The sequence below is a fragment of the Mauremys mutica genome, chromosome 2 (genome assembly GCF_020497125.1).
Source record: "Mauremys mutica isolate MM-2020 ecotype Southern chromosome 2, ASM2049712v1, whole genome shotgun sequence".
NCBI lineage: Eukaryota > Metazoa > Chordata > Testudines > Geoemydidae > Mauremys > Mauremys mutica.
The window spans coordinates 285,732,331-285,876,509 of record NC_059073.1 but is presented as its reverse complement, the minus strand read 5'-3'; the positions used below and the strand labels follow the sequence as shown (position 1 = coordinate 285,876,509).

Genomic DNA, 144,179 nt, shown 5'->3' with positions numbered 1-144,179 from the left:
TTTGCTGCATGGTTGTTAGTGAAATACGCTGTAAGCTTGCTGGTGACATACAAAGGACCCACACCCAGGATAGTGATCAACGACCATTAATCAGCAAGGGAGTTGTAATTGAGAGATTTAAAATTCAGTGACAGCTGCCCAAGCACCACACAATGGGGACTACTCAGCTCTATGACTCAGTTGCACAAGACAACACACAAGACCAGGGGATTGCTCAACACAGTGGCTCAGCAAAGCCCACCAGGACATGTCTGGGCAAGTGTCTTCTGGGCACATAGACTAAGGATATAAAATAGGAAACAGAGGCAGACGGCTTTTGCATTTCTCCTCCCCAACCTACTCTGGAAGCTGCCAGAACGCTGAGAAGATGATAAATTCACCTGAGGACTGGTCCAGGCTTAAGGGGAAGTTTGTGTATTAAGAACTGTAACATCCAGTGGGGTGAGAAAATTGCTGCTCTAAATACTGCTTAATGTAATAAGCAATAAGAACGAGGAGTACTTATGGCACCTTAGAGACACCTTAAGTGCCACAAGTACTCCTCCTTCTTTTTGCTGATACAGACTAACACGGCTACCACTCTGAAACCTTTCATAATGTAATAAGGTTTAAGATTTAGATTGTGCATTTTTCTTTTATTTTCTCTGGTAACTTTCTCTGATCTTTTATGCCTACTACTTATAATCACTTAAAAGCTATCTTTCTGTAGTTAATACATCTGTTTTATACTTTAACTAAAGTAGTGTATTTTGGTTTAAGTGCTTGGGAAATCTAAGCTCAGTTACACAGACTTGTGCATGACCTCTCCACATAGAGGGTGCGGGCTGACTGGTTAATAAACTTATACTGGTCAGGCTTCTGACAAGAATAAGACAGCACAAAATCAGGCAAGTATCAGAGGGGTAGCCATGTTAGTCTGGATCTGTAAAAAGTGACAAAGAGTCCTGTGGCACCTTAGATTAACAGACATATTGGAGCATAATCTTTCGTGGGTGAATACCCACTTCATCAGACGCGACTATGTCTATGCACTACACTCTCCCCTGAGCTTCACAAGATCAACCCTTTAATGTTTCTCACCTGCAATGCAATGTTCCCATTGTTGGTTTCAATTTTAAATATACTAGCTTGACTGCATCTTTAAATATTGCATGCCAATAGTCATGTAGCAATACGTAAGGATTTCAGATATGACAGACGTTTCCTGATACTTAAATTCCTCACAAATTTATCTCCAAAAGAAAAGTCTACTGCTGACTTTTTCTATATATGGCACGTTAATTACATCTTCAGGATTCAGCAGTTTCTGGGTCACCTCTGCAGATTTTGCCAGAGCTTCACCGAGATTCCAATTGGTTTCAATCTGCTGACAACTTGCAATTGCTGTTCTATTTAAGAAATCAAAGCATGAGTTTTAGTGATTTAACATTGGTGTCTTCCATTGAGATCAAGCAGTGAAACGCAGGGCCACACAGATGAGAAAACAAAACAGAATCCCCTAAGAAAGAAAATTTAGGATGAATTATCAAAATCTTCCCAACAGTGAGATCCATTAGACTAGGAAATGCTGTCCCAAGGGAAGTGATGAAGGCACCCTTGGTTGGGTCACTTAACACTAGATTGGTCAAGACACTAGCAAATGTACCAATAGAGAACAATCTTCCATTGGTAGGGAGTTGAACTGGATGATCTAATAGATCTGTTCCATCTCTAGAGCATGTGATTCTATGAAAATCTCCACGCACCAAAGTTTCCCCAGGTTCCTATGGTCCTGGATATTGGTCAGAGTTGTGAGAACAAATGCTGAGCTCTTCCAGTAGTTCAAGCAATAGCTGGAGTGTCCCTGATCAGGTTAGAATGGGAGATGAAGTCAGATTAAATGAAACCAGCCCCCTTCTCAAATCACAGTTCTGACAACCTTATTCATGTCTCCTCTTTGATTTAGTGGTGGGGGATCCCCAGCAACTTTAGCCTAGTAAGTAACCTTTTGTGGATGCTAAGTGAAAAACTGTCCTTGGTTTAACAAAATACGGTGTTCACAGCATCAGCCCCATCCCACAGCATGAAGGAGAAACCCAGGAGCAAAAAACACAGTGGTGAGAAATAAAAACATTGTTTCTTATTTTGTCTAGACTCTCTCTGTCATATGGATCCAACACACCTTATAGCAAACAACTGACCTGTGGCATGTTCCACAGCTGTCCAAGGAGCAGCAGCAGCACTGCTGTTCACACAGGGGCGTGTGCGCAGCTGGCACCATGTTCGGTTTTCCTTGTGAATCATCTTCTGATGTTTCCATTCATTTCAGTACATGCATTAAAAAGAAACATTCCGAGACTGGAACAAATGTCAGAAGGGAGATGCCCTGGTATGAGAAGCTGTAATTTCATATTGAACTGCTTCTGGATTCATCACTCTGTGGAAACTGCACAGATGGTATATTTTTAAGCATTAACATACCATAAAAATAGCAGTAATTTCCACAGAACGTGTGTTTCAAACCTGGAAATCCTGCGGGAAAGCTCAGACCAACCTCTCCAAAATTTGTTCTAGCTGTTCTACCTGTGAGACATAAAGATTTGGGGTACTGACATCAGTGCCTATTTTTTGTGACATAAATGCCGTCCCCGTGCTTAGCTCCAAGCTGCTAATGGGGAAGGGCCTAGTTTTCATTCAGCATTGCCACTTGCCTCTGGAGGCCAGTCCAGCTCCTGTAAACGCCAATGAAAAGACTTCTGTTGGGTTCAATAAGGGCTGGATGGGGCTCCAGGCCAGCAGGGATTGGGATTGTCATTGAAGGAGCAGATATGGAGAGGGCTGGACCTCTGAGGTAGAAACATCTGATGGCCCATTAAAGAGAGAGAAGTTATTTTGCTCAGGTACAGGGTCTATGTGCAGGATTGCAAATAGGGCAAGACAATGGGGACCCCAGAAACCCATCACGATAGCACCAGCTGCACTGGACATCGAGGTTTTTCCCTTCTCTAATTCTTCCTCTTCCTCTGTACAACAGCCAAAGACCCTGCTTCATGGTTGAGACCATGTCAGCCCCAGCTCCTTCCATAGCCTGTACAGCCTGGCCCCATACATTTACCAGAAGGAGTTAATTACTCCAGGCAGACAGAGGCATGATGTGCCCTTACCCTGCCCCTGTTGGTGATGATAAAGTGCTTAATTTAGGGATGAGGAAATCTCACTTAAAGTTGTGCTAAATGACTTTGACTGAAGTGTGGGTTCGTACAGCAGTGGAAGATGGTTTGTGGGGGTTTTTTACAGCATTTCAGAGTTAGAAATCTTTGAACAGTCTCAAGCAGCGTAGATCCAAATTCAGCTCTGGCGCAAACTGGTGAACTGACTTCAATGGGAGTCACACCCACTTCTGCCAACGCTAGGTTTGGTCCATAAAGCCGAATTGTGCTGACGTACGCCACAGTCTCATGTGTGTCTCCACTGTAGCCCGGACACACGTGGACCTGGGAAATTCTAGGTAAGGAACCCAAATGGTGCTGATGCTACAAGGCTGGGCGGTGTCGACCCAGGTGCTATGTTCATGAAGCCTTTCTGGAACGTTTGCACCAAGTTCCAAGTAATGTAAGAAATTAAAAATCAATAAGCCAGAGTTAAAGGAAGACAGATGATCTTTTGCTGCACTGTCGTGTGTGTGTGTGTGTGTGTGTGTGTGTGTGTGTGTGTGTGTGTGTGTGTGTGTGTGTGTGTGTGTGTGTGTGTGTGTGTGTGTGTGTGTGTGTGTGTGTGTGTTCAGCTCACACAGATGCAGCCACAAGATCAAACCACACCCAGAGCCTCTCAGATACACAGACCCAAAATGCTAAAAAAACCAAATCCCTTTTCATGCCACATCATTTTTGCAATCTCCTTTTAGCCAACTTACCCTGACCCAGTCTTTCTGAATGATCCAAAACAAGAGACACAAGGAAAAAAAGCAGTGCTTGAAACACACAAAAAAAGTGGGGATTCATTGCTCTAATGTGAATAATATTTGCTCTAAGCTCACTTTCCATATTCATCATTTCTCATTCTATTTCCTTTTCATTGCATTTTTCATGCAAAACAAACTGGCAGACGACAAAAGAGCCGAACTATTAAAGATATTCTAGACACCGGGGTAGGCCATCATTAAGATTCTTCCATAACGGCGCCACAACCACAGAAGGAGAGTTTACAAAGACCATTTAAGGCACCAAAGATTGAGTCCCGGTGCTTAGGACTGCACTTTCCGAGTCAGGGAATTCTCATGGTGGTTAGAATAGTAATAGCTGGCAACAGCTACCACAGCTAGTAATGGATACCATCTAGTCCATTCGTTCCTCTTAATCTACTCGGACAGTTCTCAACATTTGCCCAATCTCCCTAAAGGCTTGATGCTACACCACTGAAATCAATAATATTTTGCCATTCACTTCCAGCTGCTACCACCATTTTTAGGCATTTAACTAACAGTACTTGGATTTTCAGAGGAGCCAAGAACCAGCAGCTCCCACTGACAGCACTTCTGGTACTCTGGCTGTTGGATGTGTATTTAGGAGTGTATTTCAGGTTAGTAATTGTTAGATGCAATCTAATTTCTAGAGGAGAATGATCCTTAAACATAGATTTTTTTTTTCAGAAAAGGAATGTGGCTTATGCTCAGGAATTGGAGTCAAGGGTTATCATTATTATTCACAGTAAGCCTACAACCCCCGTTAAGGATCAGGGATGCATTGTGCCAGGGGCTGTACACATAGGTCCCAAAGGACATTACAGTGTCAGAGAGGATGCAAGCAGAAGACAAAACAGACAAATGAGGTGGGGAAGGGAAGATATAAATAACAAAATGAAGTTATGCAGAGATATGGAGATTCATACATTAATAGATCACAAGGCCAGAAAGGATGACAGGGAGGGGTAGCTCAGTGGTTTGAGCATTGGTCTGCTAAACCCAGGGTTATAAATTCAATCCTTGAGGGTCCATGTAGGGATCTATGGCCAAAAATCTGTCTGGGGGTTGGTCCTGCTTTGAGCAGGGGGTTGGACTAGATGACCTCCTGCAGTCCCTTCCAACCCTGGCATACTATGATCTTCTAGTTTGAACTTTTTTCTGCAAAATAATTACTAGAGCAGACCTGCTAGAAAAACATCCATCCTGATTTTAAAAATTGTCAGTGATGGAGAATCCACCACAGCCCTGGGTAAATTGTTCCAATGGTCTATTACTCTCATTATTAAAACTGTGTGCCTTATTTCCAGTCTGAATTTGGCTAGCTTCAGCTTCAAGTCATTGGATCATGTTATATCTTTCTCTGCTAGTTTGAAGACCCCAGTATTAAATATTATGTCCTTATGTAGGTGTGATGAAGTGGGGATTTTCTCTTCGTATGTTGTATGTGAGCCTATGTGAATCTTACTGTTTTGCATGAATGCGATGTGTGTCTCAGTTTCCCTGTGTATTGTCTAGGTGGTGGGGATAAGGGGGTGTGACTTTTGCGGATGCTGCTGCAGCTGCCTGCACTGATGCTATAGCCACCTCTTTGTAACCTGAGACCCAGGAGGGGGATGCGACCAGGTGGCTCTTGGCCCCTGAAGGGAGACAAAGGCCAGAGGAGGAGCAATGGGCAGGGGCCAGGCAGCTGGAAATGCATCAGTCTTGGGGCTGACGGGGAGGACCCTGCTTTTCGATTTCTTTGCTCTAAACGTTTTATGGGTAGCATGTTGTAAACACTGTAGCAAGGACTGCGGTTAAAGCATTTTTAAACAATAAGGGATGTTCCTGAGATGTCTTGCTATCCATGAGTCTCCCCAGCTGCTTGGAAACTCTTTACTTTGCGACATAATGAATACCTGTCATATATGCCTTTCATATCCCTCCTCCCCTTGAAGGCTTGCATAAAAACGATTAGTTCCAAGCTTGCTGAAATCAAAGCCACTGTACTGATGACACAAAGCATAGATACAGAATAGTATTATACAGCATGCTGGCTGGGAACAAAGTGTTCCCCTTTCTCAGGCCAGGTTGACATTTTTACCATGATTTAGGATCTCAGGGTGTAGTTAGAAGGATGGGAGATGACTGTCCAGGACAGGGTCAAACAGCTGAAGGGGAGATGTCCAGTCCAGGGGTCCCTCAGCCTGGATTCTCACTGCAAACAACTCTCATGCGCATCCCAATAAGGTCAACAGCCAGTGCTTGATTTACAATGTGCTTTTATCGATGTTTGTTCCCATAAGGCTTTTCCGTAAGTCTTTGCCTACTATCAAGACTCTGGGCAGATGGGAGAGAGATCTCTGAGCTCTTGGGCTTCTCTAGCCCTTCCTGTCAGCTTTTCCCCTCCCAATTGGGTCTATCTTCCTGCCTCTCCTTTAACTGTTTCCAGGTGATGAACTGAGTTACCCCACCAAGTAATCACTTGGGGTATGTCTACACTACCCGCCGGATAGCAGGGATCGATTTATTGTGTCTAGTCTAGACACAATAAATCGACCTCCGAGCTCTCTCCCATCGACTCCTGTACTTCACCGCCGTGAAAGGCGCAGGCAGAGGCGATGGGGGAGCAGCAGCAGTCGACTCACCGCAGTCAAGACACAACGGTAAGTAGATCTAAGTATGTCGAGTTCAGCTACATTATTCACGTAGCTCAAGTTGCGTAACTTAGATTGATCCCCCCCCCACACAGTGTAGACCAGGGCTCAGTACTTAAACTATTACCTCATCAACTTACCACAGGTGGGGATGCTTCCCGGGTGCACAGAGTGGTAAATCAGCCTTAGGTCACTCACCCTCTGCCACAGGAGGTCGCCCTCCTCATCTGTTAGGTTGGGGGAAAACCCCAGGCATTTGTTTTCCATACATTCTTCATGCTTCTGAGCCTCTTGAACTGATTTCTACTTCTAGGCCCTAGTTCAGCGGCTTTCAACCTTTTCCATAATGGGACCAACCTAGGACCTCCCTTCCATCTAATTAGGACTCTCCTCCCATTTAGTAATATGTGAAGGGCAGGGTGACCGACCCCTAACAGCTGTTTGCGACCACGCCAGGGGTCACAATGCCTGACTGAGAATCCAGTGTGTTAGCTCAGTCCCAGGTTCTTGTACTTGATGCAGGAATTACTGGATGAGGTTCTATGTTCTGAGTTATGCAGGTGGTCAGACTAGCTGATCAAAATGGTCCTTTTGGGCTTTAAACTGTATATATCTGTTGGTCTATCTATCTAATTTAACTACCTACCCAGTTTTGCCATGTCTCACCATCTCTTGTGTTTTTCTTAAAGCTCCAGCTCCTGGAGTCATGTGATTATTTGACAATCTCAGCTTCCCTTTTTAAACAAGGTAAGCTTCTAGCCCTTGTGTTTACAGAGCAAAGCTTGAAAACCTAAAGGTTAAAAAATGAAAGGCAAATTAAAAAAACCTCAACTTTATTATATTTAATATAATGTTTGTAAGCCAATCTTATGATTTTCTGGGTCCTGACTCATGATTAATGAATACTTGGGGTTAACACTCCTGTTTACCTCACTTTCTTTTAGGATTTTGCACCCTGCTCATCATTGTAGTTTCTGGACATGTACAGCTGGATCTGGGGGAAACTTACTTAACAGGGAGGTGAACAAATTTAAGCCCCTAAAAATGCTTTTTGTAACTCAAAAAGCAGATGTATCAAACATCTTTCACTGATGAAGTAAGTGATTTTGTTTCATTATTTTTTTTATATTTGAGAATACAGTGAATTGTTGTAGTAACACTGCAAAAAGACAGCAATAAATATTGCCTGTAATTTCAGGGTTGGTTTGTGCAGCTCTCTTAAAGGAAGAAGAAATTGGCTTACTCTAAAAGCATTGTCCATGATCCCCCTCCTTATCAATTAGACATTTGTTTTACACAGTGTGGTCCAAGTAACTAAAGAGTTAATCGTTTTACAGTGTGAGCCGACTTTTCTAATGTGCTCGTGCACCTTTTGTTCTTGCCTGACCTGTGCCAGTAGGGTGACCAGATGTCCTGATTTTATAGGGACATTCCTGATTTTTGGGTCTTTTTCTTATATAGGCTCCTATTTCCCCCCACACTTGCTGTCTGGTCACCCTATGTGCCAGCAAAATGCCCAAGGCAAGTATGTAAAATGAGGAATAGGGTGCAGTTATCGATGCGCATTGACAAATTCTGCTTGCCCGTGTGCATTGGGTATTGTGCATGGAAAATACAGGGCTGAATGCACATGGTATAAACTGCAATCCATGTAAAATGCTCTATTCTTATTGACTAAAAGTATCCGAGAGAACAAGAGGGTACATTCAGGGCCGGTGCTACCATTAAGGTGAACTAGGCGGTTGCCTAGGGCGCCAAGATTTGGGGACGCCAAAAAGCAGTGCCCCCTATTTTTTTTTTACAGCGTTCCTCCCCTAGCGCGCGGTCGCTGCTCCACTTCTCCCGCCTCCCAGGCTTGCAGCGCCAATCAGCTGTTTGGCGCCGCAAGCCTGGGAGGAGAATTAGAGCGGGGGCGGCGTGCTCGGGGAGGAGGCGGAGCAGAGGTGAGCTGGGGTGGGGAGGTGCCGCATGGCTCCCCGGGGAGGGGAGCTGCCACGGGGGGAGCGCCTCAGGGCAGGGGGGGAGCTGCCACGGGGAGGGGCGTCTCAGGGCGGGGGGGGCGGGGAGCTGCCACAGAGCTGGCGGGGGGAGGGGTGCAAGGTGGAAGTTTCGCCTAGGGCGCGAAACTTCCTTGCACCGGCCCTGAGTACATTGTTACAATTAATGATCTACTCTGCACCTGCATTCACTTAATTAGCCTGCAAAGTCCATACTGGAAGCTGCTGGAAAAGTATGATGGTTTCTGAAAGCTGGTTAGACTTCTCTTTTGATTTATAGCACTCCTTGGAAAAATATTTTGTTGAATAAAATTTCACAACTTTGTTAAGGGAATCCAGATGGGTGTATTGTGATTCTTCAATCTACCCTAGCCTCCTAGCCCTGTGGCAGGAAAAACACAAAGAGCAGTACGTTTTCAGACTTCACAGATTCTGCCTTTGTTGCTGCTCTCCCACACAAATTCATAGATTCCAAGGTCAGAAGTGACCCTTGTGTTCATCTAGTCTGATCGCCTGTACAACACAGGCCATAGAATGTCCCCAGAATAATTCCTCTTTCAACCACAGCAGATCTTTTTTTTTTTTTTTTTAAATAATCCAGTCATGGTTTTAAAATTGCCAGTGATGGAGAATTCACCACAACCTTTGGGAAATTGTTCTGATGGCACAGTGTGAAAAATGTGCACCTTATTTCCAGTCTCGATTTGTCTAGGCTCAGCTTGCAGCCAAATTGCCAAGGATCACGTTGTTTACCAGTGTAAATACATTGCACTTGCCCTGAACCTAGAAAATGATTTAATCACAAAGTAAAGCTTTAATCACAGCCTTTAAATACACCTCCCCCACCCCCCCCCCCACACACATGCGCGCGCGCACACACACACGCTCTTGCCAGTGCTTAAAGTGGTCTGAAAAAGTGGGGCGGGGGAGGAGAGGTCAAGCATCATGTAGGAGCAGCAGATTTGGTAAAGCAGTGCTTAAAGAGTGCCCCTCAGTGACTGGCTTGATTATTTTTTGTCAGGTATGTGACCTGTTGTGACTCCCACCCCACCCGACTTTAAGCACCGACTGTTGGTCTTACAGCAAGTCAGACTGGTGCTGCCCTGTAACAACGAAAACTAGGCCTGTAAGGACAAGGGGCTGCTAAAGGCCAGAGACTCCAGCGGTTGTGGTCCTCAGGAGGACTGGTTGCTCTGTTCCCTTATACTGAGCCGTACACTCTGGACCTGGGTCATAAAAGGTAACAACAGCACGAGGATTCAATGCTCAGGAAACTTGCTCTCTGAGGAGTTGAGAAAATATCCCTTAAAAATCCCTGAACAGCCTTAACATTTGCCATGTAGAACATCAAAGTCATCAAGCTAATGACTGCAAACTGGCTCTGTTATGTGAATCTTTCTGAGAGAAAGCAAGTGCTAAGGTATTACTGGCTCACTTTCCATCAGTTGTGCGACGGACAAGGTAGAGTGGTTTTAAGGTTCAATTAACATTTTTTCGAGGGGGTAAATACACCTCTACCTCAATATAACGCTGTCCTTAGGAGCCAAAAAGTCTTACCGCTTTATAGGTGAAACCACGTTATATCGAACTTGCTTTGATCCACAGGAGTGCGCAGCCCCGCTCCCTGGAGCACTGCTTTACCACGTTATATCCAAATTTGTGTTATATCGGGTGGCATTATATTGAGGTAGGTGTATAGATCAAAGTTTTGTTCTTATTTCTTTTCTTTATCCTCCCATGCTATCAGCTGCATAAATCATCTACCACTTCTGTTCTTATTTACCCCACTGTAAACCCAGAGTAACTCCACTGTAGTCAATGGAGTTATAGATTTACACAACTGGGTCTGAGATCTCAATCTGACTCATTGATCATATTAGTAAATATAGAAGTGGTCACTCACAACACAACCACAACGGATTATTAGATTGTCCTCACTGCAGTAATGTCTCAGCGAATGTGCTACAAAACAATCTCATTCATCATGATAGGGCCACTTGATTATTTCATTCATCATTCTGGTTTCTCTTTAGTCACAATCTACTCCTCCTAACCTCTTCATTGTTGCTTCATTTCAGTGAAGATGTTATTAAATTAAATTTCCTCATTTTTCAGCCAACTGTGGAGTGGCATGTAAATTTTCAAATTTGGATTTTACAAAATTTGAAATTTCATTTTTCCCATTTAAAATATTGGGGGGAAATAGGAAAAACATTCCAAAAAAACCCAGGAGATTTTCATCCCCTTTTTATTTATTTGCAGAGCTCTGATCCTGTTTCCTTCTGGTGACTGTGCAAGCGATGCAGCCCTAGAATTATTACTGTTTGGGTCTGATCTTTGAATTTGAACCACTGGAGATCTGAGAAGCTCCAAGGGGAGGTTTGCCTGATAAAAAGTCATGAAATCTATGGCTAGGGTGTATGTTCCATTTCCCTCTTCCAGATGAAATGTCAAACCTATGCTTGTGTGTTTATGTACATATGTGTGTGTATCATGACATCCATAATCCTGCCTCAGTGTGGGGGATGCACTGATGACCCATTGAGGTCTCTTCCAGCCCTATGTTTCTATGACACAAAATATAGGTTATAATATGTCTGCAGGTAAAGGGAATTCTCCTTTAGCTTAAGTAAAAGGGCTCTGCATTTTTGGAGCAGAAGGTTGTTTCCATTAAGATCCATAAAGTTCCCACAGCCCTGTAGTGTAACTGATGCTGGCTGAAGAAGTCATGCATTTGCAACAAACTCTAGAAGCAAGCACCCATTCCCATTCAGTGCTTAGCCTCACTATTGAACCTTCCAGTGCGGTGCTGATGGCACGCTAAGTGAGTGATAGTCACATTGTACAGCCAGCATAAGACCTACATACCACTTAATGCCTCCTAAAATCCTATACTCAGACATTAAAATTTGATTTAACACAAGCGACTGTTACAAATATCCTGAGCCATTGGTCACCATTGAAATAAAATACCTAAGCCTAAACCTTTCCATGTATACATTCGACATATGTTTCTATAAAATATAAAGAGGCACATTCTCATTCCTGCCAATTTATTTTTCTTCCATAAACTTTTAAAAAAGGAATAGACAGTGGTTCAAATAAATTGCTGTATTCTCTTCCAAACATGAAGACCAATACTCAGTTGCTTTTCTGCTGCATTTCACTGCAACTTCTTTGGTAGCGCAGGCTGAGAAGGCAGCGCTCTTTCAAGTATCAGCATTCCATCCGAACACTGCCATTCTATCAGGTATGTCCCATGCTGTGTATATGGTATACTGAGCAATAATGAAGCCCTCAAAGTAGCAACTCAGTATATTCTAGTAAAGCAGAGCTACCACCAACCAAATCATATGCTGGAGAGCATTGTGAAGTCAAGTCACAGCTCTGCCTTTGCCAGTGGGTGTTGCTAAATAGCAACCCTGAGCAAATTAAAAAAAAAGGCTGAAGAGCCTGACTATTAAAAACAACTATGTAGAACATTTTTTTGTTTTGGCCCTGAGCCTTGGTTTGAATCCTGCCTTTGGTCAAACAATGGCAGTGAGATCAGAGTCAAATCTAAGATACTCATGAATTACTGCCTGGCCTGACACTTGCAGTCTACAGCTAGTTGTAGGCCCGGATGGGATGGGAAACAATTCTCTCTGAAACGTCCAGCACAGAGTCCCTGGTGGTGGTGGCATTTTTCTTTAGAAGCTTCCTACGCCATTCGCCCTCACGCAGTAGGAGAACACCAGCCAGGAGACTCCCTCAACTCAGCATTGTGTTTATAGAAACAACCCGCTCCCCTGTGACTGTTTCGTCGTGTGGAGTGTAACTTTCCCAAGAACACCTCACAGGGCTAATTTTAAATACACAAAAGCTTTAGAAAGCTCGGGTGGGGGAAATGTGTTGCACAAGGAAAGAGATGGCAGAAATAGACTCCTTCCTTTTTCCTTTCTCTTGTTTGAGATAAGGAAACATCTCATGCTAAAAGCAATTTAAAAACAACATGAAAAGTGGATAAATATAGTCATGAGCGTTCCATTGGGTGCAGAGTGCTACAGCGGTGCTAGGGCGATAGAGAGTGAGGGTGACTGTTTGGCCATGGCGGTTTTTAAGAAAAGCCACAAAGTGGTCATGGTGGAAAGAGTAAAAGCCAAGGCAATGCAGTAAATAAGCAACACTTATATAGGAGCAGGTTGTGAAGCCCCTACTTGGTGGAGGAAGGATTGCCCAATGGTTAGGGTATTAGACTAGGACTTAGAATCATAGAAGATTAGGGTTGGAAGAGACCTCAGGAGGTCATCTAGTCCAATCTCCTGCTCAAAGCAGGACCAACACTTGAACTTAGAGAACTTGGGTTCGTGTTTCTGCTCCACTGCAGACTTCCTGTGGGACCTTGAGCGAGTGACTTACCCCCTCTGTGCCTAAGCTTCCCATCTGTAAAATGGGGATAACTGCACTGCCCCAACCCACAGGGGTGCGTTAAGGATTGTGAGGTGCCCAGGTAATGGGGGGCAGATAAGTACCTACGAGAGAGAGAGAGAGAATCCGCTGAGCAGGTCAATAGTCCCATTGGTGTCAATAGGTTAGTCATGTGAATGTGGTCTGTAGTCCCTTTTACTTTCAAAACTCTTGATAGTCATTGGCTGTCTTATCCTCACAGCACCCCTAAGAAATCAGTCAGTGGGATCAGAGGGAAGGTTCTCTCATGGATCAGTAACTGGTTAAAGATAGGAAACTAGGGATAGGAATAAATGGTCAGTTCTCAGAATGGAGAGCAGTAAATAGTGGTGTCCCCTAGGGGTCTACTGGGAACAACATATTCATATTCTGTACTGTTCAACATATTCATAAATGATCTGGGAAAAGGGGTAAACAGTGAGGTGGCAACATTTTCAGATGATAAAAAATTACTCAAGATAGTTAAGTCCAAAGCAGACTGTGAAGAGTTACAAAGGAATCTCACAAAACCGGGAGACTGGGTAACAAAATGGCAGAGTAAATTCAATGTTGATAAATGCGAAGTAATGAACATTGGAAAACATAATCCCAGCTATACATATAAAATGATAAGTACTTATCTGGCCCGCATTACCTGAGCACCTAAGATAAAATTAGCTGTTACCACTCAAGAAAGAGATCTTGGAATCATTGTGGATAGTTCTCTGAAAACATCCACTCAATGTGCAGTGGCAGTCAAAAAGCTAACAGTAAGTTGGGAATCATTAAGAAAGGGATAGATATTAAGACACAAAATATCATATTGCCTTCATATAAATCCATGGTATACCTACATCTCGAATACTGCATGCAGATCTGGTCTCCCCCATCTCAAAAGAGATTGGAATTGGAAAAGGTACAGAAAAGAGCAACAAAAATTATTAGGGGTATGGGACAGCTTCCATATGATGAGAGATTTATAAAACTGGGACTCTTCAGCCTGGAAAAGAGCTGACTAAGGGGGGATATAATAGAGGTCTATAAAATCATGACTGGTGTGGAGAAACTAAATAAGGAAGTGTTATTTACTCCTTCTCATAACACAAGAGTTAGGGGTCACCAAATGAAATTAATAGGCAGCAGGTTTAAAACCAACAAAAGGAAGTCTTCACACAACACAGTCAACCTGTGGAACTCTTTGCCAGAGGATGTTCTAAAGGCAAAGACTAACAGGGTTCAAAAAAGAACTAGATACATTCATGGAGGATAGGTCCATCAATGGCAGAGCTGGGAATGGGCAACAGGAGATGGATCACTTGATGATGACCTGTTCTGTTCATTGCCTCTGAAGCACCTGGCATCGGCCATTGTCAGAAGGCAGGATACTGGGCTAGATGGACCTTTGGTCTGACCCAGTGTGGTCGTTCTTACGTTAATGTTATTATCCCCTTTTTACAGAGGGGGAAACTGTGACACAGAAAGGTTAAAGTGTGGGGTTCTGTTATGAAGAACTAATGCATATAAATGGCATTGGAGAGTCCCTCATTGTTTCCCTCTTAATGACTCCCAGGTCAAATGGGTTCTGTTTTCATCTCACTGCCAGCCCTTTAAATGTGATGGCCACCCTCTTGGCCAACACACTGAGAATTCAACCAGGGACCCCGTGAGCTATGAACATGAGCTGTTACAGCTTGAGCAAAAAAACAAGTGTCCTTAGCTAGGACTCTAATAGACATATACCCTCTATAGACTGGGCCCGTCAGTAGACCTGTAACACACACTGTCCAGTGGGTTACACAAAATCAGCCTGGACCTGGACAGTCAAGTGGAGGTCTTCTCATCCATCTTGAGTATCATCACTAGTATTACAGGTTACACAAGCCAAGTTAGACCATCACTACATGTGTGCAACACCATTGTTTTCCAGTTAGGTCCTCTCTGCAACCGTGTAGTCGTCTGTGAGTTCACACAGGTGACATTGAATGCAACTTAGTAAATAGTTGTGTTGATGGTGCACCAGAAGGAATAGAATCCAGTTCGCCATTCCATAGCAGTTTTGGTTCCTGCAGAGCTAAGAGCAGTGCGAAGCAGCGCACACACATTGTATCACTAAAGTCAGGAGATACAACTTTGAAACAACAAAAATAACAACTTTGTTGAATAAAAAGTTCTCATTTTTTTACATCTTTCTTCTTCTTTCATCTTGGAGCATCTTTGCAGACATGGTCAACAATATAGTGTTGCCATTTGTTCCTGTCCATGCCTTGTTCCTCCATTAAGCCCAGCCCAGTCATGTCCCTATGGATAATGTCCCGCCATCCAGTCAGTGGTTGGCCTCTAGGTTGGACTGACCGTGGTTGTGTTTGCATTATTTTCTTTGGCAGTCTATCATCCATTTGTCTTCTGCAGTGTCCCCACCTTTGCAATCTCTTCAACTGCAGCCAATCCCCCAGCTCGCTCTCACATCCTGCTCCTTCTACCCTCTTTATTTGTCTTAAAAATCATTCCACTTTGCACCTGCTGTCCTTCAAAGAACATTCACCTCTACTGGCTCCAACCTTCTGATTACTTTGGAAGAGAGGAGATTAAGGGGGAGACATGATAACAGTCTTCAAATATTTTAAAGGCTGTCATTAAAAAGGATGGAGAAAAAATGTCCTCTCTTGCCACAGAGGGCAGGACAAGAGGCAATGGGTTCAAACTACAGCATAGCTGATTTAGATTAAATTTCAGGAAAAAAATTCCTAACTGTAAGAACAGTAGGACAATGGAACAGACTGCTTAGGGAAGTCATGGAATCTCCTTCACTGGAGGGTTTCAAAAAGAGGCTTGATAGCTATCTGTCTTGGATGGTGTAGACCAGGGGTCGGCAACCTTTGGCATGTGGCCTTGGCGGGCTGGGCCAGTTTGTTTACCTGCAGATTCGGCTGATCATGGCTCCCACTGGCCACGGTTCGCCGTTCCAGGCCAATGGGGGCTGCGAGAAGTGGCACGGGCCGAGGGATGTGCTGGCTGTGGCTTCCCGCAGCCCCCATCAGCCTGGAGCGGCGAACCACAACCAGTGGGAGCCACGATCAACCGAGCCTGCAGATGCAGCAAGTAAACAAACCAGCCTGGCCCACCAGGGTGCTTACCCTGGCGAGATGCATGCCAAAGGTTGCTGACCCCTGGTGTAGACACAACAAATGCTGCATCTTGGCGGGGGATTAGACTAGATGACCCTTTGTGCCCCTTCTCATCCTATGATCTTGTGTCTGTTTTGTTGAGTGCAGCTGCTTCCAGACCACAGAGTAATACTGTTAGTACATTGGTTTTACAAATCTTAACTTTGGTACCAAACGTCATGTTTTTCTCAGTCCATAATTTCAACAACTTCAGTGCAGCACTTGAGGCTAAGGCATTTTAACATCATCACTACTCAAAGATGAACTTTCAGACCAAAATCCTCACCCATGGTTGAATAAATGTATGCACTTTGACACCTATTCAAATGGTCTGATTGTCAGAGAGCAAGCTGGGGTGGTCATTCCCAATTGTTAGAGCAGGAGTCAGCACCCAGGGTCAGAGCTGGTGTCAGAGGCTGGACACCAAAGCCAGAAATCAGAGCTGAGGGTCACAGACAATTTACATGGAGTGAGGCAAGGCAGCCATGAAGGAATGTTTTGTGCAGCTGCCGCACTGTTGCTGCCACTGGGTTTAAGAGCCAGTCTGCTGACTCTGACGACTAATCAGAGGCCATAGCCAATCAGGCAGCCTACTACAGGCGTTCCTTAGGTTGCCTGGAGACTGGTTCTGCTGCTGATCCTGCCTCCTGACATTGATCTTCCTAGGTGCTCAGTGCCTACATCTGCCATTGAGAGAACACTTATGGGGGCAGAGCTCCTCACCCAGAGACACAGGACTGGGCTGAACCCCAGGATGAAGGAAGGTAGTCCTTGGCTTTAGGCTCAGACTCTGGTGATCTGGATTCAGTCCTTGTCTTTGCCACAGACTCCCCGTGTGACCTTGGTTAATCACTTAATCGCTCTGTTCCCTCTGTAAAGTCATGTTCCCTTTCTCCCCCCTTTTGTCCATCTTTTCTATTTAGATTGTAAGTTCTTCAAGGCAGGGACTATCTGTTGTAATATGTTTGCACAGCTCCTAGCACAATGGAGCCCTGATCTTGGCTGGGGCCAGGTATTCCCATAATGATAAGGTTGGGGAACTTTTCTGATGCTTTTTTTTTTTTTTGGCTTTGTTTCGTTTTCTAAGTATGAACATTATCCCTTGAGGAAAAACCCTTCCTTACTGCCTTTATGTTTTGTCCCTACAGAATCATTTCAGCGGCATACACTCCCATAGTGGTCAGGGTAATAGCTCAGTTATTTTCCTCCAGCAGAGAAAATGAATATAATACATTAGTCCAATGCTTGAAAAGGAAAATGCCGTTAGTGGCCCTGACTCTCCTGGTGCCATATTAGAAGTGAAATTATATGCAGTGGTTTGACTGGCTGCAGTGCATTGCATGAGCGTGTGTGAAACATACAATTGTGACAGCAGCATCAGTCAAGCCCTGCTGGCTCACAGCTCAGGGAAAGAAATGTTGGTGCCTCATGGACAAAGGAGAGATTTTCATAATTGAATTCCTATTTCCTGATTTAAAAAAAAATGTAACTGCTCATCGGAGTTAATCATGTCTGCGCCACACACAATCTCCAGGCATAATAATTGTGTAGGTATTCTGAATGGGATGAGATGTGTCTTCGGGGTACAAGAAGGACAAACAGGTGGTCACAGAAAGTTATTTTGTTTGACATGAGTTCGCGAGGTCTTGGTATACACTTTACTGAGAAGAACCTAAAAGCCTCTATCCTGCTGCCATTGAAGTTAAAGGGACTTTTGCTCCCAACATAATTGGAAACAGGATGCAGCCCAGAATATATTGATTAAAATACACTTTTATTCAAAAAAGGGCCATTAACAACCCTCTGACATGTGTAGTACGATGAGTGGAACTGGAAAAGGAGGTTCAAGTTTCAGGAGGGGCCTAGTTGGGTATGACACAAGGGGGCTCAGGAATGCAAGCAGAGGCCAATGTGTTTTTTCCTCAAACTGTAGAGTTCATTGTAACACTGACCACTAAGCATCCTTAATAAAGATCCCTTTCCTACACCTCTGCGAGGCTCCTGCCACATCAGTGAGTATTAATGAAACAACTTGAACCCCTTTAACTTAAAGTGCGTTTTACAGACAAACCCACTTATCTGCAGGACAAACCCAGATACCCGAATCCCCAAATGTGATCTGGTTTTGACTGGCACCTGAGTCAGCTGGCTAAGAGTTGTGATCTTAAGTGACAGACTCTGGCATTTGTTCATAACAAAATATTTAAGGTGCCTTGGCATGAGTTAAAACGCACTTAGTTACAGAGCACTTGGGAGAGTCTTTTGTCATAGAAACAGTCGGTCTGAATGCTTGAATAGAGAACTGTGTGCAAGAGTTCTGGTGTGTGACATCTATATCTGAGTCTTATAAACTGCCTTTTACCTTTTCCACCTATTTTTTCCCCTAATGGTTACTATACTACATAAAGGAGTGGCCATCATAAACTCCTAGCATCTTGAAAACCTCTTAATAATACATTTATACATAAACAAATTCCAGCAATTATCCACAGATAATACCACCACCACCACAGTATGAATATAGTGAAAATTTAATAAACCCCACTGAGGGTATGTCTTCACTACCCGCCGTATCGGCGGGTAGCAATCGATTTCTCGTGGATCGATATATCGCGTCTCATCTAGACGCGATATATCGATCCCCGAACGCACTCCTGTCGACTCCGTAACTCCACCAACCCGAACGGCGGTAGCGGAGTCGACATGGGGAGCCGCGGACATCGATCCCGCGCCGTGAGGATGGTAGGTAAATCGATATAAGATACTTCGACTTCAGCTACGTTATTCACGTAGCTGAAGTTGCGTATCTTATATCGATTTTCCCCCGTAGTGTAGACCTGCCCTGAGAAAACCATCACTGGAGTCCCTCTCCAGCCCATTCAAGAGTCTATATAAATAATATATTTATAAGCAGTATCATAAATTATACTGTTTGTGTGTCGACTGATTTCTCTCTAAAGAAGGAACATAACCTATTTCTGGAGTCCAGACATTCCCGGTCTTTATTAGACTGGGACACAACATTTGATTCTATTTTAAATCAAGGAACTTTATATTCACAAGGCATGTGTTCAGATTGGGAGTGCGGGAGGAGCATATCTGCAAATATAGCAAGCAGAGGTGAACAGGCTACTTTTGCTAAAACAAACATCACCTTTAACTTTTTTGAGGGTCATAAAAAAATAGTTAACTTTTTTTTGTGTTCTTTTTCATATTTACTGCCTTGGTACATCCTAGATTTGGCTAGGAGTGGAAGTGAATCTGCCAGAATTTAGTCAAAAGTGTTTTCCTCATGATATTTCCGATTCAGCCAGCACCATGAATATGACCCTTTTCTCTTTTGGTTTCACATAATATGCCCATCCCTCTGGTGAATATGGACCAGAAAGCTCAAGCTAGAATTTCTTCTCATGAGTGTTCCAGCCTGGTTTCCAGGTGAAGGAGTTCAGATAAGTACATGGATTTTTGCATAATTATCTGGACTGAACCTCTGAGAATGTGAGACTCACCTATCAAGACATTTCTTCCGGAAGAGATTAGTTACCAGAAGTTACCAGAGACTTTACAAGCCAGCAATCTGTTACATCATTGCTACAAACTTGATCCAAGAACTTTGCAATGATTGTATGTACATGACTTCCATATCCATTTTAACTCGCTCCTCTTCTCTTCTCTTATCAATAAATCTTTAGATATTAGATACTAAAGGATTGGCAACAGCGTGATGGGTAAGATCTGAGTTATAGACCTGACTATGTGGCTTGTCTCTTGGGATTAGAAGGACTCTTTGTTTGATGAAATTGGTTTTAAATAACCGCTCATCATAAAGTCCAGTGTCTGGGCGGTGAAATGAGTTCTGGAATGCCTAAGGAGACTGCAGTTTGGACTTCTTGTTAACCAGTATGGTGAAATGGAAGTTTACTTTTGTTTCTGACTTGGTGTATCTGATGATAGAATATCCACCAGTTCTGGGGTGATTCTGCCTTATTTTTCAGCAGTTTGTCCTGAATCTGGTATTCTCAGCTGTGACCCATTGAGGCTGGGTGACACAGGGTCAGGATACCAGGAGGTCAGAGTCCAAAACAGGCCAAAGGGCAAACCAAGAGTGAGATTACCAGGAGATCAGGAACAGGTACTGCAAGGGAAGCAGTCCTAAGCAGTGGGAATCTAGTTGCATGGATAACTTCCTGTTCCCGTGCTTGGTTTAAATAAGAGCTGGGAATCAGTCCGGACCCCCAGTGCTCCACCAATGGGACCCCAGGATTTGAGTCCTCTGTCAGAGGTCAGTTTCTACACTGGCAGCTTAGGAGGTTAATGGGTGGCAGATTAGAAGTGTCTAGCCCCTATATGTTTTCTAGATCAGGGGTTCTCAACCTTTTTCTGCCTATAAAAGCCAGGGCCAGGGTGAGGGGGGTAGCAAGCAGGGCAATTGCCCAGGGCCCTTGCAACAGGGGGCCCCGTGAAGCTAAGTTGCTCAGGCTTTGGCTTCAGCCCCAGGTGGCAGGGCTTGGAGCCCTGGGTTTCTGCCCCAGGTGGTGGGGCTTTGGCTTTCTGCCCTGGGCCCCAGCAAGTCTAACGCCAGCCGTGCTTGGCGGACCCCCTGAAACCAGCTGGTGCCTCACCAGGGCCCCCCGGACAATTGGTTGAGAACCACTGCTCTAGATCAGGATTCAAGAGCTGTGGTCTCCTGACAGGATGCCAACATACGTCCTGGGTTTGCTGCTCTATAGACTCTCGCACGGTTTTCTTTAGCCACAAGTTTATGATACATTTTTACATTTAAAAATGTCAAGGAAATTTAAGCCAACATTTTCATACTTGTGTGTTTAACGTAAGGTGCCGAAATCCATATTCAGGAAACTCATTATAATCACTCGGCACCTCTAAAAACCAGGTCATCAGTGCCCTACCCAGTGGGCTCTGGCATATTCTGATGTGGGTCTCCCTCAATCGCTCCTATTGCAGTTGTTCCACGTTAATTCAACAGTTAAATATTTACTGGGCCAGGGAGAAAGTGAGAATGACTCTATAGTCCAGTGGATGTAGCACACACCTGAGGAGGTGGCAATCCCTGCTTTCCTTATGAGGTAGAGGGGAACTTGAACCTGTGGTTTCCTACAGCATGGGTGAGTGCTCTAACCACTGGGGAAAAGATTATAAAGCAGGTCTGTGGCTACACACATCCCCAGCTGTTTTGTGTGAAGTTAGTTTGGCAGCCTCTCCGCATGCCTACCAGTCTGGGTCCCACATGTGAGTTAGGCAGCGGAGCACCTGCCTTCCCCAGTTAGCGAATCACTCGGGGCTTAGGCGGGAAATGGGCATCCAGGCATCTGGAGTGAGGCAGCCAGGCACGTACATAGAGGTAGAAGCACAGGCATTTAGGGAAACTTGACTGAAAAAGAGTAGGCACCGAGTGAATGTAGACACCTATAGGGTTAGGCAGTAACCAAGCGGGGGTTTTGTTGATCTCAGTGGTTTCTAGAAAGAGGACTTTGGTGCCTAAATACCTTTGTAAATCCCACCCTACTTCCATTAATTGCTAGCAGTAGCAAGTTCTTATCCTCTATATGGCCACAGGCTGGAGAGAGAGAGAACCCACTTCACCAGTGAATTAAAAACAAGGATTTCAGACTAAATGAACACAGGCAAAATTCATCACTGACTGGTGATGGGTGTAACCCATGTTGATGTCAATGGATTTGCACCCATTTTGCTGAGTGCTAAATTTTACCCTTCATGCCTTTTGCAAACATTAATGTTTCTAGTGATGAAAGCAACATATACAGCGGGGGAGTTGTATCATTATGATCCAATCTCCCTAATTACCTTGACAGCAGTAAAATGCTGAACAGCCTTCAGAGTTGTTATTAATTTTCCTGGAAAGCCGTCAGGTTCTAATGTGCTTTCTTTTGCCACCAAAGCTCTCAGGCAAAAGTGAATATGACCAGGAATTCTTTGTGCCTGGTTTATATTCTGTGCTTCTCACAGTTCATCCTAACACAGTATTATTACAGAATAGGGTGCAGGAAGTAGATTATTTAATGATATATTAAAAGCAGGTGAAAAGTTATGACTCTTCTTGTTCCTAGGCTTCAAAATTAGAGAATTATTCAGTCCACCTGGTTTCTCTAAAAGAAAAGCAACCAGGGTAGTCTCTGAATTGCTCCCCTGGGAATTCTAGCAGTGAGCAGCTATCTAATAATGACTCCTTCAGGTCTTCTTGTGTAGGAAGAGGTCCCACTTATTCTGACCTGTTCTAATTTTTCAACTGACCTTTTAGTCACTCCCCTATTTCCTTTTCAATCAGTGGGTTGATTGTTTTGGTTCCAGATTTCTCCATTTCTTCTCTTCTTTTTACCATGACCATTTGGTAAATAATTCTCTTCTTTTGTACTCTGTAGTTAGGACATGACTAATCACTTTCACAAAGGGAGCCAGACTTCTTCTTGACAATTGCTTGCATCTGCCCAGGATTACCCTGTCTCCAATAAAAACAACAGAAACTCAATTACCAGTTTATTCACAAATCCAAAAATTATCAGTCAAATGAACTTAAATTATTCTTCAGTAAATGGGACTGATTATGGAAGAAATTAACTGAACAGAATCAATTTTCTTATATTTTGGCTAAGAATCTATACGCTCATGTTAATATGTCCTACAGTCTGGTTTTAAAATATATATCTTAGGGTCTAGATGTGATAGCTGTGATGATAGATATCAACTCCACTTCTGTGGGTTTGATACAATATGAATCCACTCCATAGGTCTGATTGTGAGGTTGGGGCCTCAGATTGTAAGCCAGGGGTCGGCAACCTTTCAGAAGTGGTGTGCCAAGTCTTCATTTATTCACTCTAATTTAAGGTTTCGCGTGCCAGTAATACCTTTTAGCATTTTTAGCAGGTCTCTTTCTATAAGTCTATAATATATAACTAAACTATTGTTGTATTTAAAGTAAATAAGGTTTTGAAAGGTTTTGACAGGGAACAAAGGGTAGGAATTAATGGTAAATTCTCAGAATGGAGAGGGGTAACTAGTGGTGTTCCCCAAGGGTCAGTCCTCGAACCAATCCTATTCAACTTATTCATAAATCATCTGGAGAAAGGGTTAAACAGTGAGGTGGCAAAGTTTGCAGATGATACTAAACTGCTCAAGATAGTTAAGACCAAAGCAGACTGTGAAGAACTTCAAAAAGATCTCACAAAACTAAGTAATTGGGCAACAAAATGGCAAATTAAATTTAATGTGGATAAATGTAAAGTAATGCACATTGGAAAAAATAACCCCAAAATATACATACAATATGATGGGGACTAATTTAGCTACAACGAGTCAGGAAAAAGATCTTGGAGTCATCATGGATAGTTCTCTGAAGATGTCCACGCAGTGTGCAGAGGCGGTCAAAAAAGCAAACAGGATGTTAGGAATCATTAAAAAGGAGATAGAAAATAAGACTGAGAATATATTATTGCCCTTATATAAATCCATGGTACGCCCACACCTTGAATGCTGTGTACCGATGTGGTCTCCTCATCTCAAAAAAGATATACTGGGACTAGAAAAGGTTCAGAAAAGGGCAACTAAAATGATTAGGGGTTTGGAGAGGGTCCCATATGAGGAAAGATTAAAGAGGCTAGGACTCTTCATCTTGGAAAAGAGGATACTAAGGGGGGATATGATAGAGGTATATAAAATCATGAGTGATGTGGAGAAAGTGGATAAGGAAAAGTTATTTACTTATTCCCATAATACAAGAACTAGGGATCACCAAATGAAATTAATAGGCAGCAGGTTTAAAACAAATAAAAGGAAGTTCTTCTTCACGCAGCGCACAGTCAACCTGTGGAACTCCTTACCTGAGGAGGTTGTGAAGGCTAGGACTATAACAGTGTTTAAAAGGAAATGGATAAATTCATGGTGGTTAAGTCCATAAATGGCTATTAGCCAGGATGGGTAAGAATGGTGTCCCTAGCCTTTGTTTGTCAGAGGATGGAGATGGATGGCAGGAGAGGGATCACTGGATCATTGCCTGTTAGGTTCACTCCCTCTGGGGCACCTGGCATTGGCCACTGTTGGTAGACAGAATACAGGGCTAGATGGACCTTTGGTCTGATCCGGTACAGCCGTTCTTATGTTCTTATATTCTTATGAAAATGTTGAAGAAGCTTCATTTAAAATTAAATTAAAATGCAGAGCCCCCCCGGACCAGTGGCCAGGACCCAGGCAATGTGAGTGCCACTGTAAATCAGCTTGTGTGCCGCCTTCGGCACCCATGCCATAGGTTGCCTACCCCTGTTGTAAGCTCTTTGGAGCAGAGAACATGGGACAAATTTGGAGGTAAGCCTAAAGGGGTCTAAGGTGGTGTAATTTACACCTTCTTACAATCCTGTCAGCACTAGACTCCCTTGGATTCACTTTGACCTGCTTAAGCTGAATTATACTCTCAGATTCATACATCTCAAAATGTAGCTTGCATCCCTCCATCCCGCTGTATTTGGCTCTGATTGTCCATCCTTACTGATCTCTAAATGCTTATTCTGTGTGGTGCCTAAATGCCCTATAATGGGAACATTCTTAAATGCAGAGTTTTATCAGTAATTCTAAATATCCAACAGTAAATTCTCCAGGTGAAATTCTGGCCCTATTGAAGTCAATGATAAAACTCTCGTTTTCCCAGGATTTTACTCAAGCCATATCAGCAATAATGGAAACTTACTGTAACTGAATTGATATCAGTCTATAGTGCAAATACTGGTACTCGCTTAGATAATTTTTACAAGGCATGTTATTTACAGTAGGGATACATGGAATTCACGTATGGTGCTCTGATCATACAAATGCATATATTTCCCAATCTTGCAAAATCTACACAAACTCTCAGAAATCTGGTTTTCCTGATAATTTTTTGTGGTTGTAGATTAGACAGAAAAAAAATGTATAATTTGTTTGATTTTGATGTTTCTGAGTCTTTTTTAAACTGTTTTACGGCACAAAAGAAGAAATAAAATAATTCAGTGGTGATTATGTGCTTGTTGCTCACATTCTGTTCTCCCTGAATTTCATTTTACTTCCCAGTTATCATCTGTACTGCTGTCCTTACTTTTAAAATTGTCTCTTTTTCAGACTAAATGAAGAATAAATAGATTGTTTGACTTTCAAATTTAAAAATAAACCAACTGTGAGTAGGATTCTCACAAGTGCTCAGTATTGGCTGCTCCCATTCAAATCAAGGGAAATGTTACCATTGGTTTCAGTGTGAACAGAATTAGGCCAGTACTGGGTGTGTTTGAAAATCACACCCTTTTTCAAAATGTTGAGGACATTTGATACATTACTGTGAAACTGTCTCTTTCTCTTTGTGCAATAGCACTGCAGTTGAGATCTGCACAGGCATCCAAACTAGAGCCTCCTTACTCTAAATGAGTCGAGGCCGCTGGGATACCATTCTGCATGATGGAACTTTGAAACTTGCTACCTCCTTTGATGTGCCAGACCCCCAGATTTGTTACAATGTGGACACAGGCCATAGGACTAGAAAAGACCTCATGAGTCAAGCCCAGACCCCTGGTTGCCAATCCATTATATAATCCCATTCACAAATTTATTAAGCTCCATCTTAAAATTAGCTAACCTTCCAGACATCTTAAAAAAGATCACCATCTCTCCTGGGCTTTTTTTTGGGGGGGGATGGGTTAAAGTTTAAAGGGGTTTTATTATGTGAGTTTATTGTATTATTGTAATTGCTGGTGGGTAATTATTTATGGCACTCAAGTGGGATATTTTAATTTCAGATTCCCTTGCATGTTTCCCTTCAAAGTCGGTTCAAAAGCAGCAGAACCTATTCAGTGTATATCAATAATGAGTTAATAATACATTATGAGGGAGTTTACCCTTTAGAGAGACAAAAAGAACAGGAGTACTTGTGGCACCTTAGCGACTAACACATTTATTTAGAGAGACACACTCCTAACACAGGGGCAGCACACACAGTCCCTCCTGGATAAAGAAGTGATTTAATAATTTAGGGGGTGGGGAATTTTAGGAGCATTCAAATTCCACATGCCTTGTTTATAAAGAGGGGAACTGGAATGAGGCTGTGTTTTTTTTATTATGGGAGTAGTTCTCTTGGCACATTCCAGCACTGCCATTGAAAGCAGAAGAATGTCACCAGAGGCCGTTTCCTACACACTGCACTGAAAGTGCTCAAAAATCTCAGCTGGAAGGCAACTTATTGAGGCCTGAGATCATAATGTGCTTCTCCTGCCTAATTGACACTTGTCCCGATGCTGGAACAAGCCGTTAACAACGCTTTGCGAACACAGAACAGCAACCAGAAAAGGCCTGCAAAGCAAGGTTTGAATTTTGCCATTACTTTCCTGGGTAGGTTTATTATCTGTGCACAGGTATCATTGGCTGACCCTCCATTAAAGCTGCAGAGCTGTCACAGCAGCTGCACGCAGGGCTTCCTCTTGGGAAGCCGTTGTGTTTCCAGCTATTTGTCCAATGCCGAGGAAAACATTAGCCAACAGCTAAGGACCTTGGGATGTCTGAGTAAGAAAAGAAAATAGTCAGAACTATTCACATGGGGAAGGGTTGGCAAGAGCCGTCCTTTGGATTAGAGACACAAGAAGGAAATTGTATAGGGCCAAATGGTGCCAGCTTATGCTAGCTTGTATTTGGGACAGTGTGGAGCTAGTCCACCCCGAGCATGATCCGTCCCCCCGCTGTGTACAGGAGCTACAAAAGCAGCACTGTACTTCAAGCACTCTACAGGCTGGTGTGGAGGACAGGGTGAGGCCATGGTTTTCTCTCCTCCCCATAATATATCGTGGTACCGTCTTTGCAAAATTAGTCAAAGGGCCTCCCCTTGTGAGGGGATGCTCACATGATGCAGGCAGAGTCAGGGTCTGCTTGCTTGGAGTCTATGGGAGCCATCTCAGCATGTATCTAACAAAGAGAATTGGGGTTTAAATGGTTCCAGGTCTCACTGTGGGTTCCTGAAATGCTGAGACTGTAGCATAGTGACAAGCAAGACACTCCCAGCTGTCTGACATGGTAAAAAGCAAGACACTTCCTGCCCCGTTAGGGCATTGTGCATCCCAGGATGCGGAGAGGTAGAGACATGGAGACCAAGGAGAAATAGACCAGGTGAGGACCAAGGGATGGTCCAGGGACTTAGCAGGAGGAATGGACAAGATGCTCTTGTCTTATATAAGTAGCTGAGCATGCCCAGCATAAGGCTTTATTCCAACAAATGAGCTAAGCCAATCAGCTGAGTAACACGTGTGAAATGCAGAACACGTCTCTTCCCCTAATTTCGCTCCCCATTCATGCATTTGCACTGAAGTTATCACTGGAAAGGCAAGCACCTTTGAAAGTGGGCACAGTCGGATGATGAGCAGGTACTGCAATAAATATAATATGCTTCTGCAATCACCCAAAGAGAAACTAGTTAAAATATAGCATTAGTCGCTTCATTCCTTGGACAGCATAAGAGTATCTTTGATGCTGTTTACTCTGGTGCTTAGAGATAAATTAAGGCACAGAGAAGTTAAGTGCTTTGCTAAAGGTCACAGATGGAGTTAGTGTCAGAGCCACAATTAGAACTCAGGACATCCTGGTCCCTTCTCCTGTATTCAGAGCACTAGACAATTGGGGTATGTGTACACTGTAATCAGAGCTGTGACTGCAGCACATGTAGACGGATCATAGAATCATAGAATATCAGGATTAAAAGAGACCTCAGGAGATCATCTAGTCCAACACCCTGCTCAAAGCAGGACCAAACCCAACTAAATCATCCCAGCCAGGGCTTTGTCAAGCTGGGCCTTAAAAACCTCTAAGGATGGAGATTCCACCACCTCCCTAGGTAACCCATTCCAGTACTTCACCACCCTCCTAGTGAAATAATGTTTCCTGATATCCAACCTAGACCTCCCCCACTGCAACTTGAGACCATTACTTCTTGTTCTGTCAAGAACAAGAACAAGAACGTACCTGAGCTAGGCTTTACTCTAGCTAGTTCAGTTACCAACAGTAGTGAAGCCGTGGCAGCCCTGGTTGCCACATGGGCTAACTATCTGAGTAATGACCCAGACTCCCTGACAGGCTTGTACTCAAGTGACTAACGTGAGCTAGCTAAATTAAAACTAGTTGGAGTATGTCTACACAAGCTGCAATGCCACCTCTGACTGCAGTGTTGTCATACCCTTTGTTTCTCTGGAAACAGGTAACAGGACATGTTCAGATGTAACAGACACAAAATTAAAAGAGAGAAAATACAAGCAAGATGTATATAATGTAGGCCAAGCACCTTCCTCTGGTGCATTAACACCATGACTAGCATCAAACAATATGATCAAGAATTTCAAAAATTGGGGAATTTTAATGATTTCGCATGCCTCAGTGTTTGTTCAGTTTGTGTCTTAAGCTAGGCACTCAAAATCACTTGGCATTTTTTAAAATCTTGGTCCGTGACTCTGTTGCTTTCTCCATCCTGGTTTTGTCTATCCACCTGTATTCTGCGTGCAGAATGTTGCATTCAGCGTACATACGGCCTTTGGTTTAAGATCCTTCCTTGGAAATCATGGTTAGTAGCTTGTTGCTCCACAACACCCTTTCATTTTAACATCCTTAGCACCAAACTGCAAAGCGCAAACCTGAGTGAGTGAGGAATAAAGGTCATAGGCTGATAAACAGCAGGAGGAAACATCTAAGCAGAAACCGTTCCCAAACTTGAAAAATACAAGACTAAAGCAGACATAAAATTACAATAAGGACAATTGTTTTGCTTAGCTGTTTGATCACAGGGCTATATTCAGCCATGGCATAAAGTCTATTCTCTTCAATTATCTATGTAGTTTGTAAGCTCTTCAGGGCAGGGGCAATTTTTTTTTTATTACACGTGTGTAGCACAGTAAAACCCTGAACTCTGACAGGGTCTTTAACCTACTGAAATTCAAACACTAGCTAATAATCAGTAATAAAGGCCTAATGGGGACTCTTCAATTTTACCTTAATTTTGGACTAGATGTTTAAAAATGGAGACAAACAAAAAATATATGAGGAATGTGGTGCCACCTTGACCACCTTACTGAAGAAAAATGTTGCAGCAATTTAGAAGGTACATAGCAGAAAGTGGCAGTTCTGATCCAGGGAATTTGTCTGTACAGAAAGGATGGGAAGAGAACTTTATCCATATTCTTTAGGAAGCAGGAACTTAAGGGGTGACCTGGTGAAGGTGCTGAATATCCAATTCCAATGGGATTAGAGACTGCACATCCCCATTTGAGTTTTTGGCACATATGAGAGTCTGGAGTCCAGGCTGAAGGGTCAGAGGAATGAAATCCTGAATCCAGGAGTATTCACATGACTTCCATTTAGGCCAGTAGCTTTCAACAACAGCTGTGTGTTTATAGATTCCAAAGCCAGGAGGAACCATTGTGATAATCTAGTCCATCCTCTATGACATAGGCCAGAGAAGTTCTCCAAAATAATTCCTTTTGAACTAGCAGATCTTTTAGAAAAAATCCAATCTTCTTTTAAAAATTGCCAGTGTTGGATAATAGACCCACCACCCTAGGTTAATTGTGCTAGTGGCTAATTACACTGACTGTTAAAAATTGACACCTTATTTGCTGTTTAAATTTGTCTAGCTTCAACTTCCAGCCATTGCATCGTGTTATACTCTTGTTCACTAGATTGAAGAGACTATTATCTAGTATTTGTTCCCCATGTAGGAATTTATACACTGTGATCAAGTCATCCCTTAGCCTTCTCTTTGCTAAGCTAAATAGACTGAGTGCCTCTAGTCTATCACTATAAGGCAGATTTTTCTCATCTTTTAGTCATTCTCATGGCTCTTCTCTGAACTCTCTCCAGTTTTTCAACACCCTTCTTGAATACCGGGCAGCAGAACTTCACACAGTATTCCAGCAGTGGTCACACCAGTGCCAAATACAGAGGTAAGAATATAGACGCATTGGGTTTTACCTCTATACTCCTACTCTGGATTCCCCTGTTTATGCATCCCAGGATCGCTTAAGCCCTTTTGGCCACAGTGTTGCACTGGGAGCTCATGTTTAGCTGGTTGTCCATCATGATGCTTATGCATGAGCAGGTCCCGGTTCTAGAGACTGAGAGCACAGACAGGACCGAGTCAACAGCAGCTGTCGGGTATAGTGGCTAACGAAGTCCCTCCCTGGCATAAACCCAGCTCTTCCTTTCTGTTTCAACAGCTAAAAAGTTTGTCCAGGCCCTGTTGATCTCCTCCTTCTTTCTGGCCTCCCCTTCCATTCATCTAAAAGGCAACAGCTAACATGATTCTACTCCCCGTCCACCTGAGCACATCACTTCCCCTCTGAACATTGTTTCACTGGGTTCCCCTCACCCAATTTATGTCAAGTATAAACATCCAGGCCCTACAGATTTCTGCCCAACCTATGTGTCATATCTAATTTCTTATTGTGTTCTCATCCCCATGGTCTCTTCCCTCCACTGGTGAAGCCAAACTTCACTACCCAATTTCCTTCTAGATCATTCCTGTCGCTAAGTCTTCTTGGATGTTGTACCTATGCATGGAACACATTCCTAGTCCCAGTATGCCAGCCCTCTCTTTACTCAAATCCTTCCTAAAGACTCTCTTAGGCAGTCAGGCTCACTAGCCCCATCAATGAAATGTCTTCTTGATCCCATTGTTTGATGAGAGGAAGATCAAATTGGTAGGGGAATTAACAATTTTTAATATTAATAGTAATGCCCCACTGCTGAGTCCAGGGCCTTGCAGTTTGGTTTTCCAATAGCGGAGAAATCAGTGATGCAGAACCCAGATATATTCTAAGTGTAACTTACTTGAGTTACACCTATACACCTGTCCTAGAACAGAGGTGTCCACATACAGCATACAGGACAATCCCATCTTTCAGGGATCTCAGATAGCACCACTGCACAAGTCTCAGGGAACAATTCTGCCTGTCGAGGACTGACCCCAATCAGAGACCAAGACAGAGCACAAATTCTCCTGCAGCTCACAAAACTCCCTCTTTGCAATATCTTGCTACGGAGAATGTTAGGGATGTGTTACATATCTATTATTTTAATTATGAAGTATGTGGGAGGTGAAATATGTGGCTGGAAGTGAAATAATGGTTTGAAATCTAAGGAGTCTGTGAGGATGCATTGGGTTTCTAGGAGCCTCCCAGAATGTCTGAGTGAAAATGGGAAGAGGACTGTTGGAGGAGGGGGTATAGACACTTGCCAGCTCGAGGCAGTTGGGTTCAGACTGGATGAAGTTGCCAATCAAGGTTTCTTCAGATTCCAGAGACTGGTCCATTAGGGTCCAGGTTGTCGAGCGGTGGTGGTGAGACATGATAGGAGAGTATCAGACCCTGTGGCTTGTGAAAAGAAAACCTGAACTGGGTATGAAATAAGACTTTCTGAGGCTTGAAAAAGGAAGTGGCCAATTCTAGAGAATTAGTACCAGAATTCATTCATTGGTTTTAATTGTAAATAACAAATTACAAGTTCATTAATTCCGTTTGAAGTAGAGCTGTGGTGAATGGGGATTTCCGCGGTGGCTTTTGAAGAATGCTTACCATACCTATCAGGGACCCCCACAGCTGGGAACAGGCTCCTCGTAACATGGGAGCAGAGGACGGGTGACCTGAGATAAGATTTCCAAGTGAAAAGCTGGATGGTGATAGCCAGTAACTGAGACAGTTCATAGAAAACCTGGGGTCATGACACTTGCATAATGAAAGTTTAAAAAAAACCATAGCATGCCTTTCCAAGACTGAACATTTGCTTGCAAAATCAGACCCTAAAGAGAATGGCTTCCTGCACGTATCTGTTATTTTTACTTGCTATTATAAAATAAATACACTTCCATTCCCATTAATTTCTAGGGTTCAAGGCAGTGGAGAATAATCACTTAGATAATCCCAACCCTATGGGGATTGTTACGGATGTGTGCCATATCCTCAGTCGGTGTAAGTCAGTAGGTGGAGCCACGATGATTTACGCCAGCTGAGGATCTGGCCTCATGTTTTACCTTGGCCTTTCTTGCATGCTCATTTAATGCAACCCAAGGCCACAAATTAAAATAAATAATAAAAAAAGAACAATTCACGGCTGAGTACATTTGTGCTCACAACTTACGCCTGTCCGAACAGGAGTTAGGCAGGACAAAGCACAATGGACTTCCTTGCCTTTATTGCTTTCATTCACTTCATGTCATGCCAAGGAAGGTTGATTATGGGAAATTCTAATAATTAACTGTTGATGTTTTTAACTGCTGTTCCCAGGAGATTTACAATAACCTGTAGTGGTTGTTCTGTAGGACGGTCTTTCTGGAACAGTTGTAGATAACATATACCCTCCTCGTGACTGGTTTTGGATGGGCTGGACTTGATTTTGTTTGTGTTTTAAAGCAAAGAATGGTATTTTTCCTTTAAACAACAGTCATCTGTTTCCTCCCTTCCCATGTAAAACTTTCTTCTTGTATCAGGCACCTGCAGCAAATTTGCTTCTCAGAGTCCATGGAAGAAATACACTTGCTAACTCACTGTAACCCTGAAGATATATGCTTTGCACAACATAATAAACCAGGAACTAAAGGGTTAAAATTAGTCGACATTTAGAACACAAGCGATTTAGAACACGGAGATTTCTTGTGTTGCTATTGGCTTTTTTAATTGTATAGCTCAAATGCATATAATATCAATTTTAAACAATAACAACAACAACAAAGGAATATAGCCAATTAATAGAACGTATGAATAGAGACATCTAGGATAAAGATGACAGATAGAGAGACAAACAGACAGATAATCCTTTTATTAGCCAGGAAAAACAAAATTGTGTAAGGTCTTAATCTTCTGAGCTATTTATTTCCACATAGTGGAAACAGGCAGGCCTCAATGGAATTATAGTGGGAATGAATTTGGCTCTAACTATAGTAACCTTCTCATTTAATTTAGTTAATAGAACAAAGAGAGAAGCAAATGCAGGTGAAAGGCCGGTTGTCACCGATTCAAAAAAAGGCGAGTGTTTATCATCGAGTCCATGTTTCACAATGTGCTGCATCTCCAGGATGAAACAATTTGTTCTAGTTTCACTGCCTGGTATTTAAGGTGGATTTTTTGTTTTTAAGTCAGGGTTCTTAAAAGTGCCATTGCATCTTTTTGCTCCCACCTATGGTGATACGTTTTTTTATGGTATAGCATTTGAACACCCTTCCCCCTGTCAAAACCCAGATGGATCATGTCAATAACACAGTTCAATCCACTGCTCAGTTACTCTAATTTCCTCATTTGGGTTTACGACTTCTCTTTCAAAGTAACCTTGCGAAAAACCTAGCCACTCTCGGACAGATCATGCCCCGTACATCTGCACATGTGGAGAGCTGGGACCACACTCCTCCCTAACAACAACCTAAAATGTTCCTTGTTCACTGCACTATGTCATATCAATGGGACAAAATCCAGTGTCTGAAGAGCTTGGCTGTTAGTCACAGCACTTACCAAACCAAATACATCTTAGTGGAAAATCTGTTTGCCGAACATAACTTTTTAACCTTATTCTCTTTGTGTACTGCACAAAGAAAAGACTGGAGTGGAAAATTTTCTGCTGCACATTCTTTGCTAGTATTTCGTTAACTAATAAATATTTGCTAAATACCAATGTGCTGAATTCCTGGCATATTTTTGCTAATGATTTGGACTTTCATGACAAATGGATTCAAGATAATGATTAGGAAATAAACAGAACGCACACGTAAAAGAGAACTGCATCTTTGCTATATTAGTAGCCTTTGGGATTTTTATTCAGTTTTAGGGTGGTTATACAACAAAATCTACTCCCTCTGTGTCATCCTCCCTCAGACATGCCCCAGGACTCCCTCCACATCCCAACCTTGATAAACCTCCAGTTTCCTGATCTGAGGTATCTAACCTCATCACCAACCCAGTCCCACCACATTTGCAAATCTCTGAGCTGTCAAAAGCCTCCTGACTTCTTTTCATAATCCCCCTTGACTAGCTCCTGAACTGACTGGGAGGTTTCTTGGGCTAATAAATGGAAGGTGAATAAGGATATGGAAGGCAGAGGTGGGAATGGCATATATACCAGGAGGATTCTACCACCCGTCAAAATCCCTATTGATTTCACCAGTTATATGTATCTATCAACAACTGTACCATTCACAGAGTTTCCATGGGTGAAAGCAAAGCTACTGCAGCAGGAAGCCGCTTGAGCAGGTTGCTATATATATAATATCCATTGCAGATGAGGTTTTCAGAAACAGCTAATGATCATGGGTGCCTCCATTTTTGGATGCTCAACTTGAGACACCTTAAAGGCCCTTGATTTTCATAGGTGGGTGTTCAGCACTTTCTGAAATTCAAATTCCTTTGAGGTGTCTCAAGTGGGCATCTGAAGCATTGAAAATCATTGGATGCTCTTGAAAATCTTGGCCTACATGTAACTAGGCTTTGCTACATCAATGAACCAGATAACAATGTGGTGTGTTCATGAGCTACAATGCAATGGAACTGTATGTAAGGTGATGTCCACCCCCGGCTAAAACCTATGTAATGCTTAGGGTCCAGTGATGCTCTAATTTGAGACCTTAGATGGTGTACGGACATTCTGCAGGTCTTCGGCATAGTGCTGAATTCCACCTTTAATAACCAATATGCTGCATATCCTTAATACCCAACTTTCATGAAGCATTAGGGTTAAGCAAAACATATTAGTTATAATGTAGTGTTATAATTAAAGATCATTGTGTCAAGTAAAATGAGGTTGGGAAATGAATTTTGAAATCTTGGAATAAGTATCACTAAAGAACACTACATGCCATCTCTTCCAGTTCTCTTTTTAATACAGCTCTTGTTTCCGTGTTCATATAATTCATTTGGCAGCTTTTTGTTAACTTAGAACATCATTAAAATAAGTTGTTTTCTACAATGGCTACGATCCCATTCCATGCAGGTTGAAATGACAAAAGAAAATATCTGAAGAGAAACCTTCTTTTCCCACCTCCCAGATATAAATAAGGTTGCTAGAGAGAAAACAACTTCCTCAATTCAGAGTGCACAGTTGGGTTTATTATCTTCCAGCCAATGAAAACAAATAAATAAAAAGTACCAATATATAGGAAGTCACTTTAATGGGAGCCTGCTGTGACTAGCTTCCACCGTTTACATAGCAAAGCGAACCAGACAGTGGGGCTCATTATTCTCTTGCTGTGGATTAACCTCTTTCGTTCTCAGCCCTTACTAACATAAAACAAAAATAACAGACACCAGTCATAATGGTGACTTTGATGGCTACGTCCTACTGAAAGTCAAGTGAGATTTAAACACCTTAATTGCTTTGGCATTTTTGAAAATTAAACATTTTATTAGTTCAGAAATTAAGGCCAAGAATTTCTAAAGGGACTAGGGATTTTGGATTCCCAATTTCGGGGTTCCCAACCTAAGATATTTTACAGGGTCCTCCTTAATGGTTGCATACCTGCCTCCTGAAAATCAGGCCACCTTAAAGTGTCTCAGTTTGGTCAATCAAAACCTGAAGCACACTAGCCTCTTTTGAAAATCATGGCGTAAGGCTGTATGATTTTACCAAGGCATATAGCTTCCCACTGCATTCTTCAGCAACCACCTCATGTCAGCTCAATTCCATTGAGCCTAGTATGTCATTTTAAAAAATAATTAATTTGAATGTCATGTTCATGGAAGATGCTGGTTTGACAATAAGTTGCCATTTTTTGCACAGGATGGGGACAGCACAAATAGCGTTAGGACAAGCTTCTCCATAGGTCCTGCCAGTGTACCTCAACCTGTTCCTAGATACTCCTGTCACCTTAGGGGTGGATCTGCACTGGAAAAATCAATGCGCACATCACAGCAATAGAAAACAATGGTGTAACTGCACTTGTACTAAGCCACTAGCATAGACAGGGCTTAAGCTATTTTACCAGGTTTTCATGACATGAATGTAACACAAAGCCCCAGAGTCCTAGCAACACGAGCACTTACATTGCTACTGGCTCTAATGCAATAGCTGCACCATTGATGGAAGTTGACGTCATTTTTCTAGTATTGAAAGGCCTGCCTAGGGATGAGAGAAAAATTTAGTATCCAGGCTGAAACTGTTAACAAGTGGTATCTTTCGTAGTGTGGACACCTTTCTACTGAGAACAAGATAAAGGCCATCAAACTAATTTCACAGAGGACTCCAAAGAGCTATGAGATGGTAACAACTTTCATGGGTCAGCTACTCCCATGAAATGTTCATTTTCAAATCTCTTGGTTTAATTTCCACTAACAAATTCATTATTCAAAAAGGGTGAGGGATCAAAGATATTACTATTGGTTTGAAAGGTATATTTTCCACAAAGGTGACAGATTATATACAATTTACTCAATTTCTGATCAAATCCTCATCTGAATATGCAATATGTCACTTCTGTTGTCTACTAAGAGGTCTGTTTTAAGAAGAAGGTACATTTATAACACTATAGAAGGAATGAGCATGAAATTAAGATATACAGCAATTTATGAATATTACAGGTTTTAAATGCAGTTTTGCAAAGAATTGCTGCTTTGTTAGTTTCAGGAAGTCACATCTGGAGAACAATGAAAACCAAAAGGGGAAACAATGAAAAGGAAAATGTAGTTTAAAAAACAGAGTCAATTTGCTGGAACAAGATGTGAGTCTGCATATAATTGTGTTTCTATATTGCCACTGAGCCGCTAGAGAAAACAAATTCTGGGGGGCCCTTTATGCTTGTCTGACCCAAAAAGAGATCTATACATTTGCAACCGTCAGTGTTCACTTGTATTTTAAATGAAATAGAATCACTCAAGTGGGTTGATCATCAGGCCTGTGGGTAGTGTGAACAGTTATAATGTTGATGCTCTGTAATGTCATGCAGAAGAATTAGATCTGAGTAAGGGTCCCAGTACCTTGGTCTCAGGACCAAGATAAGCCCTCATCACCTTTGAGAGAAGGATTACCAAACATCTTTCATCAGTGATTCCTCTCACCCGGAGAGCTATCTCTGAGCTCTGAAGATCAAACCCTTCAGTTCCTTTTAGCCAGGATGGTGGCTGTATTGTGAGCCCTGATGGGGATGGAAGTATATTAGCAATGTGCAGATCCTCAGGGCCCCAGCCAAGTCATGGAGAACTATGCTGTAGGAGTGGAAGTTAATCAATATACACATACAGTGGTTTTGTGGAATTGTACTGAGCAAATTTATTTCTGGCTTTCTGATATACAGGATTTGACTGTATCTTCTATCCGGATGAAATGGGACTTGGATTTTATTCAGATAAAAAGATTTCAGATACACAGGGGACTTTTGAAAGCAAATGGTATGTGTGGGAGGACATAACAATTATAGGTAACAGGTCTTCTTGGATCAGAGGGAGTTGGATCCATAGGATTCTGCTGTGATGAAAAACAACTGTCAGTGACAAAGAGTCCTGTGGCACCTTATAGACTAACAGACGTATCGGAACATAAGCTTTCGTGGGTGGAAATTTCCACCACATGTGTCTGACAAAGTGGGTATTCACCCACGAAAGCTCATGCTCCAATACATCTGTTAGTCTCTAAGGTGCCCCAGGACTCTTTGTCGCTTTTTACAGATCCAGACTAACACGGCTACCCCTCTGATACTCGATTTTCTGCAAAAATACTTGCCAGTCACAGAAGAGACTCAAAAGTCTCTACAATCTGGTTTGGAGAAAGACTCAGACGTTCATATGCTTACCTAAACTCCCCTTTTCCTTACCTCCACTCCTCTACCCTCCCAGGCCTAACCAAAACATTCCCTCTTTCCCTGGTTCTATACTTCCTTTGTCTTAAGTCCCAACTTCCTGTCTCTTACATCCTGAAGATTCCCCATATCTTCCTGACACTAAACGGCTCCCTAAACCCCAACAGACCCTGTACCTTTGTTGATATTCTATTTGGAAGATGTTCTTGGGATTGGCACTCTTTCTACAAGGGTCCAGCTAGGTGTTCTATTGACATCTCACATGCACCTGGGTTTTTCCAGACTTGAGGGCCCACAAAGATATTTTCTCTCATTATATCTGACCCCAGGAATTCATCACCAATTTCCTTTGCTCTCTTATAGTATCTTCCGATCAGGATTCAAAAAGCACCTTACAAATAGTAATTGATCAAGCCTCGCAATACACCTGTGAGGTAGGTGTTATTATCCCCATTTTGTAGATGAGGAAACCTAAGCACAGAGAGGTTAAGGGACTTGGCAAAGGCCATATAACTGTAGCAGAGCCAGGAATAGAAACCAGATCTGCCAGCTCCTGATGATCTTTACTTTAATGGAAGGTTTTGATCTCACAAGGTTTAAGTACAGTATCTGGCCTAGCTAACCTTATCAGACCAGCAGAGACCCAGGTATGCGGAGGTAGAAGGCCTGCTGGGAACTGGAAGCAACAGAGAAGGAGGGTATATATCCAAAGACTTTTTATACTAAAAAAAATTCTGTTTGGTGTCCTGGCTCACATTCAGACAGGCTCATCAATCTATAGCTAGTGATAATTTCCCTAGGTGTCTATATGTTTCTGTGTAGTTGAATACTCTGCTGTAACTTGTCTGAATATATGCGAATGTAAAATTAAGTTTTAATCTGAAAATTCAGTCTGAAAAATTTTACTATTATTGATAGAAAAGTAGAAACTAAATATTAAATGACTACAAAGTGGATAACTGAAAAAATGGATATTCCTAGGGTACCATTTTGAACATAAAAAACAGACATTTTATGAGAGTTGCTCCCAAAGGCATAGGAATAAATGATAGACACACCACTTCTCTGTTGCCTTTCCATTAGTAACTAATATTGTTGCTTTGTTTCAAATTTTTTGTTCCATTGTTCCTTTGATTGGTCTGGCCCAGTTCTGCACATTTTATTTGCAACATAACCCTCATACAGTTCATTCACGAACCCCTAGCTCTGGGTTTGGTAGCCTCTGGATTAACTGAAAGAATATGTTTTCACACATGCCTTTTATTTAACTGTTAGGAACAGTACCTGTCACAGATATGTGCATCTTAAATGTAGAACATTATGGCGCCTGTTTTTTTACAGTTGCGAAGGGGCAAAACATCTTAGACCTTATCTACACACAAAAGTGGTATGGCTTTAACTATGTCAGAATAGTTCATGTGGTACAACACCCCTAGTGTGGATGCAGTTATACCAGTATAAAAGTGCCTATAGTGGCATAGCTTATTCCAGCTACGTCTACACTAGAACCATTTACCTGTACAGGATGCCAGTATACTGCACAAGCAAAGTGATCTGAGGCCTGGGCTACAGTGAAAAGTTATATGGACATCAGTCTGTCAGGGGGTTGAAAAACCACACCCTGATGGACCTAGCTATGCTGACATAATCCCCAGTGTAGACACAGTTATGTTGATGAAAGAGGGCTTCCACCAACATAGCTAACTTTGCTCAGGGGGGTGGTGCTCCTACACCAATAGAAAAACTTCTTCTGTCAGAATAGGCTGTGTCTGCACTACATGGCTATGGTGACATAGATATGCCAACACAGCTATACCAATTTAGGGCAGGTCTACACTAACGTTGACAGTCGATCTAAGCTATGCCATTTGAGTGACATTAGTAGCGTAACTCAAGGAGACGTAGTTTAGATCTACTTACCGCGGGGCCCACATTATACTATGTCAATGGGAGACGCTCTCCTGCCAACATTGCTTCCGCCTCTCATTGAGGTGGAGTACAGAAATCGATGGGACAGTGCTCTCCCATCGATTGAGCATGTCTTCACTAGACCCACTAAATTGATGTTGCTGCATTGATTGCATCAGTGCTGATTTAGCTCCATAGTGAAGACAAGCTCATAGTCTCAGTAGTGTAGAGATATCTCTAGTGTAGATGCAGCTGTGCTAGCATAGATGCACTTTGTCCTGATATAGTAAAACCACCCCCCATGCGTGAAACAAGCTATATCAGTAAAAGCAAAGTTTTGCCGGTATTGCTGTATTTACTCTAGGAGCTTCTCCTGGCACAGCTATGTTGGTCAGAGATCTCCCTCTTCAAATCTCAGACTGACATAGCTATGGCTGCAGATCTTCATAATATAGACATAGTCGCCTGTACAGGAAGAGGAATAAATTCTACTGGTATAAGGACACTTATATTGGTATAACTAGCTTCCACACTAGGGCTTGTACCAGTATAATGATATCAGTAAATATTATATCCCCACCTAGTTACACTAGTACAAAAACTGTGTCTGTATTCCAGGCCATACTGCAAGTGCCTACAGTGTTAATAACCAGTTCATTGGAAAGTGTGAACTACAAAAACTAGTGAAAGAAGATAACTTCTTTCTCTAGCAGTGCTTCACGTTTGTACCTTGGTTTTCTTGGGCGGGGGCTGTGAGGGGGAGGACGGAAAAGCCAATGTCAAAGAAATCTGGGTGCGGCTTCTTTTGTCTGATCTTTGGAGAAACTTGCAAGATGCAGAATGAACCCAGCAATGGAACTCAAGTAGAAGTTGACAGCTTTACTGCTTTGTCTGAAAGTTTATTTTGGCAGTGGAGGTTCTGTCTACTTTCATGCATTGTGCATAAAAGGAAGTGACAGAGAATTTACGTAAATGATGTTTACGCAATGAATGAAATATCTGAAGCGCAAGGTGAAATTCTTCCCGCCTGCATGCAGCGTGTCACTCAGCTTCACCATACATTGCAAAAGCGGCCAGGAGTTTTGCCCTGCTTCCTTACTGGTGAGAATAAGAGCGTTCTAGCAGTTTCCTTTTATTTCAGTTCAGTCACAAGATGGGTTCTGTGCCATTCCAGTCAATAACGGCTCCTTTCCACCTAAGGACGAAAGAGATTGTTTTATTCTAATGGGTTATGGTGCCAGCTGGAGTGGTGCTCCTCCAAAAAAAATAGTGTCGGGTGTGTTTAATTGGGGTGGACCCATTAAAGTCAACCACTACCTTTGTGTATTCAACAGGAATCCACCTCTCTGGAACCACGGCTTCAATTGGAACCCATTTGCATGCTGGCTAGCACTCTCTGCAGAAGGGGCCCCAAAACTGAATTGGCCTGGAGACTAAGAGGTCTCGTATTAGGTTTCTGCCCTTAATATTCAAGGATGAGACTTTGAAAGGCACCTGAGGGAGTTAGGTACCCAACTCCCATTAGATTTCAATGGGATTTGGAGCAGCTCCCTACTTAGACTCCTTTTCAAATCCCAGTTTACTACCGAAATTCCAGGCTTCCTAATGTGTTTTCTGGGAATAATATTACTGGTCTTATTTAAACTTTGTTAAGGCCAAGCATCAGATGAGTAACAAAGGAGGGACACACTTGAAAACTCCTTATCTTCCCCTTCCACTGTAATCAGAGGCACACACTTAAAATCAAATAGTTGTTCCTATTATATACTGTCTTCTGCCTTAACTTCACTCCCCCTAAAAGATTTGACACATCTTTCTTGTGGTCTCTTAGGCTACGTCTATACTACCCGCCTGGGTCGGTGGGTAGCGTTCGACTTCTCGGAGTTTGATATATCGCGTCTCATCTAGATGTGATATATCGAACTCCGAACGCGCTCCCGTCGACTCCGCGAACGGCGGTGGTGGAGTCGACGGGGGAGCTGCGGACTTCGATCCCGCGGCGTCTGGACAGGTGAGTAGTTCGAACTAAGGTAGTTCGAGTTCAGCTACGCTATTCGCGTAGCTGAACTTGCGTACCTTAGTTCGACACCCCCCCCCCAGTGTAGACCAGGTCTTAGTGATCTCTATAAGGGTTATCCCCTAAGCAACTACTACTGCTCTAAACTCTCAAATGCTACTAGGCAATTTGCACATTCCTAAATAGATGAGCCTCTGAATAGGTGATTTGTATTTGTGACCCTAAGCCCAGGAAAGTACATTCTGTTGCTGCTGCAAGTGTTTATTTCTTTCAAATGCTCAACAGACACACGTCTACTGGAAAATTCTGTATCTTCTCTTATCTGCCACTGCCCTGCCCTAGAAATAATGCTAAGATACATATTTAGGAGAGCATTTTCAAATGGGCCTCTACATCCGGATACATCAACATATTTATTCAGTAATTTGCAGTAGAACCCAAAGTGTGCTAGGCATTGTCAAACTTAGAGAAAGACACCGGGCTTGATCCAAAGCCCATTGAAGTCAATAGGAGTCTTACCGATAACCTCATTGGGTTGAAGATCAGGCCCATGGAGAGTACAATTGGGTATTTAGATGAAGCATTACATGAGCTACACACACAAACAGCCACTTGTACATGTAATATTTGCAAGTGCCTGTTTGGAAGCCTCTGAAAATGAGTCACCTCCAGTCTAATACATTCCAAACACCAGTTACTTTGATCTGGCTTTAAAGTCTTGTGGACTTTCGAATTGGAATCACATTGGAATCACTGCAAAAAGTTCAGAAAGAGATTCATAGATTCCAAGGTCAGATGGGACCATTGTGATCTAGTCTGAACTGTATAACACAGGCCATAGAACTTCCCCAAAACAATTCCTGAGAGCTTTTAGAAAAACATCCAATCTTGATTTAAAAATTGTCAGTGATGAAGAATCTACTATGACCCTTGGTAAATTGTTACTAGTTGTTAATAGTTAATTACTCTCACTGTTAAAAATTTACGCCTTATTTCCAGTCTGAATTTGTCTAGTTAGAGCTTCCAGCCATTGGATAGTGTTATACTTCTCTCTGCTAGATGGAAGAGCGCATTACTAAACAGCTGTTCCCCATGTAGATACTTCTAGACTATAGTCACGTCACCCTTTAACTTTCTCTTTATTAAGCTAAACAGATTGAACTCTTTGAGTCTATCACTATAAGGCAGGCTTTCTAATTCTTTTATCATTCTTGTGGCTTTTCTCTGAATCCTCTCCAATTTATCAACATCCTTCCTGATGTGACCAAAAAAGCAGAAATATGTGGCTAAGAAATATAATCCCCATCCTCTCCTGGCCTCTTTGACAATGCTACAGAGCTCAGACCCATCACCATTCCATGCACGCTCTGCCTGCCACATCATCTTCCATCATCAGGAGCTGGTGGGACGATATGATACAACTGCCTGGATTGGCAAATGCAAAACCACATGGTAGAAAAAGCACTCTGGTGAATGTGCAATGAACTAAAGTACTGAAATACCATAGTTATGGCAGACACCACTCTTCCTGCTGCACTTTGAGACACATGTTAGTCATGTTACACTGACGAAGTTTTTCTTTCTAATTAAGTATTCAGCAAAAACAAAAGTCGAAAAAATATTCTGTGGCAAAAGTCAGGACAACTCCCATAACAACACTGATTTTCCTTACTGATTTACAAACCACTTCCCTTGAGCTATTGGTAGGCTGCAAAAAAAAAATCCCTTTGTTGTTCACCTCCCATAAAGATGCTGGAATGTCGGTATTTTTCCTTTCATGAACTCACACCAAGTGTTGAACTGTCAGGTGTGGGGCAAGTTCTTTCCTTATTGGCAGAACAGGCAGGGCATGGAGAGTGGCAGTTTGAGCTTTCCTCCCATGCTACCCTACCTCAACTCTACCCTGGCATTTTTGCTTCTGACTCAATTCTACTTTATCAGATGAACAATAACAAGAAACTCTTACTCAGGCCATTCACTTGAGGCCTCGCCCAAAGCCCATTGAGGTGAATGGGAGTGTTGCCATTGACTCCAAAGGAACCTGAATTAAGCCCTTCCAGAGCATTCAGTCTAGAATAAAGTTCGTAAAGCTGGTGCTGTGCTAATTATTTGGCTGTTGCATAATGTGTGAGTAACTTGGGGTGAAATGTACCTGCAGTGCTGCCCTGCATATGGTATTTGGTACATCCCTATTGTCCCAGTGGAGTGTGCCACTTCAAAGGACAACAGCTGTATTCTGCTACTGTATAGCCCGGAAACTGCAGAGGAAGGTAGAGGCTATGGGTTAATAAAATGTATTGCTGAATTTAGATGATAAAGTAAGATCAAAGTTTTGTCCCCTCAGGCAGAGTTGACAGATGTTATTTCCACCGCTGAAGACAGAAAACAACTGAGGCCAGGGACTACGATACAAGCGTGTTCTACTGAAGTCTGCACGGCATCGCCAGAACAACCCAAGGACGCACATTCCAGGCATCTTTTGGTCAAAATCTAACTGCTTCCCCAGATGTCTGGAGCTGGGAGGCACAATGGAAGGGCATGTGGTTGCTCTGACTCATTGGTTGGGAGTTTGCAGTTGGAAGCGACATCAGGAGGCAACGTTCAGACTGTGTTGCCTCCTGTTCCAAAGGCAAACTGCACTTCTCTAACCTTGTCTTCTCAGAGCAACATGGACATTAAAATAAAATTTAAACACCTTCCCCCTCAAAATGCCCCTCAAAAGAACAAACAAAAACCCTGCACTGCACACCCATTTCTCCCCCTAGGAAGAGGATGAGAGAACAAACCACACATGACAGATGTTAGTTGAAACTGATTCCTGCTCTACTGGAAGGTTCTCAGTTACTACGGTGATGGACATGATGTAAGAACCTGTATAGAACAGAACAGACTAGCGGGAAAGAAAGGGAAAAATTGAGTTCTCTTGAAAATCCCAATCTAGGATTGGAGTCCTCCGCAAAACTTCTTGGTTCTGAGAATCTAGAGGGGCAAACAAAAACTTCCCCCAAATCTTGCAGCTATTATTGCGTCTATAGTGAGAGTTTTATGGCAACAGGGATCAAGTAGGGACTAGGGATTGTTTTTGTTTACAAGGGGTTTTTTGAAGTATTTCCTCTGCTCTGCCTATATCATATAAAGTATTTTTCCTTCTCTCTCTCTCTCTCTCTCTTTTTCTCTCTGCATGTATCATACTTAGCATATGGATTTTCTGTTACACATAAGAACACACAATCTTTGTTTTTCATTTTCCCTCTGCACCTTCTGGTGATTCTAAGAAACACAGTAATCAAATGGGGGCTGGGGGAAGGAGTGTAACATGACCACCCTCTAGATTTGCTACTCGTTGATTGGCCGCCTGCTGACAGGCTACAGTACAATGATTAGCAACTTATCAATAAGAGCGCTAGACAGACAGACAGATCAATGAGACAGCCTTTCGTGCTTAGAACTGACGCAACCAGATACGTTGATAGTGGACAGATTTCAGAAGTGGTAGCCATGTTAGCCTGTATCAGCAAAAAGAATGAGGAGTACTTGTGGCACCTTAGACTCTAAGTGGGTTTTAGCCCACGAAAGCTTATGCCCAAATAAAGTGGGTTTTAGCCAACAAAAGTATATGCCCAAATAAATGTGTTCATCTCTAAGGTGCCACAAGTACTCCTGTTCTTTTTGTTGATAGTGGAATTCATTTTTAATTCCACCCTCTAAAAATTAATGTAGGGAAAAGTTTAAAAAAAGGCGGTGTAGAATTGTGTTGCAATGTGGCAATCTCCAAAAGCCAGGAAACAAACTGATTATAACAACAAATTTAACTTTGTCTGCATTGCCCAACCTATGTATTCTTCGGGTATAGGTTTCACATCCTAAACTGTCATTTGTTAGGTTTCAGAGTAGCAGCCGTGTTAGTCTGTAGCTGCAAAAAGAACAGGAGTACTTGTGGCACCTTAGAGACTAACAAATTTATTTGAGCATAAGCTTTCGTGGGCATTTGAAGTGATAATCGAGATGACCCATAAAAGGTGTGAGGATACTTAACATGGGGAAATCTATGGGTCATCTCGATTATCACTTCAAAAGTTTTTTTTCTCCTGCTGATGATAGCTCATCTCAATTGATTGGACTCTTACAGTTGGTCTGCGTACTCAGGGCCGGTGCAAGGATGTTTTGCGCCCTAGGCGAAACTTCCACCTTGCGCCCCCCCCCCCCGCGCCCCCACCCTGAGGCGCCCCCCCCCGTGGCAGCTCCCCCCTCCCCCCTGAGGCGCCCCCTTGTGGCAGCTCCCCACCCCCCACACTCCGCCCTGAGGCACCCCTCCCGCCCCAGCTCACCCCTGCCCCGCCTCCTCCCCGAGCACGCCGTGGCCGCTTCACTTCTCCTGCCTCCCAGGCTTGCGGCGCCAATCAGCTTAGGTGCTGCAAGCCTGGGAGGCGAGAGAAGTGAAGCGGCCATGGCGTGCTCGGGGAGGAGGCGGGGCAGGGTGAGCTGGGGCGGGGAGTTCCTCTGCGTGCCCCCCCCTTACTTGCTGCAGGCGGCCCTCCCCGTGCTCCCCTGCCCCAGCTCCCTCCGCCTAAATGCCAGCGATGACCGGGATGGCCGAAGAGCCGGTCGCTGCGGTCGCTGCCGAAGAAAATGGCGCCCCCCAAATGCCAGCGCCCTAGGCGACCGCCTAGGTCGCCTAAATGGTTGCACTGGCCCTGTGCCTACTTCCACCTTTTCATGTTCTCTGTATGTATAAATATCTTCTTGCTGTATGTTCCAGTCTATGCATCAGATGAAGTTGGCTGTAGCCCACAAAAGCTTATGCTCAAATAAATTTGTTAGTCTCTAAGGTGCCACAAGTACTCCTGTTCTTTTTGTGTCATTTGTTAGGCTGTGTGCTTAGCCAGGTCATGAAAATAAAGGCATCCCATACATGCAACGTAGCTGTGCCAATGTATGATCTGCCTTTTCTAACTTTTTGTGATGTTGACTGTGTAATATCAGCTTTGCATTGCAATGGTGTTTGACAGTTAATGTCCCAGTTTGTTTTTTAAAAGAAAACTGGGGGAGGGGAGGTGATGCCAAAAGGAAATTAAAAAATGTGGAGATGTTTGTGTTGCTGATTTAACAAGTGCTACAGTCTTCACCAATGATGTGTGTATGTTTCTTGCTTCAGAGATACCCAGTTACGGGATTTTCCAAGCTCTGCCAGTGGAGAGGATACATTTCTTAGTTTAGCTAGTTATGCACATAATCCCCCTCCCTTTCTACTGACACAAGTGGGAATCTTCTCATCCACTTCAGTGTGTGAACTGGATTAAGCCCTTAAATATCTGCACAACCATGACCACCACACTTATTTTTAAGTACCAAAATCTGTCCTCCGATATGTGCATGAAATTTCCATTACAGTGGGAGTTGTGCATATTTGAGGGCAGAATTTGGCCTAAGAGTTTACCTAACAAAACCAAACCAATTTCTGTTGTGCATGCTCAGTCCCATTTCTTCAAACAATCAGAACATTGTGTAAAAACAAGGTCTTTTGCAATCTTGAGAAATCACGTACGCCTCATAGATGCCTGTTAAAAAGCCAGGACTGCAGTGTGTGGCGGGGGTTGTAGTTATCACAATAAAAGAAAGAGTGCTCACATTTTTTTTTACTATGGACATATTTGAGATTTTTTTCACCATCACCAAAGATAAAAAGGATTTTACTCAAACCTTCAATAAAAATAAATAAATAAATAAAAGCACCATCGGGCTAACCCCAAGCAGGGAATATTTTGGTTAAAAGCTTGAATGTTTCAGAAAGTTGTGCGCATGTGAAAACAGAAAATTATAATAGAAACTGTTCTGCAGCCTTACCTATAATGGCCATCACCAGGATGACCTCTATACCATCAGCTGTCTGAGTTAATGCTATTATAGCAGTATATCCACTATATTTATGAGTAACCTTACAAATACGCTATTCTGCCCCCATGTTCATGTTTTATTTAAAGCATGCATGTTTATCTTACAGTACTGTTTGCTCTGTTAAGCTCACAGCATTGTCTGCCCTGTTACTGGGTTTTTTTCCCCATTCATGTCTAAATCCCTTTCATATTACAGTTGCTCGTGCTTCCCTGTGCTTTGAATCTGGACATTTAAAAGGACAGAAAAAAGGGCTTTTCTTCTCCTTTTCACTCCTTTTGCCAGAAGCTGGGAATGGGCGATAGGGGATGGATCACTTGATGATGACCTCTTCTGTTCATTCCTTCTGGGGCACCTGGCATTGGCCACTGTCAGAAGACAGAACCCTGGGCTAGATGGACCTTTGGTCTGACCCAGTATGGCTGTTCTTATGTTCATGCATTTTTTGCTCTTGTAACAAATTGCTTTTGGGGGCCCAAATCTGGTCCTATGGAAGTCAAGGAGAATTACTGCAATACAGCCAGCTCTTAGTGATTTACTGAAGGTTTCTTTAAGCACTGAATTGAACATCCCAGCCCATTAATGTGGTCATCAGAACATCATACAGGACTGGAACCCTATTTCTGATGTTTTGTTATCCAGCTCTGGCTCATTGAGGTCCTTTCTTTTTGTTAACCAACAACTCTGTATGACTCTGCCGACTATGCTTATTTTATGGCAAGTCAAAACCTCATCTTGAGAAAAAATTTAGAGAACTGAAACTATCAGTGCCGTAAAATTTTAGATGAGGGTTACTTACTTTGTCCTAATACAGTGCTCAAGTGGAGGAATAAGGTCATTTTCTTTATCTTCAGTGTAAGGCTGAACTGTATCTGCAGAGACATTTCAGATATTTATCATCACCATCATCATGCCTGGGAGTCAACATCATGGATCAGAGCCCCACTGTGTTAGGCACCATACAAACACAGAACAAGAAGATAGTCCCTGCCCCAAAGAGTTTACAATCTACATGCTAAATCCTCTTTCCAAATCCTGCAAACAGTTAGTATTAGCATGGGATGGCAGATCAAATATTATCATAAATTCACTGATTCTGTTCAGGATGAGTCTGGCAATGTACTATGAGCAAAGGTGTAGTTTAAAGAAAAGTATGATAGTCTGAAAACCTCATACGTTTTACTTCTATTATTTAAAAATGGTACCCTGCCATTCAGAACCGCTTATGTTTTACCGATCATTTTCCCACAAAGCCTATAGTGGCACACACAGGACCTCTCTTCTTAAATGTGGGACTAGACTCTTTTTAACGGGAAGTACAGCAATCAATATACATGCAATACCCAATAGCCTCATTCAATTACTTTTCAATTAAGTCAATCAAACTATTTACTGTAACCTATGGCAGCTGCCTTGGAGTTATGGGTGGTGAACGTGCCTCTGGAGAAAATGCCACCTTCTAATAACTTCAACTGTGGTTATATTTCCCCCAGCAATTAGTAAATGACTGTATTCTCCTGAGAACCCCATTTTAAAGAGTTCTGAGTTCAAAGGATGTTTGAATGGGGTAAGCTACATAGATGGTCATCATCTGTAATCATTATAAAGATAGTGACATCTCTCCAGAAGTCCAAAAAAAGTCGGTCTTTTCTGAAAGTTCTGTGTAAAATATATAATAAATATCCCTGAACCCATGGAGATTCCCTGAATGACTGACAAAGGCACATAGGTGAAACATGAGAGTCATGTAAAGTTCTCATGGAGTGCATCGTTCCCTCCAAATAAATGAGCCTATTTGCCGCCTATATCTGAGTAGGACTTTCTGTGGGGAAGAAGGCCCTTTTTGCCCTTTAAAGGCAGAGTGAAGTTCTGCGACCACGGATTTGCTCTATTTTTTGGAAAGAGATAACAGGTGTTCTCTCTAACATGCAGGAAATGGGTCCATATGAGTGAGCACCACAGACAAAATCTGCCCCTATGCAAACGGCTAGCATGAGACTGTGCATCAGTAAAGTCCGACATCGATTGTGTTCTGGTCCACTCCAAATGATGTTACTTCTGCTTGCTACTTCTTGACCCTTTCTCTATTTTTGCAAAAGGCTTTACCAGGCCTTGATCCTGCCTTCTTTGTTAGAAACGACAGCCCTGGGCGAAGGGCATCATTTCAAGGAACACTACTTTTGCACATCTGGTCAAAGAAAGCACGGTGCATATGGCCTCAGAAGACTCAGTTCCACTTTTTAGGAGATGTTAAAGAACTCCAACATTTCTCAAGATCAAACAAAGTTTGTACTGAGAAGGATGGCTATCTCCAAAGACACACAACAGGCTCAGAGGACTCTTGGAGAAATTTTTCTAGCTGGAATGGTGAAACTATTTGGAGTTAATGCCATACTGCAAAATTCCAAAGATAAGAAATGATTTAGTAGTGCAAACCATTTGGGGGTGTGATGCCTTAAACTTAAAACATACTTCTGAATCCAAGCCTAATTCCAGAGGAGAAATAAATTGGAGTCATAAGAGCTGGCTGAATGGTACAAAGAAACAATACACAAAATAATAATTAGCAATTTCTCATCCACAGATCTCAAAGTGTGAGCAAGTATTATTATTCCTGTTCTACTGATGGATAAACTAAGAACAACAGAAGTGAAGTGACTTGCCCAAGTACACAGATGTTAGTAGCAGAGGTGTAAATAGAACCTAGGTCTCTACTACTATACTGACAAAAGATGTCCTTGCCACAAACTGAAGCTCACCGTCGTTAGAAACAATCAATAAGTAAGGGTTCTCCTTGACCATGGACAACTAAGAAGACTTGCTTGAACCAAAAGGGTGTGTTGTTACTTTCCAATAACACAAAAACTGAAATGTTTTTTCTCAAACTTACAAAGACATTGGAAAAAATCACGGAAAAGGTCAGCCCGAGAGGCAAACATTTCAAAAAAATTGGGGGCATATGAAAAAATAAATGTAGTAGCTGTGTGTAAGGGTAGCAGGAGCTATTTATAATAAATGTTCTCTCCTAGTGGCCCTTTGTACGATATATGCTAGTAAGTCTTCTCACTTCTGAAATAGACCACATATGAGTACCTGGAAGTTTGTTTATTTATGGAGATAACCCTGTGGTGAGCTGGAGCCCATTCGCACCGATTCACACGAACCAGTTGTTAAATGTAGAAGCTGGTTTAGAACCAGTTGTTAAAGGGGTGGGCAAACTCCGGCCTGCGGGACTGTCCTGTCTGGCCCGCCTGAGCTCCCGGCTGGGGAGGCTCCCCTGGCCCTTCCCCTGCCTTCCCCACTCTCACAGAGCCTCAGCGTGCCGCGCTGCCAGCGCCAGCGCTCTGCACCACTCCTGGGCAGCTCTGCAGCTCCTACCGCTTTGAGCAGCATGGTAGGGGGGTTGGGCTGCGAGCTCCAGCGAGCCGCGTGGCATTCATACATGCTACCCTGAGCAGCATGGTAAGGGGGCTGGGCCAGGGCTGGGAGGAGGGGTTGGATAAGGGACAGGGAGCGGTTGGAGGGGGCGGAGGTTCTGGGTGGGCGGTCAGGGGACGGGGAATGGGGGGGGTTGGGTAGGCATGGGAGTTCCGGGGTTCTGTTGGGGTGGTGGTGGATGGGGTTGGGGCAGTCAGGGGACAGGGAGTGGGGCGAGTTGGGTAAGGGGTGGGATCCTGGGGGGCAATTAGGGTGGAGGGTCTCAGGAGGGAATGGTAGGGGACAAGGAGTGAGGGGGCTGATAGGTTGAGGGTTCTGAGGGGGCAGTAGGGGCAGGACGTGGGTGGGGGTCGGATGGGGGGGATAGGCTGTTTTGGGAGGCACGTGGGGCTTGTACTCACCGAGCGGTTCCCTACCAGAACGGGCTTGTACTCACTGGTGGCACTTCGGCGGCGGGTCCTTCACTCGCTCTGGGTTTTCGGCGACATTGAAGGACCCGCCGCCGATGTGCCACTGAAGACCCGGAGCGAGTGAAGGACTCGCCACCGAAGAACCGGTAGAGAACCGGCTCCTAAGATTTTGGCAGCTCATCACTGAGATAACCTACAACCATCATAATCATCCCAGTAGGGTGGATTCTAGGTGACTTTGAGTAAGAAGATACAAACTATGCTGCTGCTACACTTTCACTTACCAAAGACCAAATCTTGAAAGGTGCTCCTGAGCACCCACAACTCCACACTGCAACTCTCAAGGTTGGGCACATCAGCTCTGTTTAATGAGTGGCCAGATTGCTCACTTACAACTAGCCATGACTAACGGGCAGTGTAGTGTGTAGGTGTGCTGCCTCACAAGCAGTCCAAGGAAGGAATTGGACCTTATTAGCAGCAGATTACTATATTCCCTGCACCAACTCAGCTGTCCCCAAGGAGCATTAAGGTTCGAGCTAAGGCTGTAACCATTCCCCACCCTCTCTGCCATTTTCTACCTCTCCTGCAAGGGGAGGGGGAAATACTGAGCCTGCAGTATCTACTTTGTCCCCTGCGCCTGCAGACATGTAGAGCCTATCCAAACTCACAACTGGTTTATGGCCCTGTGAGTCTGGATAGACCAGATCACAATCTAGCCCTTAGAAATCAGCTTTCTTTAAGGGTGTAGGAGATTCTGGGAAATAGTGCATGCGCACTTTTAAACATTTAAGGGCCCTTAACCTCAAAATTATCATGACGTGAACCACTATTTATTGTAACTAATAATGGAAAGCTAGGCAATGAGCACCAAACCTCTAATAGTCTGATACCATCAACAGCTGGCTAGATTTGGGTTATATTATCAGGACTCTTCTTTCAGGTGTGATTCTGTTACTGTCACTGTGGAGGAAATGCAAAGGTTCTCCTATACATACCAACTGTTAACCGTATTTCCTCTTCCTGGTTGGCCAGGCCATCATAGTAATAGAGATCAAATCTCCGTTCTGTTTTCCAGTCACCTAGTAAGTCCTTTCTCAAGCAAAAAAGCACACTGAAATGGCTTTCACTGCACACGACCCAAATTGGGTACCTAGGGGTCTTCAAATAGCAGCCAACCTGGAAGAAAGAGAGCGAGCATGAAAAACAAAACAGTTGATGGTGTACAATAATAGAAATAACAATAATTTTCACTTTTGTATCACTTTCAACAAACACTAATTAATTAAGTCTCATAGTACACCGCTAAAGCTGGTACGGGTTATTTCCCCTATTTTTACAATTAGGTAAACTGAGGCACAATTAGGTCCAGTAACTCGCCCAAGGTTACACACAGATACAGAATGTTTTTCACTGCAACCAAGGTGTGTTCTTAGCTTTGGTTAATTAACAGGGGTTAAATTAGCAGTGAAGACACTGCAACTTGGCCATTAACTTAGCTTAGCAGCTTGAGTTAAAAGCCTATAGAGGAACCTGAAGTTAAACTCAAGTTACTAACCTAAGTTAAAAGCCGATTTACTGTATCTTCACTGCTATTTTAAACTGAGTTAGCTAACCCCAGTTAAGAACACCTCTTTTTCACAGAGGGTGAAATCCTGGCCTGACTGAAGTCAGTGGCAGAACTCCCACTGGCTTCAATGGGCCCAGGATTCCATCCCTGGAATTCAGAAGCAAGGAGAATCCAGTTACCTGCAGCAGCTACTAAACCACACTGAAAAGAGTAGAGTAATACGATGATGATGATTTAGTTATTCCTAGGTGCTGTACAGACATATTGGAAGACAAAATCCCTGCTCTGAAGAGTTTGCAATCGAATACAATCCCCTCATAGCGACACATTTTTCACTGGCATCTCAAATTCAGGGGGTTGGGTTTGGTTTGGTTTGGTTTGGTTTTGAATGAGTAGAATAAAACAATACAATCTTCTGACGTTGAACAACTATTTCCATTATTACTAAAACGGAAAGATTCTCAGATGGAGTAAAATCAACGCATTAGTATTGGCCGCCTTTGATAAACCTCCGTTCTTTTTTTTAGCCTTCAATTGCAAGGGCCTTATCATGCTCTCAAGTCACATTTGCAACTCCTGCTGACCTCATATGGAAGTTCCACCCACAGACTAAAGGCACAATATAGCCCTAAGCATTCTTCATGGAAAAAAAATATGAAGTGTAACTTACTTGAATGGCCATTATTTTTAAATCTCCCAATAGTTTGAAATATAAGTAAATACAGTATTATTGATGGTTCTTGAACGACCATCTATCTATCTATCTATCTAATCTATCTATCTATCTCCAAACACCCCCTCTATCTAATCTATCTGTCTATCTATCATAGGGTTTTATCCTGCTGCCCACCACTGTAGAATTTGACCACCTTCCATGTAAAATCGATAGCAATAGCAAAGTCCCCATGGGACTTCATACAGTCTCTGACCCTTTTTCCTTTTTGGGGTAAAAACTCTTCTTGGGGTGCATGTTTATATATATATATATATATATATATATATATATATATTTGTGCAATATACATATATTTCTGGTGTTTACAACATACTGATATGTAAATTATTTAGGCCATGCTCCTATATCCACTGAAGTCAATAAGAGATTTATTCTAGATTTTCTTTTCCTGCCTTAATCTGTTCCATGCATCCGACGAAATGGGTATTCACCCATGAAAGCTCATGCTCCAATACGTCTGTTAGTCTAGAAGGTGCCACAGGACTATTTGCTGCTTTTACAGATCCAGACTAACACAGCTACCCCTCTGATAAAAGATATTTAGTTATTTGCTATATTCCTGTAATTGAAATATGGCATCTGAACACAAAGCAGTTTTGTTTTCCCCATGAAACTGCTGACTGTTTTATCTTCCAGAAATTGTTTAGGGAAACTAAAGACAAAAATAAAGCTTCTGTGTTAACAGGATAGCTTTTATTATGATTATAATTATTTCTATTGAGGTGGTGCCTAGAGACCCCAACTCTATTGTGTTAGGTGCTTTACAAACATTAGCTTTAGAACTGCTTAACATTAGAATGGTATGTCTGATTTTCATAGATCCATTATTCTTCTTTCCTTCATATTATTTTTCCTTTTTTAATATTGTGAATTTTATCTTGATGACTGCTGCACTGATAACCACAGAAATTGAAGCCTTCCGTTTAGCCACACTTTTTATGCCACTTCTATTCTCTGCAAAACTGCGGTCATTGGTGCAAGGTATTGGACAATGACTCTGCAAAAAGATGTAAGGTCAATTGTCATCCCTGCAACTCAGAACTACTTGTTCTAAGGTAAAGGTAATAATTGGAGATATACCAATCTCCTAGAACTGGAAGGGACCTTGAAAGGTCATCAAGTCCAGTCCCCTGCCTTCACTAGCAGGACCAATTTTTGCCCCAGATTCCTAAGTGGCCTCCTCAAGGATTGAATTCACAACCCTGGGTTTAGCAGGCCAATGTGCAAACCACTGAGCTATCCCTCCCCCAAACTCCTGAGGGTCAGTAACTTTCAAAAGAAGTTTGGACATTTATATGGACGATGAGAATATCCACAGTTACATTAGGGTGAATAAAAATATATAAAAAGGCTCTAAATCCTCATCCACTAACTAAAAAGAACCCTTCCCTTTGGGCTGGTGTTCCATAATAACTGTCCAGTATGTGGCTTCTTGCAACTTTCCCTAAAGCTTCTGGTGTTGGCCACTGTCAGAGAAAGGATTTCGGACTAGGTGGACTGCTGCTCTAAATCTGATCTGATAAGTCCTTTATTCCTGAGTTCCTGGGACTGAATAAAGATGTCAGGAGAGGGTTCTAGCAGGTATATTTGCTACTGTGGACATTATGGTATATATTGCATATATAATGTTGCTGCCAATTCTCAGGCACATTGCCTATAGACACCAATGTGAGCTAATCAGGAAAAAATACAGCATATGCTGTATAGCCCATTCTATTACAAAAATCTAAACAAAATTCTCAGCATTGTGAATAATGCACTTTTGTTAATAAGATATGTATTTTGCATCTGAAATATTATATAAACACAAAATCAAGCATCTTCCTGAAGCAGAGTTCCTAGGGATGTTAGGTAACAATTCTCTAGCTCAGTAAGTAACTGTTACCTGACTCATTACTTTGTTAATGGCTACATAACATATCCTTTTATTCAATAGTTTGGAGAGGGAGGGGTTGTAAATTCTTGGCTCAAAAGTACAAAAGAAATTTTGCAAAGTTAAAAGCTAAAAAAATAGAACATCATAAAAGGGATAACAATAAGAGAAGTACATAGATCCCAGATTTCAAATGTGAGGGAAATTGATGAAAAGATTTCACAAAGATGCTTATATTAGTATTCATGTAAATCAAAGACAAATGTGACTAGTCAGTGATTTCCTTGTAACAATGCTGTCATCCCATAAATGGCTGCTAAAATAACGCCCAAAAGGCTTCAAACAATATGTGCTGATGTGAGATTAAGGACATAGAAAAAGGTTTCCAACCAAGGTTCCACTCTAGTTCTTATTCATTTGAACAGTCTCACTGAAGTCAACAGGGCTGCTCATGTGAGTAAGGCATGCAGAATCACAGACTCATAAACTTGAAGGTCAGAAGGGACCATTATGATCATCTAGTCTGATCTCCTGCACAACACAGGCCACAGAATCTCACCCACCCACTCCTGTATCAAACCTGTGTCTGAGCCATTGAAGTCCTCAAATCATGGTTTAAAGACTTCAAGATGTAGAGAATCTTCCAGCAAGTGACCCGTGCCCCACACTACAGCCTCAGATATGTATATTGCACAAAGAGCTAAAAGCACATACTGCATTAACATAAGTGTTCCACTAGTGTTTAAAACACTGCATGCCGAATCCTCAGCTAGTATAAACAACAGAGCTACACCAATTACACTAGAGGAAGAGTTGGTCTTAACTATATCATAACATAGTGTTGTTAGTTGGACTGATAATCAAGAGTTTCAATGAAACTAATACGATCAGCTCTCCCCAAGATTTTAGACCAGAGACCACTAACAAAGTGAGAAGGGGAATATGCTAGACTAATGGAGGAATGTTCACAAGTGCTCATTTGCTGGCCTAACTTGCTTCCATTTAAGTCAATGGTCAAACTTCAAATTTAGGCCAACATTGAGGGCTTTTGAAAATCCCACCCTGGACACTATTTCTGATGTAGTCACCTTCAAGAAGATAATGGCAGTCAAACACCCCAAGTTTTCTGCAAGAGGAGTTTAATTCTGTGCCCCTGCCTCTTGCTGGCCAAAGAAGCCAGTTGTTTACCCCAGCCTCACCCACTAGCAAGAACAGCTTGCATATTTTCCTGATGTCTCACACTCAGGAGACTCATTCATCTTTGTCTGCTGAAATCACACTGATGCACATGCAGAATTCATAGTGTGTAAATAAAAACCCAAAGATTCCCTTGTCTCCTCTTGGGCCACTGAAAATCTTTAGGCAAGGCCTATTTACTCAGGTCATGTCTACATTTACTGGTAGATCAGCACTGCTGTGATCAATGCAGCGGTGTCAATTTAGTGGGTCTGGTGAAGACCTGTTAAGTCAATGGCAGAGCACTCTCCTGTCAAATCCGGTACTTCAGCTCCCTGTGAGGAGTAAGAAGTCGGTGGGAGAGCATCCCCCATGACACAGCGCAGTGTAGACACTGCAGTAAGTCAACCTAAGCTGTGTCAACTTCAATTACGTAACTGAAGTAGCATAACTTAGGTTGACTTACCACAGTAGTGTAAACCAACCCTAAGAGCTTGCAGAGAGATCTGGCTCTTGGACCTATTAGTATTTAACAATTGTCATTTTTGTTATGGCCAGCCATATGCTTTGTACTTTACAGAAGACAAGTATAAAGAGAATCCTCTTTTAAGGAGCCTATATTCATATTGCAAATGAATTAAATACTATAATGCATCAGTTTCAAAATATTTCATCAATTTTGACAGATGCTTATTAATCTATTGCCGGCAAAAAGTGTGGGGGGGATATAGGGAGTTAGATATCTTCTTATGCTTCATGTTTACAATCTTACAGAGACTTCCCTACCACTTTGACCCTCCCTTACAAATCCCTTAAGTACTCTCATAAATTTCACTGAGGCAATTTTCATCTTTGGAAAATGTCAACCTTTCAGAAGGGAGACCTGCAAAGAAAGACTAATTTCCAACTCTATGGGTGGTCTTTTTACACATCTGACTTAATTTCATACTTGCACAATGGCAAATTTAACTCTCCTCCCCAACACTTACTGTGGAAGAATCATTTCCAATGTATCTGCCAGTGTGAAAGTTCCTGATCTGCACATATTTCACCATTCATATCTTATCTTCTTATAGCACAGTACAACTGCATTCTTGCTAAGTTTTCTTCAGAAGCAGTACATATGAGGCAGAGGCTTTTTTTCTGTTTTGGTGCTTTAGTAAGTCACACAGATTGAGCTGAAACCAATCAATGTTCTCATCATTCGTTGTAATGTTTATAATTCAGATGGGAAGAGGATGCATCAGAAAAAACCAGGTGTCTGAATGACCATGGCTGACGCTTTTTAGTTCCATCTTATTTAGCACAGTTTTTAATTTTTATGCTTGCTGTGTTTTACATTATTTAAACTTGAATTGTATTTATTTATAATGTCAACCCTGCCATTTCCTGCCTTATTTTTGTTTGCTTGGGTATGACTGTTACACTTACAAGCTCCTCTCCTGCAAAGTCCCATCTTGCACAATTGAGTAGAGCTTGGCAAAAATAAATAAATAAATAAAATCGGTTCACTGGCAATTCTGAAAAATAAAAAAAATATAGTTTTGTTTTGGGCACATCAAAAACATGTTTTTGGTTTTTTTTAAATTTCCAGTGAACTGAAAAGTCAAAAAAACTCTGTGTAGGAAAACAAAGTTTTATTTTGACATTTCCAAAATATTTTGGTTTTTTTTCAGTTCAGTTGAAACTATTCAGTGAACTCAACATGAATTTGCAAATAGTTTTGGGTGAACAAAACTGCATTTTTCAGTGAATATATTATTAAAATTTCACCCAGCACCACTGTTGAAGTCAATAGGATTCTATGTGGGTGCAAAGGCCTGGCCACACAGATCACTGTCTGGGATCAAGGCAATAGTTTACTAACTCATTAATGCCCCTTTTAAAAACTCCCCAATCCTACTGAACTTGCACTTGTATTTTTTTCCAGTTCCAGGATGGCATGGAGAGCAGATCAGTTGTGGCATTTAACTGTAGCAGATTTCAAGCAGATTAAAGAAAACAAAATTCAATTCTGAATGTTTGGGAATATTGATAAATAGAAGAATATGCCAGCCCTACCAGAAACAAAAAAGTTTTAAACAGAGATCTTTGAGATAAACTAGAAATAGACAGTCATGAGTATAACAGAAGCAGTATGTGATTTATTAATATTATTATTTGTATTGTGGTAGCATCTAAGAGCCCTAATCATGGACCCAGACCCCACTGTGCTAAGCGCTGGACAAACACAGAACAATATGCCACTGGATAGTTTTGATATAGAAGAAGAACTGTCTTGCATGATGAAATAGGAAAGAGGTGAAAAGGGGAAAAATAATGGAGAGGATTGGATCAGATATGGGTCCAATCCAAACCTCACTGAAATAAGTGACAAAACTCCCATTGACTGCAGTGGGTTTTGAACAAGGCCCTATATGCAGCCACAACATACAATTATGACCAATTACTATATCAGTGGTGCCTTACACAGGTCAGATTAACGAGATCTATAGCAAATGAAGTGATGGCTGTGGGTCAAGACTCATGTTCAATTCATGCTCGAAAAGGCAAGCAGACATCATGGTGCTGAGTGAAGCGTGTCATCCAAGACAGACAGATAATAATAATGAATTTCCACACCAGTTACAGGCTTCACCAATCATAATTTGCAAGTGGTAGGTCCAAAGGATGGTGATTGTAAGCTCTTTGGTTCTTTTCATTATGTAGGTGCACAGTGTTTAATTCAATGGGCCCCCACCCTGACTGAGGTCTTTAGGTGCTACTGCAACATAAATGATACATGTAAAAATAACAGTGGTGGCTTTGAGAACAGGGGTTGGTAGAGCATTCTGTGTGCAAAAGCTTAACATTTCATTTTCAAGAAGTCAAGATTTACTCGCAGTGGTATCAGAGACAGTCCAATGCTACAGAAATTTGGGCTATATTTGACCAATCTCTTTCTGCTATATATGCTTGGAAAATCTGTGAAAATCTCTAAAATCTAAGGTTTAATTAAAGAAATGCTGTAATCTTGTTTTGTCTTTTGTTAAACAAGTTAGAAACAGATCAGTGCTAATATCCCAACCGTAATGACAAACGCTATGAAAACAAATCCATGGATGAGATAGAAGACAAAAAGTTTTCTGTAAGGAAACACATTTCATTTCTAAGCTAGAAAGGGATTTGAATAAACGAGGAGTCAAGAAATTTTTTTTTTAAATGATGGATACCTTAAGATGGAACACACATTTTTCTCCAAAATGGAGCTCACCAGTAATTTATAGAGATATTACAGTACCTTTGCAGAATCCATAACATGAAGCAGAATCTCTACTGCTTGCTCATTACCGAACAATAAAAAGCCAAACTGATGGATAATAAAGCTTGCCCACCAGTTCCCATTTTGCATGTTTTCATCAATTATTTCTTAGCTAAGATGGTTAGATATCATTTCCCCCTGGATGAGTTGCTTCTAATACATCTAAGCGTGAGAGATGCCTTGCAAAACAGACAAATTTCCTAGCCGCAAAAGGTTATGGGAAGAGTGTTGCACAGGGCGGATAAACATGAAGTACTAGAAGACAGAGAATGTGCAGTAAGTCTGTGAGTTAATATAAAGCAGATCTTGTTAGTGCACAGAGTGTGCTGGTTGCGTCAAAGGGGTTGAAGCTAATATTTCCCATCAGTGGCATTTTAATGAATAAGTTGAGTTAACAGATAACTGTCATTGTCCCCGGTTTTCTAAATCAAGAAATGTAGGTAGAAAAGTTTAGTAACATGCCCATTTCCACCACAGTGGGAACCATTGGCAGAGCCAAGATTAGTTCTTGGTTCTGAGTCCTTCTCTCAGATCACTCACTTAACTCGTTAGGAAAGAGTGGGAAAATGAGGAGCTAATATGATCAAGTAGATATGGGGAAAGGCAGTGAGGGTTAAAGGCATGATAGAGTCTGGATCACTGCAGCGAGGATAACATTGAGTTTTTAATGGTGTGCACTGTATTCAACTAAAAAGTAGCTCTATTGCTTTAGACTTTTCAAGATAGACTTCACAAAACACTAGAAAATGGGCACAATCCTACACCTGGGAGATTGACTGGATATGACCTCAAAGTACTTTTCCATCCCTAAGTTCTCATTCTGTGATTCACTATAAGTCACATACATAAGCCTCTAACTGTTGAAAAAATTACTGTTCTTTTCCATTTCTGGTTCCAGTTACCATTCTCATTGCCACACTGTAATTTCATGCAGAACCTATTTACTGAAATGCTGCTAAGAAGGAAACAGTCAATTCTAAAGACTTAGAACCCAATTCTGTTCTCAGTTACATCAAAGTAAATACAGTGCAACCTCACTGACTTTCCTGGTGCTTCTCTAGATTCACATTGGTGTAACTGAGAGTAGAATTTGGCCCTTCATTCTGAAACCAGGACAATGAGTTCCAGGCCTGGTGACATAAGTCCACTGGAATCCGATTTTTGTTACATTCCCTCCGGCATGTATTGCAGTGTAGTCTAAGAACTCAAATGTACAGCAGTGACAGATGTTCTGAATAAAATGTAATAAAGTTTGCATCAGATGCCTGAACTAGTGTAGACAAGAAAAATGAAATTATGTCTACTGGGGTTTCTGCAACTGAGTAAGAATAATTGACTTGGAAAATATATTGCTGATCATGATTCTAATTCCCAGGCAACTGCATATTAATAGAAGGCGCCACATTCCTTAAGTGTAGTATCTGGAGAATAAGTTGAAGGTGTTTGGTTTTCAGATGTTTTGGGATTTGGTAACGTAGAATTTTTTGGGGGGAGTGGAGGAGTAGGTGAGTTATAATCTATACGAACCTCACTTAATGTTGTGCTACATACAACATATCTTTCACTCTGGAGCATGGAAAACATCTGTAAGAGGTGTTAATCTTTTTGAGGTTCAAGCCAAGGAAGTGATACAGTCCTTATAATAATACAAAGGAAGGACTAGAAGCATGAACCAGATGCAGCAAATGTTTTCCTTGCTTTGTTTTGATCAGTATTCATCAAATTTGGACATTAATATCATGTTGGGATATTTTCTTGACTATATTGTTTTAGTCCTGAATACGGTAGTACTCTTTTTCCATTACAAATATGAACCACTAGAATTTATCAGTGTTAAGAAAATCCCACTAACTTCAGCCATATGGGAAACATTTAAAGTCAGGATTTGTTTTCAGATACATTTATTTGTATTCAATCAGTTAAAACAAATTATTAGCTTATTGCTTGATGGGTGTCTTTTCATAGATCCCTAAACTGAAAAGGCCAGAGGGAATATTGTGACCATCAAGTCTGATCCCCTGTATAACACAGGCCATAGAATTTCCAACACTATTCCAGAGTCAAGCCCAATAACTTCTGGTTGTGAGAGAACATATCTTTTAAAAATACACACAGTCATGATTTAATGACTTCAAGTGATGGATAATCCACTACAGCTGTACATATATTGTTCCAACAGTTAATTCCTCTTACTGTTTTTTTTTTAAATTTTCATCTAATTTTGCATTTTCATTCTAAATGTAACTAAAATATTATTTTCAAAATTAAGTGTTGAAAAGAAACATGTCCCTTTATGTTGCCAGGTATTATCACTGTCTTTTATTAGTCTAGCAAAATGAAGACTGAGAAGGGATTTGATTCCTCTCTACAAACACATTAGGGAGGTAAACACAAGAGAGGGAAAGAGCTATTTATGATCAACAACAGAGTTGGCACAAGAACAAAGGAGCATAGACTAGTCATGAATATATTTGGGCTGAAGGTTAGAAGACAGTTTCTAACCATTAATGGAGTGGGATTCTGCAACAGCCTCCCAGCAGGAGAAGTGGGGACAAACAACCTAAGCTTGATAAGTTCATATATGTGATTATATGATGGGGCTGCTTGTAATAGCAGGGAACTGGAGTCAGTGAACCAGGAGGTCCCGTCCAGTCCTGTGTCCTATGTTCCTGTTATTATTAGTGGAAGTAGCAGAAAGTTGGGGAGGAGGGATAGCTCAGTGGTTTGAGCATTGGCCTACTAAACCCAGGGTTGTGAGCTCAATCCTTGAGGGAGCCATCTGGGGCAAAAACAGTACTTGGTCCTGCTAGTGAAGGCAGGGGGCTGGACTCAAGGTCCTTTCCAGTTGTAGGAGATTGGTATATCTCCAATTATTATTACCAGAATTGTATGGTGGCATCACCTAGATGATTCATCCAGGACAGTTCCCAAATGTGCAATCACACAGTAAGTGAAATATAATGTTTTACTGCAAGTGTTCAGTCCATGTCAAGTTTCAGATTTGTAAATTGCTTCCTTTTTAAACTAAACTCAAAAGCAAATGGTACATACCTGGCAAACATCATAGTGCTCAAAAAGAGACAGCAAGCCGATATCACTGCAGTTAGTGATTCCTTTCAAAACTGTGATATTTCCATTTCCAGAGTCCAGCTCTATTACATCATTGAACACGTTGGACACAGCCTTACCAGTCAGCAGCAAGTTCACAAGTTCCTGTTTACAATATAAAAAAATGTCATCAACTATACATCTCGCCAGCTCACTAAGGGCTTGGCTACACTTACAAGTTGCAGCGCTGGGAGTTACAGCGCTGGTCATGCAGCTGTGGAAGGGCCAGCGCTGGAGTGTGGCCACACTGACAGCTACCAGCGCTGCAGTGTGGCCACACTTGCAGCACTTTCCAGCGCTGTATTGAGAGGTGCATTGTGGGCAGCTATCCCACAGAGCACCTCGTCCCGTTTTGGCGCCGTTTTGGTGCTGAGTATTGTGGGAAGGGGAAGGAAGTGTGCGGGTCATTCCGCTTCCTGTTTGCCAGCGCCCCGTGGTGCATCGCTTCACATCCCAGCATTCACTCTTTCCAGCAGCGTTTGGCGCCATTGTGAGTGTCTTTCTGTTACTCTCTGTGTGAATCGCGATTTCTGTGGCAAATGGAGCCCGATCTGCTGAGGACTCTGCTGATGAGTGTCACCAGCACAACACGTTTGGCAGTCCAGCTATTCCTTCAGCTCCAAAGTGACAGTGAGGATTCCGACGATGATATCAATATGGATTTGCCTGCCGCGTGTGACACTAAAGTGCTTGCGGCATTTACGGAAATGCTCAGCACCGTTGAACGCCGCTTTTGGGCTCGGGAAACAAGCACTGAGTGGTGGGATCACATCGTCATGGAAGTCTGGGATGATGAGCAGTGGCTGCAGAACTTTCGTATGAGAAAAGCCACTTTCATGGGACTGTGTGCTGAGCTCGCCCCCACTCTGCGGCGCAAGGACACAAGATTGAGAGCTGCCCTGACGGTGGAAAAGCGAGTGGCTATTGCAATCTGGAAGCTGGCAACTCCAGACAGCTACCGGTCGGTCGGGAACCAGTTTGGTGTGGGAAAGTCGACCGTGGGAATCGTTTTGATGCAAGTTTGCAAGGCAATTAATCGCATCCTGCTAAGAAAGACCGTGACTCTGGGGAGCGTGCAGGACATTGTGGATGGCTTTGCACACATGGGTTTCCCTAACTGTGGAGGGGCGATAGATGGGACGCATATTCCTATTCTGGCCCCCCCCCACCTGGCATCAGAGTACGTTAATCGGAAGGGGTATTTCTCTATGGTTCTCCAGGCGCTTGTGGATCACCGCGGGCGTTTCATTGACATTTACACAGGCTGGCCTGGAAAGGTGCATGATGCACGCATCTTTCGGAACAGTGGCCTGTTCAGGAAGATGCAGGCAGGGACTTTTTTCCCAGACAGGAAGATCACAGTAGGGGATGTCGAAATGCCCACTGTGATCCTTGGAGACCCCGCGTACCCGTTACTGCCTTGGCTCATGAAACCCTATACAGGGAAGCTTGACAGGAGCAAGGACCGGTTCAACTACAGGCTGAGCCGGTGCAGAATGACTGTGGAGTGTGCTTTTGGGCGTTTAAAAGCCCGCTGGCGTTGCTTGTATGGGAAGCTAGACTTGGGGGAAAGCAGCATCCCCGCGGTTATATGCGCTTGCTGTACCCTCCATAATATTTGTGAAGGGAAGGGTGAAACATTCAGTGAGGCATGGACCACCGAGGTTCAAGTCCTGGAGGCTGAATATGCACAGCCAGAGAGCAGGGCTAATAGAGAGGCCAGCACAGGGCTACAAGGATTAGGGATGCCTTGAGGGAAGAATTTGAGGCTGAAAGCCAACAATAATGTTTGCTGCCTTGCATGGGAGTGAATTGCACTGCTTACACTGTTATTCTATTATCCATAATAATAATATGATTTGTAGTGCCTCTTTCTTTACTGGGCTAAGGTATCTTTCACTATCTGCTATAATAAAGACTGTTTTCAAAGCCAAGAATTGTTTTATTGAAAAGAAAAAAACTTCCTTGACAGACAGACAGACACACAACATTTCATGAACACAAGAGGGCAGGGGTGTGGGTTGGTGAACTGTACAGTCACAAGTTTGCATATGCCCTGTCTGGATTGCTGTTTAATGAATCCTGCACTTCAGGGTTCATATACTGCATGGTGATGGGGGTTGAATGCAGAGGGTAAGGGTGGTGGTAGGTATCAGGGCTGGTTGGGGAACATACAGGTGTTGGAGGCAGCTGGTGGTGGTAAGAACCTGGATGCTGGGGAAAGGTGGTTTGAGCTGACATTGGGGCACAAGGCACAAAGGACGGGGCGGGTGGGGGAGTAGCACGGTAGTGCTCTGCTTGCATGGCAACGAGTGACTCTATAGACTCCGCTTGGCGCTCCAGGATGCTTAGCAGCCGCTCCGTGGTTTTTCCTCTTGGCCACTGCATTTCTCTTGCGTGTCCTGCTTTCTTTCTCTCGCCAATCCTTCAAGTCCTTACTCTCTCGAGCAGACTGATTAAGAACAGTTTTCAGCATGTCTTCTTTGCTCTTTCGGGGATTTTTTCTCAAATTTTGAAGCCTCTGTGATGTTGAACATCTGGGCAGTCCAGTAGTCAAGGTCACTGTAGAAACAGAAATGACAACATTTAACACGGGCAGCATTGTATCCACTATCTCCAGACATGAATTGTTACACTGAGGGAGTGAGTTCTTATTTAAGCATTCTTTTACCCACACGCATAACACTACAGAAGCCACGACATGGTGAGTGAGCAGTGCTTATATGGGGAGAAGTGGGGCTTGGGTGTAAGAGGGGAGCTGGTTGCTTCGGGTAATCTGGAGTGCTAGAGGGGTTGAGTGAAATGCAGATGCAGGGGTGATCTTATCTCCCTATCTCTTCACTAAAGAGTCTCCCAACATTTTTCACAGGACTTAATCCTGGAAGATGTTTCCCTACTGCGAGTCACTAGGGAACAGCGGGGGGCTCTTTTAGAGCAATGTGGATTCCGCCCGGGACCCTATGCGGCTTGCCTGTGTTCAGAAATGGTCCCCCACCACTGGCAGAAGAGTGGCGCGGACGCGTCACCGTCACTGGGACAAGGGACACAGTGGCTCTGCCTATAAACCTGCGCAGGCATATTGCCCACGCTCTGGATGAAGCTTTTGCTGAGATAACTGAGGCAGATTACCGCGACGTGATAGACCACATCAATGGGCTATTCCACATCTAGAGGCTGGCATGCATGCATCCATAACCCCCCCTCCTCTCCAGAAACATTTCACCCAGAAAATAAAAGCCGCTTACCGGTAACACGCTCCTCTGCTTGTCCTTCTGCAACTGCTGGCTGCTGCGATTGGGTGCTTTCCTCCTGGCTTGAGAAGAGCTCCTGGCTGCATGCCTCCAGGGAATCTGCGGTTTCTTCCCCATGCCAGGAGCTTCACTCGCGGTTTCCTCCCCCCCCCACGCCTCCGCCTCCGCCGCCTCCTCCGCCTCCTCCTCCTGTCCCCCAGCCTGCTCAGAAGTGTCCATCGTTATCCTGGGATTGGCAGTGGGGTCACCCCCAAGTATCTCATCCATCTCCCTGTAAAAACGGCAGGTCGTGGGAGCAGCTCCGGATCGTCGATTCCCCTCTCGGGCTTTGTAATAGGCACTCCGCAGCTCTTTAATTTTCACCCTGCATTGTACTGCGTCCCGATCATGGCCCCGATCCAGCATGGCCCTTGATATCTGCTCAAAGATATCGTAATTCCTACGGCCGGAGCGCAGCTGTGCCTGAACAGATGCCTCACCCCAAACACTGATGAGGTCCTGCAATTCACCAGTGCTCCATGCTGGGGCTCGTTTGCCGCGTGGAGGCATGGTCACCTGTAACTGATTAAAACTGATTGCACTCCACACCTGGCTGCAGCAAACAGGAAGGAGATTTTTAAATTTCCCGGGGCATTTACAGGGCGGGTCACCTGAGCCAAGAGCAGTAGAGTGCAAACTGATGTGCAGAGTGGCTGAACAGGAATTCTGGGATACCTCCTTATTCCCTGGAGGACAGGTAAAGCGCTGGTGAGTGTCCACACCTGCTGGGCAGCGCTGGATCACCAGCGCTGCACTCCTTATACCCCTGCTGGGATGGGTTTTCAGCCAGCGCTGCAACCAGGGAGTTGCAGCGCTGGTTGTGCCCTGCAAGTGTGGACGGGGTGTTGTTGCAGCGCTGGAAAGCCTCCACCAGCGCTGCAACTTGTAAGTGTAGCCAAGCCCTTAGAATCAACACAACACATTATGGTAGGTCAGCATAGTTAAGGCTGCACCACAGCTTTTATTTAAGTGGGGAGTTAACCTTATCTGGAATAAAGGCGTCAGCTAAGCAGTGGACTTTTCAAAGGATGTGCTTCAGGATTCCGCCCCCAAAGTGCAATGAAGAAACATCAACTGGATTTAAAAGGCCAGCCAGATTAGGGCAGGGAAGCCAGTTTACATCCAATACAACCTTACATCCAATATTATTCTCAACCTTTCTTGGTTGGCACACCCTTATTTTAAGTCAATTATTTCAGTAGCCCTGACATGTACTGTAAAAGTAAGAGTAAAAAATGTATCAACATTAATGCTAAGCCTATGTAATTGACGTGCACATTTTTTGAGAGGCTGACATACTTGAGCTTGAAGAGTAAGTGGGTGCAGGGAATGGAGGAGCGTGATTTTCTTTTGATTGTAATAAAAATTTTGCTGGCTTATGACACCCCCACTCCCAATTGACTTTCATTACCCAGCCCCTCGAGGGGCTGCAACCCACTGGTTGAGAAACATTTCAATACCAGAAGACATTATCAAGATATGGTTAATTAGGAGTTGAGTAAACAAGTATTTTATAGTATTTTCCTGATATTTCTGCATGTGTGTGGGCATATTTTTTCTATCTGATCTGATTTGCCAAAAGGTTTACTAACGTTTGAGAACCTGGACTCACTCAGAGATGGATTTACCTTCATGGAGGCAGATAGATGCAGTATCTATCTATATGTCTTGTATCACTGCTGCCTTTGAAAGCCTGTGTGAACCCCAGGCCTCTCACTGCAATGGTATTACCATTGAAGATCATGTTGGAGAACACTGCAAGGAGGTAGATCCACTCTGGAAGGACAGCGTTAAAATACAGTAAGGGCCTCAGAAAACTGTGACTGTGGCAGGGACCTGAGCCATTAGGGGTTTGGCCTGAGCTGTGCTTTGATGGTTTGGGCTTCTTGGAACCTGAATCCCAAAGCACATCTCAAAGGGCGAAATGCCATGTGTATCTAAACCAAAGAACATGTTCCTCCCGTGCCCTGTGAATTGAAACAGCCAACATTCATAAAGCCATTGGGTGGCTGTCCCTGGAGAAAATGTAATCAATTCACATTGAAATTCAAATTCAGTCGGGGTAGATGCCTAACATCTTTTCATAAAGAAAGGCCAAGAAATGAGTGAAGTGAATGAGATGAGAACAAATGTTGCCTGAACAAAACATCCTTCCATGCTTTAACAATGTATTAAATTCACCCAGTACAACTCCAAAACACCCTTCTCTGCCACTTATTTACAATAATCAGTGGTCGGTTTAGTCAGATGCCACTTGTGCCACCCATTATGGCCTACCCATGACATCTGCCAGTCTGTTCATTCTGTTCCTTCTAATATTACTGTTGGCCAGTCCATGGAGTCAGAGTGGGGTGTGTGTATAAAGCCTGTGGAACTGAATGGGACACCACACACATCTCACTTTGGATAAGACCTCCACAAAACACAATCAAAAGCCCACTGACTACATCAGGCTTTGGATTAGGTCCCAACTGAGCGTGCAAAAATAAAAAATTAGAAAAACAAAGCAAAATTAGAAAAATAGCAAAATAATAAAAAATTGTGTTTCAGGCAGCTAAGGAGAGGATTCAGAAAGCAAGAGACTCTCAGAACAAAGAAGAGAAAACAAAAGTCTTATAAAAGAAAAAAGGAGGAAGATACTTGACAAAGGGAAAAACACATGAGGAACGTGAAATCAACAGTGTTGTTTCTTCACGGAATATAGTTCATATTATGTTGGCTTTCTGCATGTGTTGTCTTTAACACTCACACATCTCCCCTACTTACTTGTGTGCAGTATCCGTGGGTGCCAATCAGTCGGTTTGTGGACACATCAAAATCGTTGCGCACCCTGAAAAAGGTTTGGGAAGGTTTAATCACAATTTCACAGGATTTTACATTTCCAAGGTTTGGAAAGTTGCAAACATGGCTCAATTTTTTGATTTTTGGGGAGTACATTTCTCTATGAAAAAATATGCTTGTTTATGTAGTTACCTAAAGCCTGCTGAAGACATAGCAGATATAAGTTGTTTTACAAGAAATTAGCAATTAAGTGGTAAACTGCAGCAGTAAAGAGAAAGGAACTCTATTTTCAACAATAGTTAAAGCTACAAAACTCACAGCTACTGAGCGTTTTGCTTAAATGAATATTGACCAGAAAAAGAGTGTTAGAAGAAGATATACAAGTATTCTTCATATATATTAATTACTTCCAAGGATGATTGTTTTAGGAACATATTTGATTTTGTACTTTATGTAATGTTTCAGATATGAAATATAGATATTACTAACAAAGGTGCATCCACCAGGTTAGTCTGTCTTTGATCTCTAGGGAAATTCTCAGTGCTATCAATGGGATCTGTCCATTAACAGCAGACAATTCTGTATATGCACCGTACATAGTAGAATCCAATATACACAACATGGAAGAACAATGTGCAAATTTAAAACCCCATTCTGAGATCCTTTATTCTTAGAAACATCAGAATCATCATAATGCTTCATGCCACTAGTCCAGCTGCTCCGATACTCTGTCTCAGATAGTAGTCAGCATCAGATGATTCAGAAGAAGATTCAAGAAACATCCTAGTAGATAATTATGGAATACTCTCCCCAAAGAGGAAGTTTTTTTCCTAAATCCTATCAGTTAGTGGTTGGTTTATGCCCTGAGACATGAGGGTTTATATCCCTTATATTTTTTATTCTACCTAATGTAACTGTGAATATTCTTATTATACATATAAATGTATGAGCCTTTTCTGAACCCAATCAACCAACTTATTTTATGGCAATAAATTCCACTGATTATGTGCTGCCTAAAAAAGTATTTCTTCTTTCAGTTTTAAATGTGCTGATTTCAATTACATTGGTTCCTCTTATTCCTGTATTAGTAAAAAGGAAAAGGGATTATCTGACCGACTTTCTCTATATATTTCATTGTTTTATATACCTGTTGCATGTTCCCTCTTATTTGTCTCCTCTCTAAACTGAACAATCCTAATCTTTTCACTCTTTCCTGGTATGTAAGTCTTTCCATGCATCTAGCAATTTTTGTTGCCTGTCTTTGGACCCCTTAAATTTCAGTTTTAAAAAAATATATAGTGGTATAATATGTCTGTGATAATGTAATAGGTATTATGGTTGACTTGGTGTGATTAAAATAGGATTTAACCTGACATTTCATCCAAAACTCAAACTTAACATATTTTCAGTTAAAAAATTTGGTTCCAAGAATAAAAAAGTTGGGGCATCTCTGCAGTTCCTGGTTACGTCCCAAATATTGCAGAGATATGTTTCTTGTGGTATTACTTGTAGTGCCAAAAGCAGGATGTACCTGTAAGTCTTCTAAGATTTCCAGCCGGCTTTCAGGACTGAAGAGGTCTTTAGAATCACTAAATCGGAACTGAACCTGTTGAGGTTCACCCGTGCACTACTTCATGTGTATAAATGAGAAGGGCACTCCAAGAGCCAGTTCCAGTGATGTCTAAGTGCCATACTAGCTAATGTTACTAGTACTGAATCAAAAGGGCTAAGAAGAATCCATGAACACTGTATATGTGGTGTGGAAAAGTCTTGTATAAAGAGATCACAACCTTTCAAGGCATGGATGGAGCGATAACAATCTTTGGACTTTGGCCACTCATTAGTTTTAGAAACAGTTGCATCTTGAAAATGCCATAGCCTTGTTTGAAATGAGGGGACTATACAATATACGTCAGTTAGGGGCGATGGGACATACAAGCAGGACAATGGAAGGAAGTTCTAATTGCTTCTGTAGGTGCAAACAATATGGGACTTTAGAGGTGTATCTCAGATTTTCAAGAAGAAACACATCTGCATTTCAAATCATTTCTGCTAGGGAGGAAACAACCAACAAACATATAGCTATAAGATTTACAACAATTATTAATCATACTGTCACGACAATTCCCCATTCCCAAGAAGTTAGCATGTGAGCCAGAGTGTTTATTTACAGTATAATAAGAGGTGTAGTATTTGTTGGGCCTAGCACACTTTAGGCACTATATAAACAGCAAACAAATACAGGTAATGACATTGCATTGCATATTTTTGTCAGCTTGCAATGCAGTACGTTGAAGACATGCTGCTTGTGAAAGGGTCATTAATTTTGATGTCCTGATAATAAATTGTCTAAAGAACCTTAATAAATAAATTATTGTTACTAATGATACCTTCAATAGCATTTTCCATCTGTAAGTCCTGGTCCACACTGCCGCCTAAATCGATGTAAGTTACGTCACTCAGGGGTGTGAAAAAATCACCACCCTGAGCGACGTAGCTTATCTTGACCTAACGCAGTGTCTACACCGTGCTATGTTGATGGAAGATGCTCCCTCGCCAATTTAGCTTCCACTTCTCAGGGACGTGGAGTACTGAAATCAATGGGAGCGTGCTCTCTCATCAACTTATCGCGTCTTCACCAGACCTGCTAAATCGATGCCACTAAATCAATCACAGCAGCGCCAATTTAGCAGCCCAGTGTAGACAAGCCCTACATCTTAAAGTACTCTACAGTGGTGAGTATCATTATCCTTAAATTAAAGATGGGGAAGCTGAGGGACTAAGAATTTTGTCCAATGGTACACAGTGCATCAGTGGTTCAGCTCAGTATAAAATCCAAGTCTCCTGGCTCTATTCCCTAGGTCAGGAGGGTCTCAAGTCAATGAAAAGATGCTGCTCAAGTCATTAAAAAGGGAGGATTGCTTCCTTTCATTACCCTATAGGGCTCTTGTGCATCTTCATGGTGTGACATTATCAGTATTTTCCTCTGTTATGATAGCATGGAAGTATTACTGCAGAGTGGGAGAAAATATTTTGATTGGAGGCTGAAAACACAAAATCAAGTTAGATATGGGGTTTGGATCATAAGCAAGAGTCTGTAAAGAAAATGGTCCAGTTAGACACCAAGGTTCTGATTCAGGAAAGTGCTTAAGCATGTGCTAAAAGTTAAGTTCATTCTTAAGTGCTGCCCTGAATGGGGACCTATTTGCATAAAGCCATAATGATAGCTTTGGGCTTCCAGATTGTTCTCAAAGGTCTTACAGATGAACTATCATTACTAGATGTATTTTCTATTTTCAGCTTGCACTGTATTTACGGAAACACATTTGCTCCATTTGGAACCCAAACGCTGATGTTAAAACTCCCCTCCTTATGCCCAATTATTTGTAGCCATCTCTATCATCACATATTATTCTTTTAAAACATTGTTTGGGGATGGTAAGTTCCCAGTGTAATTCTTTTGCTTTGTATCAGTTAGGAAAATCCCTTCCAGGGCCGGCTCCAGACCCCAGCGCGCCAAGCGCGCGCTTGGGGCGGCATTTTGCCGGCAGGGCGGCAAGCGGGTCCGGCGGACCTTCCGCAGGCATGACTGCGGAGGGTCTGGTGGTCCTGTGGCTCCAGTCGACCTCCCGCAGGCATGACAGCGGATGCTCCACCGGAACCAGCGAACCCTCCGCAGCTGCGGGAGGTCCACTGGAGCCGCGGGACCAGCGGACCCTCCGCGCCATGCCTGCGGGAGGTCCGCTGGTCCCGCGGCTCCGGTGCACCTTCCGCAGGCATGACTGCTTGGGGTGGCCAAATTCCTAGAGCCGCCCCTGATCCCTTCATGACAAAAATACCTCAGTGGAGCCTTTTTACAGTTATAAAAAAATCCAGTGGCCTGTATGCACTTTTCCGATACTTTCCAACACTGTCTCAGAAGGCTGTTGTTAGAGGCAGGACTGGTTAAAATACACATTACAGAATGATATCATCATTACATATAATTAATCTTATTTTGCCTGGGTTCAACTGTATTATTATATATTAACCTTGAGTCCTGTTGGAATTATAAGCACTATCATGCCATTAATCTCAAAGAGCTATACAAACTCTATGGGTAAGAGCCTCACCTGATATAAATTCTCATTGCTCCATTGACAATGCTCCTTTGAAATCAATGGAGCTAATACAATTTACATCAGTTTACCATCTGCTCCAAAACTTTGTATCCATTCATCTACTCCTATCCATCCCTCCTATTGAACCCACCAGTATATTGCAGCCACTCCTGATATAGAAAATACAAAAAAATCACACAAGAGTTTAGGAAAAGTAAAGAAAAAAAAACATATTTAACTTAAACTGTAGTGGGAATGGGGATTTCTAGTGAGATGTATCCAGGTTCTATCCAGTTTTTAAGAATGCACACATACAAGTTCAAAAAATGTAAAGAAACTTGAATACTGGACATGAGGGTTTGAAATACTTAATTAGATGGACATCAGATGAGTTACACTCATGTTAAAAAAACAATGCTCCATAACGGTTTGTGTTCTCAATCTGTTGATTGCAAGAACCTGCAAACTCAAAGGAAAATCCATGCCCTGTCGTTAATGGAAAACAGCTGAGAATTGCACACTAAATCCAAAAACCAGGCATACATTTACTACAGGGGAAAATGCTGACATAGCAAAACAAGCATAAAACTGTTCATTATTTATCTTAGATTTTCCTTCTCTTTGTTAGCTATAAAAAAAAGTGTGTGTTTAAGTTAGTGCTGGTTCCTTAATCCTGTGGTGAAGCTGTAGTAGTAAATTGATGACATCACACCCATTTTCATGGCAACGCTGTTACATTAACAAACACACAATTAGGAGTCCACTACAGAAATAGAATTTGAGCTAAGAAGGAGAAAAACTCCTCTTTGAATGTAAAGATCTCAAATAATTATAAAGGAGATATGAGGAATAACGGGACGAATGAATGGCTTTTTGTACTAATGGTCTATTTTTTTCACATTTGCACAGTATGAAAGTCCTTTTACAAAGGTAACAGATGTTTAAAAAAGGGCAGAAAAAAATCTATGTTTAAAAACTGTGAAGGTTGCGATGTGACTTAATAAAAGCAACGATATGGTGTTGTTCTTAACTCACTGTTTTTTCTTGTTTGAGCACCAACTCAGCAAATACATATTTAACTTTAAGCATGTGAATAGTCCCATTAACAAGACAGTCAAACTAGATACCATTAACTTTGGCTTGAATAGAGACTGGGAGTGGCTGGGTCATTACACAAATTGAATCTATTTCCCCATGTTAAGTATCCTCACACCTTTTTGTCAACTGTCTGAAATGGGCCATTTTGATTATCACTAGAAAAGTTTTTTTTCTCCTGCTGATAATAGCTCATCTTAATTAATTAGCATCTTAGAGTTGGTATGGCAACTTCCACCTTTTCATGTTCTCTGTATGTAAATATATCTTCCCACTGTATGTTCCATTCTATGCATCTCATGAAGTGGGCTGTAGCCCACAAAAGTTTATGCTCAAATAAATTTGTTAGTCTCTAAGGTGCCACAAGTACTCATGTTCTTTTTGTGGATACAGACGAACACGGCTGCTACTCTGAAACCAGTTTTAATACAGTATATAGTGTATTCTGATTTAATATAACTTACTCCATGTAGGTACTGATTCAAATCCAGGCAGGGTCAACTCAGGCCTTCATTTTTCCAAAGTATGATGATTGTTTTCTGTATTTATCATGTCAAGCTCTTCTGTATCAAAGCCTGACACAGCAAACAAAGATACTAAACCAAACAAGACTGCCCTATTTGTCCACATTAATGTTGATACTTAAGCTTAGCAAATATAACTGATCAAAGCTTGAGGAGAGGGAAAAATCAGCTGAAACTCTGGTAAATTTGAGAGCGTTTTCCACTCTGTTCTGTTTCATAAAAGCCCAAGGTTTAATTCTCAACATATTCTGAGTTAGTTGTTGTTGCTTTGTTCTTTTTTTTTTTAATGGAACTTTTTGCTCTTGAAATTGAAAAAAAATGGGTTTGAATTTTTCGGATGGGGCATGGGGGGATTCCATTTACAGTTACAGGGGAGCAGTAACTAGAATTCTAGAGGGATGGCTGCATTTCAGTGAGGTCATGCATATGCATTTTGCAAATAGTTTCAAGACCCTGAGGGATGAAAGGTGCCATGGAAATGCAAAGCATCTGTTTTCCATAGCCAAAGAGAAACTGCTCTGGGACTGTCATCATCTAGACACAACAGTTAAAGGCAGCCTCAGCACTTGATTTTAAGTTGTGTTTGCTATACATTTTCTCCCAACCTTAGCAGAACTAGAGCAGTTGGTGTGCTAGTTTCCATGTTTTTGCTGTGCTTTCTCTTTACAGTACCTTTTAAAGGAGAAAAATTCTTCATAGAAGCACATGGAAGATGACCCCACAGAACAATGCGTCATTTTGAAGCTGATTTATGCTATGTAAATATGTATTTTTAGACAATCAAATCCCTCTGTCTAGCTAGGATGCTCATCAGTGTGGGACCCTTCACAGACTTTAGCTCAGGTTCAGATTACTGTGATGGACATGGAGATGAAGCAGCATTGTGGGGTGTGACCTCTAACTTCTTGGTGGTTTTTCAGAGATCAAACGACTGTTTTCTTCATTCACAAGAAACACTTAAGAGGTAAAAGTTAAAAGAGTCAAATAAGCACTGCTGTGTGCACAAATCTAGTTGCAATGAGCTACTATTAAGCATTGAAATGCCCATGGTCCGCACTAGCCAAATAAGTTCCTGAAGTTTGTGAGTAACACACTGACAGTGTGTGTGATGCAGCCAATAATATTATATTTTGTTTTGGGGGGATGATAAGATAGCTTCAAGGTGGCAATGCGCTGTGCTTGCATACAGGAATCTGAGGTAACATATTCAAATGGTCAATCAGGCCTCAGTTTGGCAATAGGTTGTAGAACTGATGGTCTCATGTATAATAGAGGAGGGAGAAAGGCCAAGAAGATTTTATGTTGCTACAATGGGGGCCCACCGCAGGACCATTCTGCTGGGATGCAGGACTATAAAGTAGGCCTCTGGATGGATGGATCAGTGCCAGCAAGGTCCTAATTGAATGCTTTGTGCCCCCATTCTCTACCATGGGCTGGGCTCCTGCATCGGTTCAACCAGAGGAGAAACTGGAGTCCACTCTCGGAGATCAGTAGTCCAGCCAAGGACTGTAGCCTATAGAGAAGTGTGGAACGAGGCACCCAAGCTACAACTTCCATGAGGCATCGTGACCACTCAGACACACTTTAATATCAAACTGACCTGAAATGAAACATTTGATTCAGTTAGAGGAACCAAAATATTTTGATTTGGGCTGACATATTTTGTTTTGATTTTCTCAATGTAAAATTGAAAAATGTTGGCAAAATTGAAATTTTTGCATGGAAAGTTTTAATTTTGTGGCAATTTCATTTTCTGTGGAAAAAAATATTTTAACAGAGAATTCCCGATCAGCTCTACTCTGGACAAGACCCGCTTAAGTATAACCAGAGCCATCCCTTGGGTAAGACAAATCAGGGCAACCACTCCAGGCAACGTGCTTTGCTGGGCCCCGCACTTCAACATCACGGTGCCAGATGGGGTGAGGACAGCAGCTGTCTGCCTTGAGCAATGAGCAGAACAGTCAGAGGCAGCCAGCAAGCAGGAGGCAGCCTGGTTTGTCTGGTCCTGCCTTCCCCCAGACAGCTGGGCTCCCCTGTGGCACCTGCACACAGATCACGTGGCCCCTGCCTCTTCCCTGGGCTCTTGGGCCCCTGCCAGCCCCGGGGCAGTGTTGGAAGGAGAGTGCTGCGCACGCAGCTCCCCAGCCCCGTGCACCCATCCTGGTCCTGCTATTATTCGAATGCTGAGGCCGGGGAGTGTGAGGATCCCAGCCAAGGCTGGGCAGGAGGCAGCACTGTCACCCAGTGGAAGGGCACCCCCGAACACCAGTGGATGCGCTTTGCGCCAGGTAAACTTCCACGACCCACACCCCATGGAGCAGCTAGAGCCCTATTGCCCCCACCAGCACGCCCCCTGCCTCATCCAGTGCCCTCATGGGAGACCCAGTGCACCCCCTACCCCAAGGGGGGACCATATAGGCTGATTTGTCCCGGGCCCCGCGCCCCCCTAGGGACAGCCCTGAGTATAACAGATCTCCCTGGCCTTTGAGTTCTCACCCAGAACTATGTCAGTTATGTAAATCACAACCACTCACTACATCTGTGCACCCGCCACTAAATGGCACATAGTTCTGAAAGATATGAATAGTGAGGTCATATCTCCTATGATTAGGACATCTCCACTCATCTGTAATTGAAATATACATAAGAAGGTGTAGTTTGCTATTTAAAGGCTGTGCAGAGGTTTGAGTCCACATTTCACTGTCTTTAGTATTAAATTTCTGTTTCTTATAAACAAAAGATACGGTTTGGTACTATTTACTTTCACTACCTCACTCAAGGCCAGGAAAGCAGCACAGTTTCTGAAGGTGGTCCAGTGAGACAGTGCTCGAGCTGGCATTTAAGAGAACTGGAGTTTGTACCAGCACTGCAACTGTAGATCAGATTTATAAAGGTATTTCGACACCTGAAAATGCAGATCAGTGCCAAGTGGGATTTTTCAAACGTGTCTAGGCACCTAACTCCCACTGAAATCAATTACAGATAAATTGACATGGCATAATCCTTCTGGTAGGATTTCAAAAATAACAGGAGATATGACCTCACTGCTTGTATCATTTGGAAATAGGTACTAGTTAATGGCTGGTTCCTGGACTGAAATCAGTGGGAGTTAGGCAGCTACGTGCTTATGAAAAACCCACTTGGCATCTTTTAAAATCTCACGCCTGTATGGCCTAAGAAAAGCCACCACATCTTTTTGGGCCTCAGTTCCCCAGTCAATAAAATGAAGATAATGCTACTTATGTTATAAAATACAGATATTATTAGTATTAAACCAACTGCTTGGGGGTCAACTCTGCATAATTGCAATGGAAACGTGTGGAATGTTAACGTGAAGTCAATTAAAAAAACCCTGTGAATCCTGGAAGAAAACTCAATGGATTACCAACTGAATATACGGTATATATAAAACTCAGTTCCAAATTGTGATTTCTTTTCAACACAATATAGGGGTGAGAGGAAGAAAATCCTAACTGCAGCAAAGCACTTTGATAAGCCTAATGCATAATCTTCTGTAAACACAAACGGTTTCTTCATAAGAGTTATTGTTGAGAGATGGATATACAATGGATGAATGGATGAATTGACACTTCTCTTTCACTTGGGTATGATTCTTAAAGGCTCTTTGCAGGGTGTGCTTTGACATTGTGATATAGAGTTCGCTGATTAGTCCTGAGACAGATGGCAGTGAACTCTATTAAGTGCAAATCAACATCTCACCCATTGTCCCACATGCTGGTGACCCTCAATGGAATGTAACACAGGCTATCTTAAAGAATGCTTCTAAATTAGAGCCGGCATGTATATTACACTGAACAACTGACTCATGTAGTGATCACTGCTTCCTGAGTGACATCTGACCATATACAACGGAATCACCATCCAAAACTGAAATGAAGTAAAACTGCTCAGGCTATCAGAAAATCTGCTAGAATTGGAGAGCCAGGAACAAAAAAGGTCTTTAGAGCAGTAATGATGAGCCTGTTATTTTGGTTGTATTTGTTATGTGGCAGAGACACACTAGAATAGACTAACCCAATTGGCACAGTGCACTTCACCTGCTGGCTGGATGTATTGTGTACCTTACTGCAGATGTCACACAAACAGGCTCCATGTGGTCCAAAGGACTGGGCTGAATAGGGTGATCAGATGTCCCAATTTTATAGGGACAGTCCTGATTTTTGGGTCTTTTTCTTATATAGGCTCCTACTACCCCCCACCGTCTGTCCCGATTTTTCACATTTGCTGTCTGGTCACCCTAGGGCTCAGCATCTTTCTACTAGAACACTTTCCACAGTGGACGCACTTAAAAACTCACCAGATATAGATTAGGAGCCTGATCTAAAACTAACAGAAAGCCTCTTACTGATTTATTGAGCTTTTGATAAAGCCAAACATAGGAATCAGTCAATATCAGCGGTATTCCCTCTTCTTGTAAGAGACAACACCTAGAATGCTGTAAATGATGAACTCATATTATTTAGTGGGCCAAAGGACTTTCTGTGGAAACTAGGAAGTTTTGAAGGGTGACCACTCCCGGCCTGTGTTACACCTTTCACATGGCTAAGGCAACTCTGAAGTTTATGAAAGAGGAATATAAAAATACTCACAGATCGATAGATCTTGTAAAGATAACCGACACGGTAAGAAGAATGCACCCAAATGGACCAGTTTCAAACTGGAAAAAAAAAAGTTCCACTGTATTTACATGTGTTTGTTTATTGAATATGCTTTTCAGCCCTAGCATAAGGAGATGCACCTCCAACTGAGGTCAATAAGACTCACTCCTATTTACGTTATGGTCTGAATTTGGTCCTTCATCTTTTTCAAACATGGGACGCATCAGCATCATACCCAAAACGTTGTTTATACAGTTTTCTACAAAACGTTAAATACTGAAAAAATAACAGCTGAACAATGACAAGTTTCATTTTCTCTCCATGCACCATACCTGACGAATATTCTGCTGAAGAAAAATGGTCAGATCTTCACATTTTGTGACACTATGTAGTATTAGCTGGAACAAAATGTAAAATAATGCAATTAAAATAGATAACAAGAAGCTGGTATAACTCAAGCCAGAATTATTTAAGTAACCAAAATCTGTATGTTTGGCCAGATCCTCAGCTGGTGTAAATTGGATCGGATTCATTGAAGCCCATGATGTTCACAACTCTCACTTTTTTCAGCAATGTTACTAAAATGAGAGAGACAACATTGGTGAGGTAATATATGGTACCTACCTTGTCTCGCTCATATCTGGAGAACACATGGCTACAACAACACTTACCAAAATAATATATTTTAAATCCTATTTTAGCTATAAAATTCATATATTCTGAGAGCTCTTTTAAAATGTTAGTTCCTGATATGTCAAATTTATTGCATGGAAGTTCATTATTAATTAAAGAATGATCTGTGGGAGAAAGGGAAATTCTTGGAATCATCTTAGGAATACCAAATCATTGGAGATTTTTAAGAGCAGGTTAGACAAAAACCTGTCAGGGATAGTCTAGATAATACTTAGTCCTGCCTTGAGTGCAGAGGACTGGACTAGATGACCTCTCAAGGTCCCTTCCAGTTCTACAATTCTATTATTTCAACAGTGTCTGTTCTTTATCATTGACTTACACCCCTTGATTTTGAGGGGAGTAATAGTCTTGAGGCCAAAACATGGGACTCAGGGTCGGGAGAGATAGTTATATTTCTGACTTTGCCATGGGTTTCCTGTGTGATTGTGGGAAAGCCCTTCTTCCCATTCTGTCTCAGTTTTTGGGGATAAAAATATTTCCCTAATTCACAGAGGTATTATTTGTAAGGCTTAATTCATTATTGCTTTATTGGATTATTAAATCAATTTGAGATCTTCAGATGGAAAAAATGTATAAGTGGAAAGTATTTAGTTTACAATTAATTATTATTATTTAATCAGAAAAACAAAGGGCAAGGAATATTGTAGGAAGGACAAGAAGGGAAAATCATGGTTTCTTTCTCTAACAGTGTTGTGAGGAGCTATGGAAGGATCCATTTCCAGTAACTAGAGGGGAAACTGCTATTGTTTGGGGCCTGGGAGAGAAGAGGGAATGAAAGGAAAGGGAAAAGGAGGATGTCAGAAAACCCAATTCCCATTAAAGGGTGTGGCAGTTTGGGAGCCAATTATGTCACTTCCTCTTTGATTCTCTTCTGACACTGGAGTAAATTAGAGTAATTACAGTGGTGTCAGTAGAGTTAAACCTTGGTGAGACAGGGGAGAATCAGGCCCATTGCACTTATATAAGTGAAGTTACAAAATATATTACAGGAAGATTACACATAAAATCTTACTGTTTCGAAGATTCCGTCTGCTTTGTATTTTCCTGCTGGAGTGAACTGCTGCCTTCCTGAAGACCTAAAGAGGAGAATTAAATGAACAGCTGTTCACTTTAGAAGAACCAACAACACAGCAAAGAGAAATTCATGGGCTGTAATGAATTGGAAGACTAAACCAAAAAAAAAGTGGCGTTAAATAAAAGACCTTTGGCTTTTAATATTACTTTATCTGAGCTCTGATAGCCTTTAGATTTGTTTGCAATTGATCAGTTCATGTTTCTGTATCTAGAAAGAAGAAAGGTATAGATTGAAGAACTTACTGAATTTTTTCACTGCAACAAAATATAAGAACAATAATATTATAACAAGAGTGGAACAGACATTGAAAGTCTCTTCTGAGATACCCATTGTAGTTTGAAAAAATTTAAAAATATAATTACAATAGTCAGTGAGCTGCTTTGGGAAAGTTCTACTTCCAGATTAACTGGAAGGAATTCTCATCAAAAACTGTCCCATTGAATTCAATGGGGCCAGGAATTCACCCTGAGATTTCTCTATTAGGACAGGTAACTGCTGCGAGCATGTGACCATTAGCAATAAACCCTTTCAGACTATACGGATACATACTGTCCTTCATACATAGTGATAGCTACTTAGATGTATAAACAGAAACAAACATTTTATACACACATGAGACTATTACATGATAATTAAAAATATTCCTCCCACTTACAGTGCAACCACAGCTTTTTCATTGCCCCCGGCACGCCATAAAATATCTGCAATAGCCAGGGTGAGGCATTTGGTCCTATGAGCATCTGAAGGTTGCAGACACCTGTTGTTTTTGGATATATGAGAAACAAGCAAAAATTGACACTATTAGTGAGGCAGCCATGTAAAGATGAACTTCTCCTCTTTCAGTGTGCACAGATTCACAGCAGGTTTGGTATGTACAAAGGCCCAGATCCTCAAATGTATTTAGGCACCTAAATCCCATTGAAGTCAATGAGAGTTATGCACTTAAATACCATTGAGAATGTGAGACTAAATGACTAAAATCAATGAGTAGAGTTGCCTCATGTAGGATATTCTCTTTGCACTGTTGGTAGAACATGCCTAGTATACTAGGCATGATACACACTAACATCTTTAATTCTGGGGGGTTGACTTTAAAGGGCGGTCTCTGTTTTTTTCACGATTCACTTACAAGGAAAAATTCACAAAATTAGCATGTGGAGCCTGGTGAAACAATGACTGGGTGGAGGGATCATGATAAAGGGTGTCAAGCAATGAAGAATTATTTAGCATAATATGAAAGGTTATAACTAAGAGTAAAGCGGTAAAAATCAAGAAAGAGCCAATTTAGGCTGGATAGTGGGAAATACTTTTAGACAGTGAGATCTACAGTAATAGGCTATGGATTAAACTTCTAGGGGAAGCAGTACAAACTCCATCAGTAGGCACATTTAAAATTATATCTTTCAAAATACAAGTAACTGTCCCTTGGGGAATAATCTTGCACTGGCAGGGAGTTTGACCAGGTGACTTAATATATCTTTTCCATCTCTACATTCTATGATATGATTGTTTTATATGCTGAGTCAAAAAAGGCCTTCAAATTTCATTTCAATCGTAACTGAATGGTTTAGCTTTTGTTGGCTTGAAGCTCAAGCCTGAAAATCCTTATCTACTAACTGACTTTATCTAAAATGTCATGTGCTGTAAATAGAATACATTGCACTTGTGTAGCACCTTTCACCAAAGGATCTCTAAACTCTATACAAAATTTATTTGCTAAGTCTCACAATACCCCATGAGATAGGTAAGAAATATTATTCCAGTTTTACAGATGAATTGGACGATTGGAAAAAGGCAAATATAGTGCCCAACTTTAAGGGAAGAAGGATAATCCGGGGAGCTACAGACCAATCAGCCTCACTTCAGTCCCTGGAAAAATCATGGAGCAGGTCCTCAAGGATTCCATTTTGAAGCACTTGGAGGAGATGAAGGTGATCAGGAACAGTCAATATGGATTCACCAAGGGCAAGTCATGCCTGACCAATCTGATTGCATTCTATGATGAAATAACTGGCTCTGTGGATATGGGGAAAGTGGTGGACGTGATATATCTTGACTTTAGCAAAGCTTTTGATAGGTCTCCCACAGTATTCTTGCCAGCAAGTTAAAGAAGTATGGATTGGATGAATGGACTATAAGGTGGATAGAAAGCTGGCTAGATCGTTGGGCTCAACAGGTAGTGATCAACAGCTTGATGTCTTGCTGGCAGCCAGTATCAAGCAGAGTGCCCCAGGGGGCTGTTCTGGGGCCGGTTTGGTTCAACATCTTCATTAATGATCTGGATGATGGGATGGATTGCACCCTCAGCAATTTTGCAGATAACACTAAGCTGGGGGGAGAGGTAGATATGCTGGAGGGTAGGGATAGAGTCCAGAGTGACCTAGACAAATTGGAGGATTGGACTAAAAGAAATCTGATGAGGTTCAACAAGGACAAGTGCAGAATTCTGCACTTAGGACAGAAGAATCCCATGCACTGCTACAGGCTGGGGACCAACCGGCTAAGTGGTAGTTCTACTGAAAAGGACCTGGGGATTACAATGGACAAGAAGCTGGATATGAGTCAGCAGTGTGCCCTTGTTGCCAAGAAGACTAATGGTATATTGGGCTGCACTACTAGGACTATTGCCAGCAGATCGAGGAAAGTGATTATTCCCCTCAGCACTGGTGAGGTTACACCTGGAGTATTGCATCCAGTTTTGGGACCCCCACTACAGAAAGGATGTGGACAAATTGGAAAGAGTCCATCAGAGGGCAATGAAAATGATTAGGGGGCTGGGGCACATGACTTATGAGTAGAGGCTGAGGGAACTGGGCTTATTTAGTCTGCAGAAAAGAAGAGGGAGGGGAGATTTGATAGCAGCCTTCAACTACCTGAAGGGGAGTTCCAAAGAGGATGGAGCTAGGCTGTTCTCAGTGATGGCAGATGACAGAACAAGGAACAATGGTCTCAAGTTGCAGTGTGGGAGGTCTAGGTTGGATATTAGGAAACACTATTTCACTAGGAGGGGGGTGAAGCACTGGAATGGGTTACCTAGGGAGGTGGTGGAATCTCCAACCTTAGAGGTTTTTAAGGCCCGGCTTGACAAAGCCCTGGCTGGGATGATTTAGTTGGGGTTGGTCCTGCTTTGAGCAGGGGGTTGAACTAGATGACCTCCTGAAGTCTCTTCCAACCCTAATCTTTTATGATTCTATGATTCTAATTAAACTGAGGCACAGAGAGATTAAGTGATTATAGGACCAAAAGTTGTATAGTGAGAAACTGGCAGACCTGAGAATAGAACCTAGGGGTCCTGACTCCTAACCCCTTGCTCTAACAACTAAATTATACACCCTTCCACATGGGAAGTTTGGAATTGTTCTCCACTGGTTTTAAGGGTGACCTCTTTGAGTTTTAGACAATATTAGTCTTAGAGCACTGCCAGCCTGAGAGATGAGGTAAAAAAACATGTGCAGCACTTGAATTAAAAGATCTAATGTCATAAACAGTTAGTTAAGGGTTAAGGTTTTTTTTCTACCTGTAAAGGGTTAACAAGCAGTACCTGTGAACACCTGACCAGAGGACCAATCAGGGACAAGATATTTTCAAATCCCTGTGGAGGGAAGTTTTTTTTCTGTTCTTTGTTTTTAGAGAGTCTCTCTTGGGAGTTAAGGGAGTACAGACATCTTAATCAAGTCCTCCCAGGTTTCTGCAATAAATTCTTCTATTCAAGCTAGTGAGTATTAGCAAGGAACTAGTATTCTTATACTTTTATTTCTGTATTTGCAATTCTGTGTTTTGCTATAGAATTTCTTTAATTCTGTACTGTTATTGCTTTTACTGAGAAAGAAGGGAGGGGGAATTCTCTCCAGAGATTGATAAGTTTAGACCCTGTGTATTGTTCCATCTTGGTATTACAGAGGCAGTTTACTTTCTTTTTATTTTTTAATAAATCTTTTCTGTTAAGGATTTGGTTGATCTTTCCTTGGGTGGATTCTCAGGGAAAGGGGAGGAGGGAGGCATCCCTCTGTAGTTGGATCCCGGTATCTCTCCTAGGAAAAGGGAGGGGGGAGGAAGCAGGGGGGAATGGTTTATTTCTCCTAGGTGTAAGAACTCCATGGATTTGGGGCTCTTGGGATCCCCAAGGATTTTGGGGAAGGACTGTGTCCCAATACACATACATTATTGGGTGGTGGCAGCTTTTACCAGATCTAAACTAGGATTTTAGTTTAGGGGAGTCCATGCAGGTCCCCATCTTGTGAACCCAACAGCTCCAAGTGGGGGTGAGACCTATGACATCTAATAATTCAAAACACTAAACATCAACCAAGAAAAATTAAATAACAGAGTTCTAAGTTGTATGTCTGCCTGGAATATAATGTTTAGTGAGAAAACCCTTCCCTCTCTGATGGACGTGGGGCATTTGAACAAACAGAGAGAACTCAGTTTAAAAAAAAATGTGCCCATAGCCTTTTCACATCTGTTCTTGTATTCTAGCTGAGTTGTTCAGGTATTTGTGGGCAGTGCCAAAATTATATTCTGTGGATGGAGCAGGTAAAGGAGCAATAAGAAAATCCATTATTTTATTCATGTAGCTGGAAGAAATCTGAAGCCCAATGCTTGATGTGAAGCAGTCAACACCTTGAAAAGGCAGATACAGTAGAAAAAGATGTTAATTTAAACAGTTCAGCCATGAAGATTCCTGTCCTTTTCTGATCAAGAATCAGCTTCCACTCTAGGGAGACACATCTGAAGAAAAATATGCCTCTTTCATGAATAAAACAACCCATCTCGCTATTCAAGTTTTACATGCCTGAAGGCCTTTTTTGTTTCTGCCCATAAAGATAAAGAGTTTGCCCGTTAACCAGAATACTTTTGGGAATTTCTGCATACTTCAACAGCCCTTCTCACACACAAAATAGTGGGAAATAAAATCCTTTCAAATGAGGATGAGAAACACGAGGAGAGAACAATTTCCAGATAAACAGGGCTGGGAGAAGTCATGTTAGAGCAAAAAATCTATCTTAGGTACTTATATGGCTGCCATCACCTTAATATCTGAGCCTCTCACAACCATCCTGTAAGTTAGGGAAATGCTATTATTCCCATTTTACAAATGGGGAATTGTGAGACAGTAAAACAAAGGACCAGATATTCAAAGGTGTGTAGGTGCCTAAAGATGCGGGTAGATACCCAGTAGGATTTTCAAAAGTGCCTAAGGAGTTTTGGCACCTAACTCCCATTGATTTCATTGATGGACTCAGGCATCTAACCTGCTTAGGCACTTTTGAAAATCCAACTAGGCACCTAAAAACTATTGAAAATCTGTCTGTGACTTGCCTAAAGAAGTCTGAGGAGCTGGGAATTCAACCCTGGTCTCTTAAGAACAAGGACAGCATCCTGACCTCTGAATCTTTCTTCCTCTCCTTTTTGTAAACTACCAAATATCAGACTCCGTTTCTCCATTAAACATGGGAGCCTGAGCCTCTTAAATGTTCTGGGCCACATTTAGCCCCAGAAAAAGGAGGAAGATTTCCCATTGGCCTCCACGATGAAATTAGGTTCCTGGTCCTCATGGTCAGAAAATAATCCTTTACTGACTCCAAAGGAGATTCCTAAGCAACAAACTCTAAAACTGAATTTAAGCCTCATGGTGGCATCAGACATCTATAATACGTTTACATTTGTCTTTATGAGTCAACAGTGTGCTATGAGTCAACAGTGTGCCCTTGTTGCCAAGAAGGCTAATCGCATTTTGGGCTGTATAAGTAGGGGCATTGCCAGCAGATCGAGGGATGAGATCATTCCCCTCTATTTGGCATTGGTGAGGCCTCATCTGGAGTACTGTGTTCAGTTTTGGGCCCCACACTACAAGAAGGATGTGGAAAAACTGGAAAGAGTCCAGCGGAGGGCAACAAAAATGATTAGGGGGCTGGAGCACGTGACTTATGAGGAGAGGTTGAGGGAACTGGGATTGTTTCATCTGCAGAAGAGAAGAATGAGGGTGGGGGTTGATAGCTGCTTTCAACTACCTGAAAGGGGGTTCCAAAGAGGATGTATCTAAGTTGTTCTCAGTGGTGGCTGACGGCAGAATGAGGAGTAATGGTCTCAAGTTGCAGTGGGGAGGTCTAGGTTGGATATCAGGAAAAACTTTTTCACTAGGAGGGTGGTGAAGCACTGGAATGGGTTACCTAGGGAGGTGGTAGAATCTTCTTCCCTAGAGGTTTTTTAAGATCAGGCTTGACAAAGCTCTGGCTGGGATGATTTAGTTGGGGATTGGTCCTGCTTTGAGCAGGGGGTTGGACTAAATGACCTCCTGAAGTCCCTTCCAACCTTGATATTCTATGATTCTATGAATATGGACAAAGGTTAGAAACTGTCTTCAAAAATATAGCGTCATTGTATCTGGAAGAGAATACACGGTTACATATTTCTTAATGCTCCTTTAGCTGGTGCTTGAGCCACCCCTGAGTTGATTTCTTAGTTGATTGATATGTCAGATGTCATTGATTTGCAATGTTTTAATAATTTCCCCCTCCACTGTAGCCAATTTCTGTTCTCACTGAATTGATTGAGAAATGATTTCTATCATATTCCCTTCATATTCTGTAATATGAGGAACCAGAGACAGTCCCTTCTAAAACTCAGGAAATTTCCTGTCCCCTTGTCCAAACTGGAGCATGGCATCGCAATGTAAAACATGGTAGATCACTGTGTATTTTAAAAAAAGTCTGTTCTGAATGAGAGCTAGCTGGTGGAGCTACAGCTAGATATGCTCTTCTGGAAGAACTGAGAAAAAATAAAGAAACAAAACAACAAAAATTGTGGAACTAACATGATGTCACACCCTGTTTGTTTGGAACTCTCTCCCAGAAGAGGTTTGCCAGAATAATTCACTGGCTGCCTTGGATGATTCAAATCACACGCCCTGCAAGAGGCTCATCCCTGAGGGTTTTAGGGGCCCCTCCCCTGTTCTCTTGGTTTACTGTGTCTCATGTCTTTCCATCCCCATTCTTTCTGCCAATGAGGAATCAGTCCTTTTCACCTGGTAAGGTGGCTTCCTCATGATTATGGCGTTGATTCTTGTGCCAGGAATGTCTGCCTTTGAAAGCAGGGTTACTTTATTTTGGATAGGTTGGGAGAGTTGGTTCTTCATTTGATGTTAATGTTTTACATTCATTTTTTCTATGACACTCAGGGTATGTCTAACTGTAATCAGAGGTGTGAGTGCAATTCGTGCAGGCGTACTCACGCTAAGTTTAATCTAGGTCACATGGCTAAAAAAAAGCAGTGAAGATGCAGTGACGTGGGACTCAGCACGGGCCTACCTGGTACCCTGGGTATTTGTGTTCCTCGTCTGTAGTGCGGTTCATGCTGTCTCATCACCACTGCTATTTTAAGCTGCACTCAATAAATCAAAGTGAGGTTGGGTATAGCTAGATGTGCTGTAATCACTCCGCCAACTCCAGCACACACATATTCTTAAAGACATATTAATCGGTATCTCATAAATATTAGAAATATTGTCCACCTCTGACAATACATGTATACATAGAAGAATTTGCTACCCCAGCAATAGCTGTCTCTGACTTATCATCTCTAGTTAGAATTCCTTTTTTCCTAGTGAAAGCTGATTCTGTTTACCAAATAGCCTATTTCGAAATCCACATTTGCGTGGCGCACTCTGCGTTATGAAATCATTTAATGAAAGGATGAATCAGGGAAGCTATGCCAAAGAGCTTGACAATATCCCTCAAGAAAATGAGGCTTACATTTCAAAATCTATTCAACTGAGCTTAAAATAGGCTACAGTGTATAGTCTGTGTGTGTGTGTGTGTGTGTGTATGTATATATTCACAGTATATGTTTGCCTAAGTAACCTAGATTAGGGATTTGAGATAGCCGTCAGATAGTGAAGATAAAGAAGAAGATAAATTTATATATAAACAGAATATCCAGACCTTTATCTAAAGACAAATCAAAAAAATATTTTCCATTAAGGTATAATATTTTCTAATGACAAAACAATGAAAATGCCTTAACTCAGGGGTCGGCAACCTTTCAGAAGTGGTGTGCCGAGTTTTCATTTATTCACTCTAATTTAAGGTTCCGAGTTCCAGTAATACATTTAAACATTTTTAGAAGGTCTCTTTCTATAAGTCTATAACAGATAACTAAACTATTGCTGTATGTAAAGTAAATAAGGTTTTTAAAATGTTTAAGAAGCTTCATTTAAAATTAAATTAAAATGCAGAGCCCCCCAGCCAGGTCAGGACCTGGGCAGTGTGAGTGCCACTGAAAATCAGCTTGCGTGCCGCCTTTGGCACGCGTGCCATAGGTTACCTCCCCCTGCCTTAACTGATATCATATAATTAGAGCACTAATTTCACACTTGTGTCACAAAGAGATTAGTGAGAAAAGTGATGTTAAACAAAGATTGAGGTTAAAAAGAATGTTTTAAAAGTTTAGCACCAGGCCCACCTCTGTTGGAGATTTCTTTCAAGCATCCCACCAGTTTTGAATCTGGTGCCTAAATATTATAATGCCATGTATAGTGCAAATGTCTACAACAGATAGTTTAGCAAGTATGGGGCTTCTGAGGCTGGCAATATTCTAAAGGGCGATGACCTCTCAAGTTCAGGATATTCCTGTTATGTTACTGGCAGCAGAGGTGTGTTGGCTCTATCTATACAAGAATGATGGGTCTGAACCATTATCTGCTAAGCGCTGATTCCTGTGGAGCTCTTTTTGAGCTGATGCTGTGGAGGTGTGTGCAGTAAAAGAATCTAAATATAATAGGATAGGAATCACAAACGTCATCTGACATTTGGAGATGTACCAATGTAATTTTTGCATGTTCAAAATGTTTTTGTTTAGTTGAGAAACAGAGAGAGAGAATTTGAGTCCCATCAAACGTATAATGCTCAGCCTGTTTTCAAGAGGGTATAAAATACAATAGGATAGCTCCGAAATCTCAACTTTTTTTTTCTTCACAGCTGTGGGAGTGAAGGTGAGGAACTAATAATTGATTTGCAGTTTTATACCAGAGTGACAATGGACATAATTTGGCCTCTGGTATTTTCATTTTGGGTCTGTGTTGAGAATAGTTGGCTAGCGGCGCTGATTTATACCAATCTGTGCACTAATGGTGTCTTTAGGAGAGATGAGGAATAAAATGAGATCCAAAAATAGATTTTCAATTGTAGATTAACATAACCCAGATCTCCAGCAATTATAGGCATATGCAATCACTGTTTCACTTTTAGGACATACCCCGTGAGACTTACTTAGGAGTGGAGATCCAAAATTGTTCACAGAACAATTTAAGTGCTAATTCTCTCCCATTTTATGTCAAATCATAATTTTTGCCCTTGAAAAACTCAAAATTGTATATTACAACATCAGGAATTACTGCAGAAAATCTTAACAGATTTCACATAATTTCCACAAGAATCTGCACATATTGGTGGAGATTCTCCTTCTCATGTAAAAAGTCCTTTGTCCCTTTACACAATTCTCAAGGAAAGGAAATTTTAAAGTGGAAGTAAATTACACTTACACTCACTTTAAGACTCATTTACATGGCCAGATTGAAGTCCGAATGGGGCCAGAATTTCTGTCCACAAGTAGAGAAAGAGGCTGAGAGACAGATTTTAATGGTATTTAGGCACTAAAGATTCAGACAGGCACTAAAGCTTTTCCAAAAGTGTGTAGGTGCAGAAATCCCATTGAAATTAATGGGAATTAGGTGTCCATGTGCTTTTGAAAATTCCACTATGATAAATTCCCACAGTGAATAAGATTTGTCTCTTTAGCACCGACACAAATGCTGTGTGCTCTGAGTTTATTAGAACGTAGCAAGTAATTTCCCCTTGATGCTATGAATATCCTGTAACTTTTCTGTAAAGTAATTAAAAGACATACAGTTTTTAAATCCCATTAGGGACTTTAGCTGTGTAAAATTAGTAAGGAAAAGAGATGGTATAACTAACGTTTTGCAAGTTCATTGGGATTTTATATTGCCATGAAAGACCCCATGCATAGCATGGTCTTACGATACATGATTGCATTCTCTTTTAAATCATTGCTTCACCATGGGACTCTGCAGGTTCAGTAACTGATGCTGGCCATAATTCAGGGTTTCTTTTTTTAAAAAGGTTCTTGGTTAATCACAAGAAACTAGTATGTTAATGAAAAGCTAGCCTTTAAATCCACTGTTAAAAGGCAACTTCTATTAGCCTCAAGAAGAACAAGTAAAGCAGTTGACACTTTCTCTCTTCTGGATGCAAATGCAAGGGCAACAGGGCCAAGCTCAGAAAGGCTTTTTTCTGGACACACTAAGATAAAGTTTTAGTTTAATTTAGAATGGAAAAAATTTCTGGTGTCAGCTGTTGACTCACCGCACATCGCTATTTCTGTGACTGTCTCCAAAGAGAAGTTGTTGCAGGACACAGGCTTGAACTGCGGCCAATACTCCACATGGGCCGCCCTAAAATGAATAATACACTGGATGAACAAAACAACTAGCACTGTTTGATGCTGGTGAGAACTTTTCACAACCCATGTGTTTTCATTCAAGTTTAAAGCCATCCTTTGATGTATCTGTTTTGCTTACTGAATTTGCAGCATTGTGCTGCTTTTTGAAGCAACTGAAAAGTCAGCATTACTAATTGAGGTTCTGTTTCCTCTGTGTTCTGTTTGAAAGTGCCTAGAACATACCGTACAGAGATCTATGAAGACAAGGACAGGAGTTTTATCTCCTCCACCATCAAGCAAAAATATTGCTCCTAATGCCCCTTGAACATGCACCTTACCTGAAGATGAAAACAAATGAGAAGGTCTATATTCCTACCTTTTGAAATTAATCGCTAGGTAGAGCCCCCCGCCCCCACAGCCTATTCATGAATTAAATCCCATAAAAACTCTCAAAATGGGGTTTCAGTGGTATATATGTCTGGTGTGGGCCCTCTGCACAGGGAAGAATTTCACCCACAGAGAATAACAGGGAGAGACAGAGGTTGTGTGCTAAATGGGCTTGATTCAGACACTGTCACGGGAAGATGAAAAGCTCCTCTCTCTGCATATGTTACTGTTTTCAAGTCCAGGTTCATACTTAAATATATGAGCCAACCCTTTATATTCTTGTGCATTAATGTGATCTGCCATCTTAGAGCATTATAAAAAACAGGTCAGCCACAATACGGTTTAAAGTATGTAAGAGGCTTCAATCCACTCTTGTGTCAAAGGCCTAGAGAGGCATGGCCCATCACAAGCTCACATTTTAAACTGCATCCAGTTATGCAATTTTTATTTAGTGAGGCACTTCATTTTGTTACTTATTATAGGTATGTGCAATGCCTTGCACAATGAGGCCCAGGGGCGGCTCTAGCTTTTGTGCCGTATCAAGCATGGCAGTCAGGCAGCCTTCGGCGGCTTCTCTGAGGGAGGTCCCCGGTCCTGCGGATTTGGCGGCTTGCCAGCGGGAGGTCCGCCGGTCCCGCGGCTTTGGCGTACCCATCGCTGAATTGACGCCGAATCTGCGGGACCGAGGACCTCCCGCAGGCAAGCCGCCGAAGGCTGCCTGACTGCCGCCCTCACAGGGACCGGCAGGGCACCCCCCGTGCTTGCTGCCCCAGGCGCCCGCTTGGAGTGCTGGTGCCTGGAGCCGCCGCTGATCAGGCCCCAGCCTCTGAAAGAGGCCTCTAGGTGCTACCACAATATAAATAATAGATAATAAATGCATTTCATCCAGAACAAATATTCAGCAGAGAAACTTAACTTTTTCTTCACTCTCTCAATAAATCATTTAAATAACTAATGAGTGAAACTTTGAAAAACTGACCTGTGGAAAACAGCAGGGTTTATTTCAGTCTATCAAGGAAAGCTCCTGATATTAAAAGTTTACATGAAACACAGCAACTGTTTAAGATCACTCAGAACTACTATGGTTTAACAACTAGAGTGAAACACAGAAACTAACACTGTAAAGCAGCAGTATACAACCAGTTAAGTGAAGTCAAGCTAGGAAGTGAAGAGAAAAATAAAGTATCCATTTGAAATTTACAAATGTAACCAGAATTCCAGGGTTTACTCCCCTTCTTTTGGTCTCCATAGGACCTTTAATGGAAGACAGACATCTTTAATGACCAAAGATGTTCTAGACCTCAAGATGATGGCACCTCTTGTAGCAGAATGTTTCCTAAAGCATTGGTTCAAAATTGACTTAAAGGAATAAATGTCACCTACTGATTCCCCATACTTCCTGGAGCACCCTGAGTTTTCTTCTGAAGTTTTCCATCTAGCCCAACTCTCCTTAAAAGATTTAGCTATTTTGCAGATTTCTGAAGTAAAATTCCATTCATTAACCAGTGATGAAAAAGAAAAGGGGATATCTTTTAAAGAAGGGTGGTTTCTTTTATTAAGGTAACACACAACTTCTGGAAACTTTAGGTTAAAGGTAAAGATCATGGAGCTTTTAAGGAAGTCATTTACTGTACCTTTTTTTGAACGATGCCGTATTTTAGCTGTGGTATACTGTTAAATGTAAAGTTCTGTATTTTCCATTCTTCACTGAAGCAACAAAGGCTTGAGCCAAACAAAAGATTTTTTATTTCCTAAAAAAAAAGGGGGGGAAAAGCTCTCATTTTAAAAACAAACCCAATAGGTATATTTTCTTTCCATAATTTATAATAAGGAGGCATGTGGCAGGATAATTACTAACTCTATATAACCACCCTTTTAATTTCTGTTTTATAAATACTGTAAATAGCAGGGCAATTCCACTGAAAAGGAGTCATTTTTTCCTTTTCCTGCAATGTTCCTTTAGCACATTATGTTCCTTCAGCACATAATGCTATGTGTTGCTCAGCATTATGAGCTTTTTTCTGTAGATCATTGGATAAACGGTGTTTCTTGAAATGTTCACATAAGACAGCCTCAAACTTAACTACGAGAGGAATAATATGTACTACTGGTTAAAAAAAAAAGATTTTGCTATGGTCCTCTCTTGAAGAGTTTTCAATTTCCCACACCCCAGTAAAAGATATCATCCAATGGGGTGAAATATAAGCTGTGAAAGAAGTAACTTAGCTGGCACATTATGTAGAATAGACAATCTGTTTCATCTACCAAAGGTGGTGGTATGAGACCCATGTTGTTCAAAGTTTTGAATAACACTTGTGTTGGGACATGTAACAAACTATCACATTCAGATATTAACACCAACCAAATTTGGACTCAAGTATCAGAGGGGGAGCGGTGTTAGTCTGGATCTGTAAAAGCAGCAAAGAGTCCTGTGGCACCTTATAGACATCTGTTAGTCTATAAGGTGCCACAGGACTCTTTGCTGCTTTTACAAATTCGGACTGTTGACCCCAATCAGGAGTAGCTTTACTGAAGTCAATGGAGTTATGCTAGTGTAAGTGGATGTAAGTAAGAATCAGACTCCTTCAGTGTTTGAATACTTATTCAGACTACTTTGGTATAGAAATCAGGCTGGGAATCATTCTCAAGAGATTTGTAGTGATTTTTAGCTCTGGTTGAGTGGGAAGTGCTATAAGAATAGCCCTTCACATGGTTTTTAGAGACTTCTGCATCTGCCCGAAATAAAAGAGATAAAGATGCATGAGAAAATGGAGGGAGCACTAGGGAATAAAATAATTCAAATTACTCTAAACCTCATGAAAGGTTTAGTTTGGGGATAGGTAAACATGCAAATTTGTTTCCGTTAGAGAGAGAGAAAGATGAAGGTACAGAATAACTTTTATTTTAGCCAAACCAGTTTGTCCACAACTAGTGATAACCCAGGTGTGCTAATGAACAAGTCTACACCTTCCCACTCATAAACATACAATACCAACACACCAAGGGCCTGATTCATCTTGAACTGAAGTCAGTCAATTAGGAGTCTTTCCACTGACTTCAATGGCATTGGATTAGGCCCCGAGTAAAATGGGGGAAATAAATTCTTATTTTGTACTTGTTTGTGAGGTTTCGCAGCTCCAAACATGGTCTATGAAATAATAACAATACATTGAACCTGTACAGTACACTTCATCCAAGGCTCTTGAAGCACCCTACAAAAAATAACTGATGGATGAAGCCTTACAATATAACTATGAGGAAGGTAAATACAATTATTACTATTTTACAAATGCATAAAATGGATGGAGGAGTGTGAGTTGCCCAAGGTCACCCAGAAGTCAGTGGAATATCAGTAAGAGATCCCAGTAGTCCTCCTTCCTTATTCTAACCCCCCCTTAAAATACTGCTTTTGAAATAACTGATTAAAAATTAGAAAAGGTCAAAGATGCACAATTGACTGGAACCATTAACAAAGGAATGTAAAAATGTAATTTTAATGATTATTAGGATTTACTGGATTATGAATCTCAGATGCACTAAATATAAAAAGCAAAACCTATTGTAGCTTTGTCTTACTCAATAAAAATAACAGGTTTTAATGCATCATTTTGTGTTTATCATCATACATTTGTCTTACTTTTGCTAGGGAAATATCAATTGCCTTTGATACTATTTCAAGTGTATACAGCGTTGAAAGTTCTGGGATCCTACTAACTTCCCCAATCGTTGCTTCATCATCGAAATCAACTGAAAGAGAAGAAACCTTGTAATATGCAGAATGCTGTCTGGTAAACCAAATTCTGCCCTCCAATACCTCCAGGTAACCCACTGCTAGTGGTTTATCATAATGACCGATGCAACTTTAATACCATTGATCTTTAAAAAGTTACGATACAAATTAGATCATGAGAGCCACTGTTTCTTATGCCCCAATAATTTTGTATTAAATTTGTTCAACGGACAATTAAATGAAAATGGTTTATTTGTTTGTTTAAATTTCCTAAGTGCTAGTTGCACTTTCTTGGCCTGGCATCTAAAAGTTAAACTGGGATTGAAGTGAGCACACAATCTTATGTAGGAAATTAAAACACAACTATATGTACCTTGAATCAACTAAGACTTGATCAAAAACGGATCATTATGCACGTTGCTGTTAAGTTTTATTTGCTGTGACAAATATGAGAGATAGACCAAAGCGAAGCACGACATGACATACCTAGTTCTAGGACACCTTTTATCTGGTCACTTTTATTGGATATGGATGATGGAGTCTTTCTAAATTAAAATGAATTAAAGAACAAATTACCAAAGGTTCACATTTAATGAAACAGCAATACAGAAGATTAAGTTAAATAATGTATAAACAATCAAACCTTATTAGGGCAAAATCAAATTTTTCACAGAAGTATATGGCATTCTATATGGGATATAGACAATCACTAAAGCCAGAAAAGCAGTCTGCACATTGCAACATAGTGCAATCAATTTGTATCACTAAATGTAACTCCACTATGACTCAGATCCTGCAAGCTCATATGCATGGGCAGGACTTTACACCCCCATGGAGTCTCAACTGACGTCTATGGCGCTCTGCATGAGTACAATGTTTGGGTGCCCACAACTCAGCTTGCAGGACTGGGACCCATGGCGTGAAATTCACTCCTGCATGAGGCCTATGGACCACTTAAACCCAACTTAAATCCTTAAAATAAAATTTAAGTGGGATATAAACGGTGCTGGCTCACATACTGACCTTATTTGTAAATTGTGTATCAACAAGTTAAACATTTATAGAAATAAGTAAATGATGATAAAAGCTAATTTTTTTCAAACTTGGCTATGAAGTTAGACTCCTAAATATCAGTCGGATTTTCAGAGGTAGCACAGGCTTGTTGTTCCCATTGAATTCACGCCAAAGTGAATACAGTCCAAGGAAAAGTTTCCTACTGTCATTGTTAAAGAGGATTTTTTGTTTTTCAAAATAATAACACTGAATCATTTTTCATCCATCTTTTGTTTGGAAAACTTTGTTGCAAATGACAGTCCTTTCAAAAACTGTATGGAATAATTTCCTCAGAAACACTCTTTGTATGCACGCTGCTATTATTATAACAACAGTTGCTGCCATATCACATACTTTCCATTAACTTAATTTCCTTTTTTCACTGTGTAAAAGGAGATGAATGAAAGCAGAATACACATACACACCTCACTCGGGACTTTTCCAGTCTGAAACCTTTTTGACACCTTTTCCCCTTACAAGCCTTTCTAGAACATAAAAGTAGGAACTACCATGCTGTTTTTCTCCATAAAAGCATTCAGGGATTGATTCAACTAAATCTGGCGGCATGCACCGAGTCACAACAAATAGACACTCTACAGTGGGAAATGAATCACCCATATTACTAGTAAGTCAAAGAATTAATGTTCATGGGCTCAGTCCTGAGATCTAAGTAGGTGGGTTGAGAGCAAATATGCATAGCAACATATGAAAAGATTCTGAGTAACAGTGGAAAATAGCAGTACCTTTTACTACAGTGTTTTTTAATATACAATTAGTAGTAGTAGTAGTATTTATTACGCATTAGGAGTGATAATCATGGAGCAGAACCCCAGTGTGCTGGGTGCTCTATAGAAACAGATCAAAAATACAGACCTTGCCCCAATGAGATTACAATCAAAGAATAAGACAAGACACCCCAGATGGATACAGAAGGACAGGGGAGCACAAGGAAAGAATGAAACAGTATTGGTCAGCATGATGGGCAATGGTGTCAGCACACCAGCGGACTAACCATTGTCACGTAAATTACAGTACATTCTAACAGATCTTACTAATATCGGTTTCCATCATTCTTTTCAATTCATTTTTTTTCTGTGCTACTTACTAATATTTTCATACTTACTGCTCAGGTGGAGGGTATCAATAAAATCGATGTTTGCACACAGAATGTGTTTCAACTGAATACTGAAGTCACCCCACCACGCTTACAACAGTAACATGCTTTTTTATTTTTATTTCTGAGATTGCAAACTATTCCACCTGGCTTCCTAGCAAGAATGTGTTTTCCTTTCAAGGTCAACCCCTTTGGGTCTAGTCTTACACATACAGTGACTCTGAAAGCTGAGATTGCAATACACATAGGGTTTGGATATAAAGGAAAGTTACCAAAAGTGCCATTTGGTAGAAGTCATTGTTCCTATCTACATCAGCATTGTTTACACTTAAAAGAGTGTGTGTGTGTGTCACCAAAAAAAGCCACTCACCTCCATTTACATTACATTGCACTTCACCATGGCACAGGTCGAAGATTTGATCACGAATTGAGCCACAAAAGTGATAGGATATATTACAGAGATTACAGACTAGGATTGTCGGAGATGATAACTGCCAAATGCTGCCAATGGCAGTCTGAAATGGAAGGACAGGGTTTACCGATCATGTTCTTTACCCCTTTAGAAGGAGCCTATCATGCAGCCTTGCATCAGCATTTACATCTCTGTCTCTCTCTATATATATTAATGCTCACACACATTAATAAATTTATCCTCTTTAAAGTACTCTAAAGGTATGGAAGTATTATTATCCCTATTTTTATAGATGGGAAACTAAAACACAGAAGAGTTAAATGACTTGCCCAAGGCCACACAAGGGGTGTGTGGCAGAACTAGAAACTGAACTGAATCCAGATCTCCATCCATCGTCTTAACATGCCCAATCACCTTAGTATCTGACTGCCTTTTGAAACAGAAAGGACTGGAAACAGGTTAAGTTGATATTCTGACTCTTTCCTCTCCAAAACTCTTCTTCTCACAAAAAATTCTCAACCTGAAAGCAATTGCAAATGAAAAAATATACAGACCCACCACTGAAAGAACTGAAAGAAAGTCTAAATGGATGATCTCAGAGAACTTCCAAGGCGTATATCACTGGGGAAAGCACCAAAAGCAGAGCTCCACGTAGGATGGTTGCCTGCACAGAAGGGTATTTTTGCAGGTGGAGATTATTTGTGAGCTCCCTTCTTAAGTTACTTGAAACTTCGTCAGAACTTTAACTGTTATTTCCACTTCAACAGATGGCTACCATTCCAGGAACATTTATTGTGCATATAAAATCACACAATTAAAGCACTTTGCAAGGAGGAAGTCATCCGTCATGTCAGAAAAATGGGGCAGGAAGAAAATATGTTTTATTATAAATATACCATACTGTACTTTCTCCAAATATTTGAACATTCCTCTTTCAACTCCATGCATAGAAAATGTTGTTTACATAGGACAACCAAACTCAGAGAAAGTTCTTCCCTCTGCACAATAATGCATGTGTCCTCTACGGTTTCCTATTTATATTAACCTACGCTGGAGGTCAAACAAACAAACGTGCTTCTAAAATAAGCAATGGTCACCAGCTATTTCAGAGTAACTAACTGTGTTGGAAAACCATGGTTTCCTTGTCAATTTAATGCATTCTGCGGCTCTTGCATGGTACTTACATCTTGCCTCTGAAATAACGTAGAGATTCAGAAGAATTCCTACAGGTTCTGAAACAATCCTAGAGTTGTATACTGTTCTGTTGCTGTACACACAGTACAATAGATGTATACAGCCCTTATTCCATTCTTGTGATACTGGAGCCTGGAGCCCATAGGGCTAGCTTGCCTTTATTATATTCACTGCCTTGCCTTCATTATATTTAGCTGTTTTCATTATATTCAGCTGTACCACAAGAAATCTACGGTATCCTGTATCCTGTAAGATATTAGATGAAGCATAAGTTATCATAAGTGTGGTTAAATAGGCCATAACCCGTGGCATAGATCAACTGTTACCTTTAGATTTTAAGAACTAGGGAGAGCTTGCTCAATAGTAGGAGGTGGAATGTGCCACTAAGTGCCACCACAAGGAACATAGGAGTAATAACCCAACATCTGCTTAAGCAAGGGTTGATGGGTATGATCACGAGCTGACATAGTAGTACAGGGATTGGCAACCTTTGGCACGCAGCCTGGCAGGGAAAGCCGCTGGCGGGCTGGGACGGTTTGTTTACCTGCAGTGTCCACAGGTTCGGCCAATCGCAGCTCCCTCTGGCCGCGGTTCACCACTCCAGGCCAATAGGGACTGTGGGGAGCGGCGCGGGCTGAGGGATGTGCTGGCCGCTGCTTCCCGCAGCTCCCATTGGCCTGGAGCGGCAAACTGCGGCCAGTGGGAGCTGCAATTGGCCGAACCTGCAGACACTGCAATTAAACAAACCATCCCGGCCCGCCAGCGGCTTTCCCTGCCGGGCCGCGTGCCAAAGGTTGCCGATCCCTGTGGTAGTACGTGTATCAATATACTAACCTATAGAAGAATGACACCTCAGCATTAGTAGGATGAGAAAATACAAATAATTAAAAGTGGAAAACCCATTACTGAATATGCATTAGATATAGTGGTGTCAGTGCAACATATCATATAAGTCGCATCCCCGCATGATGGGGTAGGAGAGAGAGGTGGCCCTTGGCAGGGACCAGAATGATGGCCACTCATGATGAGGAGGAAGGTGATGATGATGAGGAAGATAACGGCTAACATTTCAGGTCATCCTGCAAGACATGGTCTGAGTATATGGATGTGCAGAGGTACATTCTATAGTCTCTCTATCTACCTTATTGAGTTAGAGTGTTTGTGACTTTGCTAAAAGTATTAATACAATATTTGGAAATATAGAAGAGTTCCTACAGTGTGAGTGTTGCAACTGTGCATATTAGGGTTCCCAACTATATAGTAATTTTATAAAACTGGGTTTGATCTTGGGACAAGAACCTGTCACCCCTCAAAGGGATAACTGGGAATTCTTAAGTAATCAATATAATTATATAATCAATATTATATTATTACATTGGGCTACAAGATGTTCCAGAGGACTGGGAAAAAACTAATGTATTTTGTGCCAGTATTTTTAAAAGGTAAATGGGATGACCCACGTATATATAGGCTGGTTAGAGTGACAACGATTCTGGGCAAAATCATGGAAAGACTTATACAGGATGTAATCAGTAAAGAGTTAAAGGGGGGCAGCGTAATTAATGCCAATCAATATGGTTTTATGGAAAACAAATCTGGTCAGATAAACTCAATATAGTTTTTTTATGAAACTGCAAGTTTTGTTGACAACGGTAACTCTGTTAACATAATATACTTCTGTAAGTCATCTGACTGAGTATAGCATGAAAAATTAGCACCTATACAAAATCAACATAGCACACTTTAAATTGATTAAAACTGGCTGACTAATAGATCTCAAAAAGTTATTGTAAATGGGGAGTCATCACCAAATGGGGCATTTCTAGTGGTATCCCACAGGGATCTGTTCTTGGTCCTATGTAACGCAATATCGTTATCAATGATCTAGAAGAAAATTAAATAACTGTTGGCAAAGTTTGCAGATGACACAAAAATTGGAGAAGTGGTAAATAATGATGACATGTCAGTTCTATTGAGCAATATGGATTGCATGGTATGCTGGGCTCACTTGAATAACGTGTCTTAATGCAGATAACTACAATTTGTAACACTAGTACAATAAATAACTACAATTATCACTGGATATGGACAAGGAGCTAACATGAAGAAGGTGCAGTTCAGTTACAGATTCTACTCTTAATTAAGAATTCCAAATTAAAACTTCCATACTGGAAGTACCTCGCATCCCAACACCACATATAGTAATTAAGCTGAAATGCTCACACTGCTACTTTTAGCAAGCTGATTGAGCCCTGCTAGCACAAGCCTGTCTACCTAGGCTGGGAAGCTTGCTTCCAGCTGCAGTGCAGACATACCCTAAGACGCTCAAACGATGGCGGTAGCAGCCAGTAGAAGAGCTAAGGGAGGTAGACTGATTTACATTAAATAAAGGCACATTCAAGACACTGTCCATTGTACACGTGGCAATGACAACCCTAAATAATGCAAGACCCACATAAAAATTGGGTTCCCAGCATTTAACAGTCACATGAGTCCTCTCGGTTGTGGGTGGTTTAAGAGCTCTCTCTTTTGCTTGTCTAATAAAAAGTAGCCACTTCTTCAGTTTTTGACCTTCATTTGTTTTTAAGTATGTGGAAAGTGTTTGGCCTGACATTTCCTGTGAGAATACTTAGGAGTTTCAACAATCCCAGACAATCTAACTTAATAATTTCTAGCCAAATGAATTGTCTTCCTGAAAAGTAATGTCAAACCTGTAATAGGAACATGAAGAGAGCTTACACTGAACACCAGAGAAGCTCTCTTATCTCCATTTGTTATGATCAAAACCAAACAAAGATGATAGCTGATTGGTGAGAACAGGTACTGTAGAGATAGCCTTTACCTCCTGTTAAAGTAATCAGAAGGGGTATAAAGCTTTGGGAGAACATACTCTTTGAGCTACTGCCATACACGCAATTGTTCTTGTGTGACAGTGATTTCTTGCGCTAATTCTTCTTCCTAATGTGTTACATCAGATGTTCCCAAGCAGACATACTGAAAAGGAAACGTGTAAAGCCCTAAGTGCATAAATTAATGTGTACCGCCTTCCTGCTTTACATACAGTATGCTCTAGAGATACTGTATGTTTCCAGTGCTCTGATTAAGCAAGTTGTCGTGTTGACCAACTGCATTTTAGGCCATGCGGCTGTCCTCTTCCAGTTTGATGTGCTTTCCAAAAATAAAATATAATGAAGACGCAATTCACCATTTCCAGTAATTGCACACAGCCTCTTCCTATTAAATTTTGGGAAAATATTGAAAGGGCAGATGGCAACATGCACAGATGTTGTGTTGACATATCTGGTGCCATGAATCCACTGGCACCAAGCAAAAGGCCACAACAGATCACTAATCTTTCTTTTAGCTTTTCTTACCCATCCAGACTTTGTGTTATGAAAGGTGCTATGCAATTTGAGATAGCTGAAGGTTTCCTCCCCTCATTTATTTATCCTTTTTATATGGGATATTTAAATCCATAACCCCTAAATTGACCTGATCTTGTTTGACAGCAGTTCACTGCACTGCCAGTTAAGAGAGTCAAGCAGAGACCTATTCCCAGGCTCAAGGCTGAGGTGATGTGTTTAGTCTCTGCAGGGAGGTGCTGACTGCCCTATTCTTACAGTGCTTCCTGTCTGCAGAGTCACACAGCAGTATTGACGTCAGCTGCGGATCAAGCCACACGCCTACTCTCATGGCAAAGGGTACAGCATGGGGCAACACACACAAGCTGGGTTGGGAATTCAGAGAGGATGGAAAGGAAGCATGTACAGGTAACTATGTTAATTGCATTGCTTTAATGTTGAACGCCGAACCCAGACTAAACTGACCTTTTCTACAAACACTACCATTGTAAAGCTCATCCTCTACTGCCTATTATGGGAACAATTAAACACATTTTTGAAACATCAAACAAACCTACCACACACGGGTGTGGACCTAGGGCCTGATCCAATGCTCAGTGAAGCCAATTGGATTTCCGTGGGATCTGGATTAGACCCCACAACACAGTCATCCAAATCAGGCCACACCCTCTCAGAGCATAGTTTGAGCCCCATCAGTCATTGCTCAGCAGTTTGTAGGATAATGGCACTAATGCTTGCCTAATTAGCAGGTTTAGTTATTTTAGATAAAACAGTCCGAGCTGATAAATTAAGTTACATATTTAACAAGAGAGCATCACAGCCCACTGGATAAACAGCACATTTAAAAATATTTGAGGGGTAGCCGTGTTAGTCTGGATCTGTAAAAGCAGCCAAGAGTCTTGTGGCACCTTATAGACTGACACAAGACTCTTTGCTGCTTTTAAAAATATTTATTATACTTAGAAAAACTACTTATCCACAGGGTTAGCTGACAGAAAGGATTGGAGCCAATCATAACTCTTGGGTAAACGATATGCATTATATAACCTTCCTGGAAAGCTTTTTATTGTTTTTAACAAGGAAATTAAATTAAATTTTAAAAATGTACCATTAAATCCGGAATATTGATCAATGAAATTTAGGAAATCAAAAGTTAAAGATGAAACCTTATCCTTTACTGAAGCCAGTATGATTTCCCACCCCCCACACTTAAAGACAACATATGTTAAAGAAGGAGCAGCCATTTTAACTCTGAGGGCCTGATTCACCTGGCTTTTATACCAGTTGTACTCTGATGCATCTCCGCTGATTTCCATGAAGCTACAAGCATTAAATGGAGTTAACAAAATGATGAATCAAGCTCTGAATCTACTAGGATTTGTCAATATCACAAATCTTTGTAAAATCACGACTTTCTCAATCCTGGAATATTTTTTGTCTCTTCCTTGCTGTTACTAGTTACATATAATTCCAAGAAACATCCTCATGCGGCAACCCAAGTTCTAATGTCCCCCTTCACAAAAGGCTCCTCTTGAAGCACAAATTGGAAAATATACGGGCAGAAAAGTTGGGTGGAAAAGTTATTTTAAATAGATAATAAACAGTAGAACCCAGCTGCAGGTCTTTGTGACATTTAACTTGTTTTTATAAATATCATTAGTAGATGTCAGCTTAACAATAACATCATGGATGCAAAACTAAAATAGGAAAACTCCACCAGAGTTCAGTAATGTTAGGAATAAAGCAGAGTCCAACACCTTCCTCCTTGCCCTGCTCACCCTTACGCTGCCTCAGAAGTAATTAATGATGTCTTAATAACATCACATCAGCACTGATTTTTCCATCCCCTGGGCCATATCCTGTAGTCCTCCACCAGACAAAATTCTCACTGATGTTAATGGGAGTTTTGCCTGGTGAAGGATGACAGGGTCTGGCTCTATGCTGAAAGTGGATGTCTGCAGATGTTTATTTTATTCTATCTGGAGGAACTTCTTTGGCTCAGATGCTCCACTTTACTGTTCTGATAAAAGTTTATGAAGACTAAAAACCAAGTTAAAATGCTGATAAGCACTTTTCCTTTCCAGTCAGCTATTACATTTTTTTCCCAGGCTGCTGAAAAGTCATTTCAGTGTGATATGTCAAGTATTGTCTGCAAGCCATCCACATTTGTTACTCCAAGTGAAATAGCTCTGTTCTGGATTTGACAATTCTCTCTCCTACTTAACAAAAATGAGCTGTGAAAAATAAGAAGACATTTATCTGAAAAACCAAGAAGGATTTTCTTTTTGATATTACTGTCACTCAGATTAGGGAGAGTATTACAAAGATTTTGGGTAAATGGCTTGATTCTGATTTCACCTACACCAGTGGAAATTAGGAGTAACCTTCCTGAAGATAACGGAGTTACACCATTGTAAACCTGGGAGAAGAGTGGATCAGGCCCAGAGTATATCATATGAACACATTTTAGAACAAGAATTTCTTATGTCATTGAAGTTCTGAAATAAAGTGCTTTGTGTATTAGTTATTATTTTCCTTTTAGACAAGGAGAGAATGCAGTTAAAATTCAAGCGCAATATTGACTGTATCCAGATGTACACTTCCACTGAAATCAATATTTACGATGTTAGATCAACACAATTATTTTGACACCAGCTTTAAACTGGGAGGAATCCCCAGAAATGGAAGGATTCCCTCTTTTCCCAAGAGCAAAAAGGCTTGGCCATTTCCAGCAAAGCTGAAAATAAAAGGAAGGAAGTTAGCAACGTCAAGATTCTTAATGAGTTAGTCTAGTGGAATGTACAGTACACCTTCATTGGAATGCTCTCCATTGGAGCCCAGCCTTTAATTGCCCACTCAAATCAAGGATACAACTGTTCCACCTCCAACATAACAGACTTCTTCCAGGTTCATTTCTCATTTAGCACAAGGGAAAAACTGTGTGTGTGTGTGTGTGTGTGTGTGGTCGGTTAGCCCTTCAGAAATGAATATCCGTCTTCTGTGCTTATATTTTAATGTATGCCAGCACAGATGGCTTGTGGGTGGGAAGCATGCAACGGTTTACCAGGAGAAAAAAATAATCCTGAGCTCTAAGGCAGTTCTAAAGCTAATTAAGCATAGAGAATTGACAAGCGTAGGTTTGAGTCCTCCTATAGGCAATTAAGCTGTTTTACTCTAGTTTTAAAACTCAGTCATTTAAAGCAAGAACACTGATTATTTAAAGGGCCAAGTCACTGTTTTTGTTACTATATATATATTTTTTTTTGCTGGTTTCAGATAACTGGAGAAATAGTAAGAAATAACATTTGTATTTTAAAATTGGTCATGTTGATTTTTCTGCTGAGTTTCTTAGGGGGCAAGAGGTATTTGCTTCTAGTGGTCTTCTGTCTAGAGCTGGTCAACAATTTCTGGACAATTTTTTTTAAAGCTGATTTGTTGCTATTGAAACGGTTTGCGAAACGGGGTCAGAGTCAACAAATCTCCCGACTCAAAAAAATTTTGAAAAAAATGTTTCACATTTGTCAAAATATTTAATTGCAAATTTTCAAAATGAAAAATTCCAGTTTCCCAATCCAAAGTTTCAAAATCTAAGCTAATTTCACTAAAAAAGGGTAGAAAAAAACCTAACAAAATTGAAACAAAACATTTCAGAATTATAGAAATGAAATGTTTTGATTGACCTGAAATGAAAAAAAAAAAAAAAAAAAAAAAAAAAGCTTTTCCGGTTCATGAATAATTTAGAGATTTTGACATTTTGTCTAGATTAAAGATGGGAAAATATTTCAAACTCTGAATATATTTGTGGGACAGCAAAGCCCTTTCCTACTCAGCTCTACTTCTATTCCCCAAAATGTGTCTTCAGGTTGTTGGGGTTTTTACTATCCTTTTTACTGAAATGTATATGTAGGGAAAATCCTCTCGTAGCCAAGAATTTTTCATCATCTCTAAGTAAGAACTGTCAGTAGCATAATACAAATGTCCACTTTCATTAACCTCAGTTAAAGTAAGAGTGAGAAAGTGAGTGATGATTCAGAAGACAAAACAAAGTGATTCAGACTCACAGCTGACAGTCACATGTAGAAATGCCATATTGCAAAGAATAGAGAAAGCTCCTGTACTCACCAAGACATAGGAATGCAGAACTACTGCACCACAACAGATTCCGCTAAGCCAGTATCCTACATCTAGCATTGGCTCATAAAGAGTGGTTCAGAGGAAGACACTCAGGAAAAGATTATGTTTACATCACTGTCCAGAACTGAAACTAATAAGACATGAGCTTGCAATGCAATGTAGTGGCAAGAGACACCAATGTTATTTTTCAACGCATACTAAGAAGGATAACATCAACAGAAAGATTTTTAATCTCCATGTGGCACTGGTGAGACATGCCTAGACATTATGGGAGCCCTGAGTACTAGAAAGAAATAGGAAGGAAATTAAAGAAGAGCAGCAAAAGACAAAAATTCAGAGGTTGCAGGGACAGAATTATGAGCAAATATTAAAATCATTATATATAAATTTTAGTCAAATGATGACAAATGGAATAAGATAACTGTCTGGAGGTACTTAAAAGGGGTAAACAAAAAGCAGAGAGAGGAATGACCAGGGTGGTAAAAGCAGCTACAACTACAAATAATGGGATAGAATTAAGCAAAAGAAAATTTAGGCTGAATATAAGGAGGGAAATCCTAAAACTAAGATCTATTAGACTTTGGAATAGATCCCCAAGGGAAATGGTGGGGGAGTTCTGTGGCTTGAGCCATTTAAAGACTGAACTGGACAAAACCCTGGAAAATGTGCTGTAGTAAATATATATATAGTACTGAATAATATACTGTAGAGCAAAGTGACCTAAAAAGGTCTTTTCCATCTCTAATTTCAATGATTCTATGAAATATGACTAATGTTCCAATGAAGGCATTAGTATCTATGGCAATTCACTACATTTGGCCTGCTTGTGTTTGGATGCACAGCACAGCTCGGAAAGAATTCATGACAGAATAATGAGTCTTTGCCGTGATGTTTTTGGAACAATTAAAAAGTTCCCATCTGGGGAATTTTGGTTAAAAGGCTATGCATTGCCATATAGGAAAAGAAATTCTGGCAGTGGACTCATTTGGCACTTACTCCATAGCTAGTGGAGATGGAGCACATCACAGAGATGCTAAGGTTTTGGTTGGAAGAAGATGGCTGACGCCAAGCCACATGCTCATAAAACAGCCCCTATTCTTCAAATTACCTAGCTACATTGGCAGAGTCTTGAAAGGAAATCACTAGCTCACATTCCATTTCTAGCCAAGACTGCAGGCAGTAAAGAGGACATTATAGAAGGCGTAATTAGAGGTACAGAAGAGGTAGGGATGACTAGTGTTCACAATGAAAGTATGAGTAAAAACTCAATAAGTGCCTCATTCCTGATCCTGTATTATAAATCCCTTCCTTTGGACAATGGGATCTTCTGAGATATTACAGGAACACAAGAGCAGAAGGGACCTACTGAGTCACCGACTTCAGTCCTCTGTTATCACAGGCAACCCATATCCTTTTGTTTATTTATGGAAGAAGGAAACTATTCTAGTGTAAAACAGTTCTGTCTCTTTTTGTGGCACTGTCTGCCCTTCCCTTTTTAGCTTCTACAGTACAGGCAAGATATTCTTGAACTGATCTCTTTGTTTGGTCTCCTGGTTCTCCGTGTAATTCCATAGGTATAGTCATGCTTCCTTTGCTGTTGAGATTTTAGCATCTAGTATGTTTTCCTGGGGAATTAATTTTTTTCCACTCCATATGCCATGGCAGGCAGAACACAGATGTCAAAACTCCCAGAATGTGATACCTTTTGATGGGCCAGATCTTCTCACCCAGCTAGGGGCAGACATAGGTCCTGAAAACATCAGAACTGTTGCAGTTACACAGAGGGCCTACCCTCAGAGATTGCACGTCACTAACAATGTTTTCAAGTACCATAAATTGAAATGAAAGGATAATGAGGATAGAAAGGCATAGCTGAAGAATGATGAGCTTTACTGGTGATGAACATAGAAAGGGTAAGAAAAAAAAGCTTGATTTTGAGATTTTACATTGACTGGCATTGGAAGTTTGAAAAATCATTTTTGACTTGTTAAATTGAGCAATGTTGATATGAAGTCATGTGAAGGTGTCATATTTACAGCCTTTTTCACTGTGTAAAAGAGTATATACTCTGTGTGTGTGTGTGTGTGTGTGTGTGTGTGTGTGTGTGTGTGTGTGTGTGTGTGTGTATATATAATCTCACAAGGACTATAAAATATACCTATTACTTAGATATAGACCCTCACAGGAACTATGCCAATGCCAGACTCCATCCTGTGTCGCCCATTCCCAGCTTCTGGCAAATAGAGGCAAGGGACACATGTCTTATATGGTTTAATACATAGCTAGAAGAGGATGAGTTAGGGAATTAGATTTGTTGTCAATTATTTATTACTCAGGATTCATGCAGATTTGCTGCCACCTACCTATGATTTCTCCTCTTTTGTAGGGTTATATTAAAAAGGACAGAATTTCGAAGTAAAGGCATGCATTTTGTGCATGAAATTACCACGAGTGAATGCACAAATTGTATAAAGCACTTGAAAGCATGTAACACTATTTTTGGATCAAATCTGTAGTGGCGTGGAAGAGACCATATGACCCTGACAAGATCTAACTCTTGAGGAACACAGAGAAAATAACACCTTTGTTCTTCTCATTTGCACTCCTTAATTTTGTGTAGAAGCACTAAGACACCACAGTGATAGGCACTATTTAAGTTAGATATTTTTTCCATTTCTAACTTCTGTGACTAAAGGGATGTTTTAAAAGTTATTACATGGCAGTAGACGCAATATATCTACAAGGGGATGCATGATAAGTCAGAAGTGTATTGAAAAATAGAGAGGTCTCCATTAAGAAATCAACATTTGACCACAATTACCCCTGATAGTGTAATAAATGTAGTTAAATGTTGACTTTTTAATGGTGGATGTTTGGAATCTTTGTCAGACCTAGAAAATGGAGAACATCTGTTAAGGTAAATAAATCAGATATTAATCCAGAGATCCCTAATGGTGTCCTTTAAATAAACTGATAAATGCCACAAGCTACATCCATATTTTTTGTTTTGAATTGATTTTTGTAAATTCAGTCAGCTATTTTATTAAAAACTACTTAATAAGAAACAATAGCAACTAAGTTTGCTTTTTTAAGTATATTTGGAGAATAATTGTATTACTACAGCTGATCATTTCTGGAAAGATTCCATTCATAGTCAGTTCATCATTCCTCTTATATGTAAATCCAAAATGGCTGAGCATTTCATTTTGGTTGTAAGAGAAATCCAAATGTCTTCTCAGTTTGTCTACCTGGCTAAGATGTGCCTATAAAAATAAGATTATAATCCTGCAGTTCTTATTCAGGACAACTCCCAACAAAGCTAATGCAATGTTGGCCTCAGTACAGACCGTTAAATATAGATGACTAGTTTTGAGTTTCTATTTTTAATACTGTAAAAAATATATATATATTAGTCTAAACTAGTCAATAGAGCACTAGACTGAGATTTAGGATACGTGGGTTCTATTCCCAGCAGTCGCGAATTTAGCCACAGAGCCAACAGGGCCTGTGCCCAGGGGCCCTGGCCAATTTGGAGGCCTCTGGAAAAATGGGCACCCCCGTGCCCCAACCTGTTCTGCCCGCTTGGCACTCCTACCAGGGAGCAGGGGAAGTCCCCATGACCTAACCGGCAGGAGTGCTGGGCAGGTGGGGTAGGGCAAGGCCCCGTGCCCCGACCCTGCTCCCCGGCAGCAGCGCCGGGTGGGCAGGGGAAGCCCCTGTGCCCTGACCAAGCTCCCCAGCAGGAGTGCCGGAAGGGGAGGTGGGGTAGGGCAAACTCTCCTGCCCTGACCTCATTTCCCCAGCAGGTGCACCAGGCAGGGGTGGGGGGGGGGACTGCATGTGAAAGGGGCGGGGAGGGCCACCATTTGCTCTGGCCCCGGGCCCCACAAACCCCTAATCCACCTCTGATTCCCAGCTCTGCCATGGGCCTGCTTGGTGACCTTGGGAAAGTCACATCACCTCTCTGTGCATCAGTTTCTCCATCTAAAAGGGGAAAATGATATCTCCTTTGTAATTGCTTTGAAATCTCCTGTTAAAAAGTGTAAGAGATCAGTATTATCATGGTCATTATTAAACTGAAGTTAGTTAACAGATACCCTCCTGTGCCCCCCAGTTCTTGCCTTGTCTAAGACTAATCAATGATATAATGACTCACAGCACCGTGTTTGTCTTTCCCTTTTACTTAAGTGTGGGAGCCCAAATATTGACGAATCCATATTTCTCCAGTAGATTTTTATAAACAGTTATTTTTCTCTGCTCTGTCAGCCGCTGTTATTCATTGATATTCAGATAGTCCTTTGATGCAGTGCTGTGGTTTTGCCTTCTTTTTTTTGCCAAGTGCATATATAGACAAAAGGTGCCTGGGGTGGTGAATAACAATAAGAACCTTTGAAAATGGCAAGCCAGAAAAAGGAAAAGAAAACAGGAATGAAAAATAAGACTGGAATGTCTTTACTTTGCTAAAGGAAAAAAAGAGAAAGATTACAAAACCCTGCGGGTGAACCAGCAGTCCTAAACTAAATTTCAAATATTAATCGAGAAGGGTCAAATTCTGTCATCATTAACACTGAAGTCAATGGAACTATGGGAGTTACAGAGAGTGGACTTTGGCTCCAAATAAATAGTGACTGTTCTACTTTCTCAGACAGATCCTGCAAAGTTATTAGTATTTATTATTTGTACTATTCTAGCACCTGGGAGCCCTACTTCTGCACCAGGACCCAGTCATGCTAGGCACTGTAGAAACACAGAATAAAAAAACAATCCCTACCTAAGAGAGTCTACAACGGAAGTGCTAAACTCTCTGCCCAAATGCGGCAAAGCACTTAAGCAAGTGGTTAATTTTAAGCACAGGAGCAGTCCCCCTGACTTCAAAGACAATACTCAGGTGCTCAAAGTACTGAAGTACTTTGTGGTTTGGCCAGTGTTCTCAGCACCCATGCAAGAGCCTGTGAGCCGTATGTCAGCAAGTTCTTAAAGATACTAATACCAATGCAATGATTAAACAGACTGTTTATGAAACAGCTCCCTCTACTGTTCTTTCTGAAACCTGCTCATTCCATCAGAGGATCAAAGCTGTTGTAACTCACAAGGACATACATACATTCTGCAGGATTGTGCCTGGGGTGTCGGTTCCTTTCAGCACAGCTACTGCTTTTCATCTCTGTCCCACAGGTGCTGATTTAGCATGGTAGATGCCACAAGGCCCAGCAGCAGCTGCATGGAGGTATTACAACTGCTTTGTTGTTTGAACAAAACCTCCTACTCGGTTTTAGCCAGCCCTTTGCTACAGTGCAGGGCAGTGATAATCTGCTATACTCCTATTATTTCATCAATATTGGGAACATACTCACTCTTATCACCCTGTATTCCCTAAAGCAATTCTTTCTGCTAGTGTAGAACACTTATTTATTCTTACTCGTGACATAAAGGCTTTTTTTTTTTGACCCTCTACTGTAAATCTCTTGAGATGCTGGGACCTTGAAGATGGTGTTCTGACAGGTTGTTCAGCAATCCACATCATTCAGATGAAGTCTGCTAACATGAACAAATAACTGTGTCATGCAGGTGAAGGAAGAGGAAAGGGGAGGAAAGGCAGCAGCCTCTGCAAATGTTTTTTGGCTCCTAGGAAGAGGAAAGTGCCACGCTGGTCTCTGTGCAGCTTCAATGAGTCCCTTGCTCACTGCTTCCTCCAGTCCATGGAAAAGAAAGGTGGAGGGACCTAACATACTAACATGGATGTCAACAGTGTCCCGTGCTCATTAGGTCACAGAATTTAAGTATAGAAACCCAATAAACCAAAAGAAAGAATTTAAGTTTGCAGTTTGGAATAGCTATCAGCTCATCCTCAGTGTTTTGTTTTTAAATCAATCTACTCTTATAATAACCAGTAGTATTACATTCAGTCCAAGATTTTCAAACCAGGTGCCTAATGCTACTCTTCTGTACTGAGATACAGCATGGCCAGAGGGCAGCAGGAGAGAGTTAGCAGGGAGCCTTATTCCCTGCAAGGGGAGGAAGGTTTGCTATAGATTAACTAGAGCACCTGAAGCCAATTAGAGCACCTGAAGCCAATTAGAGCACCAGCAGTCAGTCACATGATATAAACCCCTGCTTCAGTCAGACAGTGTGGGGGGTTAGAGCAGGAAGGTTTGGTTGGAGCAGAGGGCGGTTTGAAGGAGTTGAAGCAGAGAATAGTTTTGAAGAGAGACAAAAGGAAAGTTTGGAGGAGTGCTGTGGTGGGCTGAGAAGTCCAAAAAACTCTAGGTAAGGGGCACCTGGCTTGTGTAGAAGGAAAGCAAGAAGCCCCTCCACAAGCTGAAGGGCAGGAGAGGGAAGTAGCCCAGGGGAAGGAACCACCAGTTCAAGTGGTTCACCACTAACCTCAGGGCTCCTGGGTTGGGACCTGGAGAAGAGGGCGGGCCCAGGTCCCTCCCTCTCCACTCCACTCCTCAAGGACACTAGTGGGGTAATTAAAAATACCGGTTCAGAGGCAAGCAATGGTGCCCTGGACCTTCCCCAAAGAAGAGAAAGCGTGAGACCCAGCATAACAGTACTTGCAATTTGCCACAATACCCACAATAAGACACCAATCCAAGTCTCCTAATTTTAAGAGGTGTTGACCACACTCAATTTCTATTGACTGAAACACCTTTGCAATTCAGGCCACTTATTTATGCAACTAATTATAGACTGCTATAAGCAATGGGCCAATGAAGCCCATTAGAAATTAGAAACTTTTAGCCAAGTACCGACAACCAGGGCCGGCGCTTCCATTTAGGTGACCCTAGGGCGCCAGGATTTGGGAGGGTGGCAATTCGGCGGCGGGTGGTCCTTCCGCTCTCCGGGTCTTCGGCGGCAATTCTGTGGCGGGTCCTTCACTCGCTCCGGGACCCGCCGCAGAATTGCCGCCAACGACCGGGAGCGCAGAGGGACCCCCGCCTAAGGCACCAAAACCCTGGCGCCGCACCTGCCGACAACTTCATTCTAACTTCAGGCAAGATAACTCTTAAATACCACCTGTCCTAGCATCACTTGAAAGGGAAGAAAACAACACTGTCTCCAGCATTTTCCTCTTCTGCTGTTCAGATATAGAGCATCCTATGTTCACAAATCAGCCTGCTTAAACCCAATGCACTATAGCCCTGCATTATTTCAAGGCCTAATCAAGACCACAGCCCCATTCAGACAACGTGCATTTATTTCGCATTAGCACCCTGAAGCATGGATCAGCATCGGGTTCCAAATGTGCTAGGAGTTGTACAAAGCTCCTATATATAAAATACCTCAGATCCTGCACTGAATAGTTTACAATCCATGTGAAGATAGTGACATATAAGGGTGGAAGGAGAGAGAAAGCCATCAATATGTTTTAGGGCTCCTGGGGTTAAGGAAGCTCACTCTCCCTCTTAGAGACTTGAGGATCACCTTCTATATTCCCTCATTTTACATGAGCACCCAGAAGCCATATTCTCATACTTCTCAGATGCAACAGAACTCAGTTCATAAAAACACAAGAACAGCCATACTGAATCAGATCAATGGTCCATCTAGCCCAGTATCCTGTCTTCTGATGGTGGCCAGTGCCAGATGCTTCAAAGGGAATGAACAGAACAGGGCAATTATCAAGTGACCCGTCCCCTGTTGTCCAGTCCAGCATCGGGCAAACAGAGGCTAACAGCCATTGATGGAACTGTCCTCCATGAATTTATCTCATTTTTTTTAACCCAGTTACTTATGGTCTTCACAACATACCATGGCAATGAGTTCCACAGGTTGACTGAGCATTATGTGAAGAAATACTTCCTTTTGTTTGTTTTAAACCTGCTGCCTATTAATTTTATTGAGTGAGCCCTGGTTCTTAGGTTATGTGAAGAGATAAATTATACTTCCTTATTCACCTTCTTCACACAATCCGAAGCTCATCAGTGCTAATTCTTAATGCATAAGAGGGCTCTTTGTTGAGCACCTCCTTTTGTGCCTCTGAGCTAAATGCAAATCATATCTAGGCTTCCTGCACAAATCAATATTAGTTACTTCCTGAACTCTTCAGTACAGTAGTTTTACAGATATTCTTGAAAGATACCCAACAATCTTACCTGCGACCTGATAACCGATTCTCATTGTTTTTGGGAGATCTTTCTCTCTTTTCTCTTCCAGCTTCTGAATGTCTGTGAAGAACACTTAATTTGAGGGTTTTTTCACTGGTGTCTATATCAAAGCTTGCCACTGATTTCCTTTCTTCAACTTTGGTCCTTTCTCTTTCTGATAAGAGTTTGGCAAGTGGATCAGCTGTGTCTTTGGGCGTATGTCTTAGCTTCTCACTGACGGAAGTTGTGTATGAGTTTGATGAAATCTTTGATGAAAATTCCGTATCTACTTTCAGACCACTGGCATTATGTGATGAAAGGTAACTCATGGACTCTGTGGAAGTTCCTTTAATCTCTTGAAAATCACTAGTTGGCACCTCTGAATAATTTTTCTGATGATCTTCCTCTTTGAATTGCATTGTGCTATTTATGCCAGAGGATCGTTTCAGAAGCCTCCTTTTTACTGAATCCTAGGATAAGTTGTCAATAAAGAACATACCAGATTAAATGTTCAGCCTTTTTAAACAAACACACAAGAAAGCAAAAGGGCATATTAGTCTAACTACTGGCATATGCAGTTTATTCTGTTAATAGGGATGGAGTTTGGATAATAATAGTAAGAACTGACTTGCATCTTCACCTAAAATTTGGACAGTATCAAGCCAGATATATATGGTAAGTCACTTGGGGTGGGCCCATGAATAGGGCCTCCTTGGTGCTACAACATAAAAATAAATAAATAAAGACATAAATATATTATTAATAATAATAATGATAAGGATCAACTTTTTTGGTCTCTTAATTGTTGTGCATTTTCAGGCACTCCTTCTTTTCATCCAGGATCAGAAATTAACTAGCTCACGAAACCTCATTGTTGAGGTTTAACCCAGTTCAGATGAAATCAGGAAGTACAGGAAAGTATCCAGTCCTATTTCCAGACCAAAGTGGTTTAGACAAGTTCAGATAGACACACAAACTTTTATGTGCATCTCAGAAATTATTTAAAACTGGTCATGAAAGATTTTTCCATTGCTAATGATCATGGGTCCAACTTTGCACTCTTTACTCAGGCAAAACTCCCGTTGACATTAAAAAAACAGAATAGGGAGAAAAACCAAAACCATGAATCCTGGTGTTGGTTTTCCAGAATAGTCACTGAAAGAGTACAGTACAAAACACATGAGAAGGTTAGTTGAAGTTTAATTGCTGGAACCCAGAACAGTTATAGACTTAGGGTGAGGTTTCTAAAGAAATTCTTTGGGATTTGAGTGCCTAACTCTCTTAGGTACCTTTGAAAATTCCAGTCTTAAAGAAATAAAAGGTAATGAGAATGGAAAATAAACAATAACTATACATAGTGTAATCAAAGATCAGAGAGTTGCATAGGTTAGTTATTACACAATGTGATGATTGCTGATTGTTCTAAATCATCTAAAATATTTTCTTAAATTACTAACTACATTTCTTCCTTAAACTACTGCTCTACTACAAACTCTAAATATAGCAATTTAATATACAAAAACAATCTGTATGTTATATTCAGATGTCTTTACTAGCAAATATTATGTAGAAATCTATAACTCTAACCCTCTATTTAATCTCTCTAGAAGTACAGGAAAGCACCTCTTGTGAACTTGCAGTGGGTCCAGCCATCATTCCTCTGACAATGAGACCAGACCTGGACCTTTGCTTCTCTCTCATTGTGGTCTTCATCTCCTCAGAAGTTTCTGTTATTTTCAAATCATCTCTGCTATTTTTTGACTTTTTATCTCCATCAGAGGATGAGCCACTATTGGGTACTATCACAGTCTTGGATTTCTCACTTTTATGTTGATGTCTGTCTTTATATAGTGGAACATCAATGTCATATCTATCAGGGAAGAAACGTATTTAAAATGAAATTATACACAAATACTATCAATAAAAAATTACAATAATAACGTGGTTGAGTTACTTGAGAATTATCTAGCAATTATATATGACTATGATAACTCATTACTTAAAATGTCTACATACAGCTCTTCACTTTTTAATCCTGCATTTTTTCTGGAATGAATTATAAATTAAATAAATCATTATTTTAATCGTGTGATCTCTTAATGTGCTACATACCATCTCCTAATGGAGAAAGTATGTATAAAATCCTAAATAGCTTTTAAACCATTAGCTGTCTTCAATGAGAATTAATTTATTATCATTTCTTATTTGTAATTAGGGCTGTCAATTAATCAAAGTTAATTTTCGCAATTAATTAAAAAAATTAATCGTGATTTAAAAAATTAATCATGATTAATCACAGTTTTAATCACACTGTTAAACAGTAGAATGCCAATTGAAATGTATTAAATATTTTTGGATGTTTTTCTACATTTTTAAATATATTGATTTCAATTACAACACAGAATACAAAGTGTACAGTGCTCAGTTTTTATTATTATTTTTTATTACAAATATTGCACTTTTAAAATGATAAACAAAAGAAATAGTATTTTTCAATTAATCTCATACAAGTACTATAGCGCAATCTCTTTATCGTGAAAGTGCAACTTACAAATGTGGGTATTTTTTGTTACATAACTGCACTCAAAAACAAAACAATGTAAAACTTTAGAGCCTACAAGTCCACTCAGTCCTACTTCTTGTTCAGATAATCGCTAAGACGAACTTGCCAAAAGTCTCTCATTTGGAATAAGAATCACTGATTTTGGATTAAAGTTAAGGGTGTTTTTAAAATATTTCATTCTTACGATTTACGTTTTGTAATGTGTTTCTGTGAGGCTTAGATTTTTGTGTCTTGCTAATGTTACATTGCCAAAAGTTCTCTGACTCATTTAAATATAGGATGTGCAAGAATACCATATGGCTCCCATCCTGCAATGACTTATGCTGGTGCTTATCTTTATGTATGAGTAGCCACATGGAAGTCAATGGGGACTGAACTCAAATTGTAAAGTCACATAAATCTTTGCAGGATTAGGCCCTAGTCTAGTATCTGGCCGATGGGTGAAATTCTGGCAAAACTCCTTTTGACTTCACTGGGGCCAGGATTTCACCCTCTGACTTTAGCCAGTTCTAGATGATACACAGGATGGTACAAAACCCCATAAAGCATCTATAGCAGGGGTTCTCAAACTTCATTGCACTGCGACCCCCTTCTGACAACAAAAATTACTACATAACCCCAGGAGCAGGGACCAAAGCCTGAGCCTGCCTGAGCCCCACTGCTCCAGGTCAGGGGCCAAAGCCCAAGGGCTTCAGCCTTGGGCGGGGGGCCTGTAACCTGAGCCCTGCCACCCTGGGCCAAAGCCGAAGCCTGAGTCCTATGACCCTGGGCTTGAAGCCCTTGGGCTTCAGCTTTAACCCCAGACCCGAGAAAGTCTAACAGTAGCCCTGGCAACCCCATTAAAACAGGGTCGCGACCCACTTTGGGGTCCTGACCCACAGTTTGAGATCCTCTGATCTATTGTATTAGTATATATAGTATCTATAATATAGTACAGGGGTAGGCAACCTATGGCACGCGGCCTGAAGGTGGCACACGAGCTGATTTTCAGTGGCACTCACACTGCCAGGGTCCTGGCCACCAGTCCAGGGGGGCTCTGCATTTTAATTTAATTTTAAATGAAGCTTCTTAAACATTTTAAAAACCTTATTTATTTTACATACAACAATAGTTTAGTTATATATTATAGACTTATAGGAAGAGGCCTTCTAAAATGTTAAAATGTATTACCGACACACGAAAACTTAAATTAGAGTGAATAAATGAAGACTTGGCACAGCACTTCTGAAAGGTTGCCAACCCCTGATATAGTATATAGTAACTGGTATATCATGGGGGGATTGTACTTCCTGACTATAGGTGGTGAGCAATTTATGCCCTGATGCATGAGTATTAGTACCAATATAATTTGTATCCCAGCTAATGTAACTGCAGAGGCTACAACATTAAGTGATTAACATGTTCATTTAAATATCTTACCTTTTAACCTTTTTTTTCTAATTAACTATTTTCATCATTAGGATCCTTCAGCAGCAAGTTCCATGAAGTTAAGAAATGTTGTGTTATAAAATATTCCTTTTAATTAAATAGTTAAACAGCTGCTTTTTAGAAGCAACCAAAATATTGTGCAAGGCGGAAGGGCACAGTATACAGAAAGGATACATGGAAGTTCTAGAGGTGCTGGGGACTATGACTTGTGACTCAGGGCCATGCAACTCTCGGCTGGCAAAGGGCACAGTGGGCCAGATTTAAAAGGTATTTAGGCTCCTAATAATGCAGATAAGTACCTAGTGGGATTTTCAAAAGTGCCAAGGCACCTAAGCCCCATGGGCACCTATGTACTTTTGAAAATCCCATTAGGCATCTATCTGCAACTTTAGGTGCCTAAATACCTCTAAAAATCTGGCCCAGTGTGTAAATGCTGGGGCTGTTTTTAGAGCAGGGGTAGGCAATCTATGGCACGTGTGCCGAAGGCGGCACATGAGCTGATTTTCAGTGGCACTCACACTGTCCAGGTCCTGGCCACTGCTCTGGGGGGCTCTGCATTTTAATTTAATTTTAAATGAAGCTTCTAAAACATTTTGAAACCTTATTTACTTTACATATAACAATAGTTTAGTTATATATTATAGACTTATAGAAAGAGACCTTTTAAAAAGGTTAAAATGTATTACTGGCACACGAAACCATAAATTAGAGTGAATAAATGAAGACTCGGCACAGCACTTCTGAAAGGTTGCCGACCCCTGTTTTAGAGTTTGTCAAGCCTCTCTAAAGGATGTGAAGAGGTAAACTTAACTGTAAGAGATGGTTATTAGATCATGGCTCAAAGAACCAGCTCTTGGCACAGAAAATCTAATTCTCATTCTGTGCTGTTTCACTTTTTTTTTTTAAATGATCAGGAAGGCTGAAATGAGGACTCATCTCAGGCACTGGCTTTTTACACTCTAATTGCCCCATTTCTCCTCTGGCTGCTGGGGGCTGACTTGGTTACAGGGATCACTGGAGGTAGCATACTCCAGCCACACTCCTTCCCGCCCTGACATTCTGGAAGGACTTAGCATTGCCAGATGGACAGTTCCGCATGCCATTCCTTATTACGGCAGCTTTGCAGCCCCTTTGTGTTGCCAGAGCATGGGCCAAAACGTGTCCCACTGTCCCCCACTGAGAGAGATCTGCAGCCCCCAGGGTATTAAAGATGGGAAGGAGAAATCCCCACCTTTCCTCACATCTCTTCCAAGGCCACTCAAAGGTAGGAATGAGATCAACATACAAATGGGCAGAATCTCAGCGGGTGTAAATCGGCACAGCTCCATTCCAGTCAATAGAGCCACACTGATGTATGCCAGCTGAGAACAAACCTACAACGTATGCCTCCATCGCACAGCCACTCAGTTTACTTTCTTCCATCCCCACATGCATCCACGCTCAGCATCGCCAACCCCAAGTATACGAGAATCATGAGTCTGGCGATGCAAAAAACTCACAAGCCTGGCAGAAAAAAAATCATCATTTTTTTTCAAGTGAATACATTTTGTGCTATTTTATCTTTGCTTTCTGGTTTCTGAGCTTTCAGAATACACTGACTGGGGTCATGTCATCAAGCTTATCTCTGCACCCACAGCGGCTAGAAGTGTACTCTTTCTTTAAAGAAAAATAAGCATCTCAGGTAATCACTTGATTCCTGGAGCTGGGGCTTTAAAAAAAAGCACCTCCTACTGTGAGAGTTGCCAGCTCACCATCTCAAGCCACCTTTGGAGCAACAGAGAAGGGAGGCGAGACCAGGCATGTCAGTGGGGTCACCTCCCCTGGCTGCACCCTGAAACCCCAACATGGGGAGAGGAAAGCTGAACGTGTGTGTGTCTCTTTAAAAAGAGCTGGCACTTCCCCCTGCCCTCCCCCTCCGGCCCCCGCCAGGGAACCACTGCGCAAGCCGAGAGACTGGAGCTGCCTGGCTTTGGAGGGTGAGGATCATAGAGTCCCACCGAGGCACAAGAAAGAGAGTAAACCTTCGCGATCGCGTCGGGAGCGGAGAGCTCGCTGGTCAATCATTCCCGCCTCCTGCGCGCGGGGGGCGGGTGGTGGGGGGAGGGAAAGAACGGCCGCACGCTTCATTGCGCATGCGCGACGGAGGTGTATAAGTAGAGCGGAGGGCGCGAGCTTGGGGAGGGGTCTGGAGCGGGTTGTCGCTGTGGCGCGGGGATGTAGGAGGGTGATTCATTGCGGCCTGACTCTTACATGCTGAGGGGGACGCTGATACTAGGGACCGGGGCTGCTTGTTAAAGCAGAAATGCCCCCCGGGGGGCAGCTCCCCAGTGAGGGGGTGGGGAGAGATCGTTTAGTCTAGTTTCAAATCCTCTCACTGGGGGGGGAGGGAGAGTTGGTGAACGTTTATAAAAGCGTTTGGTTTCCAAATCTCTTGCACTGCTGCAAACCTCCATGTCTGTAGGGCTTGGCCTTCATGTGGGGTTAGGCTTTATGGCTGCCGGAAAGACAAGCTCTGTCTTTTTGTTTTTTTTAAAACACACTTAAAAATCCACTTTGTTCAGCCTGCGTGCTCATTGACCCTGCTAAAGGAGCAAAGAGTAAAGTGCTGGCAGCTACAGATTACTTGAAAGCAATTGCCTGAGGCTCTGGGACTTCAATTGATCTAGCCCAGGGGTAGGGAACCTATGGCACATGTGCTGAAGGCAGCACATGAGCTGATTTTCAGTGGCACTGACAGTGCCTGGGTCCTGGCCCCCAGTCCAGCGGACTCTGCATTTTAATTTAATTTTAAATGAAGTGTCTTAAACATTTTAAAAGCCTTATTTACTTTATATGCAAGAATAGTTTAGTTATAAATTATAAGCTTATAGAAAGAGACCTTCTAAAAACATTAAAATGTATTACTGGCACACAAAACCTTAGCGTGAATAAATGAAGACTGGCACACCACTTCTGAAAGGTTGCCAACCCCTGATCTAGTCAATAGAAGAACCTGCTTCTAAAAGTATTCAGGTGAAGCATAGTATCTAGCATAAACTAAACATAAACATCTTAACAAGGGGACATTAATATTCAAAATAAGTCATAGAAAGGATTTGTACAAGTTCCATCCTGCAGGATATACGCTTGGGTAGAAAGGGGTTCAAAAAACTTGAGGTTAAGTTTGTAGGGATGAAATGAATACAATCATGCCTTTTTTTTATGATTCTGATCCTATGTATTTTATTTCTAGTTACATATAAGAGAATTTGTTGCCTAGATATTTATCACTACTTAAAGCAGTAATGGGCAACCTGTGGCCCATCAGGGTAATCTCATTGTGGCTGGGAGCTTCTGGGGGACATGTCTGCAGACAGTCAACATCAGCAAAATGTCTTGTGGCCCGCAATCAGATTACCTTGATAGGCTGGCCCCAGTTTGCTCACTGCTGACTTAAAGGCATGCATTCATATCTGAACTTTCTCAAACATCTGGTATAATAGCTCAGGGCCCCTTGTACAGCAGAATGAAGATGTAGGATAGAGAGATTGTCAAACACCAAATATGATAGCAGAGGGTACCCTAAAACAAATCTCAAGGAGCACATAATTAAAAGGATTGTTTCAATTTAGAATATATTTACCTATATTCATCATAGTACCCTTTTAATAGTGTGCCAAGCTAAAGGCAACTTGGAAAAGATGACAAAACTGAATCCTCTTCATACTTGTAATTCTCAATGTAGGGATTAGACTGCATACACACTTAAGTAAAGTAAAATGGGACTATACCTGTAAACCTCAGTTTTACTTGCGTCAGACACGGTTGTTCTGCCATGCATGTCTTCATCTAAGTAATCATTAACTGATGATGATGTTTCTATACACCTAGGCTGTGAGCTCTTAGCTTGTAGAACTGAAGCTGCAGGACTTGCGATACATCTGGTAGTCCCAAAATGTTCAAGAAAATAGTTGGTGATAACTTCAAGAATTGTTTTCAGTGGATTCTCCTTTGCCTAGGGAGGAGGAGGAGGAGGGAATACGTTGCTTTACAACTAGTGAAAGTCTCCAGTTAACTTTAGTTAAAAAAGAAGATTGAGAAACATTTTAGTTTTACAGTGCAGCAGTTTAAACTGACTCGTGGTCTTTTAGGCTGCACTGAGGGGTTTTGCAGATATAAAGTCATGTTAGTTCATAAATGGTATGATTCAGGAAAATATTAAGGAATGTTGAGTACTCAGAGATCTAGTTTATTTTACACCTTAAAGATTCTTAAGAGTCAGAAGCTTAAAACAGAACAGGCAGACAGTGAAACAAAACATTCTTTCCCCGGTCCTTCTTTCTTGGCTTCATATTTAAAAATATTTCTTAATACAATATCCAAACAAATGACTAAAGTGGTATGTTTATTCCAGTAAGAAACTACTGCTTGGGAAACTGACCATAATGGATTGAATGAACTAGAATATTATACATACAATAATAACTCAAACTTCTGATTTCTGTTCCATTTTTCTTGCAAAAAAATCTGAAGTTCTGCAGCTAGCATTAGCTATCCAATTAGATATAAGTAAATACAATCATGCATGTTGAACTATATTTCTCAAATGTTGGTTTAAAAAAAAGTCAGAAATATTGGGTGTCAACCACTTCTGTGTAAATGTAACAAGGAAAAGATATTAAACAAAACATAAGCCCTTCGAAACCAGTAAAAAAAACTACACTGTTTAACCGTACAAAGCTGAGCATGAAAAGCAATGATGATTCTTGTCTGACCAGTTTTTTAAGATTGCTTTTAACATGTAATAACATACAACTTTTGGTCACTTAAGTACAAAACTGAAAATTCCCTTACCTTGTTTTGTTTGTACAAAGATTGTAGATGCAAAACATTTCGCAGTTCATTTCTATTGTTGATGCTAAGTGCAGTACGTGGAAATTCTCTGTCCATAATGGCACTTGTCTTTTTTAAACCCTCAAGGGAAGAAATGTCAATTTTAGAAATACTGCAGGAAACATAGTACAACTTTAAAGTTTACAACATCTTTATTCAATAGGTCATACCTAATTTGAAGCTTGCTATAAATGGTACAGCACATACAGCACTAATGCTTAAACTTCCTATTATTATCTTAGATAATGTAACTATTGCTGTGTTATCTAAACTTTTTATAATTAATCAAGGGAAGCCTGCAAACACAATGGTTACATTTTCCAAGGTGATGCTTAAAGCATGGCTACAGTGCTTTTACATCGGGAATAAAATCTATAGGCTCACAATATATAAAAAATCAATAAAGCTTGGTTATGAAATATGTATACCAGTGGCTTGACTTTTTCATAGGTGCTGAATTTAAGAATCTCATTAATATCTGATGGGGCTGCTGATAGTACTAGTGAAAACTAGGCCTGTTGTGAATATAAATTCCCAGAATATTTAGGCAGCAGATGAAAATCTTTAAGAGGATGCTGAGAGTTCATAAAATGTATCTGAAACAGTAGCTTATGTTTTTATAGTCTAAATACTTCCACTGATCAGGTCTCATGTGTAGAAAACAAGCTGTATTGTATGTTCAAAGGTCAATCAGGCATGCATGACATCTGATAATGACTGTCTAGAAGTCCTCATATTCCTCCTGCATTGCACAAGCTGTTGAATATTTTCAGAAAGTATTTGACCATTAGTAAATAATAACTTGAATCTGCTTTGTAATGTATTACCTTTTGTCAAACATAAAAAGTTGGAATTGATCTGAAGAGACCTTAACAGTGTATTTCAAAACATGGGTAACTACTTTAAAGCAGGCTAAAAACCAATCCAAAACTTCAAAATGTACACTTCCACAGAACTCTTGTGGTTTTCTCCAGTTAAGAGAAGCAAAGCACCACTTTTAGTTATATGAAGCCTCTTTCTAAACTACTTAGTGAACTTATGAATCAGGTTGAGTTAAAAGGTTACACAAAAATGATTAACAGCAGTCCCAGGACAAGATTCAAATATTAGATCTATATATGAATATCTTATAAAATCTCTGCTTTAGAAAGACTCCATACAAAATTGCACTGAAATGTTAGCTTTGGAGATGAATCCCAATTTTAGTGTAAACAATGGGAAAGTTGAAGCTAAAATCCAGCAAAACAAATTACTTTGCTCTCATGAGACCTGAGATTCCTACTTGATAGTTACGCTGAGAAACTGCTATAAGGAGTTAAAGTGGCTGGCTTCAGTCACAATGATGTGTGGCGAAACTGCTAGTGAATGATTCTCTGCTGCAGACACCATGCTTTTGAGCTATGAAGTAGCTCCATAGAAAGTCACATAAACACAGAAAAAGCACTATGGCAGAAATGAAATAAAAGCAGCCTCTTTTCAATTGTAATGTGTCCCTTGCTTAATGGAAGAAGAGAAGAGATGAATCTTGAAGGGATGAAGGGAGATGAATCTGGCACAGGTTCTAGGTTTTGGATGTGAAGGACCTTGAAGCAAGTCTTGTATTTGCCCATTCTGCCACATCCCGCTGCTCAGTTTAAACTGATAATTTTAATAGTGGCTCGCTAAGTGTTCTATGTACACATCTAATCTAAAAAGCAATGCAGTATTTTTAGCCAAACATCTTGGTAAAATGTCATCCTAGCAGATAACGTCTATTGTGCTTTGAAACAAAGAGTTGATAGCATAAGGCAAATAGAGAATTAAAACTAATTCCCATGGATGGGAACAGCATCTGGATCCTGGAATCCTAACTATCTCAACCCATATACCAAAATTATAGCTCTAATAGGCATCAGTGCAGATGGAGAATATTATGAGGTGAGGAGTGGATAGTACAAAGATGTATAAAGGTAGTGCTTTCTATAATCCCTACGAACTAGGCCCTTAACTCAGAAGTCTGAGAGGAGATATAACAGTTTTCAAGTACATAAAAGGTTGTTACAAGGAGGAGGGAGAAAAAAAAATTTCTTCTTAACCACTGAGGATAGGACAAGAAGCAATGGGCTTAAATTGCCACAATGGAGGTTTAGGTTGGACATTAGGAAAAACTTCCTAACTGTCAGAGTGGTTAAGCACTGGAATAAATTGCCTAGGGGAGGTTGTGGAATCTCCATCATTGGGGATTTTTAAGAGCAGGTTGGACAAACACCTGTCAGGGATGGTCTAGATAATAGTCCTGCCATGAGTGCAGGGGACTGGACTAGATGACATCTCGAAGTCCCTTCCAGTCCTATCATTCTATGATTCTGAAAATAGGATTTTTGATTTCTGAGCCTAAGTTTGGTATGAGCACCAAGAACATTATTTAGAGTGCTCCATAATGCCTTACATGGAGTAGAATTTTTAAATGGGGCTTCCAGAAAAACTAGTTTTTCAATAAATCCTTATCAGGATTTCAGTTTTCCCTTTAGTATTTGAAACTTTCCAGAGGGAGCTGCATGAATGTTTGAAAACTAAATTTAGAATGGGATTTTTTTTACATTGACAAAATCAGTTCTCTATGCGTAATTCATGATTGTGCTGTTTCTCTGTATTCCCCTGCTCCCTACATGCATTCTGACTGCTTGATCTCTATTAGGTTTGGGACACCTAATATTTGGACAGCATCAGAATGGACACTTCCCAGTAGCCCCCAGAAATATTCCATAACCTTTTTTTTAAATGTTGATGGGGGCATTTTCAACAAAACAGATTGTTATATGCAAAGTCATGTTTCTTAAGCTAGATAAAACCCAACTTCCGTATTCAGAAGTGTTACTATTAAAGAAATGCCTTATGGGAAATGTAGTCTATTGTTTTTATTCTAGTAGCTTGTTACCATTTAGATACAACCGCCCAAAAACTGGAAAAATTATTTCCTCTCCCCTAGCATCCCTTAATCTCTTTCAGATGACTGGTGGGCTGTTCATGTGTTGTTTTGCTAGGGTCTCGCACATGCATTGACTGGAGCAAAATGAGACAAAATTACCTTTCTGCTGAGAAATTCTCTAACCAAAGATGCAGCCACTTCTTCCACAAAAGAGTTATCCATTTTATTCCAAAACATACAGGGGTGTTCTTTACTTGATCAAAATTGGTCATTAAAATTTGCTGACTTCCTAGCTCTTCGGTACAGCCATTAACCACTGCATTCCTGAAGCAGACAGCTCAAATTGCAGCCTGCAGTACCCTCCTCTGTTGCGTTGTCATGGATTTGTTGCCATGGAGACTGTATGTCATCAGAGATGGCCAGAGAACTCCTCCCCACTGTGAGAGAGCAGATTTTTCATGCAGCTGAAAACAGCTCTTGTGTTAACACTCAGTATGCAACCAGTGTGCATAATATTTCAATTAAAGTTCAATATATTGTAAACATGAGATTCCAAGAAAACCATTCTCAACTTTGGATCATAATACTCAAATCTCAATTTACCCAAGATTTTCTAAATTATTTACCAACATATTTAATGAAAATGTGTCCATTTTAGTGAGTACTTTTCTAGGTACACCTTAAACTCTAATGTCAATGTTGACATTTAAGAGGTACGCTTATTACATATGACAACATGAAGCTATTAACATTCTTGAAGGCATCCTAAAGGAACAATTTCATAGATACCAAGGCCAGGAGGCATGACTGTGTTCATATAGTCTGACCTTTTATATAAAATAGGCCATAGGACTTCCCCAAAATAATTCTTAAAGTATATATTTTAGAAAAAAAAACCATTCAATCTTGATTTAATAATTATCAGTGATGGGTAATCACCCATGGTCCTTGGTAAATTGTTCCAGTGGTTAATTACCATTACTGGCAAAAATATATTCCTTACTTGCAGGCTGAATGTATCTAGCTTCATTTCCAGCCATTGGAATAACTCTGCGTGACTGAAGAGCCCATTATCAAATATTTGTTCCCCATGTAGATACTAAGACTGTAATCAAATTACCCCCTTAGCTTCTCTTTTTAAACTAAATAGATGGATATCTGAGTCTCTTATAAGGCATGTTTTCTAATCCTTTGATCATTCTCACACCTCTTCTCTGAACCCTCTCCAATTTCTCAACATCCTTCTTGAATTGTGGGCACCAGAACTACTCACGGTAGCGTGGCAACAGTCCCACCAGTGCGAAATACAGAGTAGAGAGATTGTTTGTTTGCAATCATATTGTAGCAGCAAATGATTCACTTTTCAAACACCAGAAACTAGTAAGGTAAGATGGAAGCTGAATTTTTCTACCTTGGCAGCTTCTGTAGAGGTGGGCGCGTTCGGCAGTGGAAATACCCTTGTAAGATCTTAGTAAAACATGAACACTGTATGTAGGCTGCTATACATTTTCTATTACAAATTCTGAGGTGAGTTGAAGGGCGTCAAATACAACAATTTTTCATAGTTGATTGTAGAGAAAATGCATAATAAAACATGCATTAAGATGAATTTCAGAGTATCACAATGAAATCAAGGTTGGCATGCCACATTTTGCTGTCTTACGCAAGCCAAAAAATAACTTCCATTTCACTTTTCTGTGGATGTGCCTTCACTTGGTGTGCTGTACATTATAATTGACCATGTACAGAGGGCCCCTTCCCTAAACAGATTGATACTCTAGATCAGTGATTCTCAACCAGAGGTACGCATACCTCTGGGGGTATGCAGAGGTCTTCCAAGGGGTACATCAACTCTTCTAGATATTTGCCTAGTTTTACAACAAGCTACATAAAAAAAAATAGTGAAGTTGGTACAAACTAAAATTTCATAGACAACGACTTTATACTGCTCTAACTACAATATCTGTAAACACTAAAAACTATGTTAAAAACAACAACAAAGAATTAGAGTCCAAAAACCACAGGGAAGACTTGCCAAAGCAAGAGGGGTCCTAAGAACATAAGAGTGGCCATACTAGGTCAGACCAAAGGTCTATCTAGCCCAGTATCCTGTCTTCCGACAGTGGCCAATGCCAGGTGCCCCAAAGGGAATGAACAGAACAGATAATCATTAAGTGATCCATCCTCTGTCGCCCATTCCCAGCTTCTGGCAAACAGGCTAGGGACACCATTCCTGTCCATCCTGGCTAATAGCCATTGATGGACCAATTCTTCATGAACTTACCTAGTTCTGTTTTGAACCCTGTTATAATCTTGGCCTTCACATCATCCTCTGGCTAGGAGTTCCACAGGTTGACTCTGCATTGTGTGAAAAAAATACTGTACTTCCTGTTTGTTTTAAAGCTGATGCCTATTAATTTAATTTGGTGTCCCCTAGATCTTGTGTAATGAGGAGTAAATATCACTTATTTACTTTCCCCACACCAGTCATGATTTTTTAGACGTCTATCATATCCCCCCTTAGTCGTCTCTTTTCCAAGCTGAAAAGTACCAATCTTATTAATTGCTCCTCATATGGTAGCCATTCCATTTTTGTAGCCCTTTTCTGAACCTTTTCCAATTCCAACCTTTTCCAGCAACCATCATGGGCAGTAAGAAGAAACTGAGAGGGTCCATGGCCGGCAGTGCCCCTTATACTAGTGCATGAGTGTGCAACTCTAGAGGGCACTATTGCCAGCCCAGCAGATACCACTGAGGGAAAAATCTCTGGCAACGGTGCATGTGGCATGCACACACCTAACATGGAGTGAATGAGTAAGCACTCAAAGAAGAATCATCCTTACCCTGTTCTGGTGTATCTTTCTTACTACCTTATGGACCAATGGAAAAGCATGTATCAAAACTCTTCCCTAGTGCAGAAAGAAAGGGTCTGATAGAGATACTGGCACTGCCTGCTCTGGAACAGAAGAGGCAATGCTTCTTGTTGGACCTCATTGTAAACAGGTCCACAACTGGTGGACCCCAGCTGCAGAAGTTGGTCTGAACCAGCTTGTCCTTTAGGGACCATTTATGCATCTGAGTGCTGTTTCTGCTGAGATGATCTGCAAGTACATTGTTTGTTTTTCTCCTGCCAAATCAAATATAGGGCCACAGGCTAAACATTATGACAGATACAGCAGTCCCAGAGATTAGTGCCTCTGCATACAGGAGAGCATAGTGAGCTACCCGCCTGCTTGCTGACGTAATTGTCTATCACTACCTGACTCCATGCTGCCTTTGAAGTAGGTCCTATAATCCTGAACATGGGCATTTTCAAAGCTGATATGTTGGGGAGGAGGAGCCTGCAGAAACAAGAGAAGATGGGAGTAGACCTTGTCCTCCAGGAGTCTGCCTAGTAGCCATTGCCTTCTCCCTTGTCCCCTGTCTTCCCCATCTCCTGATTGAGAGAGTGGTAGACTTCTGCTTTGTTAGCTTTCTTGATGTTTCTTTCCTGGAGCTCAGTGGAAGAAAAAGCTCTATTTCTATTATAACCAGGAGGTTGTAGCTCTTTTTGCTTCTCTAAGTGGACCTGATGCAGAGCTGAAACACAAATAGCTTGGGGCTGTTTAAAAGAGTTGGTCAATAGCTAGCCCTCACAGGATTTAGAACCGGCCCTATAATCTGCATGGGGTGAGTGGGGTAGATCCATTGGGCATGATGTTTTGTTACAATTTTTAGCTGCCAACTTCTCAGAGGCAGAATATCATTATCTCCAGCTTTTCTACCCCATCACAGAAAAGCTCCCAAACTGGATCAGTGTTTCTGTGGCTACCTTCCTCCAGAGAGATGCCATGTGGTGTTGGGGTCTGAGCCAGAGGAGCTGCCACTAGTTGTTATGAGAGGCTGAGGCAATAGTTCTCAACCTATTTACTAACGTGGACCACATACGCAGCTCTCTATGTTACATGGGCCACATCCACACAATATATATACTACCTGTACATCTGTTTTTAAAAAATGAGGTTTTATTCAAATCAATACGGTAACTTTCATTTCAACACTGGCAAATGTCTACCAAGGTCATTTTAAATTAGCAAAATAAGTCAAAACATTAATTGTTAACATTAATTTACTATAAGGGTGGCATAGCATGGTGTATTGCCACCTTGACTTCTGTGCGCGGCTGGACTAAGCACCCGGAGAACGTGGCTGCCGAGCCTGCCTGCAACGGTGGGGAGCCCTGCCTGATGTGGGGCCCCCTCACATGCATCCAACCCTCCACCGAGGGAATGGTCCCCATCACCCTATCCTCCTGGGATGCTCCCCCCAATATCCAGACCTCCCCAACACTGGGCTGGGTGCTCCCCAGGCAGGGTGGGCAGTACAGCTCAGAGCTGTGTCCCTGACGCACTCTTGCCTCTGCCCAAAGTTGCTCAGTGGACACTTCCTGAAGTTGAACCTCTGCCTGTGGAGCCTAGCTGCCATGAGATGCTCCCTGAGGCACTCCCTGCAGTACTGATCCCCCTTGGGCACCTGTCTCTCAGCAGCCCGGTCACACTGCGCTCGCCACCTGGAAACCTGCCTTTGCAGCCATGTCAGTTTCCCCACGTTCCCCGAGTGCAGAGTGGAACCACCTTCCTTTGGCTCCCTTTGGTTGCTCTGCTCCAGCCCCATGGTTGCTGGTCTCACGGTCACACAGTCTGAGCTCAGCCCCCACTGCAGGTGCTGGGGCAGTTGACTGCTGCTGGCAAGGTGGACTTGCTCCCGCCAGCTCCATAACCTGCGGCTGTAAAAACGGAGTGACGCCTCCCTCCACCCTGTTGGACTGCAGAGGGTGGGCTGGGTTGGCAGGGGGCATATCTGACTCACACTTCAGCAGTTGGCAGTACTTAGTGCCCTGCCTGCCTGTCGCTGTGGTCCTAGCCCTGTGGGGAGAGCCTGCTCCAGCCAAAGTCACTGGGCCTGATCCTACGGGGAGGGGTATTATCCCAAAAAAATGGATTGCAGAACCCCTAGAATAACCTCATTGCCCCCTTAATCTATCCCTCCCAAAGTATGGGTTTCCAGGACAGTTAAACAAACACCAAAGGACACAGATATAAACATCTGATAAAATGTTTGCCACAGGCAGTATTCTTTTCCACAACAAAGTATCTTTTTATTAATATAACTAAATAATCAGTACTACACTATAATCTAAAAGTAAATATCAGACACAATTCCTTAATGTAAGTCTGAGCATCTGAACTGCAGTGATGTACAGTTCAAATGACACTACATGGATACAATCCGCAGTAGGTGGCCAATCTGTAACGGGTCTCAGACAGCAGTGCTTACTTTGTACTTTGCAATTTTCCTATGTGAACCTTAATGAATAAACTTTAATTCTCACACACACACTCTTATACATAATACTACTACTACTAAACTATGGTACACTATATACTGTAATTTAATAGCAAGCTTACTTCCTCTGTTGGTTATTTGTATTGCTGCCGTAGACGTATGGGTGCAGCTGGTGTTACGACACTGTGGCTGCTAGAGTTGCTGGTGATGCGGCTGCAGCGGTGGATGCTCTCTACAGCAGTGTTCTCAGGGTTCTAAACTGTCACTCTCTCCTCAGAACCCCTAAGGGTCGTCTCCTCGATCCTTCCAGCAGCTCTTCTGCCTGCTCGTCAGCTTTCCAATCTCTCTCTCAACTATCTCATTTGACTGCCTGATATACTATTCTATCAGCACCGAGACCTTTACTGAGCATGCTCCAGATCTCACCCTTTAGTCTCACGTTTTATCTTTAGCCTATTTTTGCTCTATGTGTATCCAACAGTTTTAACAATCCCCAGTAACCTTTAGCTTCTCTGTAGCATTTAGTGACCCATATCTTCAGCTGTGGGACCCTAAGTAACCTTTAGGCCTATAGCAATCTTTAGTTGTTTCCATTTTAACTTTCTACTGGGCATGCTAAGCCCAGAGATACTTCGTGGGCGTACTTCATTCTACTTGTAGCAATCATCTGCTCCACAACTTCCAATTAGTATACAGCCTGCAATTTTTCAATGGTGAAGTGACACTTATTTTAAAATGGAGGCTAGGGACCTAAGATGGAGTTCATGGCATTTTTCCAGTATTGGGGGACGGGGAGCATGCTGAGCACTGTGGCTGATGCTGCTGGGTCAAATCCTGCAGGTGGGCTGAGCACCCTCTGTTCAACTGACGCTGCCCCCAGCTTTGTGCCCTGTGTGCCTGTCATGCTCGCCCTGCCCTAGTTACAGCCCTGTCAGAGGTCTTGTTGCTAGGTGAGAAGATCATGTGGTTTAATGTGAATTGATTAGGTTCCTGTGGGCCTGAAGGAGATGAAACCTCTGGGGATGATGATCTTACCTATGCCATGGTAGATGGCCTGAGCAGGGATTATCAAGATACAGGGTTCACAAAACCTTGTGTGCTATATGTATGGTACTGTACATGTATGTCCAGAATGAGCTGGTCCCTTAGTGAATGGTACGTTTTGGCAATGTTTGTATGTGAAGACTCAATGTCCATGACTTATAGTAGTATTATAAGGGCCGTATCATCAATCAAACCCTAACCCCGCCTGTTGGCCCCTTAAGCGCCACCCCTTGATCCCCTAGTCCCTCCCACCTGTCACTGGAAGTCCCGTCCCATGGGGGTATTACTTCCGGGGTCAAGGCGGCCACATGACTGGAAACAAGGTGTGTCATGTGACCCCTCTGGCAGAGGGTGGTGAGTGGAGATCTTAATCAGGATGGGTTTCGTCCTGAAAGAACTGCCCCAAGAGGAGATTTGACAAATCAGGGTGACTTCTGAGGCGGGGGTGACCCATCTGGAAGTGGGTTGTGTGACCCCTCTAAAAACTCTTCCCGCTGTCCTCTACCAATTAGGATGGGTTTCGTCCTGAAAATGCTGCTCAAAACATAGCTAAAGACGTGGTAGGTCTTGTCTCCCGTGCTGTTCTGGAGAAGGTGAGGAATACAGCTTCACAGGAAGGATCGGGGCTGGTGTACATTAAAAGGAGGAAGAGAAAGAGAAATATGTCATACTCGCGATGCACAGGTCCCCCAAAACCCTTTAAAAGAAGGGCTTTGACACAGGTCCATCCATAAGCGAAAGTCCAAGAGGAAGCCTGGGCGAAAGAGGAGACACGCTCTGTCTGGTAAAAGAGACATATTTTAATCAATATGGCTTTTGTTCTCTGCAGGTCTGAAGAGTGCACCAAATCCGAACTAGACTTGTTCCAAATAGCCCCTATGCAGACCAGCATTGAGAAAAGCATCTACATTGAGGTGCCGCCTCTATCGGCCGTTACGGAGTCTGCCCCCATTGACCTTTTTATAGCAGGGAATGGCATAGATTATATGGATTTAAACAACACGCTGCTGTACCTGTGTTGCAAGATTGTAAAAGGAGACGGAACTGAACTCGCCGTGGATGCCGAGGTGGGTCTGGTAAATTACCCCGTGGCCTCTGTTTTCAGTCAGTTGGATGTTACACTGGGAAACTGCCTCATAAGCCAAAAGCAACAACTGTAACCCTTAAAGGGCCTTTATAGAATCGGTGCTAATTTACAGCAATGACATCCTCGCCACACAATTTTCCACTGACCTGTTTACAAAGACACTGTCGGACAGCACAAAGAAACAGAGTTGGATGGAGGGAATCTAGGGTTTGTGAGGTGTGCAAAGCTGACAGCCCAGAGCAGAACGGTAGAGCTGCTGGGTCATCTACCCAGCAGCCTGTTTTTTCAAGAAAAACTTTTGTTGAACTGAGTGGATGTGAAAATTAAACTGACTTGCAGTAAAGACGCTTTCTGTTTAATGGGCAGTGCGGTTGAAGGCTTTAAACTGTGCATTATATCAGCGTCCCTTTTTGTGAAGAAAGTACGGGTGGCCCCGAGTGTCCGTCTGGGGCACACGGAAGTCCTGCTTACCGATAATGCTAAATACTCCGTGGGCCGTGTGGGAATGAAAGTGTTTAGCATCCCCGCGGGCAGCAGAGTCAGTAACCAGGAGAACCTGTTCTTGGGACAGTTACCCAAAATGCTTGTCCTAGGGTTTGTGGATAATGATGCCTTTCGCAGAAGTTACGCTAAAAATCCCTTTCATTTTAAACATTACAATATTAATTTTGTGGCCTTGTATGTGGATGGTGAACAGATACCAACCAAGCCTCTGCAACCAGACTTCGAGGCAGGACACTGCGTGAGAGAATACATGAATTTGGTACAGACGGCTGGTAAACACATGAAAGATCGTTCTCTGTTAATTGACCGTGAGGAGTTTGCACAGGGTTACACCTCGTTTGCCTTTGACCTGTCTCCCGACCAGGAATGCGCCAATCACTACTCCCTGATTAAAACCGGGAACCTGAGAGCAGAAATACGTTTTGGGAAGGCTTTAACGGTCACCGTCAATATGATTGTGTATGGGGTTTTTGACTATGTCATAGAGATAATCAGAGGAGAAATGTTCTGTTTGACTATATATGAATGTGGACACCGTGCAGCTTTCATGTATCTTATCAACGGATCCTTACACGAAAAAGAATTTCTTAGATGCGTTCCCTTGCAATTGGCTCCTTGGAGGAAAGCTGTCTCAGAGACCCCTAGGTCTGGTGGTGAACACGCATCCACACAACCAACCAGGTGAACACTGGCTCGCCTTGTATCTGGCGGAGCGTAACCGTGGAGAGTGTTTTGATTCATATGGGCACCCCCCAAACAGTGTGGTGTTTCCTAAAAGCATTATGAAATTTTTAAACAAAAACGCCACAGACGTGTTTCACAATAGACAATTACAAGACCCCCACTCCGTCATCTGTGGCTATCACTGCCTGTCTTTCTTACATCATCGTAGCAAAGGTTTATCTTTTGACTGGATTTTAAAATTGTATTCTAACGACTTAGTGAAAAACGACCGGATGGTGATGAATTTTGTAAAAAGTAAATTTAAATTCTTGAGCATGCCTAACCTTACTCAAAACATGTTTCAACAAGCCCAGACATGTATCTTGCAATGATTTGCATAGCCATGTTACCCAATAAAGCACCCCGAGTGAGGGGTTTAAAGACACTTGATGTTTGGTGTTTTGCTGTTGTTGTTTTGTTTTTATTTTAAAAAAATGACCAATTGAGAAAAAGGTCACAGATTATTTTTTTTTTAAAAAAGTATAGAAATGTTTTATTTAAAGTAAAACATTACCAGTTTTAAAAATTTTATAAAGTAAAAAACATTACATACTGAGCCATTTGGCTTTTTTAGCCAATTTTCGTTTTTAATTGCCCCAACTGGTGGCTGGGCACCAGGTACATTTTTTCTGCAAACTCCATTATCGATGAGTTAAAAACCCCGTTATCAGAGGGATAGCAAAACTTAACAGAGGTCTGATAAACCCCCTAGACTGCTTTAACAGATGCTTCTTTCTTTTAAGTGAAACCCTTTTATTACATAAAGTTTTTATAAGTGTGCGTCTCTTTTTCAGCATGCGCACTTGATTCTGTGTCAAAGGTACGTTTCCTTTTAAGGTATTGAGCGCTATTTCTGAGATGGCTGCTACTAGGTTGTCAGAGGCTGAACACAGTATAGCCCTCCTCTGCTGTGGGGACGATTTGCTAAGTAATTTTGAAAGGCTCAGGTTTCTCTTCACGCAGCTAGACATGTTTTCGGTCAGCAGCCCCAGCTGTTAAAAAGAGGCCTGCCAATATTTCATCTCTTTTTATACCCTGCTGTTGTTCTTTTCAAAGTATAAACCGCCGGCCATTCTGGAGGGAAAAGACCAGTTCTTAGTCTATAAGCTTCTGGTGTGGAAGCATTTAAATCCACCACCAGGTAGCCATAATTTCTTTTGGTAGTATCCTCAAAAGCTTCTAGAAAGAATTGAGCTTTGCCGGGGTACATTTGCCAAGCGAGCGTAGCGATTTGTAATTTATCCCTGGGGTTTTTGAACAGAACCATGTACTTTGTGTTTAGGTTAATCATGCGACTCTTTTTTTCCCTGACAAAATACATTTTGAACCATATACATAATGCTCAGGTTTCTGTGATGCACGTACTTGGTAAAGGCTTTCTCAATTTCATCGCTTTCACAAGCAGAGTTCATCAGATCGTCTATGATATAATCATGTTTACTTTATTAGTAGGAAACAAACAGTCATCGTCAAAAGCATCAGGCAGCCCCTCCATAAAATTGATAAATGCATATTTACAGAGCAGTTCTTTATACAGAGGTTGCTAACAACTGTAACACCACACAGTATTCTCAGGCATAACAGACAGTGTTTGTTTGGCATTATCCAACACGTTTTTTATAAAGTAACTTTTCCCGCAGTTGCTAGGCCCTGCAAGAATTGCAGAAAAGGGGTGTTTCTACCTCGTATCCATTTTTCAAAAACCGTAGGGCAGGGTTTTAAACCCTTCTCCTAGAGCCCTCTTGTTGTAAAGGACTTTCTGTATTTTTTTTAAGGGTTTTTGTCTCTATTTGCCACTGATTTTTGTTTCTTACGATAGAGGGCTGCTGCACCTCTATCTTTTTTTAGGTGTTTTCTCGCAGACCCGTGAAATAGTCCAGGACTAAATCTTTCAAACTGTCAAAGCCGATCTTTTCACAGTTTGCTATGTTTAGGGTAATACCTTTGACTTTCATACAGGCCTTTCCTCCCGACAGCTTATACCCATACGTTTTCGGGCCTGCCAACATAAACTCAGTGATGTGTTGATTGTTGAGATGAGTTCCTGTCTGCATCCTGTAAAACTTGCCCATACCGGTATTGCCCTGGCCTCTTCTTTTGTCATTCAGTGTTGAACGCATTCTAAAACAATATGCATTTCCTCACCTTTTGGGGGCGAAGCCAGACTTTAAGGCACCTGCTCCCCTACTTGGTGTAAACTTTGCTTGTGCCAATCAGAAACGGAACACAAACAGGTTTTGGGCCCCGTCCCCTATGACACTTCTATGATGTCATAGTTGGTACTTTAGGCCTGCCTGCCATGTGCAGGCAGAGAGAGGAGAAAGAAAAACGAATCCTGTGTATCCTGTGTACACCCGTAACCGAGCCTGATCACCTCGAAGCCTCTCAGCTCACGTGTTTCAAACAGAGTTTCTACGTTTGCCGGTCGTTATGCGTTGGTTTGTACTTGTAAGTATCGGTTATTACTAAATGCTGCATCTTTGTTTATAAATATTGTTAGTAGATATTTTAGTCATTGTGTGTTTTAAGTTTCATCAACTCTATTAGCTAATCATACGCTGCTCCCTTACCCCTTGTAATTATCCCCAATAAAACTTTAAATTGATTAATTTTAGTTGTGTGTGTGTCTGCAGTTTGCATCGTGACCCAATAATCTCCTTGCATCCCTTACCAATATAGTCTATTGCCACGTGCAGCCTGGTAAATAACAGGCCTGCATTTTCTTTCGCCCCTGTGTGCCCGTGGCAATTTACATTGATCTGGTGGGATCTCGCTCGTGAGGTCCCCTAAATAATCCCCCAGAGGGAGGATTCCAGTCACCCACCCTTTTTCACAAATATCACTGAGTCACTGTCATGGTACAGACACCGCTCTTGCAACCCATCTAGGAGGCTGTATAGTTCTAAGCAGGCATAAGCAGCGATGAAACAGGCTATGAAAACATTGGTATTGCCAGAGATAGAGTACCGTTCTTTTGCGTGCTTCCAAGACACGCTGTTTCCTCATTGATAAACTCGCAGGATGAAACCTCGTAATTGGGAGAAAACAGGTACTGAAAGAGTTCATCAGGGTCTGTCACGATGCTGGTGTTGGGTAGGTTGGTTCTTTGGCCGAATTTACCCCACAAAGAATTTAAAAACAGTTTAGCGATTTGGTGTTTAGCAGGGTTTGATCTGATCTCATGTTGGCGTAAACGCATGCCTTCTTTCTGGAAGAAATCACTAACATACTTACTTTGTTTTTCTTCATCTGTGCACCAGCCAGGATACCCTGAAGCCTCTTGTTTCTGGCAGAGGTGTAATTTTATGTACTCTGAAAAGAGTTCATCAGATTTTTCATGAAAATGCCAGATTTCATAGATTTTAGCCACCGCGTACCCCTTCGCTATGGCCGCGTTTAATTCCACCGTGCACCAAGTCTCCAGGATGGCCCTCTCCTCGTCATTATGGGTGCAGGTTTCCCGCTGCTGGGTTTCTGCACAGGTTCGGCATAGCGGGAACATAAGCTTGTCACCCACTCTGACAGGTAACAGTGGGGAAAAGAGGCCTCGCGGGGGGTACATATTAATTTTTGCAATTCCAAAATAATTTGCAAGGGGTCCAAATTTGTCATACCCTATCGGACACCCCAATATAATTTATTCTTTGCTTTTGTTTATGAAAGGGTACAGGCTGGTAAAATCATAATAGTGGATTTCTTCCCCGGGGTTAGGCTTGTAATATAGGCAGATAGCATTTGTCCTCCCCCAAAAAAGAGCATCCCTAGGCACAAGAGGCTGGGGTAACTGGGCTCGGTTTAAAAAGTCTGCAAGCTCCCTGTCTGTTTCTTTCATCACCTCCCACTTGTGCTCCCAAAGAATCCTCACTACAAAACCAAGTCGTTTTAGAGAGTCAGTCTTGAGCTGCGTCTTGTAATAAAGAAACCCAAAAGATGTCCCCATCATAGGGTTTTGTACTTTTTCACAGTGACAGGTGACACAACCGTGGAAAAAACACCCGTTAAACTCAAAGGCTGTGCATGCCCCATCAACATCAGCATAACCATCTAAAAAGTAGGGGCCTACCTGTAGTTCCTCACCCTGTAAAGCATGCCGTATTTGTATATTTTCTTTGTAAGAGAGATACAACAGCCACTGAATAGATGGGGTCAAATATCTCTTTTTCTGCCTACGATAATTGTCTGGAGGGAGAAGAGCTACTGTGTTAGGCTCCAAAAACATAAACCTGTACATAGCCATGCAGACAGATTCTAGTGTTATGTACCGGAATGGATATATACACAGTTTTATCTTGGTGAATTTACCAGGTTCTTTCTCTACTATATCTCCCTTCTCCGTCATTTTCATAATCTCTTTTCTGTATAGGATACAAGCCTGTCTCAAAATTTTGACATCCTGCTGACAGTAATACGCGAGCTCTTTCTGCAAGTCAGACACCTCAGAGCTGTGGTCCCGATACCAGTCGAGAAACTGCTTTTTCCCTGGGCATCATGCTTTCTACACCATAGTGCTCCACACTGGGCATAGGCCCCACGTAATTTTGATTTTCTAAATTTTTTAAAAAATGTGGAAAATAACCTTTGCACCCTTCAAACCCCATCGCCTGCGGTAGCTTGCTAAGCTTCATGGGCAAGAAGCTTAAAGAGTCTATAAAACGAATCCCCAGGGCCTTAACTTCCACACACACATTAGTTTACTACCCTGAGTGATCAGTTCTAGGCACATCTTTTCTTTCAGTAACTGCCTAATGATAAAGTACGCATCGTAATCTTTGGAATTGTGTGCTAGGAACGTGTAGTCCCGAAACTTTGCCAATAAAGGTCTTAACAAACATAGAAAGACACTTATCGCCCTTAAATTCCCAGGATTTTTCTGGCTTTAGGGACATAGCAAAAATGTAATTGGGAGTATGCAACCCAGTCTCCTGCGTGCATTTGAAATCATAAAAAATATACTTTTCTAGGAATTCGGGCTTTCTAAGGTTGTCCATAAAACAGAGGTGGCTGTCTACATCACCAATGATCAAACCCTGACACTGCTTACACCACCTCCCTTTACACCTGTGCCGCTTGTCCACATAAGACTGACACTTATCACACAAAGTTTTAGACAGGCATTCAACTTGGTTTTTTGATGCACAGTCGATATGTCTGACCAAACATTCTTTGGACCGACAATACAGTCTACAGCTAGGACACCTCAGCTGCACGGCCACGCTATCTGAGCACGTTACGCTCAAGCAGAGGTGGCAATGATGCCTGCAAGAGTGGTCGTGGCTGTACACTGTGTGTAAAAACTCACAATAATTTTTCGCTCCGAACTTTTTCACATCCAGAACCCCATAGTAATGCTCATCGTGCAACAGGATGAAATAAGTCTTGGGGTACACTGTGCCCCCCGTTTTAAAAAAGCTTCAGCTGCCTTTTGCCGTATACAGCACCACCTGTATGTTAACTCCTAAATGCTGTGCAAACTTTGCTACATCACTGAGCATAACCTTTTTTTTAATCTGACCACCCCAGTTTCTTATGCAACTTTCTCGCCTCCGCTAACAATTCCGTGTCCGTATGTTTACGATCGGACTTGACGGCCAAGAGCCCACCCGCAAAACACAGATTGGTACCAGTGTAAACTAGGTCTACTAAACATTGTCTCTTTTTATGAATAATTTGACTACTAAGGATAGAATTTAAAGCTCTACGAGCGCCCCCACTCATTTTTTACTACTGTCACAACGAGGTGCAATGTCCCATCAACATACAACTCTATTGCTCTGTAGCAGCTTTGAGGTCTGATTTAAGAAATCCTCAGCAGACAGCTCATCCCTAGTTCTTCTGACTGAAAACAAAGGGTTAGTTAAATTACGGCTCTCTAAACGTAACTGAACATAGTCATCAGGGCCTACCCTACCGTTAACGTCACTGAGCACTAACTGTATCCCCCGGTGTAGGGCTTCAACAACCTGCTGAGCTGAATTTATTTGCTCAAGATTGAGGAAGCGAAATTACTCACAATACACCGACCCCCCAAATCTAGGTAATTCACGTTGCCAACTTCTCACTGTCTCCATATACACCTCTGCATTTTCAGGGTTACTTGGGGGTTCCTCTACGGGACCATTAGCAGCATCTTCTACATCAGAGGCACCTCCGTGAGGGTCATTGGGAGTAGACGGGGACCCATCTAGAGAGCCCTCTGGGGAATTTTCTAAACCAGAGTCTGATTCTGCCTCCCCATTTTCAGACAAGCCAGTTTGAAAGCCTCCAATAGGGGGCATCTTTTTTTCCTCATTACCTCTTTAGCCCTTTTAAAAAATTTTACAACAACCCTGGCTTGAAACTTTTTGGTAGCCATTTGTTTATCCGCCAAGCGCTGTCCCCCCTGTGTTTACACATCAGCTGATGTGTACCCTGGAGAGTGCCCCTTTTACCCAGGCCTAGTCACACCTGCTCAGAGCCACGACTAGTCACACCTTTCCACGACTAGTCACACCTGCTCAGAACCACCCTTTCCAGCCCTCCTGTCTTTTAGACCCCCTGAGGATACAGAGTTCAGCAGTGTTCTGAACAAAGCGTCTATTTTTCCCAAATCTTTTTAGAATGCCGTTCTTTTAGACTCCCCGAGGATACAGCATCCATCAGTTTTCTGAATGAAGCATCAGACTCTTCCCAAATACTAGAATATGGGGGAGCTGTGACGAGCTTATGGTTTTGGGAGAATGGTTTCTCAGTCCTTGTTTTTTTGTGTTTTTTTTTATTCACAACACTAAAGCGCATGAATGTGTGCATTTTCGCTCATAGTTTCCTCAAGGTTTGGTGTGGTGATGGCCGCTGAGGAACTGGAGTTGTTTGCTTGGCTGTTTTTTACCAGAGTCTTTTGTCTTGTCATTGGGTTTGATGTATATGAAGTTTGGACCACCCTGATGCTTCATCTGCACTCTTGTGCTGTTGTGCATTGTTAAAGGTCTCAAATCAGATTCCTGATTCTTTGGTGGTTCTGGAGGAGGTGTCCTTGTAGCTCTGACTACAGCACTGTCAGAAAAGTTGCCCATGCCTATGGGGGCGGGGAATTACAAAACTGAACTTTACTAGCTTTCTCTCCCACACCTATGTATTTACTTAAAATACAAAACCCCATAAAACAACCAAACCAATAAGCAAAATATATTTACTGGGCTTCATCCATCCATCAGTCACTGATGCTGGTGAATTTTCTTTTTCAGCTGTCTCTTTCCTTTTTCTTTTGAGCTTGTTTTCCATCTGGTCTAAGGATCTCTCATGTTTTGACTGTACTGTGGAGCAAACAACATTATTATAAAATATATGAAACCATCTTGTAAACTTAAAAAAATAAAATATTCATTAGGGTGTTTTTCTATTTAAAAAGTCATAGCTTAAAAAAAAAAAACGGTTACCCACCTTTTAGGAACTGTTGTTCTTCGAGATGTGTTGTTCATGTCCATTCAAAGTAGGTGTGTGCACGCCCAACCGGAAGATTTTCCCCAGCAGCGTCCGTAGGGTCGGCTCGGGCGCCCCCTGGAGTGGCGCCACCACGGTGCCCTATAAAAGAGGCCGCTGACCCTCCACCCCCTCAGTTCCTTCTTGCCGGCTCTCTGACAGAGGGGTAGGAGGGTGGGTGTTGGAATGGACATGAGGGGAGCCCTTTGGCCCAGCTGTTGATGGATACACACATTTACTAAAAGGTGGGTAACTGATTTTTCTTCTTCGAGTGGTTGTTCATGTCCATTCAAAGTAGGTGACTCACAAGCCTAACCTTAGGAGGAGGGGTTGGAGATCACTGCTGACTGGAGAACTGCACGACCGAACGCTGCGTCATCCCTCGCCTGTTGTGTGATGGCGTAGTGAGCCGAGAATGTGTGGATGGAGGACCACGTGGCCACTCTACAAATATCCTGCTATTTTTCTTCTTCGAGTGGTTGTTCATGTCCATTCAAAGTAGGTGACTCACAAGCCTAACCTTAGGAGGAGGGGTTGGAGATCACTGCTGACTGGAGAACTGCACGACCGAACGCTGCGTCATCCCTCGCCTGTTGTGTGATGGCGTAGTGAGCCGAGAATGTGTGGATGGAGGACCACGTGGCCACTCTACAAATATCCCCCTTCATCCTCTCCGCCACCGCGACGAAGAGCTGAGTCGAGTGTCTCAAGGGCTTGGTATGCTCTATGTCAGGTCTTCACAACTCATAGAGCGGCGAGGGCCACATTACTCCAAAGAAAATAGCTG

General features: G+C 41.7%; 2 protein-coding genes across 4 annotated transcripts; one reads left to right on the top strand and one right to left on the bottom strand.

Annotated features, from left to right (window-relative positions):
* Nucleotides 1–34,541: 34,541 nt before the first annotated feature.
* Nucleotides 34,542–138,101, bottom strand: MINDY4 (MINDY lysine 48 deubiquitinase 4). Of its 3 annotated transcripts, XM_045004376.1 has the most exons (20): nt 132,702–132,836; nt 129,539–129,612; nt 127,414–127,691; nt 124,308–124,427; nt 123,245–123,468; nt 117,107–117,353; nt 115,493–115,953; nt 96,611–96,669; nt 96,032–96,141; nt 94,029–94,145; nt 91,932–92,020; nt 82,208–82,309; nt 81,490–81,553; nt 80,117–80,182; nt 79,776–79,843; nt 69,432–69,495; nt 63,319–63,480; nt 52,610–52,790; nt 48,566–48,638; nt 34,542–41,052 (listed from the first exon to the last, which is right to left on the bottom strand). In XM_045004376.1, exons 3-20 carry the CDS (start codon nt 127,489–127,491, stop codon nt 41,004–41,006), a joined length of 2,334 nt encoding a protein of 777 aa, XP_044860311.1. In that variant the 5' UTR covers nt 127,492–127,691; nt 129,539–129,612; nt 132,702–132,836; the 3' UTR covers nt 34,542–41,003. The 3 variants fall into 3 exon arrangements, with proteins under 3 accessions (XP_044860311.1, XP_044860313.1, XP_044860312.1); XM_045004378.1 differs by lacking the exons at nt 129,539–129,612; nt 132,702–132,836 and adding an exon at nt 138,083–138,101; XM_045004377.1 differs by lacking the exon at nt 129,539–129,612 and having other exon boundaries at nt 132,702–132,837.
* LOC123363432 (uncharacterized protein F54H12.2-like) lies at nt 133,242–136,283 on the top strand. Its single transcript, XM_045004379.1, has 2 exons — nt 133,242–133,734; nt 134,453–136,283. Exon 2 carries the CDS (start codon nt 135,069–135,071, stop codon nt 135,897–135,899), a length of 831 nt encoding a protein of 276 aa, XP_044860314.1. The 5' UTR covers nt 133,242–133,734; nt 134,453–135,068; the 3' UTR covers nt 135,900–136,283.
* Nucleotides 138,102–144,179: the final 6,078 nt, after the last annotated feature.

Excerpts from the sequence above, each read along its gene's own strand:
- LOC123363432 (XM_045004379.1), top strand. The coding sequence starts at position 135,069 with ATGGGCAGTGCGGTTGAAGGCTTTAAACTGTGCATTATATCAGCGTCC.
- MINDY4 (XM_045004378.1), bottom strand. The coding sequence starts at position 127,491 with ATGTTTTGGAATAAAATGGATAACTCTTTTGTGGAAGAAGTGGCTGCA. Across the intron at positions 124,428-127,413 it reads GAGAATTTCTCAGCAGAAAG|GGTTTAAAAAAGACAAGTGC; the intron begins GTAATTTTGTCT and ends TCTTCCCTTGAG. Across the intron at positions 82,310-91,931 it reads CACAGAAATAGCGATGTGCG|GTGTCTGCAACCTTCAGATG; the intron begins GTGAGTCAACAG and ends CAAAAACAACAG.